We start from the raw sequence: 142,116 nt of genomic DNA on the forward strand, positions 1-142,116 counted from the left end.
TGTCAAACTAGCAATTTCAAAAATAAAATCTGCATAAATTTTCCACAGCTACGAGGACAGTAATTAATTACTTAGGAGAATATATTTCTCAGGAAATTAATGAATCTCTTCACAAAATTAATTAATATGAAAGTGAATGTCTTTGTTTTTTTTGGGGCCCAACGTATGGCTATGCATCGATACTTAAACATACTATTGGCTAAATAACAGATGCTAGAACAACAAAACGAGGGAGCCTAACCCGCGCAAACAGGTTTGACCGACTATAAAAGTTGTAAATTAGCTACTTCCTTTTCCATTCTTTTTTTTTTTTCTTAACCATGAGGTATCTTGGAGAGAGCCCTAGCTGTGGGAGACACCTTTAAACTTGTACCACAGCCCAGATTAGAAGTCCCCGCTCGAACCAGGAGGCACAGATTCTCCCAACAAAGGCGACTTCCCTGTGACTCGAACTGGGGAGCAAACTCAGTCAAGCCACTTAAGGGGACTCCATTGCCAGTGGAGCCAACACTTTGTTAGTTTTTTCATTCTTTCTTTTTAATATCATACACATACAAATTAACCGAACCTAGAGTAAAAAATGAGAAAAGAGATTGTTATTCTTGTTTCTTTAATCTTTTTGAAAAATTTAGATTGTATTGACAAACTGAGAATATCTCTATTTTGTTAGTGGGATCCTCTATGTTGGGCTTGTTAATTAAGGAAAAAGTCTCAGCATTAGTTGAGAATGAATTAATGAGTGTTGCACTATTACATAAATTTGAGACAACCTTCAACTTAATGTAATGAGTTTTTATATGATATTAAACCTAAATTCACTTATGTGTTGACCCACGCTATTTTTCAACATAACAAGAACTAAGTAAAAATATCAATTTACATGTGACGAGGGTGCTAAGAGAAAAATCTGACATTGGTTGACAATGAATCTCAAGCTAAAAACATAAGTTTGAGGCAAACTTCTCCTTTTTAAGCTAAATTTTAAGTATAAGCTAGGCCTAAGCACTTGTAGTTTTATTGGACTTGTTTATAAACTAAAAGTGACTTTCTTCAAAAGGTGAATGACACTTTCCCACTACATTTTTGGACTATTATCGGTAGCCCTCTGCAGTTTTCATCAGCTAGCCTTAGGTAAGTGGGGACACCCGCCCCCGCTTGATTAAAAAAGTCATTAAATTGCATAATTAGTTTAGCTCCTGTCCCCCTAAACCAATTGAAATACCTGTGAGTTGAAGAACTTAAGCTCTTACCTCGTGATTTTATCTGAAACGTCCCATGAGTTGAAGTTTTTATTACACATTCTTATATATTGACCTCTTTCTTAAAATTTTCCTTTGTAAACTACATTTTTGGCTCCGTCCCTAGTTTTAATAAAATTTTGCTATCAAATAATGTAAAACTTTTACACAATATTTGGGTGTCCTCATCTTTTTTTAATGTGGATACGTTCGTAAGTCGTATATATATATATATATATATATATATAGCAATGATATATTCGGGCGTCCATATATTATACAAAGGATTGAGATATAAGTGGTAAAGTTCAAAAAGTATAAGGGAAAATGTCAATTCCCCTTCTTAAAATGAACTCTTTAGATGCTTATATTCACCTGAGTGAGATTTTTAGTTTTTAAAGACCAAGCAAATGTTCTTTTAGTCCCTTTAAATTGAGCTAATTACCAATACTTACCAGCTAAAGAGTTGCTGTTCGTCGGCACGATGCGCATTGCAAGCTATAGCTTGGGCAGGGAAATCGATGCAGGAAATGAACACTCTTAAGGTCATTAGTCATTACTTGAAGGAGATGCTTGGACATTCTCGATTCTAAAATTTCAAGCAGGAACCGAATTCTCCAAAGCCGCTTTCTCCCTTTGAAGCAGAATGAGCCTATGAATTGCGAGAGTAATTAAAAGTTGAATAAATTAGCATGTTAAAGTCAATTTCTTTCGAGTTGCGGGAGTGAATTGAAAAGAAATCGTGCAATAATAACAAGTATCATTCACAAGACAGTTAAAGTCAATAGTAACAGTTATCAAAGGTTTCAATTAAACTGGGGGCGTTTTATTTAGTGGAAAATTAAGAACATCGATATAACGAACTACCCTGCCACATTCGACTATGATTATTACAGTTTCAACAACCTCAATGTAATTAAAAATTGTCTTTATTAGAGAACACACTTTCGATACCTGTACAAAGTTTTGATAAATTCACAAGTAAATATATAAAAATAATTTTGATTATATATGAGTCTTTTTTTAGTGAGAGCATCATCACTTCGTCTCCAAAATATAAAAAAAAACACATATTTTAATATATTTAAAATTATATTTTTTTATCTGTTAATGTATTGAAATATGTGTTTTTATTTTTATTTTAACGGTATCACTAAAGAATGATTATATATATATATATATATATACACAAATCATTCTTGCGCCCTCATTTTTTAATGCAGACATTTTGTTAAGCTGTGCAATTTAATAGAGATAATTTTTAATATGATTAAATCGTACAGTTTAAAAGTGTGTCTGCATAAAAAAAAAAATCTAAAAATAGAATATATTCTATACATACATACACGTGAACAGAATACTAATTAATTTCAATTTTTCCTGCCTAAATGGAGCTTCTAGTCATTCAATGACGCGAGGAATAGGGGTGGGCTTTAACTAGAGCATTTGTTGCCTGCCTGTGACTAAATGAAAAATTATGGCTCAGGTAATAATTAGAATAAACTTACTTGTATTCATCTTCGTGGAAAATTACAAGAAAATTCGCAATAATTCAAATAATAATTAACCTATTAAAGATTATTAATAATTGAAATAAAATGTGAAAGAATTGATATAGTTAATGATAAATCGAAGTTTCTATAGCTACTCATAGTCTTACAAAGGGTAAAATGGGTCAACTTAATTTTATTGTGAAACCTAACTGGGGTCAGCCAGAGGCCAGAATGCCTTACCTGCCACCTTTTTAGAAAAATGAGGTTGCTTCTCAAATGCCAGCTTGTCTTATCTGCTCCACATAAAAGAAGTGTTGTTTATATATGGTTCTCCACACTCTAACGAGAGTAATACGGAAAATCTAGTGAGCACGGGTGCTTCTTGTTGTTGTTATTCTCTTGTTGGTGATGACATCTTCATAAAGTAAGAGAATCATTATCTAATAAGGGATCTTTTTAAGTTACTAAATTAAGGAATAAACTATAAATAAAGTAAAACACACACTTTAAAGTGGTGTATTTTGTCTTATAGCATAATTACTTAATGTGTTTTTCTTATATTTTAACTTATCCACTACTTTAATAACTTAAAGATCTCTAAATATGTTGATTATGATCACATGTAAGGATGGCAAAAAATTTCGGGTTTGGCCTGCATCAGCACAGATTTAAAAGATCCAGATCTGAATACAAATGCAAGTGCATTTGGAAAGCCGAATATCCGGATTCGCATATCTTTTAATTCAAATATTATTTATTAAATTAAAATTCAATTAGAAAATATATAAGTTAAATGATTTAGATAAAAAATCTAAAAAAATCTAACCTAACCCTAAAGTAAAACACACCAGCTTGGAATTTATATGGATTTGTGGTGATTTTATTTGTAAATTCGTGGTATTGTTAGACTTTGATTGTTGGATTTATATTATTCTTAATGTTTGATTTATGTTGTGATATTTTTATTTGTGGATTTATCGTGCAGTTATATGTTATGTTAAATTGTTGATTATTGAATTATGATTGGTTTTTATTTGATTTTATTAGGTAAATTCGATAATTTTTTTTTATATTTGAACTTAATATTATGCATATTCGAGTATCCAAAAAATCCACCCATAATCCACACGGATTTGTAGATCTCGATACAAATGCAAAAATATCAATAATGATTTAGATGCAAATATACTTATATTCGGATCCAAATTTTGCCATTCCTAAAGCACACGTATTATATAAATGTACTCTTAATCCCCTATTGTTTTATTGGCATACTGAAATATAAACCAACAGAAATTCTAATGGTTAGGCTTTAATATTTGGACTACCAAACCAGCTGTAAGGTCCCAAAAGCAGATGTCCCAACGTGGTTGTGGGCTATCTTAGTCCCATCTGGGCCGAAATTTTTGCACTCCCATCCCTAGCTTGTAGTTGTTACCACTTTCACCTCCCCAAATTTCCCTCAACATCATTCATTTGCTTCTGAAAGATCGGCCACAGCCCGCTTCCCAACCTGCTGTCAAGCACATAAATGGCTTATAACTTCGACAAAGATACTACGATCTTTAAGAAAGCTACCAGCCTGAACGCTGCTTCCTCTCTCTTATCCCCACCTACTCTCACAATAATTTCTCACCTGCAGGCTGCTGCAGCCAGTTACTTTGCATAGTTGTATCCATTAATTTCAAAGCAATAACAAAAAGAAAAATTGGTAAATTGAATTCCATCCATGCATTGACCTTGCAAATTGAAACTTCTCAAAAAAAGATTATCATCTTATTGAATTGAAAGCATTTGTTATTGCTTTGCCGCCACCGAGCGAGAGACATTGAGACATAACCAAAAAACCCAATAACACAAAACAATTATATAGAGTAGCACTCAACATTGCACTCCTCCAATTTTGTGCTTTCATGGTACAAAATCTTCTCTTTATTTAAATTAAATATTTGCTTGTTTCCTTAGTTGAGTTGGGGGTTGTGCCTCATCGTGAGCTTTCAATATCTTCTGCTAAACTGCTTCAAATTCAAATCAGGACCATCCGTTACCTTTCTTTTTCACTTTTTCTTTAGACGTTGACAATGTGCTGCTGCAATTCGGACCAATTTCATTGTCTTTCAGTGTATTCAACAATTTTGAATACGAGAAAGCTGGAATTCGCCTTCACTGCAAAAACCATTCATTTTGCGTCGCTTGATTTCTCTCTTTTCTGGCATCATAGTTGTAGTTGTGATGCTACTATTCGTGATTTGTTGGCTTTCTGATTTCGTGCATTTGTAATCCACCACACTAAATTGAGTTCTTGAGCTTGACAGTGTATCTAAAATGGACTCACAGCCGTCCATTTCCACCATTTCTTGCACTGTATCATAGCATTTTGACAGGTCCTCCTAGATAAAAAGCACAATGCAAGTTAAAGCAAGGAATACTTAAAGCAATCAAAATGTGAGACACGAATGACAACAATTTATCGATCATTAACTTGTTGCATACTTTATTTACATAGTCACTACTTAAAATTGAAGTCTTGAAAGAAGGGAACTGCAATGGGAACAGTTCATATGATGACAGAAGAACTGCTGATGCCGCAATTACTGATGGCCTGAACTCTAGTAACTTGATTTCTGCAACCAAAAAAAAGAAAAAAAAATCTGGGTTTGAGCTAATTTTTCACCCATAATAATAATAAATTAATAATAATGATGATGATGATGATGATAATGAGACAATAAAATTTGTTTATGTTTTAATCGTCTAGTTTGATAATTCATATGTTACCACTATGAGCTCTGAAGATGATATCTGTAGCTCGATCTTTGAGAGCTTGTGTCAATGGAGGATCTTTCGGCTCAAATAGAGAAATAAAGAAACAGAGAAATGAGAAAGGTGTTATTGATCTCATTCTCCAATTTAATGCATCAAGAATGAGAAGCTCCATTCGGTGAATCGTTTGTGCATCGAAGATGAGCTTTTGGTCACCCTGTTTCATTATCATAAAAATTTTGCATGAGTTGCTGCTCTAGCAATGTCAGTGTTCCCAAATATCCCACTACATCTCATAATTAATAGAGAGTAAATCCTCTACCTGGAACTTAGAGAGGGGGAAGTGGGTGTTCTTCATCTTTGCAGCTAGAGAAATGCAAGATACCGCAAGAAGCCTTAGAACCCATGGCTTTCCTTGCTGCAAATTCGACGATTAATTAGAACTGTTAACTGAATGTGTTTGCATATTCAAAATCATTCTCTGTTCTATTACAAAGGCAATGCAGAAAGAATTAATTGTATGTGCAACATTTGAAGAGTTTCCATTCTTTAATACTATGTGAAACTTCTCTACAATGAAACAGAGCATACATAATGTGCAAACAATCACAATATATGTCAAAGTGAAAATAGACATGTCAAGGTCTATAATTATTACCGGAATTTCTTGCCGAGAGATGAACCGGTCCAAGTAAGTAACAGCTAGGTAGGAAATGAAGGGCTCAAAATTGCAGGCAAATTGTATCTGCCCAACAACACAAAATTAAATTAAATCAAGGAGGGAAATAAGTCCCAAAGTGATAAGCAATACAAGTTATGGCCCTATTTTTACCTGTAAAATGAGTGAAACGGTTTCTTGACGAAGGGAAACATAGAAATCAGTGATTTTTAAACATTGTACGAAGTTATGTGAGGGCATATGATCAGATTCAGTGGCAAAAAGATCCAAAAGAGTATCAGATTGGTGTTCTTCAAAGCTTGTGAAGGGGTTCTCAAGATCAAACTCCATTTTGTTTTTTGTTTTTCCCTAAAAATAAATTGGTTGTGTTTTGTAGATGCAATAGAGAATGGTCAAGAAAGAGAGAATGCAAAAGACATAACAAGAAAGAGAGAGAGAGAGAGAGAAGAGCAAGAGAGTGAGTAATAATTATGGAAAAGAGAAGCTTCGCTTTCTGTGCTGAAAAAGAAGGTCTGTAGTCCTCAACTTCACTACTTCTCAGTGCAAGAGCAGCAGCACCACCTCCATTAACTTAATAATATGTGTATGTTAGTCCCTGCCTCTCCTTCCTATCTCTCTTTCTCCTTGGAAAAGAAAACATTAAATTAAAGTCTGTCAATAAATTTGTAAATAATCCTTATGTGAACTGTATGTGGTACAGTGGAAGTGATAAATCTTGGATGAAAGACTTTCAACTTTCATATTTTATGGATGTCAAAATTAGTGATTATTCGAGACAAAAAAACAGAAAAAGAAATTATTTATTATTTATTATGTATATCTATCTAAAAAATTTAGAGATACAAAATCTTTTTTTTTTCTTTTGTCACTTTTTACTACAAGAGTAATATTATTTATAAACATACCGCAGTTGAAAATTTCCTCAGTCAGGTCACATGTATCTCCCACACTCACTGTCAAATTAAATATACTTGGCATGTAGCTAGCCCACTTCCCCTTACCTATGAAGTATGAACCTAATCCTTCAACTCAAAGTTCAAGAATGTTTAGACCACAAAGTTGCAATTTGATAAGTTCGGGTTTTCTTAACTTATATTTGATGTAATTTATAGACATGTAAGATGTATTCACTAATCCCCTTGATTCCACTATTTTGTTATTATTTTTTGCTGAAACTACTATTTGTAAGTTACAATAAATGTAACCTAAGAAAATTGATAAATTTAAGGATATTTCAACCTTAAATGTTGTAATCATTGACACGAAATCTTAGATACTCTTACTTACTGAATTATTAACACGCGTGTATCTAGACTAATATATCTTGTTGAGAAATGTACATAGGAAGAATATCTCCAATTGAGGATGTTGAATATAACGAAAGTAATCAAAATTTTCCTGTCTACATGTCACAGCCAAAGGCCAAGTTCCTTAGATCCTAATCTTTCACTTTAATAACCATAAACTATCTCGCTTAATAAAATCTACGGAGTGTTTCGAATTTTCTTCCGGGATATCATTGGTTCTCTAAAATGGAAAAGAAAAAGAGAAAAAAGGGGCAAAAAAAATTAATATGCGACGCCGGGGTTCTTTTTATTAACATTAAGCATATGAATGGTGCGATACACCTTTAATTCGCATCTAAGATCTCTCTCTAAGGATCCAAGTTCATTTGGCTGTTTAAATCATAAATGGGATCTGTAAGTTTATTTATTTTTTTGGGGACAGCATCATAAAATGGTTGAATTGACGATAAAGTTAGAAAGCCTGTCTTTGTATGGCCAAAATAAAACTTGTACCACGATTACGCAAAACTAAATGGCCAAAGCGATTTACTGCTTGGCTGTAATGTTATGGATGCCAATCTTCCCATGCCAATTTTCCCGCCTTCAACTCTCAAGGGTCTATCATTTTCTATGTAAAAGACATACAGATAGCTGAGAATCACTTTTGGTGCGAAGTCACTTCCACAAAACAGTGCGTTTAATTGCACGATTCAACCCAGACACAACCTAAGACATACAACATGGTGACCGTAAAGCATTTCCCTTTTGTAAGGGCATCTTCTAGATGACAAAATTAAAGAAACAAGACGAATTTACAAGACATTCAATAATATAAAAAGAAAAATAATCAAACATTATAAACGACTTAAAGGATTCGTCTTCTAAATCTACGATCACGCAATAATCTTGCCTGTACAACATAATTGTCTTGATTCTTATGATTTGTGTGTGTCTTGATCCTTGTCGTATATACATCACATAATGATCTAGATTCTTATCATTTGATGAAGGCATGCACCCATGCACGTATGTGCCCCAGCTTTAATTTTTATGGTGACTAACGTTTCTCTTGCAGCTAGCTTGCTAACCTGCCCAGCCGCTCCTACTTTCAAATACATTTTTGGTCTATCGCCTTTCCTAGTTTTATTTTATTTACTTCCTTGAATGGATGGAAATATTATATTGTAGACCTTGTGTTCAATGATTTAAATTAGCGAATGCCGATTTAGATTTACAGATCTGGACACTGGAGTTGACTGCAATTTTGCTTACCTTAAGTCACACGGACACCTAATGTTAGCTAGCTTATCTAATCTAAATAATTAGCCTAATTAATGCATCAGTTAATTAATAGCTGGGGACTGGGGACTGGGGACTGGGGACGGTCACAGAAGTGATGGAAATGGCAAACCACGTGTCAGGCTGCCATTCCATCAAGTCCCATCAGATTGGAGAGATCCCTAAAACAAATAACTCTGGCTGGCGCCGCAGACTGCCCCAAACCTGGCGACGGCCCGTACATGTGACTCACGTGTTTGTTATAAATGCCAATGTCCGTTGCCCACTATGTTGCGACTTTATCTTTTTATATATATATAAGCATGAATGGAGATTATTTGCTTCAATCCTAAACACTAATTGAATTATAGATTAGAGGGTATTTATTTAATGGCAATCTTTAATTTGTGAATTTTTTATTATTATTATAAAGAGAATTTGCCTGACACTGACAGAAGGCAGAGCATAACCCCACCGCAGCGGGCTGGTCAGATTCCTGGAAATTTCTTCTCTGCTCAAAAAGATGTAATAATTTGTGTGCGCTTGTCAATTCGCTTACACTGTCGATCGGTGATTTATCTATTGTTACACACAAAGTCATAAAACCTGATTAATTAAGAATTAATTTCTACTTCCACAAGCATGATAAATTTGCATATGGAAATCAAATCTCCTGAGTCTCCATCAATAAGTATGTATATATAATTTAGTATCCAATGCCTCATTGAGACTTTATTGTAAGATGACAACAAATGAGATATATTGCTACCCCACAAGAAACCGGCTGAAGGCATACATATATTATAAAGTTGTTAAAGTCGACTACATTCCTAAATACAAAATATCAATGGACCGCGGATACATATAATGTTAGCTTAGCTTGTGATAGATGAGAAGCCTCGTTCTCCTCGTAAGCACCTCATCTTAATTTGGAAAGAATAAAAAAAAAAAAGTTCCGCCAAAGGAAATTACCCGAATTGGGTTGGGACAAGGGAGGCCCCATCAACGGAGACGAGGCATTTCCTTCCATGTAAATTATTTCAATATGAAGAAATGCTCAAATCATGCGACAATAATATTGCCTCCAGAAATTTTTCCTGCGAGTGCGTTTGTTGTTGTGGTACTGAAAGGAAAATTTAAAATTCTCTTTAATTTTCTTCCAAAATATCAAGCATTTAAGGGCGTAAGAACAACGCTTTGCGCTACTCTTGAGCTGTATTGCCCGGCAAATTCAGCCACAGTATATGAGTACGATCGAGACCTTTCCTTTCAAAAAAATTAAATCAATTAATGAACGTTTGGTCCATGGAATAAGACATACATTCATTAATGGCGTACGCCATGTTATGCGATGAACGTTAAAGTGAACCATTCACACAGGCTATGTGTGTCTGAAACTTCAGATTTGGGTGTTTCATATCGTATCAAAACAGGAGACCCACCCACATTAACCCGTGAAAGGGACCCCTGTAAGAGAAATAAAGATGAATTGACTTGCTCGAAATTTCCAGGATAATTCTGTGCTACTGGGGACAGAAGGAAAGATACTCAAAAACCAAGACTATTTTGTATTAGTTGTCTTCAAAGTGGCAGGAAGAATTTATAATCCATGTGGAGATATCCATGTGAAGCATGCCTTATGTATACACATAATTTCCTATATATTTTCTAAGTGGTGCTGCAATAAAGCAAAATTGAGAATACCCAAGGATTGCGATGAAGAGTTCTTCCAGGAAATTAAAGAATCAACTACTTGATTACCTTCGTCTAGGATATGCAAGAAGTGATAATCCATACTATTTTTTCAAAAAATAAAAAATAAAAAAGAGTGATAATCCACACTTAAGTTTTTAGAAGTATATATGACAATTTCATAAAATCGTTTATGTAAACTTAACAATGAACTGAAGTAGAGAAAATCCATAGGTTTGGATAAAATATTCAACCTTTACTTTGACCATGCTCCATATGCTTTTGGCCCTGGAATTACTCAAGACATTATAGAAATAAAGCCGTTGGTCCTCTTTATTAATTATTACTGCAGTCTTGGATCATCATTGCGTCAGTCAAACAAGCCATTTGAGCTAACTTCCTTTCGTGCAGAGATTTATTTATGCAACATAATTTCTAATTAGCATCAGATAGCTTCGTCACGATGAACAATCATTAGCTTCTTTTGCCAGGAAAGGCAAAGAAAGAATAAAAAGAAACACGAAACATGATATCATCACCGCTTACCACTGACTGCAATACACAGAAGTCATATCATTTTCTTATCATTACTACCACTTTAAATTCAAGGAAGAAATTAATGATGCCGAATATACGCTCATTACGTTTCTCTAACAAAACCTATTATATTATAGTTAAGAATATGATTAATTCTACGTTTTGGATCATACGCCTATTAGATAATTTTATATAAATGGTGGATTCATCATAATTAATTGAGGGGACGTATGTAATGCATTAATATGGTTACGTAATGATATATTCATCAATGTTAATGGTATTATGAGTTTCAAATTATCATAAGTCTTGTTTAATATTGGACAACTGTAACTTAAAAAATATAATATTAAAGTATTTGATAAACACTAATTATTATTACTTGAAAGTTAAGTTTTGATCCACCACTTATATAATAGAAAATTATAATATTTTTACTAATTTTTTGAAAATATTATTTAAATATTATATTTACTATACACTATTAACTTTTATTTTATACTTACAATCTTTTTTTTTTCAAAATTATTATAACTTAAAACTTATAATATCTCAACATCAAACATTGTTTGAGATGAGTATGACATTTGAATTGCTTTAGATGAGTATGACATTTGTATGACGATTGGATGACATCAGCAAGCCAGGCAAAGCCCATTTCATTTTAAAGTAAGTAGAAATGAAAAGTAAGAATTGATTGAAAAGAAGCAATATAGCGACCTATATATAAATGAAAAGCAAGAATCGGTTGGGTAGAAGCGGTATAGCTAGCTTTAATCATACATTTGGGCATCCACGTTAAGTTGCCCCGAGAGAATGTACCTTTTATTGTACAAATTTTTATCTTTATTGGTTCTCCTCTTTATTTTTCATGGAGTAGTGACTATGAGTATCTTCTTCTTAGTGACCCTACGGACTCTCTGCTTCTCATTGATGCAAGAGAAAGCCTGTTTATTAAAGCTTATAATGGAATTCCAGTATCTGCCATCTTCTACTTTGGAGACCAAATTAACTTTTGCTTTTCTTCTTTTCTCGATCCGTTTCTCCGCACAATCTTTCTATTTTTAATACCGGCTTGATTTTAGAGAACAATGGGATTTGGTTTCGGTGTTTTATTCTGGGCACGCTTGGTATTACAATTAACTATGAAGAGAGACGTCCCTCGTGATTGCATGAGTGAACGCATGCACGCTTTCACCCCATGCTGATAGCATCATCATTACCGTCTGGACGTAAGACCATCAGATAAGGTCTCCTTAACAAGAGACAAAATCATGAAATGCAAGCATTATTTTAATGGGCAGTATCTGAATCAATCATTAATTCAAACTGAAACTGCTGTGACCAGGAGTTGAGAGGAAACCAACATCATTCAGGTCCAGGTTTGGGGCTATGAATCCAAAGCCTGCCTAGGAAGGGATGGGGCTTCTGCATCTGCAATGGAGATCGAAGAACTTCAGTTTTCAAGCCCATTAATTTTGGTCCAAATTTCCCAACCCAAATGGTGTTTGTAACCGATAGAGTAGTGCTTTTCACAGCCCTTTTAAATCCTTATCAAACACCATATTCGTAAACGGACGAATATAAATTTAACTAGATTAAAATGTTTTTACAATTACAAATTATAAACCCTCTCATTTTTAAATTATATAAAAAATCATTTTTTAAAATCAAAATGATTTTGAGGCAATAAAGTAATAAATTATAAACTGATAATATTTGTATTATAAAAAATTATATTTAATATTTAATTAAACTCTATTGTAATCTCTTATCATTTTCTATAATTTTCATCAAAATAATAACTCTACATTTATATATATATATATATACACACACACACACACACAAGAGTTTTAAAGAGGTGCTAAAAGCTCCAGAATGAGAATAAGAGTAACACACGGCCCAATTTTTCACATTGTTGATGTTGAGTGGTGCTATTAGCAACCCACCATTAGCCTTCTAAAAGCCCATCAGTTAAGTAATTAGCCAATTACGATAAACGAATAAACAATCTTTCTCCAACCATCCTATTTCTTCTCTCTCAAACCATCACCCCACACTGTCACCCACAACCAAACCCGCTTTCTTTTTTTTTTTTGGTTTTGTTCATCATTATTCTTATTTTATTATTTTGTTTATAATCTTAAAATCAAATTTATTATTACAAAGATTAGTGAATTAGCGTCCGACAATAATTCTTTTAATCTTAAATGTAAAAAACAAATATCGCATCGTAGAATTGCAGTAAAAACACAAAGTGCGTTAAAAAATCATAGAATTGCAATTGCTTTTAATCTGTAATTGAAGGTATAACAGATTTTTATTTAACCAAGAAAAGTGCAAATGGATGGTGGGCATTGGGTAGTAACACACCACAAGAAAACTGTGTTTTCCGCGCTTTTGAATTGAGAGAATATGAGGTTTAGAAGGAGGATATTTTTGGAATAAAAGTGAGGATGTTATGCGGAGCTTTTTATGTAATTATAAAGATGTGTTATCTTACAAGCAAAATTTTATAATAAGCATAACCGTAACTTAGCCGGAGCCTAATAGGAAACAAAATAACTTCTATAAATTAATAATATTGGGATCAAATAAAATGTAATAGTTAATTGATAGATTGATATTTTTGTATTTTTGTATTTTATAATTCAATGAACTAATATTTAAGGAATTAAAAGTTCATTGTATTTTACCAATATAGTCAATTAAATATGATTTAATCCACTAAATTTACTTTAAGTTAGCTGAAAACAAGTATTTGTTATTGTGCTCATTTTTTATTATTGCAATTCGAGAATTCAACCATGGAACTTCTATATACAATAGAAAAAAATATATTTATGAGATCCAACTAAATTTAAATTTTAGTCAATTATATTTGTAATTTTAGCAAATTATTAATTTATAATATGAATGGAACTACATAATTTATGTGAGGATTTTCGGAAAAATATTATCTTGTTAATTTATCATATTAGCCTAAGTCGAGATGTTAGAAAGAAAAAATATTATATAGTAGAGGTTATTAATTTATTCAGTTATGATTTTATAGAGGTTATAATTCTATGAATTATAACAAAAATTAGTAGTCCATTAATAAATTTAGTAATTATTTTGGAATGGCATGCCACTAATCCCACCTCAACCCCATTTAATAATGAAAATGTTCGAATTATTGTTAAAGCTACCCTTTTTAAGATTTAGCGAGATGGGATTGAAGTGAAGTGAGGTGAGGTGAAGTAAGTATCATTTTTGAAGGAAAGACGATAGACCCAAGAATTTCAGCAGCAAAGACAGAAACAATTACATAAGCCTATCAAAGAGCTAGGAAGATACAGACATCTCATATTGATAACTCCAGGATTGAGAAGCAGATAGAGTGGATTCCTCCCCCAGAAGCTGTCTTCAAACTAAATGTTGATGCTGCCATAAGTAGTAAAGATCAAATGGCAGGGATGGGGGTTGTGATAAGAGACTCAAGAGGTAAGGTGGTAGCAGCTGGAATTAAGCAGGCTCAACACAGAGGGAATGTAAGTTTAGCAGAGGCTGAAGCTGTTCAATGGGGTATGCAGGTGGCAAGAGAAGCAGCCTTATCTTCACTGATTATAGAGTCAGATTGTTTAGAGGTGGTGGAACTAGTAAACAACACTAAGGGCAGTAGAACAGAAATCCACTGGACAATTTCAAAAATTCAAAAACAAAGAAAAAGTTTTCAGAATGTTAAAGTGAAATATGTCCCCAGACAATGTAATGCTTGTACTCATTCTTTGGCCAAATTGGCCTTAGGAAGAAATACTCGTACTATCTGGTTACAAACAATACCAGTAGAGGTTTCAAATGTAATGGTGTTGTGATTAATGGAAAGGTTTACTTTCTTATTGAAAAAAAAAAAAATGCTCCTTTATGCTGGCTCTTAGTTTTTTTCCTATGAAATGGAACCTCAACCTATATCCTTATTCAGAAAGAGAACTTGGTAAAAATAAAAACAAACCGATTCAGATTCTTGCAATCACCCATGTTTTAATCTGCTTCGTTATCTTGTTCGACCGTGCATCTGAAACTACTGCTTCAATAATGTACCAACCCTCCGGGAAAGCAACTATGTCCCAGGTCAAACAGAAACCCCGAAAAGTGAGAGAAAGATTGTCTCCTCCTCAAAAGAGAACATAAAACTGTTACAGCAAATTTGGTATCATCTGTACACTTCCATTAAAAATCGTTGGTAGTATAGTCAAACAAAACGCGAACTTAATTGGTAATTACAATACAATCCACTCTCAGCAACAATACAACACAATCAAACCAAAAGCATGACCAAATGGAAATTGCATACAAATGCACAAACACTTCCAACAAATTTTAAGACTGGGAGATCCGACCCGGAGTCGCATCAGAACCGCTCTTCCGCAATTCTTCTCCACCCGGAATCATCATTCCCGGGTAACCCGGAACCAAACCCGCATTTCTAACCCCATAGTAAACCTGTTGATTCACTCCGTCGGCTGAAACAACTCTCACTGGCTGATCATATGAATGATCCATTGTCACGACGGACCTTACCGCCCCACCATATACTTGGCCCGGACCAGGAACTGGCTGATGATACCCAACAGGTATTTGACCACCAGGAGGAACCTGGTATTGTGGAACATATTGTGCCCGAATAGGACCGGCCTGCTGCACGGGAGCATTTCCGGTTTGAACCGGACCTGGAACATAATAAACAGGTGTTTTTTGTTGTACGGCAGGACTCGAGTAACGCGTTTCCGAAACATAATGCCACATGGGTTGACCAGAATATCCCGTTTGTTGCACTGCCTGCAGCTCTGAAAAGCCATCTATTTGACCGCTATGTTTTGACTCCAATACTGGAGCGGGGTTATCGGGCTTGGTCTTAACCGGAGGAAGATCCGGCATGGATGGTACAGTAGGTCCTGATGACGTAGAGCAAAACGGCGAAGAAACAACTGGGGCAGGAGAACCCGGATCGGAGACGGATACATTATCATGCAACATGAGGCGGCTTTTGGGTTTGAGTTCACGAGGTTGCGTCTCATCAGAATTTTCCAACCCGAATAGATAATCCGGCGCTTCGGAAAAAATGGAAGAAGCCTCGGATCGCCCGCGCTCGAGGCCAGAGCCGGGAGCGGCACCGTTGTTGATGGCGTCAAAGAACCAGTGCTCACGATTAGTGGAGGCGTCAAGGAGTGAGCTGATGCTGCTGGCCCGAGATACTGAATCTTCACCTTTAGTGAAGAGAAAAAGACGGAGCCGAGCTGATCTTGTGTTTTGATTCTGTGCCAAGCGGTCGTACTCTTCGATCATGTTCTCCACATCTTCATCAGTTGTCACCGATATTAACGCATCAAGATCCTCGTTTGGTAGCTGATACTTCACGCTAATATTACTACTACCTGCCGCCACATTAAAATTAATTGTTAATTAGCTCTATCTTTATTGAAAATTAAAATTAATTATAAATATAAAAGAATTAATCACTATATATTAACCTGCGAGTTTTGAGAGCTTAGTGAGCAGAGTGGAGAAGGTGGAGGAGCGGTGAACGGCGACGATGCGGGTGTCGCCACCTACATATCGGAGTTGATTATCGTGGGGCCGGGGGAGGATCTTGCCTCCGAAGCTGCACATGAATCGTACACGCGTAAGGTGGAGATCATGCTGGTGTTCAGAGCGCGGGGAAGAGGTGACCGAATCGGTGGTGCCGGATTCCAGCTCCGACGGATGAAGTGAAGTCATTCTCTGCACTAGATTTGAAGTTACCGTTTATATATGTTAATCAATAATCAAAAAGACAGACTGATCAGAAAAGTTTGAAAAGTCTTTGAAAAATTAGAGATTGTGGTAACTGGAAAAGGTTGGAATCTCCGCTCCGAATTTGTTAGCTTTTAAATGCAAAACAGGGAGCCTGCAAATTATGTACAAATCCATAGAAGAATAATTGCTTTCTGACTTTTAACGGATGACAAGAGAGGACGTAAAAGGAATGTCTGCTGCGTGCATGTAAAAATTGTGAAGTGCCTTCTGCATATATATAACATAATATTGTAACATTGTTGGTTCGTTTGTGATGAACTGGTATCATCACAGATGCATCCTGACCACTTAATAGTTTATCGAATTGATGATGTTGCGGACCCACTAAGTTGCGTGATATTATATATAATTAAAACATGATTGGGAAATTAAAATATGATAACAGACTGACAAAAATACTCTCAATATTATTTAAAAGAAGAGAAAAAAAAAATTTGAATTCACTCAAAACAACGTCACTTTAAATAGGTTATTATCCATTTTTGTCAGACTTTAATTAAACTTTTCTCTATAATAAGTCGAAAATGATTATATTGTGTGCCCTTGTTTAAAGGGCAGGTAATGCGAATATGCGATATGGGACCATGCAACCTTATGCTGTCAAATGTCAACTGTTTTCAAGTCGGTTTGTAGGACCCCGGCGGTGTTCACTAAATAAATACTGCACTAATCTTGTTCTAGAAAAGGAACTTAAAAGAAAGGTGTTACCAATCACATCATCTTTTTAAAGCAGCAAGAAAATGCAAATTAAACTGCATAGTAAATCACCTTTATCAATTACTCGCTAGTTCAACAGATTAGCTGGTGGGTGTTAGTTAATTCAGTTAGTAAAACTTATAAAAGATTTAAACTTAAATCCCTCACATAAATGAAGATGGAATTGGATTTACATATGGCTTTACTACCAACTCCTTGTTAAATTATGTTATCATTGATCATCATCTTAAGACAGGGAGGCGTATAGTATACCTAATATTGGAGAACCTTATGAAACATATATTCAATTCAATGTGAAAGCAGGAAATTTGATGCAATAATAGTCGGGTAGAAGAAAACAACATTACAAAAAAAGTTGGGTTCCAATACTGAATTTTAGATATATGCCCATTCAGATACATATGTTAAGACTTAATTTTAATATCATAATTAATTTGTTATATTGTTGGGTCAAATGACTTCTCTAATAATATATATATATATATAAAAGAGTCACTCTTAACTATGCACAATCTGAACTTCTTGCGTGAAAGTAAAGATTATATGCATGATTCGATCATTATAGATCTTTTCAAAATGATATGCATAACAAGACCAAATCCAGTTTTCATTCACGCATTTAGTTTACCGTAATTCTTGGGTTCTTCATTACTTTATCCCCTTTTTATTGCGAAGGACTCATATTTGACGTAAATTAAAACCACAAAAGAATTGTCATAACATCTGTGTTGGCTAGTAAATCCAAAATCGTGGCAATAATAAATAAGTAACAAAAAATAATGCTTTTTCAGATTCAATTAAAAGCTTCAACAGATCGAGATTGTCAATGAAACACTAACTATAACGATCGAGATCAGTATACACTTACTTGTAAGAGACACTTTAAAGATTGCAGCTTTGGATGATTCTCCTCTCAGAACTTGTCCCCTAGGTTTAGCCTAAAAGATCGACGGACGATTGAACTTTCACAAAAAGGCAAATTGCGAAATGCTTGCTTTAGATTTAGGGACGATCAGCTGATAGCACGGTCCACAAAAGGTGGGGCCAAGTCGGCTTGTCTGATTGTGATCATTTAACGTGGCAGCCAGTCACCCTTTTGTCCTCGACCCTGAGTAATTCTATCCCCACTCAGTTGCTTCAATCAGCACTTACGGACCAATCATAAATAGTTATTGGTGAGCCGGTCCCACCATGATGACTCTGCGGCCCATCATATTTTGTTTGAATTGGTGATTTTCAGGTGATGTAAGTTGTTGCCACGGGGCACTTGCCACCGTGAATTTATTTTTCACGTGTTATAAAAATTAACCAAAAAAAGAGAACTGTTCCAAGGTCCAGGTGAATCTCTAAAGTATGATGCGTTCGATTTCAGTCAGTGAGCTACTGCATCATCACGCAATTACTATATTAAACGGCGACATTATTGTATAGCCTACGTGGCATTCACACGTCTGTTTTCTTTTTCTTTTCTTTTTAAATTCTTTTATAAATAAAAGAACGATATAATAAATCATAGCCGGTGATTAAATTTTATAAAGTAGCTTTGAAAGCATAATAGTGATACGTTTATAGAAAGTAGCACAAAAAATAATACACTATAAATGTAAAATAATAAAAGCTTATTACAAAATAAAAAATATTCAGTATACGACGAATTTTTGCATCTGTTTTATTAAATTTTATGTTATTTTTTGGTACATATAATATTACTCTTATGAGTATCATAATTGGATCCTAAATCGTGATATATATATATATATATATATATATTTCAATTTATTTCAATCTCAATCAATTTCTTATTATAAAAATCACCATTAAAAGGAAAACTCCGGTACATCCTAAAAGAAATTATGATACTTCGATAATATTAGAAGCTGTAGTTATATCTACTTCGATAATATTAGAAGCTGTAGTTATATCTATATTATATTTTTAAAAATGAAAAATAAAAAATTGTAGAATGTTGTCATACAAAATTTTTAAATAAGAAAAAAAAAACAATAATAAAAAGAGTGGACTCGTTCTATCTTGAAGCCCTTAACCCAGTGGCCGCTCAAGGTTCTCAATCGGCAGGCCAACTTTTCCAACAAAATAATTAATTTGATTTCTTCGTAAACATATATAAACAAATAATTTAATTTTTCTGTTTGTCTATAGAATAGATATCGGATCATAATCAATTAATAAAAGAAAAAAGAATAGATATCGGATATTTGTCAATTAAAAAAATGAAATATGCATTAATGAAATGATTCTTTTGGCCCGATTTTTTTTCCCTTCTTTTTCCCCAACGTTAACCAATTTGTCACCTATTGAAAAAAAGTTTTTTTCTTTTAATCCAAAAGAATTCCTCAAATCTTTGACCGTTAACCAAGTTGTAAACTATTGAAAAAAGTATTTTCTTTTAATCCAAAAGGATTCCCTTAAATCTTTGACTATTCCTTTATTTTAATTTTCTTATAATTTTTAAACTTCAAGTTGCCTTTTTATTACTTTATGAATTTGAACCTGGGAACAACATAAAGTTGAAATCACTCTTGCCCACTTGATCACAGACCGATTCTAATTGTACCGACTGCAAAAAATAAATCTTAGCGATAATATTTATTAATTTAATAAAAAATTATATTTTAATTACTTGTGTCATCTTAATATGTGCACTATTCTTTTGATCAAGATTCGTGACTGAATTTTAAAAATTATTATGTATATATTAAAAGGGGACTGGATTAGGCGCCATTTTTTCACACACAATTATTTACACATGTTTATAATCATTAGATTACGTTTCATCTAGTCGTGAAAATTAAAACTAAATTATATTTTCGAGGAACTATTTAATAAAATAGTGGACCCCATTAATAATAACTAATTTTTTCTTTTCTCCATCCTCCCTCCGACTTCTTTGCTTCTCTCTCTTCAGTTCCAGGAATGTTTTTATCATGTTTTTAATTATGTCTTCTTGAAATTAGATTAATTTTTAAGAGAGCTAAATGAATCTTTTTAAGATAATTTATAGTGTTAAAAGAAATCCACACAGAAAACTCTTATATACTTTAACAATATTGAGTATCATATCAAGATTTAAACTCGAATCAAACTTTCTTTTTTTCAAATTTTATTTTTCAGGAAATGAATAATTGAATAAAATCTTCTGAAAACTAGAAGAAATCCAACATAAGAGGAGCAAAACTATCAATGTCGGCAAGTAATTCTTGCACCAATTCTGAATGCCTTACTCTTGTAGACAAGCTGCCTTGTTTTGATGTTTCGTGCCTTAGAATTTGTAGGGAGCGTGGAACAAAGAAAGAGATTAAAAATCATAAGGAGGGAGAAGAGACAAAATATTGATAATTGATTATTAATTAAGATTTAATCTATTTTATTGAACACAAAAAACAAAGTAAATCCTTTCAAAAAATCGAGAGAGGAAGGAGAGGGAACAATTAAATATTACTATTGGCTTCACTATTTTATCAATTAATTATTCAAAAAAATATAATTAAGTTTGTTTTAACCTTGACCATTAGATGAAACGTAATCTAACAGTTACAAATGTATGTAAATAATTGTGTATAAAAAGAGAGGCTCTCAATCTTGTCCCTTCAAAAAAATATTAATAGATGCTAAAACATCTAACTTGAAAATTAATGTAAGTGCATTGTACATATACAAAAAAATGATGTATGTACTTTTCAAATTTAATTTCGTGAAAGATAAAGTATTACAAATGTTTAAAGTACATAGAACATAAACTCTATAAATACTTAAACTCTATAAATACATCGGTCATTAGTTTTTTTTTTTTTTTAATGGGGTTGTTAGTTGTATTTTTAGTCTCAAATCATTAAATACATATTTTAGAAAAAGAGTTTAATTGAAAAAAATTGAAGATGTCAAGAAAAAAAAATTCCTTAATATTATGAATTTTATATATTATTTATTATTAAAATTTTTTTTGTATTCAACTAATTGTTAATTTTTATGTTCATTGGACCCTAAAGGTTTCGAAGAAATATTATATTACGTATTTAATGAAATTATTAATTTAGTACATTAGTCTAAATCGACATCAAAATATTTTATTATTTAATCAAAATTATTTATTTATCAAACATTCATTTATTAAAGTTTTAATGTTCTTATTTTTTTCTCAGAGAAACAACGTTATGTGTATTTGATGTTGAAACATATGTACATAAAATATCATAATGCCGAGTTGGGAGGGATTAAAAGGGATATTTATGGTCATGACTCATTTAATTGGTCGGACATTCAAGTCCTTTTCAAGACAAAGACTCATAATGGGGGAAGCTAAAGTTATATAGATTAAATAAATAATTAATAAAGATTAATATAATTAATAAAAAATTGACTTAAAATTATAACTTAATTTTGATCTATTGGATTTTATCTTTTGGATTTATTCTATTTAATGATAAATAAATTGATGAAAGATGAGTTAGATACCTTACTCGTTCACGCTATAATTACATCATTAGATTGAATGCATCCATTGAAAGCAACCTAGCGTCTCAACTCTTTTGAGAATCTTTCTTTTCTTGTACATATTTGGCCCGTTGACTGTTATTATATATCCTGATACTGCAACTTGTCATTTTAATTTAATTTTTAGTCCCACAAATAAGTTTCACATTTCATAGATTCACAATACGGTTATTTGAACCCATTAATTTCTTCTTTAAACCAACCTAAAAAAATATATTTGTTATTAGATCTTTATTTTTTAAAATTATAAAGTTAACCATCACTAATTTATTCCTTTTCCAATCCCATCGTAACAAAATTCTCTCTCTACCATGGTTGCCTCCAAAGAGAACTCTCTTACTTTTGATAGAAATCAAAATGGGATATTTGTTAATTTATATTGTTACCTTTAGATAGAAATTAGGAGGTGCTATTTTTTCACTCTTAAATTCAGACCAAAAAAAATTATTTACTTTTTATGGTATGTGAAGATTGCATGTAGATAGTGGGTTTTGTTTTCTTTATTCCTGATAGATTATAACAATATTTGTTTGAATTTTGAGCAGTTTGTCTTATCTTTAAAAATTATTTGCAAACTACCACTAAAACGAAATGTCAAAATTGGTGAGAAACTGAAGGAATGAGAGAAAAATAAAATAAGGTTAGTTAGAGAAAGAAAACATATGGTTAGTTAGGTGATTTCACTAATTAAAAAAACTATTAATAATAAAAGATTAATTGAAAAGAATATGTTGAAAGAAAATTAATAGGTTGATATAGCCCACCTATAATAATATTACCATAAATTTAAACATTAGCTGTTTTGGGTGCTTGGGTGTACGTTTTGCACTCATGGTATCTCAAATTTTGAGTAACAATTATTGATATGTATTTAGTGTGTGAGAATGCTTATTCCAATTTAAACATTTTAAAGATAACAATCTTGTAACAAATGATTAAAAAAAAAAAAAAAAAATTCTTGTAACAAATGAGAACTCACCTCTTTATTATTTTCAATTTCGAGTTTCAACAACATAATAGTAAATTCGAAAGCAAACCCATTGATATATAGCTAGTGCACATTTTTTTTCCTCCCTTTTGAGCTACATCTGAAATTTACTGGGAATTTAGATACATCAATTTTAGTGCACCCTAAAAACATGTCGAGCAATAACCTGTTTAAAAATTCATTACTACAATTATTGGCGAAAAACCTACCCATATACAAGAGAAGTTACCTTATAAGGGCTTGGACTCATTTCCTTAACATTCTAACATTGGGCTTTATCTAAAATGTTCAAGTCTGGCCCGAAAGTTTGATAAAAAAAAAAAAGTTTTAAAATATGATTTTTTAATTAAAATACATATTTTAATGTTTATTTAACCCACCCATAATTTATATGAGCCCAAATTTTAAAGCTTAATATAATAAAAATAAAATTTTATAAACTATAAATTTGTGAAGACAATGAATTTTTTTTAAAATGTAAAATAGAAAATTCATGCTCTTAGGTCTGGCCCAAAAAGAGCCGAACATTTCAAAAGTTGAATTTTATTATTTTAATATCTTGAATTCATTGTATTTATATAACGTTTGAGTTTAAGGTTCACTTAATTATTTATCTTTTTACCATTGGATGATTTTGTTGCGGACTTGATTCCTTGGAATTTCTTGAAAACAAAGAAGCATGCGTATTGAGGCTTTTGTCTTCTCTCTTGAAAAGCAAATAAGCATGCAAATACTGCTTAATATCTTGGTGAATAAAGTCATTAAGTTTATCGGAGAGTGATAGAACCAACCAAATAATAATAATAATAATAAATAAATAAATAAATAAATAAATAAATAAATAAACAAACAAATAAATAAATAAATAAAACCAGGTTGGCATGATCATATCTAGCTGCAATAGTAGTAAGGCAGCGGCACGATTCTGGTTGGGAACAAAACAAGAGAAAAGAAGTATTTATTGGGCGAGGTGGAATAGGAGGAGCCAAACCAAAACAAGAAGTGGAAAAGGATTCCGAGATTTTTCAAGCTTCAACTAAGCTCTTATAGTTAAGCCCGGATAGAGAATCATACAGTTTCCAACCTCATTGGTGGCAAGAGTCTTGAAAGCTAGATACTTGAAACATTCAGGGCTTTTGGATGCAGGCATGGGATCAAAACTTTCTTTCATTTGGAGGAGTATTTTGTGGGGAAGGCAAGTGATTTACAAATGATCCAGGTGGAAAATTAGGAGTGGTCAGAATGTCCAGGTGTACAAGAGTAATTGGATACCCAAACCTTTTAACTTTTAAACAATTTCAGCCCCAACAATGGCGATAGAAACTACTGTTACGGGGCTAATTTGATGTCGATCAACACTGGAAGGAAGCTTTGATTTGTGAACATTTCAAAAATAGAAGATGCAGACGCCATTATGCAAATTCCATCCCCAAGAAGACCATGCAAATCCCATCCCTAAGAAGACCAAATGAGGATCAATTGATGTGGTATTATGATAAAAGATGTTAATACTCAGTAAAGAGTGACTACCAGGTGGCTTTGACGCCGAAGTACCCTGATCATCCAAGCAGTTCTGCTTATAATCCAAACCAGTGGAGTGTCGTTTGGAAGCTTGCTGTACCAAAAGAAGGTGAAAATATTTCTTTGGAGAGCTGCCAAAGACTTACTTCCCATTGTAGAAAATCTTTTGGGAAAAAAATAAAATACTGGAAGAGCCTAGTTGTTTGCTGTAGTAAAATGGAGAGCATATCTTATGCTCTGTTGGAATGTAGAATGTCAAGGAAAATTTGGCAAAACTCTCTACTGGAAGCTGATTTTCACGACGAGAATATTCCGGATATAGTCAGTTTGCTGTATTTTTGGCCTCAGCAGCGGACTGAGCTAGATGGAGAGTTAGTTGTAGCTTTTTTTTGGGTTATTTGGAATGCAAGAGATAGATGTTGTTCTAGGGAAAAAAAAGAAAACCCTACCATATTAATGCTGAGAAGCAAAAAACAGTGGTGCCCCCTTCTAATGGCTGGCTAAAATGTGAATGCTGTTGTTGGTGCTGGAAAACAAGTAGCGGGTTCGACAGTTATGGTTACAGACTCCGATAGCAATTGTATAGTTGCTGTTGTCACATCAACTAAATATTTTGGCAATATGGTAATGGCTGAAGCTACTGCCCTGCAGTGGGGAATGCAAGTTGCCTTGAACATTGTTGGGGGGATGGATTCTGTGGTTTCAAAATTTGACTCCAGAAAGTAGTGAACTTGTTAATAATAGAAAAGGTAGCATGACAAAAATATTTTAGGTGATCTCAGAAATTCTGGGAACCAAAAAGAATTTTTAAAATTTCAAAGCTTAGGACACTCCTAAATTATGTAATGATATAGCTTACTCAATAGCTAAACTAGCACTCAAAAGATGGTAACTATTATATGGTCGGATGAATTTTCCAACACACGTACGTTATGTTCTTATTTTCAAGTTGATATATCGTGAGGTTTATTTTCATTGTTCAGCATAAACTAAGGTATTCGCTTTCTCAAGTTCGGTTTTTTAGTCTTGTAATTAGTTATAAAATATTTGTCTTTCTCATATTTCTGAATTCACAAATTGCATTCTTTTTTTAATGCACAGAATACCTTGACTATAACGTAATCATGATAACTTTTTAATTGTGCTATTTTTGCATTACCTATTTCATAGACCAATATCTTAAGGCCTGAGTTACGTATAACGTAACTTAGCACACACACAGCAATAGTAGCAGGTTCCACCAATAGTTACTATTACTGTGTGTGGGTGTATGTTACGTTAAATATAACATAGGGGATCTTATATCTTAATCTTTATCTGTTTGTGATAATATCAACCCCATGTAAGGAGTCAAACTTTTAGACTGCTTAAATTAAAGTTTATAGTGTTTCTGTTGTAAGCGTTGATCAATAGATTTTAGAGGGAGCAGTCATGACTCTTGCTGTTGAAACTGAAACCCCACTAAGGCTTGAGGTTAGTACTTGATCTTTCTTTCGTTGATTCATACTATAAGTTGCTTCAAAATTAGTTATGTTAAATTTGATATTCATTTGATTCCTGTAATCACCAGGGGAAGTACAAAGCTATGGCAGTCTGTTGGGTTCTCGGGATCGGCTCCCTTATCTCTTGGAACAGTATGCTGATAATAGGAGATTACTACAATAACTTGTTCAAGGTAGGTGGGTAGCTGATGTTTCATTATCACATCTTCCTTTAATTGCTGCTTTTGAAAATCAGTGTTAAGTTACTTTATAAGCGGGAAAGAGGGCAATTGTTATTGTTATTATTATTTAATAATTGATTTGATTAGGAATTGGATATTTAGCCTGCTTAGAAAATCAAATTATAGAACTATTTATGAGCATTAGGTGCCTAGTTTAATGATGTTTTCATTTCTTTTGCAGAAATATCATCCAACAAGGGCGCTTACCCTTGTTTATCAACCATTTGCGCTTGGAACTATGGCAATACTTGCATACAATGAATCAAAGATCGATACCAGAAAGAGAAACATTACTGGTTACATTATTTTCTTTGCAAGTACTTTGGCACTCCTACTTGTAAGTACTGTGATGCTTTTTTCTGCACTGTATCTTGACTATAAATTGCTTCCAGCAAATTTATGTCTGATTTGCTACTGCTTTCTGACAGTTGGATTTAGCCACATCTGGAGAAGGAGGACTTGGACCTTTTCTTGGTGTATGTGTGTTTGTTGCTTTGTTTGGAGTCGCAGATGCCCATGTTCGAGGTGGTATTGTTGGGGACTTGTCCTTCATGTACCCTGAATTCATGCAGGTTGATATTTCTAATTTGCTTTGACAGTTGTTTCTAATCTATTTTTGAAAAGAGAATTTATTTCTGACTACATGTTGGCATTCTGTTCTGCAGTCTTTCTTTGCTGGTTTGGCTGCATCAGGTGCTCTAACCTCTGGTTTGAGATTACTAACAAAGGCTGCCTTTGAAAAGTCTCATGATGGTCTTCGCAAGGGAGTTAGTACGTTTCTTTTCTCGTCAATAGACAAAATTTGGTTTGTGTTTCTATTTTTCAACTGTAAACTTGTTTTTTCACTCAGTAGTCACTACGTCTCTCGAACAGCCCGTAAATGTTGATTTTTCTCATACTCTGTGGTGCTTAAAATGAAAAGTGAACGAACAGTCATCTATAGGTTACCACATGCCAGAAGCTATATTAATGAGAGTTTCTTTTTGTCTTTTTTGCAGTGTTATTCCTGGCAATATGTACATCGTTTGAGTTTGTATGTATTCTCCTATATGCATTTTTCTTCCCAAAACTCCCAATAGTCAAGTACTTTCGCTCAAAGGCTGCTTCAGAAGGATCAAAAACTGTTTCAGCTGATCTTGCAGCTGCTGGCATCCAAACAAAAGCAGCCCAGGTATTATTTTATCTTACTTCGACTAATATGCTCCTTGTTTGAGAATGTTTTTTGCAATTCCAATTCTCCTAATAACTTTGGCAGTTCTGCAGGCTGAAGATGAAGCCAAACAATATGAACGGTTGAGCAATAAGCAACTATTCATCCAGAATTTTGATTATGCTCTCGACCTGTTTCTGATTTACGTGCTGACTTTGTCCATTTTTCCGGGATTCTTATATGAAAATACTGGACAGCACCGGTTGGGTGAATGGTAAGTGCTGTTCTATGGCAAAAGAAAATTTGGATTGCATCTTGTATCTTAGTCGTGGACATATGCTGAATGCATATACTTTGTTTGTCTTAGAATTGAAGGGAATATTCTTTGAAGGAGTATTATTTTTTTCCCTATAATATTCATTGCTGGAATTTGAATATCTTGCCTCCATGTTTAGCTAGTTTTCTGAGAACTTGTGTAGTATTCATGTTCACTGAAACTGAAAAATTAATCAGCGTACCATTAATTGACAATTGAAATTGGAAAGTTTGACTCTTGACTAAACTTTTGAACTAAACACATTTTAGCATATTGATAGCCCTTGCAGATTTTTTATATGGCTGGCGATCTTTCAGGTATTCGCTTGTTCTGATAGCATCATACAACGTGTGGGATCTAATAGCAAGATACATTCCCCTCGTGAAATGCGTGAAATTGGAATCCAGAAAGGGCCTTATGATCACTATTCTCTGTCGTTTCTTACTCGTCCCTGCATTTTACTTCACTGCTAAATATGGTGATCAGGGATGGATGATCTTTCTCACTTCCTTCTTGGGATTAACAAATGGTTACCTGACAGTATGTGTTATGACAGTAGCACCCAAAGGTTACAAGGTTAGTTGGCACCATACTTCGTCATTATTTTGCGATAACGCTTGATTTTCATCTTTTCCTAACCAAATGATTGGGTTTTCCGTTTTGTAGGGACCTGAGCAAAATGCCCTAGGTAACATACTTGTGTTATTTCTCCTGGGCGGCTTATTTGCCGGGGTTGCTCTTGACTGGCTGTGGCTCATTGGTAAGAAAGACGGCTTTTAACGATGAGAGCAAAATTTCTCTTGTTGCTGATGAAGAAAGTTAAGTACGAATACATTCAGAATAAGATGTAAGAGGAAATGATTGTACAGTTTCGCACAAATCTAGGAAGAATAGCACTTACCAGGGGAACAGACCATGAGTAATTTAAAGAAAGACTTCATTCATTGGGGTCACTAACAAAGTTGGCATCCTGCAGACTAGTTTCCACAGCAATTCCTATGAATGAATATTTAACTACGTTGGACTTTCAAAATTAATGCCAGTTGAATTTGAATATAATTAATCTTTGCAAAACAATTTGTAAAATAAAGAACAGAGTTTATGAATAAAACTCTTGTTATATATTGCATTAACGTTGCTACATATATATATAGATGTACAGCCCTAAAGAATAGAATCCTAAGTAGAAAAGCATTGTAGATTCATAATATATATACAAATCTAATTGCCTTAAATGTGAAACCGAATTCTATACGACTTCTATATACAAAACCAAATGCTATACATTAATACTCCCCCTCAAGGTGGAGCGTGGAGATCAACAACGCCCAACTTGCGTATATGATGATGGAAAAGAGCATGTCCGAGAGGTTTTGTAAACACATCAGCTACTTGCATGGAAGTAGGAATATGCAGTGGTAATAACAAATTGGATTGCACACGCTCTCGCACGAAATGACAATCTAACTCAATGTGCTTTGTTCGCTCATGATAGACAGGATTCTCGGCGATATATAAGGCTGATTGATTATCACAATAAACAGTCATAGGATCATGTTGAAGGTGCCCCAAATCAGCAAAAAGTGCTTTGAGCCACTGTAATTCACATGAAAGATCAGCCAAGGAGCGATACTTAGCTTCTGCTGTAGATCGAGAGACCACATTTTGCTTCTTTGTTTTCCAAGATATAGGGCTGTCACCAAGGAAAGTACAATAACCAGTAACAGACCGACGTGTAGTAGGACAACTACCCCAATCCGCATCACAGTAACCCCGGATATGTAAGTCACTTGTTGAAGATAATAAGATACCCTTGCTTGGTGAGCCTTTTAAATACCGAAGCACTCGAATGGCAGCATCCATATGAGTAGTTCGTGGTTCACGCATAAATCGACTTAAAACATGTACTGCAAAGACAATATCAGGCCTGGTAATTGTGAGATAGATCAACCGACCTACAAGACGTCGATAACTTGAGGGATATGATAAAAGTTCGTCATCCGTAGATGAAAGCCGAAGTTGTTGTTCCATTGGAAAATGAGAAACTCGTCCAGCAAGTAAACCAACATCCTTTAAAATATCCAGGGCATATTTTCGCTGACTTAAGAAAATCCCACATGATGACCGTGTCACTTCTATCCCCAAAAAATACTTCAACTTCCCTAATGCCTTGATGTAAAATTTCTGTGCAAGAAAATCTTTAATTCTGCTAACCTCAGCAGCATCATTCCCTGCTACGATAATATCATCAACATAAACTAACACAAAGGTTGAAAATTTGGCATTAGTTTTTACAAATAATGAATAGTCAGCCTTAGATTGGTGAAAACCAGCTTGTTGAATGGTAGCAGAAAACTTGGAAAACCAATTTTTGGATGCTTGTTTTAATTCGTAGATAGATTTGTTGAGTTTGCAGACTAGATGCTCCCCCTGCTTAGAAAAACCTTGTGGTACTTGCATATAAACTTCTTCCTCTAAATTTCCTTGTAAAAAAGCATTGCTTACATATAATTGTTCTAAAATCCAACCTTTAACAGCCGCAAGAGAAAGTAAAGCTCTCACAGTGACAAGCTTAGCAAACAGTGAAAAAGTAGCATGATAATCAATGCCTTCTGTTTGAGTATATCCCTTAGCAACTAAACGAGCTTTGTAACGTTCAATGGTGCCATCGGATTGATATTTAATTTTGTAAACCCATCTGCTGTCAATAGCCTTTTTACCATCCGACAAATGAGTCAGAGTCCAGGTATTATTTTTCTCAAGAGCTGTTATCTCATCCTCCATGGCTTTGCGCCACTCAGGTAACTTGACTGCCTCATGAAAAAACTTCGTTCGGTTGTAGAGGTAATGGCAGACAAAAAAGACTTATGTGCTGGAGAAAAACGATGGTAAGAAATAAAATTGTGAAGATGATATTTCTTACCTGGAGACGAAGAAACAAGATCAGCATGGGTAGAATTGTGAGAAGCCAAGGTACAATAATCTTGAAGGTAAGCTGGTGGGCGTCTATCACGTTGGGGTCGTGTGGGAGTTTGGATATTTTGGTTGCCTAAAGAAAGTGATGAATCTAAGGTTGCATCTGCTGGTGAACCAGGCTGTTGGGTAGATGATGTTTCAGTTATTATGTGTTTATGAGTGGTGTCAGGAGAAGAAGAATTGGTCACGGATGGGTCTTTGTCTTGCAAAGGTGGGTCACGTTCATGAAGAGCATGTGATGAACTTATGTTTTCATTAGGAGAAGGTGATAAAAGAGTATTGGACTCAAAAAAAAATTCATCAAATAAAAACTCATTAGTGACACGTGCAGAAAAAACCGGTGATTTAACATCCTTAAAAGGAAAAATATGTTCATAAAAGAGAACATCACGTGACATATAGATTGTCTTAGATTCAATATAATAAATCCGATATCCTTTTTTACTAAAAGGATAATCAATAAAAATTCTCATTTTCGCCCGCTGATCAAATTTATTTTTAACTTGTAATTTTTTGGCAAAACACAAGCAACCAAAAAATTTTAGGCGTGATAAATCTGATGCTATACCAAAAAGCATTTCATGTGGGGTTTTTCCATTAAGAACATCACTAGGCAATTTATTGATCAAATATGCTGCAGTAAGAACACACTCCCCCCAGAATTTAATTGGCAAATTGGCTTGAAAACGTAGACCTCGCGCAACTTTGAGAAGATGGCGATGTTTACGCTCAACCACACCATTCTGTTGCGGTGTTCGAACGCAACTTCTTTGATGCATAATCCCTTGGTCTAAAAAATTTTTATGTAATTCTTTAACAAGAAATTCAGTCCCATTGTCAGAACGCACAATTTTAATGTTAGCATTAAATTGAGTTTTTATCAATGCATGAAAAGAACATAAATGCAATTGGGTTTCGGATTTGGTTTTCATTAAATATAACCAAGTGCATCGAGTATAATCATCAACAATGGTTAAAAAATAATGAGCCCCTGAAAAACTTGAAGTTGAAAAAGGACCCCAAACATCACAATGGATTAATTCAAAAGGTATTTTACTTTTGATGCTACTAATGGAAAATGGCTTTCTAGTTTGTTTTGCTTTAGGACAAATATTACAAACATATTCTTTATTAAAACTAACCATATGACAAGTTTTTGAAAAATGCTCTAAACGTCCAAGAGAAGGGTGGCCAAGTCTCAAATGCCAAAGATCAATCTCATGTGCAGAGGTGATTTGGGAGGTGAAAGAAAATGCAGCTGGAAGTTGGATGTAGAAAAGACCTTCACGAAGTCTACCCTTGACAATCTGCTTCTTCGTGTATAGGTCCTGAAACTCACAAAAATTGGAAGAAAAAATTACCTTATATTTATTTGATTTGGTTAACTGACTAACAGACAGTAAATTAAACTTAAAACTCAGAATGTAAAATACTTTGTCTAATAAAAAATCTGGTGAAAATGAGACTTTCCCTATGTGAGTAACTTATGCTACTGTACCATCTGGTAATTGAACGTGAACAGGAACATGACATGGTTCATAAGAGTGAAAAAAATCTAGTGAACTACACATATGATTAGTAGCGCCTGTATCTATGATCCAAGTATGTGATAAAGAGGAATTAAGTGCTATACCTGCAAGATTGGCAGTATGTAGACTACCTGAAGAGGACAACATAGCTAGGAGTTTTTGATATTGCTCTTGAGTAAATATTGGTGCTTGGACGTCTTGATTGCTATTTGTTGCCATGGCAGCTTTAATCTCATTTTTATTACCTTGTCCACGTCTTCTCCAATTTGGTGGATATCCATTTAACTCAAAACATTTTTGTTTTGTGTGGCCTAATTTTCCACAGTGTTCACACGATGGTCTGCCACCATTTGCATTCAAGTTTCCTCCTTTGTTATCTACTGCAGAATTGTTATTCCAATTCCTATTTCCAAATGAATTTTGGCTTTATGTTGTCAATGCTGCAGCTTCTGGAGATCCCCCTATAGCGTGAAGATCTTGTTGTTTTTCTTCTTGCCTCACAAGGGAATAAATTTTATTTGCATTAGGAAAAGGATCCATCAACAAAATCTGACTCCTCGTTGCTGCATATCTATCATGTAAGCCTTGAAGAAACTCCATAGCTCGATCTAGTTGCTGCAATTGACTGACAGTTTTTGCATTCGCACAAGTACATGGTCCTATTTGTTGTAGAGAATTCAACTCATCCCAAAGCGCCTTCATGCGAGTATAATAAAGTGAAACAGATGCATCTCATTGTCGTAAATTAGAGATGGCATGTTTGAGTTCATAGATTTTTGGCGCATTGGTCTGCTGAAAACGTTCTTGCAAATCCTGCCATACTTCTCTAGCAGACTGTGCATACAACACACTTCCTGCAAGTTCACTTGGTATGGAGTTCAACACCTAAGATCCAACAAGATCATTACAACATTGCCATCTACCACCATCATCTTCATCTGGTTTTGATATAGTTCCATCAACAAAACCGAGCTTGTTTTTCACTCGTAAAGCCATAGTCATTGCCCTTACCCATGTACCATAGTTATCACCAGTAAGTAAAGGAGAAACCAATACAGCAGTTGGACTATCTGATGGGTGGACAAGGAAGACATTATCCTCCTGTTTATTAAGGATGGTAGCTTGTTTTGATGATTAACCATCTGCCATGAGTATTTAAACAAAAGCAAAAGAACGGAGATAATAATTTGATAAGTGAGTAAAGCTCTGATACCATGTAAAATAAAGAACGAAGTTTATGAATAAAACTCTTGTTATATATTGCATTAACGTTGCTACATATATATATAGATGTACAGCCCTAAAGAATAGAATCCTAAGTAGAAAAGCATTATAGATTCATAATATATATACAAATCTAATTGCCTTAAATGTGAAACCGAATTCTATAGGACTTCTATATACAAAACCGAATGCTATACGAATTCTATACGTTAATACAATTGATCTGCTTTCTTCATTCTTTCTCAATTGCTTAATAGAATATGAACTTTGCGACAGTTGGCCAGTATCAAATTCAGCAGCAATTGAATTTTCGCGGCAAATTTCGAAGCAATCGTTTATTAGGCCATATTTGCCACGTGGCAATCAAAATTATTGAAACCCCCAGCATTCAAGGATAAACTACCAACATAAATTTTTCTTATTCCCACAGTTAGAGTTTAACGGTCAACAATTGTTCAAACATGTCCACTCTTTCTTGTCACACAACCCTTCTTCCCCTTACAAAACCTATGCGCTCAAGCTTCTCCTTAAGAAAACAAAAACATAATATGTACAAAATCGTGTTCACCAGCAAACGTTTTGAGAGTTCTTGAAGTAACAATCTCTCAGGCCATCTTCGTTATCTGGGAATCAAATTGTTGCCTTGTTGCTGAAATATTCTGAATGTGCCTTGCTTTTCCTCGACTCTCTCTTTATTGATAAAACATTACGCGAAGAAATAACTCTTTATTGGTATCTTTAAAAAGAGATGGTTTAAATTCATTCTTTGACATTAAAAATGTCATCACAATCCATATTGCCTTTGAAGGTTTTCTCATCCTGTTTGCTTCCCTGAGTTTTGAATCCTCTGCATGGTAATGGCATCAACAGGTTTTGGTACTTACAAATTTATATAATTAAATTTCTCAACATAAGTTGATATGAAATTGAATCTTTTATGCGTAAATTCTATCTATAAACCTCTCCAACTGTAAATATTTCTCTTCCGGAGAAATTTCAATAATCACATCCTGAAAATATTGCATACATGGTTTCATTTCCTTGGTTTCTTTGACGTTTGATTTCTTGTCTTTAAGTTTTAAATATTTTTTAACAAAAAATTTCTAAAAATGATGTTATCATCCTTTACTAACTTTCCAAGGTGCCAAAGAATTGTAAATAGACCAATTCTAAAATTGGTCAGGTATTGGCACAAAGAACCAATTCCTGTATCATGGGAAAAACCTGATATTGGCTGGACCAAATTAAACTTTGATGGATCGTGCAAAGGCAGAACCGGTAAATCCAGCATTGGAGGGATCTTCAGAGACGACAAGGTTGAATTCTTACTGGGTTATGCGGAATCCATAGGAAGAACAACTAGCACCATTGCTGAACTATCTGCACTAAGAAGAGGCCTCGAGTTGGTTATCGAAAATGGATGGAGTGATGTATGGCTCGAAGGTGATGCCAAATCATTGATTGATATAATTGTGCAAAGAAGGCACGTTACAATACTAACAATATCTATTTGAATTTTGAGCAGTTTGTCTTATCTTTCAAAATTATTTGCAAACTACCACTAAAAAGAAATGTCAAAATTGGTGAGAAAGTGAAGGAATGAGAGAAAAATAAAATAAGGTTAGTTAGAGAAAGAAAACATATGGTTAGTTAGGTGATTTCCTTAATTAAAAAAATTATTAATAATAAAAGATTAATTGAAAAGAATATGTAGAAAGAAAATTAATAGGTAGAAAGAAAATTAATAGGTTCATATAGCCCACCTATAATAATATTACCATAAATTTAAACCTTAGTTGTTTTGCGTACTTGGGTGTACGTTTTGCACTCATGGTATCTCAAATTTTGAGTAACAATTATTGCCTTAATAATAGGGGCAATGATATGTATTTAGTGTGTGAGAATGCTTATTCCAATCTAACCATTTTAAAGATAACAATCTTGTAACAAATGATTATAAAAAAAAAAATTATTGTAACAAATGAGAACTCACCTCTTTATTATTTTCAATTTCGAGTTTTAACACATAATAGTAAATTCGAAAGCAAACCCATTGATACATAGTTAGTGCACATTTTTTTTCCTCCCTTTTGAGTTACATCTGAAATTTACTGGGAATTTAGATACATCAATTTTAGTGCACCCTAAAAACATGTCGAGCAATAACCAATTTAAAAATTCACTACTACAATTATTAGCGAAAAACCTACCCTTATACAAGAGAAATTACCTTATAAGGGCTTGGACTCATTTCCTTAACATTCTAACATTGGGCTTTATCTAAAATGTTCAAGCCTGGCCCGAAAGTTTGATAAATAAAAAAAAATATATATAATTTTTTAAATAAAAATACATATTTTAATGTTTATTTAACCCACCCATAACATATATGAGCCTAAATTTTAAAGCTTAATATAATAAAAACAAAAATTTATAAACTATAAAATTGTGAATACAATGAATATTTTTTTAAAATGTAAAATAGAAAATTCATGCTCTGAGCTGAACATTTCAAAAGTTGAATTTTATTATTTTAATATCTTGAGTTCATCATATTTATATAATGTTTGAGTTTAAGGTTCACTTTATTATTTATCTTTTTACCATTGGATGATTTTGTTGGGGACTTTATTCCTTGGAATTTCTTGAAAACAAAGAAGCATGCGTATTGAGGCTTTTGTCTTCTCTCTTGAAAAGCAAATAAGCATGCAAATACTGCTTAATATCTTGGTGAATAAAGTCAGTAAGTTTATCGGAGAGTGATAGAACCAAAAAAAATAAAAAATGAAAAATAAAACCAGGTTGGCATGATCATTTCTAGCTGCTGCAATAGTAGTAAGACGGTGGCAAGATTCTGGTGGGAAACAAAACAAGAGAAAAGAAGTATTTATTGGGCGAGGTGGGATAGGATGAGCAAAACCAAAGCAAGAAGTGGAAAAGGATTCAGAGAATTTTTCAAGCTTCAACTAACCTCTTATATTTAAGCAAGGATAGAGAATCATACAGTTTCCAACCTCATTGGTGGCAAGAGTCTTGAAAGCTAGATACTTCAAACATTCAGGGCTTTTGGGTGCAGGCATGGGATCAAAGCCATCTTTCATTTGGAGGAGGAGTATTTTGTGGGGAAGGCAAGTGATTTACAAATGGTCGAGGTGGAAAATTAGGGGTGGTCAGATGTCCAGGTGTACAAGAGTAATTGGATACCCAAACCTTTAACTTTTAAACAATTTCAGCTCCAACAATAGCGATAGAAACTACTGTTACGGAGCTAATTTGATGCCGATCAACGCTGGAAGGAAGCTTTGATTTGTGAACATTTCAAAAATAGAAGATGCAGACGCCATTATGCAAATCCCACCCCCAAGAAGACCAAATGAGGATCAATTTATGTTATATTATGATAAAAGAGGTTAATACTCAGTAAAGAGTGACTACCAGGAGGCTTTGAAGCTGAAGTACCCTGATCGTCCAAGCTGTTCTGCTAGTAATCGAAACCAGTGGAGTGTCATTTGGAAGCTTGCTTTACCAAAGAAGGTGAAAATATTTCTTTCGAGAGCTACCAAAGACTTACTTCCCACTGTAGAGACTTTTGTGGGGAAAAAAAGTACTGCAAGAGCCTAGGTGTTTGCTGTAGTAAAACAGAGAGCATATTTTATGCTCTGTTGGAATGTAGAATGTCAAGGAAAATTTGGCAAAACTCTCTACTGGCAGCTGATTTTCACGACGAGAATATTCAGGATATAGTCAGTTTGCTGTATTTTTGGCCTCAGCAGCAGACTAGGCTAGATGGAGAGTTAGTTGTAGCTTTATTTTGGGTTATTTGGAATGCAAGAGATAGATGTTGTTCTAGGGGAAAAAAAAGAAAGAAAACCCTACCATACTAATGCTGAGAAGCAAAAACAGTGGTGCCCCCTTCTAATGGCTGGCTAAAATGTGAATGCTGTTGTTGGTGCTGGAAAACAAGTAGCGGGTTCCACAGTTATGGTTAGAGACTCTGATAGCAATTGTATAGTTGCTGTTGTCACAGCAACTAAATATTTTGGCAATATGGTAATGGCTGAAGCCACTTCCGTGCAGTGGGGAATGCAAGTTGCCTTGAACATTGTTGGGGGGATGGATTCTGGGGTTTTAGAATAGAAAAGGTAGCACGACAAAAATATTTTAGGTGATCTCAGAAATTCTGGGAACCAAAAAGAATTATTAAAATTTCAAAGCTTAGGACACTCCTAAATTATGTAATGGCATAGCTTACTCAATAGCTAAACTAGCACTCAAAGGATGGTAACTATTATATGGTCGGATGAATTTTTCCAACACACGTACGTTATGTTCTTATTTTCAAGTTGATATATCGTGAGGTTTATTTTCTTTTTCCTTTTTTTTTTTTTTTAATTCAGATCGCTTTTTTCAATTTTTTTAAATATTTATATAGCCATTTTATAATGAGGGCATGATGCCAGTAAAATTAAAAAAAATATATTTTTTAATATATTGGAGAGTTTTATTTTTTTATATATTAATGTATTGAAATATATATTTTCAAAATTTTTGTGGCTCCTCAATTTATTAAAATAAAGACATTCTCATTTAGAGAATTATTATTATTGCTATTATTAATATTATTTATATAGAGTAGTGATCGGATTCAAGATTTTAAATTTTATTGAAGTTCGCGACGAGTTGATAATGATGTAAACATATTTTTATAACATTATAAATTATTTGATAATATTATAAAATATGTTCATATTATTGCCAACTCGTTCTCGATTTTATTCCCGAATTACAAATTCGGATTAAAAAAATTTCTTATATATATAGAGAGAGATGATATTATGACATGCATTAGAAAAAAAAATTCTTATTTATATAGATGATATTATGACACGCACAAAGAGAGAGAGAGAGAGAGACATTAGACCTACCTCCAAAAGATAATATAATTAATTTGGCACTTAAAGCGTTGCAAGGGTTGAAGTGCGAGGGATATGCTTAATCTGGAGGGGTGGTGAGTAGAGCTGGCAAAATTTGACACGATCCGATTACTCGATACGAACACGACATAAATAAATAGGTATGGGTCGTTAAATTTAACACGATTATTAAATGGGTCGGGTCTGGGTCAACACGATTTTTTTCCGTATTGGGTTTGGGTTAAAATTCTTGACCCATTTACCCGATCAATGACCTGATTATATTTTCTATTTTAAAATAATTTACATATTCTTATAATTAAAACTCAAATATTAGAGATGATTTTCTTTTTTTTATTCTTTAAAATGGTGAATATAAACACAGTGTTTTATTTATAAAATTTTACATACATTTAGAGCTTCAATAATATAAATGTGTAAAAATTGATAGACATGTATATTTTATAATATTGATATATAATATTATATATATATATATATATATATATATATATATATATATAATTAAAACCTCAATAGTGTAAATGTGTAATATATTGGTAGATATATATATTTTATAATATCGATAAATTATGTATGTATGTATGTATGTATGTATGTATGTATGTATGTATTTATATACATACGTATGTATAAGAGTGTGTAAATATTTTATGTAACTTTTGTTCAATATATAGATATTAAACGGGTTATTGGGTAACCCGATTATTTTTCTGTGTCGGGTTTGGGTCTCAATATTTTGACACGATTATTAAATGAGTCGGGTTTGGGTCAACATAAATTTGACACGACACGAAGCTGACACGACACGAACACGACCCGATGACCCGTTTTGCCAGCTCTAGTGGTGAGGATGGGTGGGATGCCGGAGTTAAGAGTTAACTATAGAACACAAACACATTCGTATATACAAAATTGACAACGAACTTACCAACAATTATTTATCATTTTCCATCGCAAAAATAGAAACAACACTCTGCAAGCTTTGTCACCACCCAAACGAATCCAGCCTCTTATGGATTGGACTTAGGTATGCCCAATCGCGGCTTCTGGATTTTCTCTTGTGATCTTGTAACATCAACTTCAGCAACAGAATGACTGTAGCTATTTAATTAGGAGAAATATGGTCATCGAACTGAAATACTAGTAAATCAAATCAAGTGGGCACCATGGAAAATTAAGATTCTCTTTGGGATTGAGGTGCTGTAACTTTTAAACTAGAGCTGTTGTAGAAAAAAATTATAATTATAAAATAAAAATTAATATTACGTACTAAATATAATTTTTAAATAATAATTTTAACAAAATTAGTAAATATATAATAAATTTTTCATTATATAAGAGTAAAATCAAATTAACTTAACTTTCAAACTACATAAATTAATAATTTACTAAATATTTTAGTGTAAATTTTTTAAATTATAACTGTTCAACCTCAATCTTAAGCGAAGCATAAGAAATGTCAAATATTATAATTTTAAATTTCCTTCCTTTTCAATGACACACATTTCAAGGCATATAAAAGAATCACGATCACCAAATGGGGATACCTCATGGCTTTGACTACAAACGGAACCGACATGCATAAACAGAGGATAATAATTCACACAGATTATATCAGGCCCAGAGGCCCTTTAACCTTTTGAGCTTTGACAGACGGGCCATTATTTATATATATATATTTATTTGTTCACATCAACCCCTTGTTTAAAAATTTGGTGTGTCGAAATATATAACTAACATTGATAGAGCGTGGACAACTTTGTTTCTTTCTCATATTTGACTTCTCCTTCAAATTTTAGGGCACCAAATTGGTTACCTTTCACACGTAATGATTCTGCATCTAATGCCAACTGTCTTTTGCAATGCGTAGCCGCAATTGTAACTTACCGAATTAAAATCCAAGATATATTTTCCTTCCCTGAATATATTTACCAAATTAATCTTACTGTATGATGACGCATATAAAACTAAGCATGACTCTCTCTCTCTCTCTCTATATATATTTATTTAGAATGTTACTTTTTGGTGCACGAATTTTCATGCAGATACCTACTTCATTGTCTCCAAAAATTAATGGAAATATATATGCATGAAGTTTTTTCTTTTTATTATGTCTTTATTTTTTTCTCATTATTTGACCATATGATTTAATATAATTAGTGTTCAATTCAATATTAAATCATATTATTTAATAGAGTTAGTGTTTAATTAACCATAAAATTATATAAGTTAATAATGTCTCTAAGTTAATTTTTGGCCTAACCGGAGAATTCATATATATAATTAATGTTATTTTACATTTTTAATTTTTGGCCTTTTGTATCCACTAAACTTGCGTTGCTTGTGGGCTGTGGAGTGCGGACGGTAGGTTTTGACTAATAAATACACGTGCAATGAAAGCAATTTTCTTGCGCCAAGATTCTTTTGATACTCTTTCCTTACTACCCGCTCCCTACTTTATTTACCTGTGGATATGAATCACTGCGTCTATATTATTCTATCCACCGTTTTCAGGAATCTTGAATCTCTTGGATCATTAATTTGAAAAAAAAAAAAAAAAAACTCTTTAAATAATTTTTCAACTTTTAAATGCTGACCTACTTTTGCTTTCATACTTTTCAGTTCACACTCTTCCTTTTATAAAATTATAGTCAGGCTTCCTGTTCCTTTTTCTTTCTATATATATAACTTCTACTCCATGTATGGTTGCTGCTTCAGCCTTCATTGTTTCTGATATTTTTGCCAGCATAAACTAAGGTATTCGCTTTCTCAAGTTCTGTTTTTTAGTCTTGTAATTAGTTATAAAATATTTGTCTTTCTCATATTTCTGAATTCACAAATTGCATTCCTTTTTTAATGCACAGAATACCTTGACTGTAACGTAATCATACTGTGATGACTTTTTAATTGTGCTCTTTTTGCATTACCTATTTCATAGACTAATATCTTAAGGTCTGAGTTACGTATAACGTAACTTAGCACACACACAGTAATAGTAGTAGGCCCCATCAATAGTTACTGTTGTTGTGTATGGGTGTATCTTACGTTAAACGTAACATAGGAGATCCTATATCTTAATCTTTATCTGTTTGTGATAATATCAACTCCCATGTAAGGAGTCAAACTTTTAGACTGCTTAAATTAAAGTTTATATTGTTTCTGTTGTAAGCGTTGATCAATAGATTTTAGAGGGAGCAGTCATGACTCTTGCTGTTGAAACTGAAACCCCACTAAGGCTTGAGGTTAGTACTTGATCTTTCTTTCGTTGATTCATACTTTAAGTTGCTTCAAAATTAGTTATGTTAAATTTGATATTCATTTGATTCCTGTAATCACCAGGGGAAGTACAAAGCTATGGCAGTCTGTTGGGTTCTCGGGATCGGCTCCCTTATCTCTTGGAACAGTATGCTGACAATAGGAGATTACTACAATAACTTGTTCAAGGTAGGTGGGTAGCTGATGTTTCATTATCCCATCTTCCTTTAATTGCTGCTTTTGAAAATCAGTGTTAAGTTACTTTATAAGCAGGAAAGAGGGCAATTGTTATTATTATTATTATTATTATTATTATTTAATAATTGATTTGATTAGGAATTGGATATTTAGCCTGCTTAGAAAATCAAATTATAGAACTATTTATGAGCATTAGGTGCCTAGTTTAATGATGTTTTCATTTCTTTTGCAGAAATATCATCCAACAAGGGCGCTTACCCTTGTTTATCAACCATTTGCGCTTGGAACAATGGCAATACTTGCATACAATGAATCAAAGATCGATACCAGAAAGAGAAACATTACTGGTTACATTATTTTCTTTGCAAGTACTTTGGCACTCCTACTTGTAAGTACTGTAATGCTTTTTTCTGCACTGTATCTTGATTATAAATTGCTTCCAGCAAATTTATGTCTGATTTGCTACTGCTTTCTGACAGTTGGATTTAGCCACATCTGGAGAAGGAGGACTTGGACCTTTTCTTGGTGTATGTGTGTTTGTTGCTTTGTTTGGAGTCGCAGATGCCCATGTTCAAGGTGGTATTGTTGGGGACTTATCCTTCATGTACCCTGAATTCATGCAGGTTGATATTTCTAATTTGCTTTGACAGTTGTTTCTAATCTATTTTTGAAAAGAGAATTTATTTCTTACTACATGTTGGCATTCTGTTCCGCAGTCTTTCTTTGCTGGTTTGGCTGCATCAGGTGCTCTAACCTCTGGTTTGAGGTTACTAACAAAGGCTGCGTTTGAAAAGTCTCATGATGGTCTTCGCAAGGGAGTTAGTACGTTTCTTTTCTCGTCAATAGACAAAATTTGGTTTGTGTTTCTATTTTTCAACTGTAAATGTTGATTTTTCTCATACTCTGTGGTGCTTAAAATGAAAAGTGAACGAACAGTCATCTATAGGTTACCACATACCAGAAGCTATATTAATGAGAGTTTCTTTTTGTCTTTTTTGCAGTGTTATTCCTGGCAATATGTACATCGTTTGAGTTTGTATGTATTCTCCTATATGCATTTTTCTTCCCAAAACTCCCAATAGTCAAGTACTTTCGCTCAAAGGCTGCTTCAGAAGGATCAAAAACTGTTTCAGCTGATCTTGCAGCTGCTGGCATCCAAACAAAAGCAGCCCAGGTATTATTTTATCTTACTTCGACTAATATGCTCCTTGTTTGAGAATGTTTTTTGCAATTCCAATTCTCCTAATAACTTTGGCAGTTCTGCAGGCTGAAGATGAAGCCAAACAATATGAACGGTTGAGCAATAAGCAACTATTCATCCAGAATTTTGATTATGCTCTGGACCTGTTTCTGATTTACGTGCTGACTTTGTCCATTTTTCCGGGATTCTTATATGAAAATACTGGACAGCACCGGTTGGGTGAATGGTAAGTGCTGTTCTATGGCAAAAGAAAATTTGGATTGCATCTTGTATCTTAGTCGTGGACATATGCTGAATGCATATACTTTGTTTGTCTTAGAATTGAAGGGAATATGCTTTGAAGGAGTATTATTTTTGTCCCTATAATATTCATTGCTGGAATTTGAATATCTTGCCTCCATGTTTAGCTAGTTTTCTGAGAACTTGTGTAGTATTCATGTTCACTGAAACTGAAAAATTAATCAGCGTACCATTAATTGACAATTGAAATTGGAAAGTTTGACTCTTGACTAAACTTTTGAACTAAACACATTTTAGCATATTGATAGCCCTTGCAGATTTTTTATATGGCTGGCGATCTTTCAGGTATTCGCTTGTTCTGATAGCATCATACAACGTGTGGGATCTAATAGCAAGATACATTCCCCTCGTGAAATGCGTGAAATTGGAATCCAGAAAGGGCCTTATGATCACTATTCTCTGTCGTTTCTTACTCGTCCCTGCATTTTACTTCACTGCTAAATATGGTGATCAGGGATGGATGATCTTTCTCACTTCCTTCTTGGGATTAACAAATGGTTACCTGACAGTATGTGTTATGACAGTAGCACCCAAAGGTTACAAGGTTAGTTGGCACCATACTTCTTCATTATTTTGCGATAACGCTTGATTTTCATCTTTTCCTAACCAAATGATTGGGTTTTCCGTTTTGTAGGGACCTGAGCAAAATGCACTGGGTAACATACTTGTGTTATTTCTCCTGGGCGGCTTATTTGCCGGGGTTGCTCTTGACTGGCTGTGGCTCATTGGTAAGAAAGACGGCTTTTAACGATGAGAGCAAAATTTCTCTTGTTGCTGATGAAGAAAGTTAAGTACGAATACATTCAGAATAAGATGTAAGAGGAATTGATTGTACAGTTTCGCACAAATTCAGGAAGAATAGCACTTACCAGGGGAACAGACCATGAGCAATTTAAAGAAAGACTTCATTCATTGGGGTCACTAACAAAGTTGGCATCCTGCAGACTAGTTTCTACAGCAGTTCCTATGAATGAATATTTAACTATGTTGGACTTTCAAAATTAATGCCAGTTGAATTTGAATGTAATTGATCTTTGCAAAACAATTGATCTGCTTTCTTCTTTCTTTCTCAATTGCTTAATAGAATATGAACTTTGCAACAGTTGGCCAGTATCAAATTCAGCAGCAATTGAATTTTCGCCGGCAAATTTCGAAGCAATCGTTTATTAGGCCATATTTGCCACGTGGCAATCAAAATTATTGAAACCCCCAGCATTCAAGGATAAACTACCAACATAAATTTTTCTTATTCCTACAGTTAGAGTTTAACGGTCAACAATTGTTCAAACATGTCCACTCTTTCTTGTCACACAACCCTTCTTCCCCTTACAAAACCTATGCGCTCAAGCTTCTCCTTAAGAAAACAGAAACATAATATGTACAAAATCGTGTTCACCAGCAAACGTTTTGAGAGTTCTTGAAGTAACAATCTCTCAGGCCATCTTCGTTATCTGGGAATCAAATTGTAGCCTTGTTGCTGAAATATTCTGGATGTGCCTTGCTTTTCCTCGACTCCCTCTTTATTGATAAAACATTACGTGAAGAAATAACTCTTTATTGGTATCTTTAAAAAGAGATGGTTTAAATTCATTCTTTGACATTAAAAATGTCATCACAATCCACATTGCCTTTGAAGGTTTTCTCATCCTGTTTGCTTCCCTGAGTTTTGAATCCTCTGCATGGTAATGCCATCAACAGGTTTTGGTACTTACAAATTTATATAATTAAATTTCTCAACATAAGTTGATATGAAATTGAATCTTTTATGTGTAAATTCTATCTATAAACCTCTCCAACTGTAAATATTTCTCTTCCGGAGAAATTTCAATAATCACATCCTGAAAATATTGCATACATGGTTTCATTTCCTTGGTTTTCTTTGACGTTTGATTTCTTGTCTTCAAGTTTTAAATATTGTTTAACAAAAAATTTCTAAAAATGATGTTATCATCCTTTACTAACTTTCCAAGGTGCCAAAGAATTGTAAATAGACCAATTCTAAAATTGGTCAGGTATTGGCACAAAGAACCAATTCCTGTATCATGGGAAAAACCTGATATTGGCTGGACTAAATTAAACTTTGATGGATCCTGCAAAGGCAGAACCGGTAAATCCAGCATTGGAGGGATCTTCAGAGACCACAAGGCTGAATTCTTACTGGGTTATGCGGAATCCATAGGAAGAACAACTAGCACCATTGCTGAACTATCTGCACTACGAAGAGGCCTCGAGTTGGTACTCGAAAATGGATGGAGTGATGTATGGCTCGAAGGTGATGCCAAATCATTGGTTGATATAATTGTGCAAAGAAGGCACGTTAGATGTGCAGAAGTGCAAAGGCACATTAGTGATGTAACATCAATCATACCAGAACTTAATAATTGTGTTGTGACTCATATATATAGGGAAGGCAACAGAGCTGCTGATAAGTTTGCTCAACTAGGACACCTATTGAAGAAGCCTCAAATCTGGCGGCATCCGCCTAATGAAGTGTTACAAATTATGCATGATGATGCAGGGGGCAAGATTATTCTTCGTAGGAGATAGTAACATTGTAGGTGTTATTGATTTGTTTACTATATACGACAGAATTCTTTCTTTTTGGTCCTTAACCAATGGTATCTATGCTCTTCATTTTTTTATGTACATAATGCAAATCTTGTTATAAATCATCACATTGAAGTTTGTTCTGTAACCAATTGTGCAACAATCATTTTGAAATGAATGTGTACACTATCAATGTTCTGCAGCTTAATTTAGGCCCTCATGCGTCTTCATTTTAATTTTAAAGACTCCGTTTATCAATTCTGATAGAGGCTGTGACTGTCAAGATTAATAACCTGTACAAGTCTTCATCTAAAGTTATCCTCTTTGGATTTAAATATTGCTCGAAGCACGCAACACATCGCTTTTCTTTAAATGATGATGTAGGAACTGGTCAATAACTTAATTAATGGAAGTGTAGGTAATGATCCCAAGCGGGAATCAAACCACCAAAGTGGCTAATTCGGGACCTACCACCAATCAAACGGTCCCCATCAACATCCAGGAGTCGTGTGTGAAGGTTGTTAGCATGAAACGACTAAAAATTTTGGTAGACCAGAAAAACTAATCACATGTGGAGAAAAGATGCAGTACAAATACTCCAGTACAAAATCCAGTACAGTTCTCTGACGGCAATTCAATGAGATGACAAACAGCCAAGTTGAGTTGAGGAAAGATTTTATAGCATTGCTTAAATGAGGGGCGGAGACACGCATAATAACGTGTAGTACAATGTAATACAAAGTCGCTGTACTACATTCCGTTTCCATGACCATGTTTTCCTATATAATAATAGCAGATGCGATGATACACCAAGATTTATGGATCTGTTGCAGTTGAAACAAGCACTTGAAGATTCCCAGATTGAAAAAAACATCATTGAGTGCAGCGTTGATGAATATTTGTCGGTGCTTTGCCGATATTTCTCTATACTAGCCAGGATTCTTTCACCAGCGCTGCACTCGATCATGTTTTTTAGCTCTGCTGGTTCAGGATTATCCAGATAATACGCACATGACGGTTGACAGGTTTCTTTTCTCACTTTGTTTGGTTTCAATTTTAGTCTTGGTTCAAATTTTGGAGGTTCTGAAGAGCATATATGCTCAATTATTGTCAGCGCTGTCAATAATGAAATGCCTTGTGACTCTGTTTATTGCTGCTTATTATCCTATTGCAATATTGCTTGCCTTGACTTCATTTTCCAGAGCCTCTGCAAGCAAATGGCTGAATTATGACTCTGATTTAGATAGTTTGGTGTGAGAATTTTGTTGTTTTTCCCTCTGTGACTCAATCGTCAATAATACCATCAATCAATTTATCAGCGCGGGTGTTTTAAATCCAATATTTCGTGCTTGGATTGGTCTCCTTGATAGTAACCACAACATTCACCAATGCAAAAAAGAGGATTTCCACTTTCCAAGTATAATTCAGCATTGGAACCAGAAATTAATGGGCCCTTTTTTTTTTTCTTTTTTCTTTAAAAAAAAAAAAAAACACTTTTCCACACATTTATTTGAGCCTCCCGAGAAACTGATAAGCCTCACAAAACTGCATTATTTACGCTGCACCATTTTTTGTCATCTGTATCTTCTACCCTTGCACCTCTAATTTTTGTAGAAATTTGAAAATACATCTGACATGCTATATGAATTATACAATAAGTAAAATGATAAGTAAATTGTGTTATGATATATATATGTATGTATTTAATTTTAAAAAAATTATCATACATAACATTAAATAATTGTAGCTTCTGTGATATACTTTGAAATTCTTCCAATAACGTTTGTTTTAACACTAAAGCATCCTTCTTATATATACTATGATAACCATATTATTTTAAGCACACAGTTGTGTTCCTGATCTTGGAATCAAGTAAGATGCTTCTGCTACAAGCCATGTTCAGATCAGAGGAGACGAGATGTACAACACAGCTAATGCAGTGAAAATCACAGGATTCTTCTTTGCTTACAGCGGATTCACAAGAAGATAACAAAAATTGCATTAAATTTTGTTCTCAGTTCATGCATTTCTGGCTTTTATAGACAAAAATTTCAAACATAACAGTCGCGCAATTGATGCATAGAGCAATATTGAGTACTGATCTGGTGCCAAAACAATGAAATATCATTCAACCAAAACAAGCTTGTAACACAAAATGCAGCAAAGCTAATTACCTGCGGCAATTGGCACTTAACACAACAGTAATAAATATCATATAATATAAATATAATCAAGGTGTCTGCACTGGAAAATTCAATAAAGCGAAAACAATAACTACCAAGAAGGCCTATCTGGCTATCTCTATATCTCTATCTGCGTGTACACTTATAGAAAGTAGAAACCAAACACCGATCGAAATCGTGGCGCCCGCTCGATCTCCATTTGCCACGAAATTGAAGTTCTCGGAGACCAAATTGGACTCAATCTCTGTCATAAATTACGGAATATGCCACTATCTCTTCGATTCATTCCACTCGAGTATACCAACTGAAAAATAATAAATAGTCTCCAAACGCCCACAATTTCACTAAAAACTAAAACCTCAAACTTTCGCCTCACCCTCCAAATTTTCCCGAGAAAATTTCAAAGTTTCCGGGAAAATCCGTAACTTTCCCCGGAAATTCCAAAATGCAAGAAGAAGAAGATCTGCCGGACCATCTGCGGTGCAAGAGAACGGATGGTAAGCAATGGAGGTGCAATCGACGCGTAATGGAGGACAAAAAGCTCTGCGAACTTCATCATCTTCAAGGCCGTCACCGTCAGAACAGGGAGAAAGTTCCCGAATCGCTAAAAATCCAGAGAAAACATAAGAAAATCTTCAAGGTTCAACAGAGAACAGAAATTAGGGCACGGAAGTCGAAGAAACTCAAAAGAAAGAAGAAGAAGCGAGTTATCGGCGAATCTGAAGCGTTGGATGAGGCTTTAAAGAAAATGAAACTAAAGCGAGGAGACTTACAGCTGGAATTGATAAGAATGGTGTTAAAAAGAGAAGTTGAAAAGCGAAAGAGGCAAAAAAATTTCGATTTCGAAGATGAAGAGAACTGTGACAACAGTAATTATAGCGATAGCGATAGAGAGTTAACACGAGAGTTGCCTAATGGCTTAATGGCAATTTCTAGTACAAATTCTGACAATGCAGGTACTTCTTGTGCTGTGAAAATAGGGGCTGAGGCGGCAGCGGTTAACAGAAGACGTTTTCGCTCTAAAAACATTGAACCAATGCCAGTTGGCACATTGCAGGTGTTAAATAATTTTAGAATTATGGTTATGATAATGATGTTTTGGTATTTCGAATGTTTGCAATTGACTGTTTTCGATGTTATAGGTAGTTCCATATAAAAGGGATGTGGTGAGTTTGAGGAGGAGGAGGAGGAGGAAGAGATGTCATTGGTGTAGGCGAAGGGGTCAGAGTTTGATTAAGTGTTCGAGTTGTCGTAAACTGTTTTTCTGCGTGGACTGTGTGAAAGAGTGGTATGTATTTTTAGTTTTTATATTTTTTTGAAAGTTTTTCATAGAGTTCATTATTCATGCTACCTATACATGACTTTACTTTTGTGCAAGTAGTTTTCTTCGAAATGTAGTAGTAAATGCAGAATTACTAACTTGGCATGGAGTTAGGACTCAATATTTGAAGTAGTACATTAAATCTAATTCTGAAAAGATAATATTACCAATGGTGCAAGTATTAATTTATGACACATAAAGAAGCTACGATTTACCTGTCGTAGAAACATATTTACATACTCACATTTGGGTAGTTCAGAAAATAATGGTTTTGGGAAGTTACACATCCAGCAGGAGAAATTGGTGTGTGTTTTCGTACAAAAGCAGGTCATGTAACAATGCATTCTCTTCTTCTAGTCGTGCACTAAATGGTTGGTGACATTTATGAAGCTTTTTACTCTTTGATTTATCTTGGCTTTTGCTTTGCCAATCATAGTTAGAAGAAAAGTTGTGGTATTGAAAACTCTTGACATCTAAATGAATATAGGTATTTTGATACGCAAGAAGATGTTAAGAAGGCATGTCCAGTTTGTCGTGGAACTTGTGGCTGTAAGGCCTGCTCATCAAGTCAATATAGAGACATTGATTATAAGGTCTGACAATTGATATGCTAAATTGTATGACTAATATATGCCTATTTTCAGGCTGGATACTGATCCTTCAATGTACCTACAAATTATGTTTCAGGACTTGTTGAAGGCCAATAATGAAGTTGACAAAGTTTTACATTTTCATTATTTGATCTGTATGCTTCTTCCCATTGTGAGACAAATAAACCAGGACCAAAACGTTGAGCTAGAAATAGAAGCAAAAATAAAAGGTAGATAAAACTTGCCCATTAGAGCTTCGTTCTCAGATTCTGCATGTTGATCTTCTGACATCCATCGTCTAATCATAAAATTTTGCCAGAAGATGGTATCTTTAATGTTTCCCTGTGTGACAGGCCAAAACCCGTCTGAAGTTCAGATACAGGAGGCTGAATTTAAGTATAATAGGCTATATTGCTGGTATGTTCCTTGCTGCTGATTTCTTATGCCATATCTTGAAATAAAAAGTAGATAACTTTTAACTTTGTATCATTTTCTGATGCATGACATGACTTCTGGAGCAGCAGTAGTTGCAAGACGTCTATTGTAGATTACCATAGAAGCTGTGCAAGTTGTTCTTATACCCTGTGCTTAAGCTGTTGTCGAGATATTTTGCAAGGTAGCTTATCTGGCTGTGTTAGAGCTCGCCTTTGCAAATGTCCAAACGGACGGAAAGTGTGCACATCTGGAGTACGAATTCTAGAGAAGAAATCTTTAAGGACCTATAAGGAAGGTTATGGCAGCACATATTTTGATTCTTCTGCAGCATCACCTAGTTGGAAAGCTCCTGATGGCACTGCTGGTATATTGTGCCCACCCATGGAGTTTGGTGGTTGTGGTGATAGCTTTCTTGATCTGAGATGTGTTTTCCCTTCGTGTTGGACTAAAGAACTGGAAATTAATGCCGAACAAATAGTAGGTTGTTATGAGTTGCCAGAAACCATAGACATGTCCTCATGTTGCTCGGTTTGTACGGGGATGGATCATGAAGTTGATGGGACCAAGCAGTTGAAAGTAGCTGCTATCAGAGAGAATTCAAATGATAACTTTCTATTTTTCCCTACTCTTATGGATGTTCAAGGTGACAAACTTGAGCATTTCCAGAAACACTGGCGTAAAGGTCAACCTATAATAGTTCGAAATGTGCTTGAGGTTACATCAGATTTAAGTTGGGATCCAATAGTCATGTTCTGCACTTATCTTAAGAATAGTAGTCTCAAATCTGAGAATGATGGAGGAGCAGTTGAAGAAACTGGTTGCTCCGACTGGTTCGAGGTTAGTGTGACCATTTTTTAAACTTATAGATGTTGCTCTCTCTCTCTCTCTCATCTCTCATCTTGCTTGGTAAATGGACCATAACTATATTTTGTGGGGTGACGTGTCTAGTAATTCTAATATGTGAACTTAATGTTGGATTTCAATTATGAGGTAAGAGACGAGAATATTGCATTTTTATAAGCTACATAAACTTTCCATTAATGGTGGTCTGGAGTTCTGTCATTTCCAAAAAAATTGATGCCCTTTGTGTATATGAAAGTTTGGGACACTAAGCAATTCGTCCATGGTATCACGCTAAGCTGCTTGGCAGAAAAATGGAGCTTAAATACCTATCCATTTTTCATCTTCTAGGTTAAAGATTGTAAGAGTTCTGACTGTGAGCTTCTGCGTTTTTCACTCATAAAACTATCTTTCACTGGTTTATTTATTGAAAAATTAAAGCTAAACATGCTTATTCAGTCATTTCAATATTCTTTTCTGTGTTGGAGCAGCTGTGTATTTAAAATGATAATCTGTTTCACATTGTTTGTTGGTCTTTTCTCAAGGGGTGATTGTACATTTCTGTCTGTTGCAAAGTAGGTTTCTATTTATTGCATTGTAGAATCTGAAAGTGAGTGTAGTTATTTAACCAGTTTGCTTCTGTTTCATTTGGCAGGTAGAAATTGGTGTCAAGCAGTTATTTTTGGGGTCTTTGAGGGGGCCAAAGCACGCTGATATGTGTAATGAGAAGCTAAAGTTGAAGGGTTGGCTTTCTTCTCGATTATTCCAAGAACAGTTTCCTGCTCATTATGCTGAGATTATTCGTGGCCTACCACTTCCTGAATACATGGATCCAAAAACAGGTGTTTTGAACATTGCTACAAAGCTTCCACAGAATTTCCCTACTTCTGACCTTGGCCCATCTGTGTACATCTCATATAGTAGTGGTGAGGAACTTGCACAGGCTGACTCTGTGACAAAATTATGCTATGATTTATGTGATGTGGTATGTCTAGCTCTCTTTCATTTTCATTTATCCTTTATTCAAGTTTTCTTCTCTGTTAAAACTTAATTCATGCACTTTCTCTTTGAGTTTTTTCCTTAACTGTTAGTATGTTACATTAAAGATGCATTGCCTCCCATAATGCCCTAATGCTGTATCCCTACCTCATAGGATGAGAATGTTTTAGGAGTCTCCAAGCAGTTTGTTTGATGCATCAAACCCCTGGACGAATCAAATCTCCAGCTTCAAGTGTTTTAATACTAGCCTTTATATGAACCTTGAGTGATAGTGCCTTATTCTGCAATTATAAATTCTCTTCTACTTGAGAATTTTAGTTGATAACATCTTCAAAAATAATAATAATAAAAATAAAATAAAATTGTGAAGTTTAAGCTGAAGCATGTTGCTGCATGCACTTTTGTTACCATGTAACACCTGCAATGCATGCATTTGTTAGTCTTCCTTTGTCTCAGGAGTTGTCATGTTTCTCATCGACAAAAGGGAAAAAAAGAGACCAAATTAATCATGCCAAAGAGTTTAGAAGAATTTGTGAGTAATTGTTGCCTTTCTTTCTGTCTGTTTTTGATACCAGGTTAATGTCTTGGCTCATACTACAGATGTCCCTGTATCTACAAAGCAGCTTAATAATATTAGGGAGTTGATGCAAGGGCACACGGGTCAACATCAAACGGACTCTGTGGAAGTTGCTCCTGAACAGAAGATGGCAAATGGAATGGGAGGAAAATCACATTCAGATTGTGAAAACAAGGAAGTTGGATTATGTGATGTGTTAGGAGAAGAAATCACCAGACATGAAGCTGGTGATTTAAATGTCAGAGATAGAAACTCATCTCACGATGGGGATTATGATACTGATTCTGATCCTGATTCCTTAATCCTGGGTTGTGGGACTAATCAAAACTCAAAAAAATCAGAAAAAAGGATGCATTTTAAGGATCACAAGAATAATTCCAACTATTTTATTAAGGAAAGACTGGCAGAGTCTTGTGGTGCCCAATGGGATGTTTTTCGCAGAGAGGATGTACCAAAGCTTATTGAATACCTCAAAAGGCACTCTAATCAGTTTCCTCATAAAAATGGCTTCCAAGATCATGTAAGTTCAGAATAGAAATGCCATACTGTTAGCTCGATGGAATCAGTGCTGATTGATTATTCCTCTGCTGCAGGTAGTTCATCCAATTCTTGATCAAAATTTCTTTCTTGATGCAACTCACAAAATGAGGCTTAAAGAGGAGTTTGGTAAATATATCTGTCCATTTATTTTTTCAGATTCCCAACAAAAATAAACTTACTGTTGATGTCCAAACTTTCACTGTGTCCAGAAATTGAACCCTGGACTTTTGAGCAACATGTTGGAGAAGCTGTCATCATTCCTGCCGGATGTCCTTACCAGATTAGGAATCTTAAGGTAAAATGTGTAACACAGTTGAAACTCTTAATTGTAGAGTTCATAAACTCTTAATACTTGCCAGATTACAATGTGCAAATTAGTCAATGGCCGTTGTGATGGCTTTGCCATTACAAATGTGTGAAGCCCGCTGGTTTCCTTTTTTTTCCCTAAAAATTTTTTGATCGGTCTGTCACTATCAATGAGTTATTTGCAACTGATTACAAAGGTATAAAGTGTGAAAACTTGAAAACCTCCAAGTATGTTTATTGGAGAAAAGTAGGAGAGGAGAGTGAAGAAGTACACAGAAATTGCAGTTAAATGACTCTTAATTTATCAATATAGTTGATTTCAGCAGCGTGTAATTAGTTGTGTTTAAATGCTTATATTAGTTTCAAGTTGAATAGGAAATTTATTTGCATTACTATTGTTCGTTTAATGTATAATTACCTGCAGTCCTGCGTTAATGTGGTTTTGGACTTTATCTCGCCGGAAAATGTTACCGAGTGCATTCAGTTGATTGATGAAATCCGACTGCTTCCTACTGACCATAAAGCCAAAGCAAACAAATTTGAGGTGAAATTCATCATCATTTTGGTTGCCAATTTTCTTTAATTATCAATCTTTGCTTATGTGAAACTGATTGGGTCAATTGAAAATGGTTTTATCATGTTGGCCAAAGCAGGTGACAAAAATGGCTCTTTATGCTATTAATACAGCAGTCAAGGAAATTCGTGAGCTTACATGTGCAGAGTAAGTGCCCATTGGATGTAAAATTTTTACTTTGTGGTTCTCTGTCAAGTTCACTTCACATGAGACATGTCACAGAATGGTGCCCAATTTATGTCTGTGGCTGCCTACATTATCCTGGAGTTGAGTTGCCTGTTGGGTAACTCCAGCCAAATTTGAGTACATAACTCAAACTGTTATTAGGAATTTGATAATTTTTCGTGTATATAGGATAAATTTTTTTCTTTTTTTTCCCTAATGCTATGGGCTATTAGAGAGACAACATTCTGGAAAAAATACTTATAATCAGATCATATGACAACTCTTGAGATGGATTAGAACTAAGAAAATTGTAAATGATTCTCAATGAAAAATTTGTAGCTTAGCTGCAGCTATTGGTTATTTATATTATTGAAAATTAATTTAATTGAACAGGTCAATTAAACTGCTTGTTGAAATATAGTTCCACTGTCCCTATTTGATAATACTTGTCAAATGTTCAAGGAATGATACTTGTTTGTAATAGATTTCTGATTGTAAATATGAGCAAATATGAATTACATTTCTGATTGTAATATACGTATAAATGTTCCAAAATAAATAAATAAAAATTACGAATGCTCCAGATCAGGTAAATGAATCCTTCTTTAACAATGATATACTAACAGTACACTGTTGGTGAGCAGATTTGGATGAAATCTTAGTGTAAATTATTAAGAGATTTGTCTGTCCTAGGTATTTGAGGAGTGATAACTGACAACAGAAAAGAGATGCACATTTAGGTGAGAGACCACGATTTGCTCAGCCAATAGCATTTCTTGCTTGCCAACAGAAGTACAATGCCCTGTTCCTATCGGTTGTGTCTTATGTTGTCTGAAATTACCGGTAAATTAAGTATAAAATAATAGAAATTTAGAGTTTATTCTGTTTCACTTTTTTTAAACTGTAAGGGATTTTGCAGTGAAATTCCATCGTGCAGTTGAGACTCGTGCATCGTAAAAGTTATTTTGTCAAAGTTTTTTGACTAATAGTTAGTGGTTAATGACTTATTAGGATTGATTTATATTGAATCATTGCTCTTTTAAGAAAAGAAGAAAAAAGAATTAAGAGTGATATAAAAGTTGATAATGTTTTGTAATTATAATTATAAATAATAATTTTTTTATAAATTAGAAAAATATTATAAATTTTTCATCAAATCAAATAACTGATTTTGATCCCGACCAAACAAACTCTAACCTAACTGGCTAACAGTAAAGTAGTGGGATTACCAGTGACTGAAGTAGGTGATCAAGTTTCCGAACTTGTAACTTGTCATAGATTGCGACCTACTTCCAGATACTACCCCCTGATTTAAAGGGAAACCTTAAAGTGGGGTAACAGTAGGAATTACAGCATAGCATAGCATAGCATAGGGACCGTACTGTCTCAGTTTGCATTCACTGAAAGGACCTCACTTTTCTTCGCTCTTATATCACCACTGTCAAACAACTCATATTCTGCGAGGAGAGCTGACATGGTTACATAATAACTTCGGGGGATAATTTGAAGTTAATTCATTAAATTAAATATAAAAAATAACTTAAAACGGCTATGGCAGTGAGCTGCCACATCACTTAGAACCAAAATTGTGAGACATTATTAAGGAAATAACGTTCTTCTGTTTTGAAACAGCCGTGAACGTGTTATGCTTATTTCAACCACGTCTGCCATCAGACAAAAAGAAGTAAAAAAATTCAATATAGTTCACTGCCGCATTAGAGAACTTTGAAAAAATAACATTATTGCTTTTACACTGAAGAAGTACACACTGTACATAAAGAAAACTAGCCAAAAAAGAATACTGTCAACCATTTTATTCGAGTCAATTGTTGCGCCCCATCACCATTTGTGTGCAAGTTGTGGAGGCTGAGATATTACAATAATGATTTGTGGTAAAGTAATGGAACAAGTACTAAAGAACAAAATTTTCACATTTAAAAGGAAAGTCACAAAATTTTAGCAAAAGAACTCCGCGAGGCTTGTATTATTTCTGGGACCGGTATATTATAAGGTCTTTCACTGTCAAAATTGTTTCAAAGGATCAGCACAAAAAAAAAAAAACGCCATAAGGACCTTCTCATGGAGCCATTAGTCCATCAATCGTGTAGGAAAGAGACTTTGCCCAATCAGCTTTCAGTAACAATGTTTGTAATGTGTCCATCACATTATATCCAGGATCAAGCTTACGCTGCCAACCCTGTAAAATTGAAATAGACACCACAAGGCATACAAACTGTCACATACAGCATTGAAGATACTGATAATCATAGTATGGAACAGCTCTTAACCCATGTCAGCTAGTATTCTTCTTGTGACTAGGCTACTCAACCAACACCAAACTTTTTCATAATTGACTGAAAAAATATGAGATAATTACCTCGAGAACCAAAGTTGTTACCATCACAGTGCAAACATTTCCATCAACATTGACTCTATGACGCCGAACTTTCTCAAGTAATTGCTGCATGCACTCAGCAGGATGGACCAGATCACCCTCCGGAGTACCCCAGAAGGCAAAAGCCTCATCCACTTCCTATTAAAAAATTATGTTAAAAGCGACAGACTTTAAGACGAAGAGTTTTCTATCTATAGCCTTTTAAGTATGATAGTTACCTCAATAAAAGCCTTTGGATTTGGGCAGTTTTGTTGCTTTGACAATCTCAGTGTGCATTCTGCAGCTGTGCGGCCATCTCGACGAGCAACAGCCTTAAAAAATTCCACTAAATTTACTCTATCAGTCTTAGAAAGTTCGGCAGTCATGCCTACATCAAGGAAAATGACATGAGGCTTTGATCTAAAGAGCCGTTTCTGAGAAGATTTCTTCTGAGCCACCCGAACAAGAATATTTCCAGGATGCATGTCAGCATGAATAAAGTTGTCCACCTGGAAAAAGACATTAAAAATGTCTCAGAAACATTGACAGTCTATTTTGAAACAACTGACAAATTACTAGAAAACTTCTAAATTATGACTATCTAACAGAAAAATAATGGATCACACAAAATCCCAGAGTTATCATGAGAAACCACAAAGAGAGAGATACACAATTCAAAAAGGAAAAATACACGTGTCAATAGAGAAAAAAAAATTCTCTAAGAGCATGTTGAATGTACATTTCAATTCCTTTTAAAGGAAAATGCAGGTTTTCTATGATATTTCTTGGAGAATGTTCCATCATTAGCATATCAAGCTTCTTCGAACAGACAAACATTACGAATTATGTAAGTCTTCAGCATCAGTATGGGAAAACTTTGAAGCTCCAAAGTATTTCATAAATGCCCATCATCTATTTCAGAAATGATAACCTCTAATATGATCATCCTCGCAACAATCTAGAATATTTATGGTTCATATAAAGTTCCTTATCCTTATCCTCAGTAATGCAGACCAAATAAGGGAGGACGGCAAAGATTTAATGATCTGGTCAAATATGTTATTTCAACAAGGAGAATATCTGAATTCTATTATGCTAAAAGGCCTGATGCATCCATTACTCAGGAGTAGCAAATTACTAAGCACAATTACTTCAGGCCCAGTCATTTAGACTATAAAGGTTCAAAACTTACACAGGTAACTTTCATCATATTGTATTAAAAAAAAATTGTAGGCAATAATAACCAATGAGATTTCTGCAAGAATTTAATTTAATCATGCATAAATGCATGATAAAACAAGGAAATCACCAATTGCAATGGCATAATCAAGGCAAAAAGCAAATCATAATTCAGTTATTTAGATATGGTACCAGAAGCATCTTCAAAAGTGCATGAGTCCCAATGTGAGCAAGGGCAGATTTAAGCCGCTCATGTCCTTGCAGTTCATCGACATAGCGAGAGACACACTCCCCTTGTTCATAAGTTTCCACCAAAACAGCAGGATGTACAAGGGGATACACAGGCTTGGGAAAAGAAACATCCTTCCATCTCCGGAAATTATAAATAAAGCGGCTCAAATGGGCAGCTTCCCTTGCAAGGTCAACTTGAGACATCATGAAAACTGCAAACTGCTGTACACTCTCATCCAGTCTTAACCACTTCACAGCAGGAATAACACTAGAAATCTTGGCTGCCAGGTTGATTATCACAAAATCTCTCCTAATTGATTCACCAACACCAGGATGTCTAACCTTCACGGCAACTACTATAGGCTTTACCTTTTGACCAGGGTATCGAAATCTCAAAGAAGCACGATGCACTTGAGCAATGCTACCAGATGCTACAGGTGCCTCTTCAAAACCATCAAAAATTTCAGAAAGCCTGCGGCCAAATGCTCTTTCAATAGTTTTTTTAGTGTAGGCAAAGCTATGTTCTGGAGCTTTACTGTGAAGCTCTGAAAGCTTCTTGCATAAATCTCTAGGAAATAGATCTGGACGAGTAGCTGCCCATTGACCCCATTTTATGAAAGCTGGACCTGCGGTTTCCAGTGTCCGAAGAACAACATGTAGCCACAGTTCCCTGAACTGGGGTCCAAAAGAGTCGGCAAAAGGGGCCATCATTATGCTAGGTGAGAACAAAACTCCTAGATAGAGAGCCCTCATAAGCAAAATAACACATTCTACAAGGGAGTATAGCACTGAGGTCACAAAAGCATGCCCGTCTTGTGCACGTGTGTAGAAAGCATTTTGAGATGGGAAATACTCGGTCTCTGCAGACACTCGCTGTGCCCATACCAGCTGACCAGATGTGAAGGCAATGATACTAGGAACTAATAGGGGTGAACGTGTCAAAGCCAAGCTGAATGCCTGCGCTATCCTACTGATGCAGGGGAAAATTTGGTCACGGAAAGAACTATAATCAAAAAGCCTTTTCCAAGCAATTTGGGCTTGATGCGTCGCTACGCTGCTTGCAGAGGCAACAGATAAACTCCTAACTGAACAACTCCTACAAAGAAGCTGCTTCACATTATACACTGGGACCGAACAATGTCCTCCACTAGGAAAGCCATAATGCGAGTAAAATCTATAGTAGGGCACACGCAAACCAACTGCAACTACTGCCCCATACTTTGTTAATTCTGAATGATATCCCCTTTCATTTGTAAGAACGGATTGTGCAGCTCTCCGAATATTTCGAAATGTCAAAACTCTGCACCAATTACATTGCAGTAAATTAAAAAATAAAAAATAAAAAAAAGATTTGCGCCAATCTTTCCATTATTTAATTTACCATCTTAGCTTTAAAGTTCATTACGAACAGGCTCACTGAACAAAAACAAATGCCAACAGTAAAATATTGATCCTAATTTATCTATTCATTCCCGTATTCTGATTTGGAAAAAAAAAAAAAGTGAAATTTCATACAATTATTAAAGGAAATGAAAAAAATGAAAAAAATCAAATAACAAAAAATCAAAAGCTAAGACGGAAAGAAATAAAAGAAAAGAGATGGCAATCCTAACTCTTAAGATTATGACTAGTTCCAGAGAAGTAAGACAAGGGAAGCGACCTGGACATGGCGATTGTAAGAGGCGAGGATGGATTGATGCTAACGTGCAATTGTTACGGTGAATGATAGTGGTTGCTATGGAAAGCATTTTCTCATTGATTCTAGTCGTCAGATTCTGTTCGGTTTTCCCTGTGTTTCCTTTCCTTCTTTCGCTTTCTCGCTGAGATTTTTAGATACCTAGCGCCGCGCGACGCACGGGCAGAGAAATAAAGAAAGAAAGAAAGAAAGAAAAATCACCTTGATGGGCCGCCAATGTGAACCCGCTGGCTCAGACCATTTACTATTACTAGTATTTGGACTAGGACGGCTGCTGATTTTGCTTTGCTGTCGTGGGCTTTTCTTCTCCTTGTTTCATTTCCACGTCATTTTTTCATTAAAAATAAAATATTTTTCATCCATGTGGGCAGACCAAACCGGTTCTAAACGGTTTTTCCATTCCGGTTAGATAATTTTTCCAAGAAAATGAATAAAAAATTCCGGAGGACACTACAAATTTTAAGATCGAAACGAAAAAGTTTACTAATATTTTTTATATTAAAGTACTGCTACATCTCATGATATGAGATGAGATGATATATAAAAAATAAAATAAAATATTAGAAAATTTTAATATTTAAAGAATAAAACCAATTCAAATTAAAAACCTCAATTTATGATCAGTTTCTTATTTTAATTCTGTTCTAACTGATTTTTAAAATTCAATACCAAATTGAATAGACCAATTCGAACTACTATGATATTTTAGACTTTCTGAATTTATACTTTTTATGAATTTAATCACCGCTAAAAGAAATATAAGATTCAGATCCTTGAGCTTGTCTTTTTGAAATTCAACGATAGGTGCTTGATAAAATCATAAACTAATAAAAATTAAACAAAATAAAAATAAAGACAAAATGAGAAGATAAGTTCTGAGGTTGGAAATGAAATAGATCTAAAAATGAACAAACAAACAATATAATTTTCACCCGTCGATGTCTAGTACAAATTTCCTGACACTACTACTACTAAAAACTAATAAAATTTCAAGAAGCGCGACCGAAAGAAATTACCAAAAGGGCAAAAAAAAAACACGCAGAAATAAACCCAAATATGTTTTGCTAATAATTACAGAAAAAATCATTGACAACATTTCATCAGGCTACTCAATAACAACATTCGTCAACGCTTTCTGACAGCAACTTCTTTCTGTGAATTAAAATAGACAGCAGCAACTGGAGGCTGAAGGCCATTGTCAGCAGCAAATCGGCGGGTGCTGAAATTGCTGCGAGCGTCGGGAGGTCGACAACCGGCCATCACTTTACCCTTCTGATTGAAGAGCGCAAACACATAGCGGTGGATTCCGGTGGGTGGCTGGGGTCCCATGTATGCCACCAACTCTTTTCCTACATTTATTATTATTATTATTATTATATTGTTATCAAAGAGCAACAATCATTATTATTATTTGAAGTTCACGATGTTTCTGTACGTCAAGCTTTTTGGGAGAGAGAAAAAAAAAAAAAAAAAAAAGAGGCAGTATTGTGTAATTTAAATATACCTTTGGTGGCATCTGATCCTTCTGGAATATCTACAACAATCCTGCAGTTAGTTATCAAGAAACCCCGTTACCGTTAAATATCTATTAATTGTGTTCATAATTTTGCAAAAATAAATTCAGCCGTAATTAATATTGCTGTACCAATGGAGCCACTCTCTGTATCTGGGTTCGCTCGGACTTGGAGCATCGGGATCCACCATAACCTATAAAAATACAGAGAGCATATGACATGACAAAATAAATTGCCAAATAAAAAATCAAGCTTTAGCTTGAAGAAGTAATAGACAAAACGAAAAGAAGAGAAAGAAAGAAAGAAGCGTTTAATATTAGAGAAATAAAGAAAAGAAACAGAGAATTAAAATAAAAAGTTTAGCGGCTTAATTCGGTTCTCACAAGTGTGTAGAGATTGGAAGAGGCAGGAGGAGGAGCATGAATTTGGACGCTGGGCTTGTCAGCAGAAGCAGAGGGCTTGATCTCACAGCCGTTAGCAACCTGTTTAGTCCCATAATGGACCGTCATTTCAGTGGCTGGAGTGAACATGTCAACTACATCTCCAATCACTCTCCCAACAACCAGTGGCTCCATAGACCGCGCCATGTCGACGTGCTTCTTTCTTGTGACTTGTAATTTTCTTTTCTCTTCAATTTCAAACCGATCACCCTGGACTCCCAGAAATAAAATGGAATGTGTTCGTTGCGTTCTCCCTCCCCGTCTTTATTCATCCATTACTTAACGTGTGATTATTTATTTATTTATTTATTTATTAATATCATTTGGGCCCAACTTTTTGATTTTGTTTTGACACACGCTTTGTTCTCCTTTTTGGATGGAGGCGGTGGATGAGTGACACGTAATCGAAAGACTTGATGAGTAACGCGTCTGTTGTCCGCAATGATAGTGCCAAGGGGGACACGTGTTGCTCTTGCGCCTGCCTGCCGGTTCTTAATGTCCGCCATACATTATATAGTCCTGTTGGGACAAGGACTCGTCAATCGTCATCTCTTCTGTCGGAGAGAATTTTAATAAAATTCTCCTGGAAAGGGAATAGCCTTGTAAAATTTCTTTAGTTAGAACACTAATATTAATATGCTAATCCAATTGAAGTTAAAAGAGCAAGAAAGATTTTCATGTGTTCAAATTTGGAAAACTGGAAAGAAATATTTTCATGTTTAATTAGTCCTAGCTAGAAGTGTAGCTGCTCCCACTGTCCACTGATGAAGTAAGTGGCTGGCTTATAGGTACTATCAACGTTATTGGATAGGAGGTTAGTGGCGGCCGAGTGGGTGGACTCAGTTCAATTACGCGTAATTAAATTCAAATTAAAAAAAAAAAATCACATGGTTACCATCATCTAGGGGTGGCAACATTATTGAATGGAACGGTGCCTGTTAAGAGTGTCGGTCGAAGGAAAAATAGGACAGACGTGAAGTGCTGTTGTATGCAGGTCGCAGGTCATTGGCAGAGCATCGGTCGAATACGGAATGACCAATCTTGTGTCGGAATAATTTTATATATATGGGTTGCGGGTAACTTACATTATATATATATATATTTATCAAAAAAATTTAATCCAATAACTCAAGATATATCAATAATCAAATACTATTTAAATTCATGAATAGTATTCTTAAATTGATGTAAGTTACGTTATAACATGACCCATGTACACATGACTTAATTCTTACTAGATTACACGTAACACTCATCTAGAAATTTTGAACCATATGCAGTCTTCAATTGTTCAACTTTCACTATGAGATGGCAATCAGTGTCGGTAACGTCTCCGTCAGTTGCTCGTCTTTCTTCGCCTGATTAACTTGGACCCAGTGGATCTGACCGAATAAGGTGCCAGATTTTAAAACAGGACAGACTTCAAGTCACTCTTTTGCTTCTTATGGGCTCCACCCAGACCCAGACGTTTACTATCCTGCTCCGGTTCCATTTAAGGTCCAACATTACTACGTTCCTTTTGGGCCTGGAATTTAAACTATCTGCTGTATGGACTGAGCCTCGCGAAAGGGTTCGTAACATCAGGCCTTAAGTATAAGCCTTTTGATATTTTAAAAACAAAATTTTGAATGCTCGAGACAATAGAACAATTTTGTAATGGTCACAATTTTTGTACAAAACTAATGTAATATTATCAGATTAGTTACATAAAAATTTCACATGACTTATATGATTTATTTTAATCATTGTGATTATATCATATCAATTTATATAAAAATAAGTTAGTGGATTTATCACTACATTTTTTTCTTTTCAGTTATATTTGATAACGTAAACATTTTCCTAAATTATAATTCATTTACTTCTCAGATTGAAGAATCAGAATAGAGGAATGAAAATGATTCCATTATTTACCAACTTATTTTACATTTGGGAATTAAAAAGAAATCAGTGGGGCTCACCAAATTTGAGAATGAGGAGTGAGAATTCCATTTTCATGGGAAAGGGAGACGTGAGCATCAGATTCTGATTCCTTGAACCAACAATTTCCGTTCTTCTTCATAATTTTTAAAATTATGATTTTGTCGTTTGTCTCCATTACAAAATCAAATAATAATATTGATTATTATAAATTATAATTATTATTATAATTGATTACACTAGTAATAGTAATAATTATTATTATTAGATTGTAGATTCTGTACCTTTCTAACTGAGTACTGTAACCCACAAATATCCCTTTATTTATTCTCTCGTCTAGTTTATTTCTTTTTTCTTCTGGAATATGAATGTAGCGTCTGCAGCCAAATACTCTGAATGAACCAGTAATCATAGTTGTCACCTCCGAAGACCAGTATTGGAACTGGAACGGGCATAGAAACTTGACTTGAATTAGCCATGCTGGAGAACTGGAATAATCTTCACCCAAAGTTTTTGAAGAAGCTTTGTTACCAAATGTTAGTTAATAGGCTAAATGAAAATATTAAAGCATAAAAGAAATTAAGCAGAAAATAGTTATTGAAATCATGCAAATAGAAATAAGATTATTTCCTTTTCCTGAACGGAGCTATTATAACGGTAATAATAATAATAATAATAATAGAATCAGTAGTAGTAATAATAATAACTTATCTCGATAACCGAAGTCAGGTCAACCCCTTTTCACTGCCTTTGATTGAACCACCCTCCTCCCTGCCTACCGTAGACTCACTGTATAAAGTAAGTAGTTTACTTAAAGGTATGGTTGTGTTACGCCCAATATTATAATAACCTTGCATATATTGCCTTAAAAATGTTATTTATTTACTTTGTAAGTGAAATTATATAATCTTAACTCAAGGCATTTTTGCAATGTATAGCAATTCATTCCGATTTCAAGACAGAAGTAAAATACATTAGTGGGAATACTGTTGATTCTGATTTTAATTTATAAAATTGAAGTAAATAACATATTCTGATTCTCATTCATATTCCAACTCATTCCAATTCTAGCTCATTCCAAGTCTTACCCATTCTGATTCTCAAAAAGTAAACACACTGTAAAGATATTAGAATAAAATGGTAGCAAAATACAACAATATATGATTGAATCACTAAAGAGATTGAGGCTGACTTAATAGTTAATTAAACTCAGAAAAAGAGCAATTTTATATTATATAAGCCAAAAGCAAATCAATATTGCATTGGGAACCCTATTACTTCCTCAAAAGGTATATATATATATATATATATAAATTGATTGGGGAATCAAAACTTAATAAAAGACCGATAAAAATACACTTAAAACGATGTTGTTTTAAGGTTTTTTGAAAAAAAAAATTAACTCATCCCAAAAAAATATCTTGGGTGTGTTTTTATCAAACTTTTATAATTCTTTAGTTCAAATATCTGTGCTCATGAAAAAAAAAAAAAAAAAAAAAGTGGTTTTGAGTGATTTTATATATTTTACTTATGGATCCACTTAAGTTACAGCTTACAGCTGCTTTGTCTTTTCTAAATTGTCACTGTAAAATATTGTTGAGCCCCTTATACTTTAGATTATTTATAATTTATTAACAAGTATTATGAAACTTTTTGCAATGTAAAATTTGTTCAGTCTCTTACACTCTGTTTTATGTCATTGAAACCCTTAGAGTATCAAATTCATGATATTCATCCCCTATAATTTTTAAATTCCCAAAAAACCATCCATTTAAATAAAATATATTTATTATTAAATGGATTATAATTATAATTTTTAAATGGATTATTATAATTATTATTAATAAAAATAATAAAAAGTATTATAATTATTTAATCTATTAACAATAAGTTTTAATAATTTTTTAATTAAATCATTAATAATAATTAACAATAATTATTAATATTAATTAACTTTTGAATAATAATAATTATTATTGTTAATTATTATTAACAATTTAACTAAAAAGTTATTATTAATTATTGTTAATAGATTAAATAATTATAATACTTTTTATTATTTTTATTAATAATAATTATAATAATCCATTTAAAAATTATAATTATAATCCATTTAATAATAAATATATTTTATTTAAATGGAGGGTATTTTGGGAATTTAAAAGTTATAGAGGATGAATTTGATATTTAAAGGGTTTCAATGAAATAAAATAGAGTATAAGAGGCGGAACGAAATTTTATAATGCAGAAGGTTTCATAATACTTATTAATAAATTGTAAAAAAAATAAAGTACAAGGGGCAAATGATAATTTACAGTAACAATTCAAAAAAGACAAAAACAGATGTAAGTTACGTTAACTGTGACTTAGGCGGATCCCCTTTACTTATTTGTCTTATTTCTCTAGCTCTAATTTTGTCCCAGCTGGTGGTGTCAAAAGTCATTTTCCAAATAATAACGTTAGACTCTTATGCACAGTCCTTTGGATGTTTCACCCAATTTCAATCTTGCAATAAAAATAGCCCTTATCGCTACTAATGATGCGATTGACAGATGTACCTAGTTGACATTACAGGTTTGATTTATAAGCCATTTTTATAACTGTCAAATAAAATCCCTAGTTTTCTTTTGACTCCAATAGTTGTGTGTGGCATTTCGATCACGATAGGGACCGGCCCATTTGTGTCTCAAAAATCCCATATTTTCATCAGGCCGCCGAAAGTTTACTCTCGTATAATTCCAAAAGAGTTTCCATGGGTCAGAAGAAGAACATGGAAACGAAGAAAATCTGTTGCAGTCTTACAGATTCTGCTATTGGAGTCTTTTAACTCCGTAATCATAAATATATATGAAGAGTGGGTAGACCTACAGGCCCTTTTCAGCAAGACGTTAAGCTGTTTAATCGTGAGATTAATTTGTGATAGACGCACAACTAATTGATTTGTAACAATATCAACCACAGATAATTTATTATATGTCATCAACATCAATCTCATGGGGGCCATTTAGTTCAAATGTTCAATGGAATGACTATAGTATGTTGAATTTTTCTCATAAACCGCAAGTGGGACGCCATTAACCGCAAGTGGGACGTACTATTTATCCAGTGTATGACTTTCCAAAATTTGACTAATTAATAAGATTTAGATATTCCTTTCCAAAAAGAAAAAAAAATATATTTATACATATCTCATTAATAATACTCTTTTGAGTGATGATAATATATGTTTTTAGCTTGATGATGAAAGAAATTAGGCGTTTGCATCATTTAATTACTTCCTTTTTCTGAATATTTATCCTAAGTTCCGATTAAAATCATGTCAAGTATCAGATAATTATTTTCTAAGTCTCGGTTGGTATTATCCGCAATTAAACCAATAATGTAAATTTAAAGTTTACTTTGATGACATATATTTCGCATGCTTACATCACTAAGGTAACTCCCTGGCCTACCTTTGTTTTACCCGCACAGTCTCAAAAGCAATGGGCAAAGCTCTGCTAGCTGCTTCTATAACCACAACAAAAAGTAGGCAACACAACACAACACAACCCAATCTTTATATCACCTGGAAATTAATTTCATAATCCGAAGAAACATCCAAAAACCGTCATGTAAACTGCTATTAGTCAACAAAATCAATCAGTCTCCACAATAGAAATTAGTCACGAGGCCCCATTTTCTCATACCATTTGTGCACATTTTCCTCTTTAGAAAATGCAAAAGGTAAAGAGGTACAAAGGAAGCAAAGGAAACAAACAAATTAGAAAAATATGCAACAAAGTTAAAAACAAAGAAAACAAGGAGCTGGGGCAAAGACACAAGCCCACTTTAGGGGTTTACTAATTCAAAAACTTTGAATGGCTTTTTCTTTGGGCGGTCGATGACGAAAGAGATGTTGCATGTGTCTTTGCTTTTGTCGGCTGATAGTCAATGGCCTAGCCGTACTCTTTTATTTAACAAGTATCTCTGTATTTTCACACGTCAAGCTTCAAATTTGATCTTTTTACACATGATTGTGTACATGTATGCATCTAAGAAGAGCCCGAGAGGGCAGAGACCTAACTCTTTGTTTTGTACAAATAATTTTTACTTTTTGACGTATAAATGACGTATGTCTTACATGCATGCCCAGCTTTGACCTGAACAACCGGTAACGCGACAGCACCTTCGAATCGTACGAATAGAAGTGAGTTGTTCAATTGGGTCTTTGGCCCTTTTCGCGATTTATTGATTTAAGAGGTACGTGGTGGTTTTGTCTTCGTAGAGTTTGACTACATGCATGAGTCATGACTAATATCTGATAGCAGTGGCATTTAATCTCTTAAATTATCTGATTAGTTCTTGTATTTCATCTAATTACATTTATTTTTCATAAATATCCTTATTTAAAAAAAAAAAGAAAGAAGAGATCTTACTTTTGACCTTTCTCTCTCATCATCGCTTTTTATCTTTTATGTATCATCATCAATTATTCGCCAGCATAATATTTAATTTTTAGGTACTTTTTATTTTTTAAAAATGATTATCACAAATTTTTAACGATGTGTGAAACGTATGGAACCGGTCAGACCACTGTGCCGCCGCGTTTAAAGTCATCGGCACAGCCATTAAAGCTGTTGATGTAAGAATCATGGTCTGGTTTTCATACTTAATAATAGGAACAACTTGAAATTGAGTAAAAAGAAATTCTGAAGTATAAAATAATAATAAATAGCTTGAGAGAATGATTATATAAAATTAAACTCACTTCTATATTGATTGATAATGAGTTTTGTAACCTTTTTTTTTGCCAAAAAGAATCCGATGCGTTAGAATGGTGCTTGACAGAAAAAGAAGAGATTGAGACAGAGAATGATGAGAGAGAAAAAAAATGAATAATAAGGATAATTATGGAAATAATAAATGTTAATTAAAAAGTGGAGATGCTGAAATAAACTGCAGGGTCAAATATCAGGACCAATTACAAGGCCGTATGTCTTTTTCTTTTTTTTTTTAATAATAATTGACAATCAGTTTTTTTTTAATCCCTTTATTTTGGATTAAATACTCATTTAGTTTCATTATTTTTTAAAATACCACAAGATACTCCTGCTAAGATTATATTACACTCCTATCTTTATTTTTTCTTTACTTTTACCATAATACCTTTACACCAGTATGAAAGAATAAAATGTTAATTTAATATTAACAACAACAAAATTACATAAATGGTTATTTTACTCTTAGGATTAGTTTGGTAAATTAATTTATTTCATTAATGTCCTTAAGATTGTTGCAAGGGTACTATTTTAAAAGCAAAGAAAAAATAAGGGTAAGACTATAACATAATTAACAATAAGGGTGTATTGGAGTATTTTAAAAAAATATAGGAACTAAATAAGCACTTAAAAATATATAAGGACAAAATCAACATGAAACTTACAAATGAACAAAGATTTTTCAAAGAAATAAATACAAGTTTTTTACATTTTCTTCTAAAATGTTTAAGATTTGAGAGGTCACTTGGGCTTACCTACTTTATTATAATTATTTATGATTGAAAATTGGAATAAAATATTCAACATGTGTGGAGAACACATTTCAAAGACAGAAGTGCACTATTAGCACTACTATAAATTATAAAATAAATACTTTACTTGATATAATGAAAGATTATGATCCTTTTATTGTGAGCTATCAGGAGTTTTTAAAGATCATGTACTATGTGTCTTTAATTTATGGGTAGTATTTACTCTCTTTTTTATTAACCATCCATCACTATTTAAATTTTGTTCATGAGAAGTTCATTTTATACGAGAATCCTAGCATCATGTGTGTATTTTTTTTTCAAAATAAATATTTTGTACATTGGAACAACAATCTATGAGAGTAATACTCAATTGTAGATGAGAAAAACTAATCCTTCTTTTGATGTTTGGTTGCTTGTAAGGATGAATTAAAGATGATATTCCATTTCCCAGCGAATATAAATAAGTTAAGCCATTATATTATGTCAACATATAAATAAAAGTAAAGATAGAGTTACAAATTGTACAAACTACTGCAGCATACTTCAATTAGTTGGATCAAAAACGTTTAACCTACATGATTTATTTTTGTTATTTTTCATTTTCATCCATCAATAAATTTAGTCCACATCAATTTATATAAAATAAATTGTAACTCTTCCATCACTCAATAAATTAAGCCCCCCGAATTATAGTAAGTTAATAAGTCACATAAGCTTAGTTGCATAATGTGCTCAAAAGTCGTCTCTTGCCATTATCTCTCTCTCTTCTACATCTTTGCTATAAAGATTTAAGGGAAAAGGACAAACACACCCCCAACGTTTAGACAAAGGGACAAAAACTCCCCCTAACGTTTCAAAAAAGACATTTATACCCCCATTCACTAACGGAAACAGTAATTTTTAACAGAAATTACCGTTATACCCTTCTAGCATATAAAAAAAATAGACAAGTTTAACTTGTGGTATTAATACCATAAAAATTTATTTAAATTTTAAACTTGTATACTTAACAATTTTCCACAAGTTATCATTTAAACTTTTATATTTATAACTAATTTTTTATGTTATTTATTATGGTATTAATTGAAATACAAGTTAACATTAATAACCAATTTTATTTATTTTTATTCTTGAGTAATGAATTAAATTTATTTAGCTTGAAGAGGGAATTTGATAAAAATTTAAATAGAGGAATTGGGTAATGAGGGTATGTTTATAATTTTATTAATAATATATGGACAAATTGGAAAATCAACAATTTTGTTATATGCTAGAAGGGTATAACGGTAATTTTCATTAAAAGTTATTGTTTCCATTAGTGAATGGAGGTGTAAATGTCTTTTTTGAAACGTTAGGAAAATTTTTATCTATTTGTCTAAACGTTGGGGGTGTATTTGTCATTTTCCCAAGATTAAAAGCTTTTTATGTTTTAACTGTATTAAGTGATAATATCAAACACAATATGCTTGTACTTGTTTCAAATCAGCAATACTTCACCAATTCTATGGGATGATTATGATTGCTTGAGGAGATCGTGGATGTTCATAGATATAACCAAGCTATTTATAAGGTGAAAAACACTGGAAGAGCGTCCACTGTGAATTCGTGATTTGTGAACATGGCATTTTCAATCAACAGTATGCTTCCTCTAATGATTAACATCATCATTCACTGATCTTTGGTGGGAGGGATAAAGCTAAAATCGCACGAAAGCCAAGGAACAAAAAAAAAAGAAAAGAAAAGAAAAAAGAATCTTAAAAGTATTCGTGAAATAATCGGCGATTTAAGCAAAAGCAAAGATCTTGAAATTTGAAAACCGGATAGGATTAGATTAGGACACGAATAATACCGGGTCAACCGGTTACTCAAACCCCATAACTGGGACCCACTTCTGCATTATTGTTTCCACGTGTCCAGAGCCATGAAGTAATTAAATATTAGGTCTTGGTTTTGACACTGAGGCCATTAATTGTTGAGATAATAAAGCGACGAGAACAGCACAAGAGCCACGCCATGATTTTCAATAAAGCTAGTACTCTTTTATTGTGGTCCCCCACTGCCATAAGTCACCGCTACTACATGGACACGTGCCCCTATTTTTGTCAAACCCCATTACCCATAATCCCATGCAAATCATTACTTTATTCATAATTGAAAAGACAGTCGCCCAACAGGTGGCAGCGACAGGTTGCAGCTTCAAAAGCTCCGGTGGATTTGGCCGGAGATTTAACCGGAATTTGACTTCCTGTCGGGATCTTTGAAACCATGCTCGCCCTCGCCTTTTGCTATGATCATGATTACTTTCATGCATTCAAACTTTCTTTCTCTCTCTCTTTTTTTTTTATTTCTTCATGCTTTTTCAAAATTCAGTTTTAAACTTTTATTTAGATCAGCATTGGCCACTTAAGGAAAACGAAAGAAATGGAACTTTATAAAAGTGTCATAATACTTCATATTTCTTGTGAGCGTGCGACATACTTAATTTTTTTGGGTGTAATTAGATTTTTTTATTTTTTTAATTATGTATTACTTTTGTATTTTGACCTATTGGAGAAGGGACAAGCGATTAGGATCATCTTCTTATTATTTTTTGCTCTCTCTTTGTCTCTCCTTGCCTTAATGTTCTTATGAAAAAAGTTGGGTTGATTTTAAAATGAAAAATGGAAAAAATAAATATAAAACTCAACTTTAACTACTCATTAAAAAACAAAGACACAAAGAGAGGTAAAAAAAAAAACCTTTGTCCGCGGACAAGAGGTTAATCATATAATAATTAACTCTTGTTCTTCTCTCCATTAAAAGAAAATTCAACACACAGTAGGATATTTAATTGCAAATGAGCTGATATGATCTAAGAAAGGATTAAAAAAATAATGACATAACAGTAATGGAAACGATTCATTAATTAAAAAAGAAAAAGAAACAAAGGACAGGATCTTGCTTCCTGATACAGTAAGCTTGAGGGGGCAAAAATTGAAGAAACAATATTAGAAAATTTGACACATATCCACACCACTGAGCCCAGATGATTGCAAGTATCAAAATTAAAAAGAAAAAAGGGTCGGATTAGTTTTACAATGAAATTACATGAATTCATTAACATCCAAGATATCTGGTATTTCAAACTTCAACATATTGCTGCAATTACTTTCCCTCTCATCTTCAGTGCTGATATATGTTGAATTTGAATTCAATGGAGTTGAACCTGATGAAGGCGTCGACAAAACTGAAGCGAAGTTGAAGCTCTGGTTACTGTTGTTGGAATGGAAGTTTGAAGTTTCTGAAGAAGGATCCATAACCGTTTGATCAGAACCATAGTAACTGTAACTTGGTGGTATAGGTACATAATCTTCTGTCAAGTTCGAGGGCATCCCATTGCTCTGCCATTCACTTTGTTGACAATTTTGGTTGCTAAAGTTGGTGAAATTTGTTGGGAATTGCTCTACATTAGAGTTCATTAGTTGTGCTTGATCATTAGAATGAGAAACACAAGGAGGAGGAGGAGGAGTCAATGTGCAGCAAGCTTCAAGTGGAATCTGAAGTTGGTGACTATCAGGTTGGACTAATTGCTGATATTGGTTTTCTTGAAAATTTTGATAAATAAATTTTTGGATTTGGTTTTGGTTTTCGCGGTGATGATGCGTTGACATAAGAGATGTGGCCAATCTTAGTAGCTCTGGGTTAACTAAAGTCTGCGCCCCGACAAGCCTCGAAATGTTCATTTGAGATGAACTGTAAAAAGATGAGCTTAGAATCGAAGATAGATCAAGGAGATCAAGACGAGGGCTATGAGTAACTGGATCGATTCCCATACGAAGAAGCCTTTTTCTAATGTGAGTGTTCCAGTAGTTCTTGATTTCATTGTCTGTTCTTCCAGGCAAGCGAGCAGCAATTGCAGACCACCTATACAATGAAGATTGAATTTTTTTTTTAATATTAAAAACTGTATATCTTTCAAAATGGCTAAAACTTTAGAAAAGTGAATGCTTATATATATATATATATATAAAGACAAATAAAGATTTACTTGTTCCCCAATATACTATGTAGCTGAATTATTGTTTCTTCTTCTTCAAAAGCAAATCTGCCTCTCTTGATATCCGGTCGCAAATAGTTAGTCCAGCGGAGACGGCAGCTCTTTCCACATCTTTGCAAACCTACAAGTTCAAAGCAAATAAAGCGAGTCGTAAACACGAAAGTCCACAAAAGAAGCAAGAAATGAAAAGTCGAGTATCAATCATTAACAACTTTTATAAGACTCGTTCAAAGGAAGAAGAAGAAGGTATAACGTACCGGCATTCTTTGGAAGTGTTCTCCAATTCCCGTAGCCGTGTTTTTGAATGTAATCTATCAACTTCTGATCTTCCTCTGGTGTCCATGGCCCTTTCTTAAGCCCGCTTTTATCACAGCACGGTGCTCTTCCCATCGTGTTTTAGCTAGTAAGAGTTCCTCTAGAAATCTTCTAATTTAATTAAGCTACTGTGAGCGTACTATTTTTAAACTTTCAAAGAGATTTGTATTTGCAGCAAAGGTCCGTATGCGAACGTACTTGGTATAAATAGCAGGGAGTGAAGGGCTAGAAACAAAGCAAGTCAAAACGATTCGGTGCCGTCCTCTGTAGATCACCAAGGCAACGTGTCCCCTTTATTTGGAGAAATGTGTTACAAGTCTAATATCTCTCTCTCTCCTTTTACCTGGTTAATAATAATTTATTTAATTTTATTACATAATCGACATGTATAATTAACATTTCTCTCTAATAGTCTCTTTCTTCATCTTGCTGCCAAGCTATCATTTTCCGGCGGAGTATGTCACTTCTTGCTTTCTGGATTCATATTAGCTGTCGTCAACACGTACCCCTCCAATTGAACATGACCCTCGTAATTGCTCAGGGATTCCTCGCTTTTCATTCATGCATGGCTCCACATGACAAGCTAGCTTGACGAGCATGGCTTATGTTTTTTTTTTTCCCTTCATTAATTTTTTATGATAAAAAGACAATTTTGTACGCTTAAAATTACCATTGGATAATGTCATAAGTTCCATGATAAAGGGCAATTTCAGCCTTTTGTGTATCTGTACGGCACTTTCTTGATAATAAGTCAATTTTATATAGAAGATATAATAAATGCGAGGTGCTTGAGGATGAGCATCTAACTCTGGATGACAATAATAGAGATCGGTGTTTGCTAAATTCATCAACATTTATTGTAAGTGTGTGATTTAATTGAGTTCTCCTCCAATAAATTTCAAGATAAGTTTTCTTCTGTTCTATTAATTTCTTTAAATATATTTGGCTTAGTAACATTTTTTTTTTTTTACTTTTTTCCCGATTCACCATACAATTCATCACAAAAATAAATCCGGGGCCAAGAAAAATGAGATGAAAATATGATGGTAAGAATTACGGTTTCAAGGTCAAACAATGTAAAAAAAAGAAAAATGATTTTTAATTTCTACATATATGTGTGAATACAGAAGATTACATGATTATGCAAGAAAAAGAGACGTTGGATATATAAACAGAGTTCATCGTGCCGCCCCATTTGATTTTTGATTTTGCATGTGACCATGTTTTGGCACTTATGGCCCCTTCAACGAAAGACAGCTCAAGAGAAATGACTGTATTTATTAGAATGGCAACCAAACAGTATACTCCAAATTAAAAAGTGTAAGTTAAATCATTTTAGTAATAAATTGGTCAATCAGGACATGTTATTTGCCTTTGAAAAAAGAAGAAAATTAGCAAAGCATAATATCTTTCAAACATATATATATATATATATATAGATCAAATCAATCATATAACTCCAGTAAGATTTTTTGGTCTAGCAAATAATTAAATTTTCTTTGGTAGACACCAAAATCGTGGGCATAATGTGTGATATACATTTGTCTCTATAGACGACCTATTTAGTGAAGCAATTGTAGTTCATATAATATAAACGCTCATCAAATATTTTGCCGCAAGCACGCAAGGTTCTTGTGGCCCTCTCTCTTCTCTTTTCTCCGTGTACACCTGGAAGACGATGATTCGCTGTCGAGCAAAACGTCAAGAACTGGACATCATTGACTTGTGCTCTGTTGATTGAGCAATTATTGTCTCTGTTTCTACAAAAGAGATTAAACCAATTGGAGTTGACGCATAAGAATAGCTCGTGGGTTATAGCTCAATATTTCTCGTCATCAATCGCCACACTCCCCTCCAGGCAGTTCACAGCCTCTCATTCGCAATTTGTTTCTTCTTTGGTTAGAATAGCTCCAAATTAAGCCTGACCGTACGATCTCAACCACTTCCTCCACTAACATTTTATAGCTTATCTTCAATTTCATGCATATTATGTATATATATATATATATGTATATGGAACACGATCTTAGTTATGTCGTCGACAAAGGGCATCCTCTACAGTATTAGGTACCAATCATAATATTGATGAATGATGAGCTGGCCCGCACATTATCCTTCTGCATGGGATAACCGTTTTTTTTTTTTTTTTTTTGTTCAATGACTCTTTCCACCAAAAATTGTACATGACAAATAGAATAAGAACACTTCTAGATAAAGAGGATCAGCTTACGTTGCAACTGTGGTACCGTATCACAGTTGCATCTAGTCGTTGAATGCACTTGGATTGGTGGAGTCTACTGGCATCCAGCGGCTGGATGCAACTGTGGCACGGTACCACAGTTGCACCTAAGGTTTCACCAGATGAAAATTAAAGATAAAATTAATATAAGTGAAAAATTTTATTTTGTGGTGAATATTTGTGGTCTTTACAAGTTACGTGTAATTTTATACGTAATGTCATGTGCAAACAATGGTGTTTTGTTTTTTTTTCCCCTTTTACCAATTTGTCGGACTTCCAGCATGATGAGAAGTTACAAATGTTCTGCTTAATTGGAATATGGCAAAATAGATTTACGTATCAGACAAATTTAAAACAAGAAAGAAAAGAAAATGGCCAAAATAGAGATCAAGACAGAAAGAGAAAAAAAAAAAAAGATATGGTGCTGTACAATGTACATCCTAAGACTGCCGTAACAATTAACAAGTCTTCTAAAAGCTCAAGCTAATGATCATGTGCAATTTTACATGGGCCCTACCCCTTTGAGACGCAAACGTTTATCTTCTCATCCATGGCTGTGGCCTGTGGGAAAATTTAATGCGCAACACAATCACGAATCAGTCAATAAAGCAGGAATCTGAAAATTTTGGTCACTTTTCTCTGCCGTGTTGTTGCTGCCGAACTTTTATATACAGCGGTGTTCAAGACTCAGTTAGGCTCATTGTATGCTTGCTTTTTTTTTTTTTTTGAACATATTGTATGCTTGCTTTAATTACAGCTAGAGTCCACATTTCGCCTTTCTTTATCTCTTTTAAGAATATTTTTTCATCATTAATAAACAAAATTGTGGTCGGCGTAAGACTGACGATAGATATCGGCTGAAATAAAATGCAGCTCACGAGACAAGCGTCAATGGCATTATGGTCATTTTAGTTTTATTATAAACTATGGGCGATGAGATAATAATCCCTAATTAAAACTATATTTGCATTTGCATGCATGTACGAAACCCTCGTATTAAATTCTTTGGTTAAGAAAATCAAATTATTTTACTTACTGAAACTTAGGGTTTCTACGTTACGTATAAAACTGGGGTCCACCTCAAGGAAGACTAGCAGCCTCATCAACCCATCAAGAGGTGGCCACGTAGTTGCATCCGACGCCTCATGTCTGCCCTCCTCCCAACAGAGAACACGGCGGTGACGTAAAAAGTCTATGGTTGATTTATATTTTAATTTCTCTGTTATATTATTTAATTCAATTTGTTAATTTTATAATTACTGATAGCTCTCTGTGCGTGTTATTATATATTTTGCTTACATGCGACGTACTTCTTATTCACAAGTCTGATCTCCACAAGATTTCGTTTTTTTTTTTCTCCCCTTAAGAAATTAGGAAAAGGAAAAAAAAAAAAAACTCCTCCTCTCTATTGCAGCCACCTGTAAGTTTATATGAATTTTGGTAATCTAACAAGTTTGTGGCATCGATTAAGAACGACTGCATGGTTGCTGTGATAGAATTATTTAAGATTTTCGTACCATACATGTGTGGTCTTGAAAAACATGCATGGAAAACTGAATTCATGTGGAAACCCTGTTCATTAACATTTTTTCTTGTAATTCTTAAAGCGCTACAATTGGTACGGTTGTAATTAATTAACACTTTTACTTATCTCTGATGTATTTTACACATTTGGTTGAATTAAAAAAAAAAAAGAAAAAGAACATAATAATGCTGAACACCTGTCAGTCTATGCTATTCAGTGTAAAGAAACAGAATTAGAAGTGAATTTATTTGAAGAAATTTTTCGTGGGTATTCAAACCAGATGGTGAAAGTGTCTCATTTACGTTTAAAGAACAAATAAATTAAACTAGGGTATCTGGTCAAATAATATTCTATTCTCAGTCATCCGGTGTCATTAGACTGATACACTATATTTTGAACCAACCCCAGAGCTTATCTGCTTGCTTGTTTGCCTTTCTCATCTTAATTAGCGTATACTATTATAAACCATCAAAAGTTAGCTCCCAAGAATAGCCTTCCGAGCTATAAAGTACTCTATGTCATTAATTAAATGAAAAGATTAAAGAAAATCAAGCCACGCCAATTCTGGATGATTAAGATTATCACGATCATAATCTCAGGCTAATGTCTCCTTGCATGCTATCACCAGGACACGCCATATGTGTTAGGTAACGAATCAGAATTCTTTGTTAAGCCAAATTATGGATTGTTAATAGAGATTTTATGCTTAATTTAAAAGTGTTGCTTATGCATAGATTACCCAAAGAAGTTGCATACGTGTTATTGTTGACCAGCTGATATATATCTACATACAGAAGAAATTTGGTGGATTTAATTAAAAATATGCTTATTATATATGATCTAAAGATATAACGTTGTTAATTTTAGTTCTGACCTGTTCGATTGCGCCAACAAACGTTGAATATTGAATATTGAGGGTGTGTTTTGTTTATCATGCCTCGGCCGCGGGGGGGGGTGGGCATTTGTTTAACTATGATCACATATTATTAATGCTATTGGATATCGTGTCGCAGTGCCATTCTTTCCAATAGAAGCTTACCTTGCACATACTTTAATGAGTTTACTACTAATTAATCAACTCTTGTTATTATTAGAGTTTTTGTTAATTACTACGCAGTCTATATTGGTGTGCAATTATATGTACTTTTGTAAAGAAGATCAGAAACACCTGATATTTTACGAGAAAGAAGTCGAGAACTTTCACCAGATCAGGTGGGGGAGGTTGGGGTTCTAAAATCCTGGACACGCGGGGAACGCTGGATGGTGGGTGTTCTTGGAGTGATGATCAAACGATGAATCCAGATTCACGAGAAGCAAAGCGTGCCTCAAGCTAATTGATCGAAGACGAAAGTTGACTTTGCCAATTATCCGGCCAGGTGCCCAATCGATATCAAGACAGCTCGTGGCGTGCTCTCGTTAAGTGCCTTTCGTAATAAGGTAAAGAAATGTACAAATGTTTGGCTGATTGTACGGCTATCCCGTTTAAAATAAAATATCTTATTTAACAGTGATTTTTTTCCAGTCAAATCATGCAGAAGTTCAATTCATCTCAAGACCAAGGGTGCTTTCTTTGGGAAATAATGCAAAATATAAACTGTCATTTGCAAGAATATGCATGGGCCAGATTTGAGCATGACGACCAATTGGGCTTCTAATTATTATTAAGGCTTTGTTGGAGGTATAATTCCTTTTCAGTTCCCCTAGAACTCCCCAAACACTTTGAAAAAATAAAAATATTCTGTTGGTCTAGATGAAAGCATATTATGACTGAGAACAAAATTCCCTTTTTGTCGCTACATCCCATTCCTAAGCATAAACCAAACTCTTTGAAAAAATGAAAAAAAAAAAAAAAAAAAAAAAAACTCGGTAAATGCTGTTCCAGAAAATGTAATACTCGAATCGAGAAGGTACGTATATCAAATGGTATTGGCCTTTATCCATTATTACAAATTGAATCAAGATGAAGATCAATCCCAATGAAATAATCGAATGGCTTCACTTTAGCTTTTATACAGAACATATTTCGTGCGATCTTGTGTCATTTTAAGAATTGTAGAATCGCCTAAAACCTAAAACAACTTTCTTTTTTGGTCACTCAGACAGAACACCTAGATTGACAGCATCTACCATAAAAAAATTGATGAACGTGAAGAGATCATCTCCACGATCTGATGATGTAAGTTGTCATTAGTCACAAGAATGCCACCTGAAGGAAATATGGCTCTCCGTTCTGCTTGATCAGCATCAAGATCAATTGGACTTCCTCTCCAGTCAGTAACCTGGTTGAAGGAAATCTTTCGGATTTTAATTGGAAAAATAAATTTATGAATACTATGATTACAATATAAGAGTTGAAAATCTTATTCTTTTATATGAATGAGTGCTTAATATATGTTTATGCAGATTAGAACACTTGCACTAATGTAAAAGACAAGAAATTACGGAAATATCAGAAAGGAAAACCAACATCATTTACCATAATGATCAGTCAGAAACCAAATTTTCTGTAACTACAAAAAGAAGCGTGGGTATCCATTTTTATTATTTTTTCCCCGCTTCTCTGACACATTATCTATGAAGGCACGGTTACTGCATAATTAGTGCTACAGCTATAAAGAACTTGAGTTTTAATCAGTTTAATTGGTTGACATTAGTTTCTATTCTCACAGTGCAACCCAGCAGCATAAATACATTTCAGAATAAATGATGTAACTGAATCTAGTGTACAAATGAAACATCATGCAGCTTCCAAAAGAACCAATGAAACACAAACCTTTCCTCCTGCTTCATGAACACATATTATGCCAACGGCATGATCCCAAGCCTACATCATAAATAATAGCAGAAATAAGCCCAAGCTACTACAATATCTATCAATCATGCAACTAGAAAAACAACACAATACCTTTATAATGGTTTGAGCTCTTGCTCGAAGAATGAAAACTGATGCCCTACCCGTAGCCACCATCAAATACTTGCACAAACTGCATAGAAATAATATTAACTGTATCATGCAGGTGTCATGAAGATGGTTAAGTAAAAACATAGACCATTAAATAATCCTGATTATTGGAGAGATTTTAAAACACAAACCGGAATCGGAAATCACCATATCCTACATAAAGCGATATCATACTTGTAGTTCCACTAACAAGTGTGCTTAAGAAATCACCATATCCTATGTAATGTAAAGCGATATCATACATATAGTTCTGCTTAAGAAATCACCATATCCTACCCTTACAGCAGCTTTTTGCAGATTGAAGCCAGTTGTCAGGTTGATGTCTCTGAAGTCATAGGCATTGCTTACGGCTTAGACAGCTTAATTATTATGAAACAAACAAAAACTACGACCGAAAATCTTCTGATAGAAAATCAAGGGAGAAAAAAAAAAGTCCAAAAATTTTAGTAGTAATTTTCTCTAGCATGTGCTGGTAGGCAAAGTGCACATGGTACATGCATGTGTATCAGTGTATTTAAGGCACATTGCTTCTCTTGAAAAGCTACAATTAGTGATTGAAAGCCAGTGATCACTGCCTTTGAACACAAAATCAATTAGAAACTCAAGTAGAAGCAAATTGGTTTATTCTATTGATATGAGTAACACCAAACCTGCCACAACATGTGGGCACAAGAAGAATTTCGTCATCCCCAATATTATCTGCATCATTTTTTGCATTGAACAAAGCTGATAGAGGCAATGATTCCCATGTTTGACTGTCTGGAATACAAAAACTTGCTTTATGTACTAAACAACACCTATCAACAGAGCATCTGGTCCAATAATCAAGTGTTTTAGTATCTTGTATACTTGACAACTTCTTCGTCCATGTTCCACAGCCAACATGAGACACCATGATGATCCCTGATCCAGCTTGGTTGCTCTCATATTCCTGCATACTTGTAGTGGATGTACAGGGCTTATCTTCCAGCCAGTTAGGGCAGCCCATAACTCCTAAAACAATCTCTCCCTCAACGACAAGAGCCAAACCTACCTAAAATTATGGGGTAAGAACTTTTACAAAGAAGAAAGTCCCAGAATAAAAATCATCCAAAATTCAACTAAATTTCAATGCAATAGCAATTTAAAAGATGGATGCCATTGAGGTTGTTCCGCGGAAAACTGCTTCAGTGTGGTTTTACATTTTTACTTCCAAAAGCAGTAAATTTTGACTGGGAACATTAATCATGCCAAATCTACTATCTTAGTGCTCTGTTAAATCATGGATGCAGTCAACTGACTAGCTAATTCGAAGGAAATTTAGCAAATGCAGAACACCTTCTTCTCTTCTCTAAACAGACTTAACTCAGCATATATTTTACCACACTAAGCAATCTTAAAAATACAAAGAATTAAGCAAATTAGCTATAAGAAGAAAATAAGGCATACCACATATAAGGCCTCACTCCCTCTTAGAAACCCTCGCGTGCCATCAATTGGATCCAGTACCTGGTTTGAAATTATGGACTTGATTAAAGTTGACAAAATACAAATTCAACTGCGAATGCTAATCGAAACAATCAAAGCATACTTGTAATATCAGATAACAAGCCATAAGGCCACAGTTATAGAGTAGAGTACATTCAGAAGTCCTCCCTTATAACAAATAATTGCTCTGTTTATTTACATGAACTAGAGCATGCAGAATTTATCATTGGTTTATGCCTTCATGTATCAATTGATATATAAGCCAAGAGAAAGAAGTTTATGAATCAAAGAATCCACTTCTACTAAAAAGTTTACATAGACCTACCCAGTATGTGGCTGGCTTCGTACAAAAGACAACAGCATCCTTTCCCCCTCTGTCAATTGCTTCCAGTACATCAGAATGTGTCAATGGTTCATCACCAAAGCCAGAGGTTGCGTTATCAGCTACTGCACTCGCCACAGAATCCACCAGATTATTTGAACGTAAAATGGCAGAGTCCTCTTCAGCCACCAAGGGAATAGAGGGGAATAATTTGCTTAGCTCTGTCACCAAGAGCACAAAAGTAACATAAGATAAGCTTTGGAAAAATTTGTAGACCATAATAATAATAATAAGAAGAAGAAGAAGAAGAAGGCCAGAATAGAAGAACCACTATTTTAGCAAGTTCTGATAAATTTTTGCCAAAATCTGATTATTATTATTATTATTTTATGCATGCTTGTCATCAAAGTATCTCCTTCAACTCTGAATTAATTTTGCCAAGTATGAAAAATTATGAAACGAAGCACATTCACATCTAGCTACTAAACTTTTGGTTGTTTCACGCTTCTACTTGAGATGTTCATAAACAAACTATATAAAGAAAAAATGTTGTAAATTACCCAAGCTGACTAGAGCCTGCACCCCAAAATCTGCGACGGTGACTGGAGTTTGGTCATTCTTGTCAAGAACCCGACCTTCACCAGAGAATAGAGATTTCTTAACCTAGCAATTGTAACGAATAAACATATAAGAAAGGCCGTACGCTACAGATTATGTTATTGAAAAACTAATAATAATCTCTTCTATTTTCAACATTGCCTCTGGAACTAAACATTAAACAAGCACAAGAAAGATTAAGTGAAGCTAAGGCAAATTACGTCAATGCAAAGACGACAGGCTCTCTCAACGACGTCCACTGCTGCTTCCAGCTCTCTGTGATATGTCGCTTTATGTTTTGGAAATGGAAGACTCGTCGACCTGAAAATTCAGCAATTAAAGAGAGAGAGAGAGTAATTTTGAAGTAAAATCGAGTGCTGAAAATGAAGGGCTAGAAGAGGTTTGAATTTTTAATTGGAGAGGCAAGTGAAGAGACCTGACGGTGAAGGATCGTCTGCGGAGAGGCGTAGGGGAAGAAGGATGGAGGCAAAAGAATCGAAGGGTGGAGAAATGGCAAGTGTACTGTAGGAGAACCATGGAGAATCAGGAGGTTGATGAACTGGAATTTACAGTGATGATTGTGAGGGGAGCTGTGTGGAATGTGGCATGAAATGGCGAAAGTGTGCGAAACAGTTGAGTGATAAAAAGTCCGTTGGGACTTTGGAGAGAAGACCGAAGAGCCGAAAAGTGGACTTCAAACGGTTCCTAACACTAGTTGGGCTTAACTAACTGGAACTATTTTGGGCCACCTTATACTCTGAGTACACTCCAAATCAAGAGATTTTTTTTTTTTTAAAAAAAAGTAATGCCAAGATCCTTATAATTGACTCTCAATTTAAATACTTATTGGTGTGTATATTTTTTGGATTGTAGAATTAAAATCTAGAATTGAAATCATTGATGACATTTACTTTACAAAATGAAGGTAAGAATCAGAATCGAAATTGAAATCATGGTGGCCACCTAAATTTGGAAATGAAGAATGGGAAACCAATCTCCAATTCCCAAGATTCATCAATTTGCCCCCACAAAATTAAAAATACAAATTTTATCCTCAGTTTAAAAATTATTATAATTAACTAATATATTATTATAATTGATTAATTAATATATTATTATAATTATTCTAATCAATTTATATATTTTGAATTTTTGATGATGATGATGATGATGATGATGATGATGATGATGATTATTATTATTATTATTATTATTATTATTATTATTATTATTATTATTAATGTTAGTACTAGTAGTTGTTGTTGTTGGTAATGATAAAAAACTTTTAATTAATTAATATATTATTAACAATAATTATTAATAATAATTTTTTAATAAATAATCACAATAATTAAAATACAAAATAATAATTATGACAGTAGTTCATTAAGTACTTTTTAGTAGTTTGTTACAATCTAACTTATTCCGATTATGATTCCAAGACAAAGTAAACATATTAATGGCAATGTAGTTTATTGTGATTCTAATTCCTATAGTTTAAGTAAATAACTTATTCTGATTTTCATTCCACATTCTCATTCTAGTTTATTCTCATTCCTGCTCATTTTGATTCGAGCACATTCTGATTTTCAGTTTAGTAAACGCACCATAAATCTCTTATGATGTGGTATTCATTTACAAATGATAGAACACATTAAATTTATTAGCCATAAAATTCACTATTCAAAAGATAAATACCATATAATAATTGAGACTCAAGTTGAGATGTTGGCATCTTAATCATTATTATTAAAGAAAATAAAAATGTGCGCAAAAACTAAATAAAACTTAAGAGTCAATCCATTACTAGCAAATGCGGCTCAACCAAAAATCCGGAGAGCATCTTCATGTAAGATACCTATATTACATAAAATAAATACAAATATTTAAAAGTAAACAATAAGAGGTTCGCATTGCTATTCACATGTTCATTGGATATAGTTTTTCAAATAAATCTTTTGTTCATAGTGAGCTTGGATGATATTGAGAGTTTTTATTAAAAATTATAAAATTGCTTTAATTGGCAAGTTTTTTTAAAGGCGTGTTACGAAAAAAATGAAATAGAATTATCAAATAAGTAAAGAATATTTTAGATATTTTAATGTTAACAAAATTAAACTTTGTTTCCAAAAATTTAGGATTTAAACTTTTGATAGTAGAGGTAAAATAACTTATTTAATCTTCAAAAATTCTATTAAAAAAATAACCAAACAACAACAACAAAAAATTTGAAAAGAGTATGTAAGATTAAATAAATACTTATGACCATTAGATAAATCATATCACACAGGTACTAGAATAAATATTTTAAGCCTTATTTGATATTATGGTTGGACAGGTGTAACAAAATTAAAGTATTTTATTAAACAACAATGATCATAATTTGAAAATTAAGTTGAATTTATCTCATAATTAAATAATAAAAAATTTATAGTATTTTTTATTTTTGTCAAAATTACTATTCATAATTATATTTACCATAACCAATCAACTTTTATTTCACAATCTTTTTTTTACAATAATTATGATTTTAACATACATTGCCTGGATACTAAGTAGATTCTTAGGTGGCATTTGTTTTTTATCTGAAATCTTGATACACCTAAATTCGTTTAAATTCTAAATAGAATTGAATGTCTAAATATGAATTATATATATATTGTCTGAATAGCTAAAAATAAATATTAAGTTATTTTTTTTTAACTAAAAAAATCTGAAAACTAATATTTTTATATTTATACCCTCACAAATTATAAATGTTAAACAAATAATAAACATCTCAAATAATCATATTCAATTAAATAAAACTCTTTAATATTCTATATTATATATGTTAATCAATTTTATTATAGTTTGTGATGTTTTTATATAAAAAAATATTCATAAAAAATTATGAAGATAAATAATGCTAATTTAAAGAAAATAAAAAGATAAAAAAATAATAATTTACCACTATATATAATCATAAGTTATATAGAAATGGGTAATAATGTTAATTATTAAGTTTTATTTTAGATTAGGATAAAAATTAATGAATTAGATAGAAATATTTTAGAGAATATTTTTTAATGATATCATTAAGATTTTTTTAAATTAAGTGAAAAGTTAAAAAAATTAACTTAGTAACTTAATACTTAATGACTGAAATTTTTATTAAATAAAATAAATAAATTAATTTAATAATTTAACTAATTAAAATTAAATCAATTAAATCATTAAGTGAAAAAAAAAAAAAGCCGCCTCTTAGTCAACATCCATCTGCTGAAAATATCTTAAGAAATCAAATTAACCGAACGATAAACGGAGAATTAGAAAGACGGAAGCTTCCAACAAGCCCACGCAAGCAAGACATCGAAATTGTCCTTATCTGCTTATCCAAATCCTAAATGCCCAGGAGACTCACACGTGGCATCGACCAACAGGATAAAGACCCCAGCGGCCCCCAGTTTTCTTAGCTTTTCCCGCTGAAGAAGCAATAAAATCATCTTTGATAGCCGGTTGATTTAAAAAATACATGGGCTTTTGGCTTTACTATTATATATGATAGAACAACACTTGATTAACCTCAACCTCTCAAAATATTGAAGCTTGATCACAAGGGTTTAGTTTTCAGTCTAGCAATTGATCTGTGTATATCTGAAAATTGGTGTGTAATTGATTTTGGATGAGCTTGAGGTACACAAGCAGGCTGTGTTACCAAGCGGGAATGAGGTTGATGCAGGTGGTGAGAGACCAAGCATCGAAGGGCGACTCAGCGTTCAAGTCTTTGAAAGATTCAGCTTCAGCTTGCTCTTCTTCTTCAAAGCAGGCAAGGTGTTTCTCCACTGCTGCTGATTCCACTGCTTTCAAGTCTGCCAGAAGCGAGAAGCTTAGGCAGGCAGAGGAGTCTCTTCGCACCGTCATGTACTTGAGCTGTTGGGGTCCCAATTGATGTTTTATTGTTGCTAGCAGCAGCAGCTCGCGCGGCGTCGAAGCATAACAAAGTGATTTTGTAACGCCAGTCCAAGAGAACTTGTAACACGTTTTTGTATGTATAACCCTAGTTATGTGTGTGTGTGTGTGTGTATGTATACATGTCATCTTTGCAAATAAAGGAGACTAATTATCATTACTGTTTTATATTTGTGTCGAGCAGTAAGGTTCGCCTCCGGTGCGATTGTAGATTTAAATACGATCGTGTTTGCTATTTGTTAAAGAGGAAAGTTGCTGAAAATCGCAACTAAACACTGCTAGAGTTTTGGCCTTTTGGGCAAAGTTGAATCTCATTCGAGGTCTTTCTCTTACTGAGGATTTCAAATTTAACACTCTCGTCTGTGTTCAGATCTAAGAGTCATTTTAAATAAAAATAAATAGAAAGAATGAGTTCAAAAAAATGGTTTGCTGCAATTATGCCTTGTGTTTATATTTTGCTGCAACCCTATACTTCAAATCAGAGCTAGATAACAGAAATATTTGGTGAGTTTGGGATTGAGATTTTGTATTTTAAAAGTTTTTATTGTTGTGAAAAAAAAAATAATTATAAAATAAAAAATAATAATATATAATAAAATAAATTTTAAATAATAATTTTAATAAAATTATTAAAAATATAATAAATTTTTTATTATATAAATAAAAATTATATTAATAAAATTTTTAAATTATAATAATTAGTGTTTATCAAATACTCACCCAACCCAATTATTAAACTGGGCAACTAGCCCGCCCAAAAGCTCTAACTTGATCTCCAGTCTCCACCACACAAATTCAGCAATTAACCAGAACCGATAAGCTTTTCGTTTTGATGCTCATCTTCTATCTAGTTTCTACTTAAATTTCAAAAACAAAAGAAATTAATAAATAAATAACACTAGACTGTAACAGAAGTAGTATGACTTCTCTCAGACCCTTTAAGAGCCACCATCAATCACCATTCATCTTCAGCCCCTCCAAGCTTCAGACAGTAACAATAACTCAAACAAGCTTTGGCCAAGTAAACGAGTTGTGTAACAAAAGAAAATTGACAAAAAGAGGATGTAGTGGAAAAGGAGAAGGAGAGAAGAAGACAGAAAAGCGAAGTTTCTTGTCTCTTGAAGAAGCTGGCTTAGTAGAAGTATCTGGTCTCCGCACTCACGAACGATTTCTATGCCGTTTAACGGTATCTCTTTCCATTTAATTTATATAAAAAAAAAAGAAAAAAAAAGCCGAATTTACAGTCTAAAATAACATCTAATGTTATGTATAATGTATGTGCTTGTTGCTGCAAATGCAGATATCATCTTTGAATCTACTGAGAGTGATAGCAGAGCAAGAAGGATGTTCGATTGAGGAACTGAATGCTGGTAGGATTTGCGACTGGTTTTTGAAGGATAAGATGAGAAGGGAGCAGAATTCAGAGTCCGCAGTACTTCAATGGGATGATTCTGACTTCCAGTTTTGAGCTCCAGCTCTTTCCCTCTTTAATTAGACAATGTAAATTGTACCGACTATGTGTTTGTTTGAATATTAGCTTACGTTATACAATCAAACGCCATTTTATTATCAAATTGATTGAGCATGTTAGAAGTTTTCTTTCTTTTCCCTTGTGCTCGACAATTTTACAAGGAACCAATTTATTTTCATTTTAAAAATTTATCCTATAGGTCTCCTATTTAGAAAACTTTTGACTTAGTGCTTAATTCTTTTCATTTTTTCTAGAAAGAAAAACTATTACAGCAATAATGTAATTCTATTATGTTATTACACCATTGGGTGTAATAACTTTCACATCCAAGATTATAAACCAGATCAATTATAACTACACACACATAGGGATGTCATACTTTTTTGAAGTAAAAGATCTCTTAAAAGATAATAAGAATATATATTACAATATATAACAAAATAAAATATATTATAACCAACAAAGTGTTGGCTCCACTGGCAATGGAGTCCCCTTAAGTGGCTTGACTGAGTTTGCTCCCCAGTTCGAGTCACAGGGAAGTCGCCTTTGTTGGGAGAACATGTGCCTCCCGGTTCGAGCGGGGACTTATAGTCTGGATTGTGGTATGGGCTTAAAGGTGCCTCCCACAGTTAGGGCCCTCTCCATGATACCTCGTGATTAATATAAAAACTAAAATATATTACATTGAAAGGTATGTGTGTCTTGTTTTCTAACTTATCTCTTACTTTTAATAAAGTGAGAGATCTCTTATATATAATTATATAGACAATTAGGTTCTAATGAGGAATCCCGTATACTAATTAAACTAAGGATTCCCAATTAAAGCCATTATCTCATAAAATCTGCATATGCCCTATCATGTGCAAATTTTAAAATGAAAAAAACAATGAGCCATTAGATTTGAGTCCGTTGACTCCTATTGTGATCTGCATTTTAAATAAAGAACATGATTGCTCATTAGAAACTAACCGCTTTAGTTTAAAAAGGAACAAGCTAAAAGAAAAAAATATATACATTTTAGGCAAATGCTAAGTGTAACTTAGAGGCTCTCTACATTTTAATACACTACATGATAGAATATATTGCATTAGAGTTTGTATTTTTCTTGTCTTTTAGTTTGTTTTTACTTTAATAAATTAAGAGATCTCTTATGGAAAAATTAGTAAATTACTCTGCATGTACGTATGTAGAACTTATTAGGTAAGGGCTCCCGTGTCTTATTAAAGTACAAGAATGAAGAGTTTGTTAAATTGAAGGAATCCTTATTCAAAATTACTCTGTTGAGGAAATGACATCATTAAAATATTTAAAAATACATATTTTAATGTAAATTATAATTTTTTTGTTTAATAGTGCATTGAAATATGATTTTTTTTTGTATTTATTGACATCCTTACATTATTAAAATGAGAATGTCTTTATTGGAGAATTATTTTATATATTTTCAATTATCGATCCCTTAAGTTATTAAAATAAGGGATAAATTAAAAGATAAGAAAGAAGCATTCTAATACACTAAATGAAAAAATATTTGCATTGAAATATATGTTTTACTTATTTTTTAGTTTATCCCTCACTTTAATAATTTGGGGGATCTTTTAAAAGATAAGAAAAACGTACATTTTAATGCACTTTGTTTTGTTATGTAGTGTATTGAGATTTTTATTTTTCTATCCTTTAACTAAGCCCTTATTAAAGTAAGCGATCCTTGATAGATAGTTAAATTTTCAAATAAGGGATGAGCTAAAAAAAAAAAAAAAAAACACAGTGTATGTATGCTTGTCATATAGTATATTAAATTTTATTTTTTGTCTTTTACCTTATTTCTTACTATATTAAAGTAAGAAATTTCTTATTAAATAATTGAAGGTGTTAAATTCAGTAAGAAACTCCTTATTAGATAATTGAAGGTGTTAAATTCTTTGTAGGTTGTCAATGTAACTTAGAATTCTCATAGATTTTCATTGATTGAGCTTGATCATGTGTCTGCAAAAAATACTCTAACACTCAATTTAGTGTTTGGAGGTTGAGAATTATTTTAAATTTGAATTTCTTTTGATTTGCTTCGAAAATTGGCCGAAAGATCATTTCTCAATTTTTTGGCTCTTATTTATAGATTGAGTGATGAGAGATTGGCAGGAAAGTTTGTTTCATATATGAATCCTTACTATTTGTTTTCTTAATTTGATTTGGATCATTAGATTTGATAATTGTTTTTTTTTTTTTTTTTGTATTTGAGTTCCTAGCACATGGTTTTGTTAGTAACCATGTGTTGTTATTTATCAACATTTCCAAGTTGATTATCATTTGTTTTATGTGGATCTTTCATATGAATCGTCCGATAGATATTGACTTTAAATCCATAGTTATCTATGACTAACATTTGATGATTTATATTCAAAATTAACGTGAATTGAGTTTGTATTGATTTTTAATCTGAGGTCAACATAAAATACATTTGTCATCTGAACTTACGATTTTTAAAAGACACGGGGTGCGGTGTAAGTGATTATACTTTTTTGTACTCTCTCTCTCTCTCTCTCTCTCTCTCTCTCTCTCTGTATATATATTAAGATGTAAGTTGAACAGGATGCATTGTCAAGGATGCCAACCATTCTATGTCTCCACTCTCCAATTCCGCCTAGAATCCTTGAATTTCTATAACATTCGTATCTCATTTCCAATCGGTGCTCACATAATGTTACAATTGTTAGGTACATAGCAGGACAACTTGCGACTTTGGTTCCAACGACCTATTACGCAAGGTAAAATACTCTTTATCATGTTAACAGTTTTTTTTTTTTTTTTGGGTTGCATACTACGATTTTTATTTTTTTTTTGGAAATTATGGCAATTTTGACCTACCCACGACCCATTATGTAAGAATTGTGGCTTCGCGTCGATATCAAACTGAAGAGGCTTTTGTTTTGAAATTTCAATTATCAGTCATCAATTTTGATTTAATCTGCCCATACCTAACAATTGATTGGTCATTGGAGAATTCAAATGAGGAAAAGATTTTTATTGTTTCTGCAATTTTATTATTTTTTATTTATTTGCGATTTGTTAGTTGTGTGTGCATACCATTATATATATATATCAATCTGGTACGATTATCTTTATTTTTAAAAAATACGGATACGTTGTTAAGCTGTATTGTTTAATAAAATTATTTTTCAATGAATTATAAAATTTACAATTTAATAATGTGTTTACACTTATTCTATTAAGTCGTACGGATTAACGATTATTTGCATTTAAAAAAAAGGCCTATAGTATAAAAAAGTCATATATATATATATAGGATTCACCTATAGTACCACAGTGGTTCTGTATCACTGCTTTTGTCATTTGTACCAGCACTACTGTAAATTTTCATAGAACCCCTTTTACTCATTTTTATTCATAAATATTAAGTTAATCCTTCAACAGCCGATCAACGGCAAATCGGCTCCCCCGGTGGCTGTGGTTGGCCTGAAAAGATAGAGGGAATTGTGAGGAACAAAACCTAAGTGGTGGCGTTACCGGAAATTGGCGAAATCGCTGCGAATTGAAGCGGTGATTCCGTGGCTTCGATCAACATCTTTCCAAACGCTTTCTGGTAACAAGGATGATATGGAAATGACCGGCATCGCACGAGCTTCCGATAGGTACCAACCTTGGCCAGTGGAGTGGCCGGAAATGGAAATGAAATTTGGGTCAGGTTAGAGGGTTCGGGTTGACCCGGTTATTTTTACGACAAGGACAGCCTGGGGATGACCGGTGTCGCAGGATCTTCCGATCAGTACCAACCTTGGATGGTGAAGTGGCCGGAAACGGAAACGGAAACGGAATCTGGGTCGGGTTCGCGAGTATTGTGACAAAGAGAGGGGGTATTGTGATACAAGTGCAATATAGAATAAAAATTTATAAATAATGAATAGTATAAGGTGCTAATTAAAATATTCATATGGATGCAATATAAATTAGTTTAATATTTATAAAGTAAAGTTTAAATAAAAATAAGTGAAAGAGGTGCTCACACAAAAGACAAAAGCAGTGGTACCGTAGATCCATATATATATATATATATATATATAACAAAATTTGAATATAAAAGTGAGAATATTACAAAATCACCCAAAAATTTTCCTCGAATAAGAGAGTGGAAGAAACGGTAAGCCAAACTATTTTTTCAGTTGATTTCATGGTTGTCCCACTTCGAAATACACGAAACTTCTTCTCTTTGATTTTCTCATTAATTTAATTAAACAGCTGCTAGAACCTGTCATTTGGCGATTAATTCCATTATTAAACCCGAACCTAGCGGTACCAACTTTTAAACAAAGTCAGACGTCAAGTCAACCTCAAAGAATACGACGTCGTTATTAAGCCATTTTTCGGTACTTCTTTCTTGTTCCCGGCCCCGCTAAGAAGTACCAAACACCTGTGAAGAAAAGTAAAGGCAACGGACGCGGACGCCAACGCGGCTAATTAAATTCAGTTCAATTTGTCTCTCGGCACCTTGATTGACGAAAATAACAAACAGCGGTCAAAGCAAACGACGCCGCAGCGTACGCTCTGATTTCCGGCGAGAGAAGAAATGGCGATAGCTGACCGAAAATCCGCGTCTGATAGTAAAGGCTGGGGCTTCTTCAAGCTGCCGTTTCGACAGTCGGGAAACAGCTCAAACACGACGTCGACGTCTTCCTCAGCCTCTCATCAACACCAGAATCAAAGTAACCAACAAGTAGAGGGATCGAAAACGCATGGTTCCAGTTCGGTTTCTTCCGTTGCACGATCACTTCTACCCAAACGGCGCCGTCTCAAGCTTGATCCTGCCAATAAGCTCTACTTTCCCTGTAAGTGCTATAATTTTTTTCATTTTTCGAAAAATGGTCACGTTTAATTCCTCAAATGAACTGCTAGAAAACGCAACTGCTACTGCTAGTAGAGCAGTACCGAAATAATTAGAATTTTACTCTATATCATTTACAGTTGAAAAACAAATCAAATTAGAAATTAGATAGCATGAAAAAGATAGAAAGCAAGACAAATATTTTTAGTTAATGACAAGAATTTCACGTCACTAATGAGAGAAATTTAGTAAGCCCAGCTAGATTTGAACAAGTTTAGTTAGTGGAATATGAAAATAACTTTTCAGGTGCGGGTGCTATCTAGTCGAAACGGTAAAATTTGTTGTGTCGAAAATAAGAGCTCTGGGAAGTCCAGCCCGCTTATGTGGGTGAGGAAGTGATTGGGTTGCTATTTGGCTAAATCATAATAAAAGAGACCCTCATTTATTTATTTTTATTAGTTGCATGCTTATTTAGCAAGTTTGATGTAGCATTTCAAATTTCGGTTTATTTGACTATTGTGATTCTAATTTAATTCTGAATTTTTTCATGATTTATGTCGTCTATTTTCTTTCAAGATGAGGCTGGCAAGCAGGTCAGGAGTGCAATCAAGATAAAGAACACAAGCAAGTCGCATGTGGCTTTCAAGGTGAAGCTAGAGTTTGTGCCTTTCCTTTTATGTGTTTTTTGTTAGACTTTTTAACATTTATGAGCTTCTTGTCATTGTTACTGAATAACTGAACAAGTTGTTTGCTCTCTTGCTTTAGTTTCAAACAACAGCACCAAAAAGCTGTTTCATGCGTCCTCCAGGTGCTATTCTTGCACCAGGCGAGAGTCTCATAGCAACCGGTAACCATCTGTTTGTGAACTTAAATGGTTTGCCTTCAATTTGAATTGTACTAGTGTTTGGGACACAATTGACATGTAAACCATTGCCTGTGCTTGATTTTGCATGATGTGCTAGTTTTCAAGTTTGTGGAGCTTCCAGAGAACAATGAAAAACCGATGTATCAAAAGAGTAGAGATAAGTTTAAAATAATTAGCATGAAGGTGAAAGCGGATGTAGACTATGTCCCTGAGCTGGTATGTTGAACATTGCCAACAATTGAGACTTTTGCTGATTGTCATTATTCTTTATATCTCATGTAATTTTGTTGAATGCAGTTTGATGAGCAAAAGGATCAAACAGCTGCAGAGCAAATATTGCGGGTTGTTTTTCTAAATCCAGAGCGTCCTGAACCTGTAAGTACGACACTATTATATTCATGTGACGAATAAGTGTAAAATAAAAATCAATCCTTCATCAAGAAAGAAAAAGGAAAAACCAATAATATAGAAAAACAGATGCTCTGAGGTTGCTGATTTATGCGGTTGTGTCTCATTATTTCTTGAAGGCTCTTGAAAAATTGAAGCGCCAGTTGGCAGATGCTGATGCTGCCGTTGCAGCTCGCAAGAAGCCACCAGAAGATACGGGTCCAAGGATTATTGGGGAAGGGCTTGTCATAGATGAATGGGTGTGTTATCTTAAAGCTTCTGAACTTTACATTTGAAAACTATTTCTCATACTATTTTACATCCACGTCCATCTATTCCTTTTTGTGCAGAAAGAGCGAAGAGAAAGATACCTTGCGCGACAGCAAGTTGAAGGAGTAGACTCAGTATAGAGCACTTGATATTCTGTTTGCTTTTTCGTGTTGAGTGTATCTCCCAAATCTTCCTTGTGAGGTGAACAATGTATCTTTGCATAAGAAATCATTTAGGAAAACTAAAAACATTGTTGTAAAAATGTGAGTTGAATTGTTGTAATTTGAGATGTTATAATCTTGCTAAATTCATATTGTACATGCCATAATTTTGATTCTCTTGCTTTCAAGAATAAATCGGCCCTATGTGTAGTGCTCTTAAGTCTGGTCTGTTAGCATGGAGCAGTGTCATTGAATAAAATGACTAGTGATATTGTAGTTGGTTAGTTTCACTCAGTTTAGTTCGGCAGCTTACCCCGTAGGATTATCATGAAATGAGGAAAAATGGGTGGAAGAGGACTCTCTGAAGCATTGTTTTCAAATAGTTGATTTGTGCGGTGCCTTTTATCTCAAGTTCCTAGCAAGGTAACTTGCAATGCATAGCGTAGGGAATATTAACAGCAAAACTTTCCCCCTTGGTGGCCTATAATATGGTAACCTTGCACCAAAAATGCCCGACTGGGCTGTTAATGCAAACTTGTGCAAGTATACTGTCTCAAAGGGGAGATAGCCGCAGCCGATTGTGAGCTTTGAAGTTTTCGATCGTCCTCTGAAATATATGTGCCTCTGTGATTGTAATTTGCGGTATAGGTTGGCGCCTTAGCAGAGCGCCAAAACTACTGGCACTCAAATTTTGTCTGATCGGAAGCAGACAATAAGATGACCGATCTCTGCTTGGCTGCTATACGCCATCCTCTCTTCTCGGAGTTTTGTGGACATTTGCTCGTCGCACTCGCACGCTCCAGATTTTATACGCGGGAATATATATTTTTCTTAAAAAAAAGTTGTTTGATTCCACCACATCTTGTTTAAATAACATAAAAACAGATTGTAGCTAGATTTTACGTAGAAAAAGATGGTTGGTCGGCTACTTTCTTAAGTTTTCCTTCATTGTTGAGTATTTTAATGGAAAATTATCAGTCATATATCTTTAAATGACACTCGTATTAAACGTGTGTGAACATTTTTCAAGTGTATTACTCATATACCCTAAGTTGGCAAAACACTTCTGCCGTCCACTAATCCGTTAACTTCGGTTTGCAAGTGTTGACATCGTAAGGATAATCTAGTCTTTTAAGATGATCGAAACTTTGATTAACAAAAACGACATATCATCCCATTTACCTAGTAAAAATGACATGTCATATGATATATATTAATAAAAATGACATGTCATTCTATTTATCAGATAATTGTTAATAATTGTAAAAAAAAAACTACTTTACAACTGAATTTACTCCTCCAAAATTTAACCTAAATTTTTGAAGATCTACTCCTCCAAGCTCCAACTGAAATTTTTTGTGGTGTGATATGTATAATTGTAAATAATATGTTGTTAATAAAATTTTATGGTATAAAATAGATATTTTTTATGAATAATTGTTAATATTATGTACCATTAATATATTGTTAATAATAAAATAAAAAAATGTATTGTTAATAACAAAATTAAAAAAAAAAGTTGTATTGAAAATTTACGTTAATTTTTGGGGGTAAATTTATCTTTTTACCTTATTTTGAGTTTAAATGGCAAAATAGTCAATTTGTCACAATTATATTAACTTTCTAACAGAAGTTAACAGATTGGTGGACGGCCGAAGTGTTTTGTCAACTTAGGATATACGAGTGATACACTTAAAAAATATTCACACACATTTGATACGGGTGTCATTTAAAAATATATGACTGATAATTTCTCTATTTCCTATTTTAATTTGTAAACGTCACCCCTATTAATATTCTCACACAAATATGACCGCCGCGGTTGTCTTCATTATTCGATCTGCAAAATCTCGAACACAGAGTTCATAAAAGATATTTCAAAGAAGAAATATTTATTCAGTTTTGGTCAAAAAATAGAAAAGAAAAGAAAATATATTTAATTTTGGTCGATTTAATAAAACATTTTTGGTTATATCGTATTATCTTCAAAACCATGGTTGTCACAAATGGATTTAGTTTCTTCAAATAATTTTCCAGATAACACAAAACCGACTTTAATTTCCTGGATCGCCAACTGAAACTATTCACTTGTTCTCTATACACGCGTGCACTGTGCCTGTGCGCAGCTTCATCATCTTCTCCCCGCACACGCGCACTTGAAGAAACAAGAGAGACGATTGAAATCACAAAAATAATAAGTGAAAAGAAGTTGGTACATAAGAATTGCAAAAGCAATGAGTAATTATGTAATTACAAGAGACTGCAAGGCAGCTGCTAGTGTAGGACCGGCGGAAGGCCAAGCAGTATAGAGAAAAAAAAATAGTGTAAGCAATAACAAAGATAAGGTTTTTTTTGTTAGAAATGGTGATAAAGAGAACAAGATAAATCATCAGGCTGAAGATTCTCTCCAGAGAGTAATGTACTTGAATTGCTGGGCACAAAGTTAGCCTCTCCCTTAAGATCCAATACGTTAATGATGCACAAGCCAGAATTAGAGAAAGTTCCTTTTTCTTTTCTTTTTTTTTTTCAATTTTTTATTTTCATTGTAACCGTGGCCAGCAATTCACGAATGTAAATACAAATCCCTTGTTGATGAATGATGATGATGGGAAAGCAACGCAAGCAGCATAGTTTGCTTTCAATTTTTGTGTACTCCGCCAATTCATTCTTAATTAAATTACAGTCGGTAACAGTTAGTTTTGAGGTTGTTTTAAATTATTTGTATCAATTTCAGAAGCCGGCTACGCATAATTAACTGCGTATAACTGGAAAATAGACGGTTTCTTCTGTCTTTTCCATGGTGCTTTTACTATAAATAGATGAGGCTTCAAGGAATTCATAACACAGATCACAAAAAGAGAGAGTTTTTTCAATTAACGTAAGCAAATACAGAAATTAATTAATCAAGAAATGGCCAGCAACAAAACCTCTGTTTTCCGCAGCTTGGCTTTGGTCCTTGCTCTTCTCCTCATTGTCTCCATGGCTGAAAGCCGCACGTTCGCCGGTTAGCACTACTTTAATATTAGACATTGGAATTTATAATTTTCTTATAAACGAACTTGATGACAACGTGCTTAATTGTATATCGTGATTAATTTGTTTATTGATGAAAATACGTACGGAATGTGCATGCAGGTGGGCTCGAAACGTCTCCTCCAACTTGTGATTCGGTGTATGGTGCCCAGGAAGGCGATACTTGCTCCAACGTTACAGAGGAGTTCAACTTGAGCACCGACGTTTTTCTTGCCATCAACCCCAATATTAACTGTGATGCCATCTTCGTCGGTCAATGGCTTTGTGTTGCCGGCAGCGCTTAATTAATTAAACTGCCACCTACTAATCAGAGATTGAGAATGCCTTCTAAATTATCCGTGTTATTGAGTTTCATTTTGTTCGAATTTGTGGTCATTTCTTTTGTCATGTTAACGAGCACGTGTTCTGTATGCTTCTTCTAGTGCCTAGCGCTAGTTCAAATAAAGTCAATAAGAATTTGCTTCCTGTTTTTATTTGAGAGCTTGAAATTTGGAAAAAGAAAAAAAAAATGTGCACTCATGTCTCAGCGGGTGGCTTTATTATTCTGAAGTTAGATGTTACTAAAGTATAAAAAATATAAATTTTAATATACTAAAAATTATATTTTTTGTTTATTAATATATTGAAAAAATCTCTTAATAGTATTTTCAATTTATTAAAATGAGAATATCCTAATAATAATAATAATTATTATTATTCTTCTTATTATTATTATTATGATAACAAGGCTTGGAATTAAATTTTAGAACGAGTTTATAACGTTGTAAACTCATATCGAATTTTAATTCTAGATTATTTTTTAAATTGATTTTTTTTTTTTTGTGTATGTACATATTATAGGGGGTGGATTGTAACTCTCCAAAAATACTCTCAATTTTACACTCATTAATATCCATTGAATTTGAGTTTCATATAGCATTACAAGTAATGACTTTCGTGTTTTTGTTTCCTTATACTAAACACATCACTCTCTTGAGACATTATTCAATAACTGTGAGAAGGGTTAATAAATTTTTCATAGTAAGAGTGCGATTAAAAAAAAAAAAAGGTCATTGAATTTATTTAGATAGAATTCAAGAAACCAAGTATTATTCTTTAATTTAATGAAGGAAAAGCTGGGCCTTAGGCTTCTGATACAAATAAGGGCATTACTAATCAGAAATTCTTCAAGGCCATCCGTTTTCTTGGGGTGACTTAGAATTATAGCAGTTCACTTAGAAGCCCATCAAAACTGAAAGTGGGTACAACAGCACATAGCTTCATAAACTGGATTGGACCAATTCTATAATATTTTTTAAAATTTTTACAAGTAGTATATTATTCCCTCTCAAATAGTTGAAATAGCTGGCACACAATAAGTTAGAGGAAATAAAATTGAAAAATATATATATATATATATGATTCCCACGTTAATTGGGGAGAGAGAGGTGGTGGAATAAGTAACAAATAAGATAACAAATTCACTTTATCCAATTCCATCTCAATCTAAATCTGTGAGGCAAAAGTTGCCCAAAATAATTAATGACTAGTCATGCGATTCTTCTTTTGTTTCATTGCAAGGCCGTGACCAAATTGATAAGCTATCACCTTTTTTTCCGCCCCCAAAAAGATTTGGTTGTGCATCGTTTCTTGCACTTTCGACTAAAATTCACCCTCACACTTGTCCCAAAAAGGTCTTGCAATCTCACTATTTTGAAGCATAAAGAAAATGCCGCACAAACATCATGAGAAACTACTTGCAATAAAGTTGTGGATTTCGGATGTGCTCTGCTTTTTTTTGGGTTTTAATGGATAATTGGGTTGAATTTTCGCAAAAGCTATCATATCAACCATGTGATTTTATCTTCACTGAATGCCATTATCCATTAATTATAGCGACCCATGAAATGACCGAGATTAAAGATGTTGTACGAATTCGCATAGAATAATTGAAGCTTAATACTTTTTCTTTCTTTTTAATGGAATTTTTTTTAAAGATGAAGGAGGTGGGCAAGCTCAAATATATTTTTTTACCTCTTTTATTACCTTTAAGAATCGAATTCGGGTTTTGATAGAAATTACAGTTGCACTGCAATTAACCCGACTATGCCCTTGGGGGCTTAATGGAATCAGAACTTAATGTTTGGACTATATGTTTTAATTTTTTTTTTAAAATGAACAACCACACATCTTACATAATGAATATGATTTTCTCCTGATCTAAGTTTTACTGAATTTTTAAAGATTTTCTGTCATGTGTCTTTTAGTAATAGTGTACGGATAAAATTTAACTTCTTTTATTTTTTTTATTTATTAACTACCAATTAATAATTGAATTATTTACTCATGACATGATCAGATCATAAGAGAATTATGATTCCTTACATAAATAATTATCCTAGCGTTAATTACATTCAAATATGATTATTAACTAAAAAAATAATAAAAATATTTACGTGAATCTTGTTGAAATAAGGAATCAATATCAAGACCGAACACATTTGCAATACAAATCTTTCCCATTTAATTTTTTCTAAAATTTTCTTCTCAAAAAAAAAAAAATTCTAAAATTTTGGCGCAAAGGCACAGATTGGCGGAAGATGTGACGCCGCCGAAGCTGGTTCCAAAGTGCAAAGTATGCTTGGACAGTTGGACTCTTTTAAAATATTATTTTACCTTTTCTATTTACTAAAAAAGTAAAGCAGTGGATAAATCTTAAATTAATTTTTTTTAGTACCTTATCTTCCTCAGGATTTAAATAAAGTAACACTAGATAAAAGTGCTTGAAAATTATTCGCCTGAGAGTAAATTATGCTCAGACTCTACCATGGAGATTTTGCTTAAAAAATAATAATAAAGTGAAAAAATTATGGACCTAAGCCAATGCTGAAGTATTTAGTCCTCCTATTATTATGTCCCTTAAATTTATGATGCCTTTGTAATTTGGTATTGTGAAGGATGAAAAATTTTTTGTTCTCACTGTTCAGATGAAAAAAATATGTTTGGTTGTGTTTACTCTGTCTATTGTTTCTGATGCGGTGTTATTGGTATGGAAATGCGCAACGGAGAAGAGCAAAGTTACACTGAACTAAAACAGGAACACAAGTCACCGAATATGAAGATAACATGAATTATTTGTGCTACGTAATTGACATTAATAAGCTGCCGGTAGAGTTTTACATAGAATTCACTTCTGTATTGAGATGATAAAATTAGGAACCAAAGTTCAAGAACCTTGGCGTTTAGAAACCAATAGTATTTACTGTTACAAAGTAGAAAAATGAAAAACGGAAAATAAATTCCAGAGTTGTTGTTGTTGATCACACATTCTTGGTAGCATTGCTTCCTTTGTGCATTTCCACGTTTCCACCGGGGACAAAATCATCTTCACCGACATAACGAGACCAGAACCAATGAGTCTTCCACACTCTACCCATTTCTTCAATCGGAATTCCCTTGGTCTCCGGCAAGAAGAAGTAGACGAAGAATGACATCACCAGCACGAAGAACGCGAAGAAAAGGAACAAGCCAAACTTGAGATGGCACAGCATGTTCAAGAACACTTGCGCAACCAAGAATGTGAACAACATGTTGACAGAAACATTCACACTCTGTGCCGCTGATCGTATTTCGAGTGGGAAGATTTCACTAGGCACCAACCATCCAAGAGGACCCCAGGACCAGGCAAATCCAGCAACGTATATGCAGATGAAAAGCACTACAACAATTGCATACCACTTCGGCAGCTCCCCAGGATTCCCATCAATTCCAAATTTAGCACCAATGCAAGCAGCAACAACAGCCTTCGCAAACAGATAATGAGTTAGCGTCACATGAACAAAAGTAACAAGAGCTAGTGGGTCAGAAACAGAATGACTATAACTGCTACAAGAAAATCAAGTACCTGGCATATTAACATTTGAACACCACCTTCGAGGAAAAGAAACCTTCGTCCCCACTTATCAACACCATATATTGATACCATGGTTGCAACAACATTGACAATACCAGTGATCACGGCAGACATGAGTGAAGCATCACTACCGAAACCAATTGTGTTGAACAAAACCGGGGCGTAAAACATAATGACATTAATGCCAGTAAACTGCTGGAAGAAGGGAATTAAAACGGCCATTGTGAGGTGAGGCCTATACTTCTTTTGTAACAAATTCTTCCAAGGATGTTCTACTTGCCTAGATGCTTCACTAGCTGCAACAAGGTCATTAAACTCTTCTTCAACATCATTAACACCGCGAACTTTTCTAAGTTCCTCCCTGGCTTCTTCGTGCCGACCACGTTCAATTATAGAATTTGGTGTGTCCGGAAGGATCATTGAACCGACGGTGATGATAAGAGCAGGGACCATGGCACCACCTAAACTCAAACGCCATCCCCAGCCACCATGAATCTTATTAAAGAAGTAGTTCAACACATTTGCTATAAGAATTCCAACTGTGATTGATAATTGAAACCCAATGTTCAAAGCACCTCTGAATCTGTATGGAGCCATCTCAGAGAGGTAGAGTGGCACGGACTGTAATTACAATCAGAACCACATAATCAATTAGTTAAAACTCCAAATTACTGTGTCTTAATCAATTAATCATAAAATAATTAAATTATAAATAAATAACAAAAAGGTCTTCCTAGGAGACCCCACAAGTTATGTCAACATGCCCTGTTTTCACCAATAAAGACAGAGCGTAACTGTTGAACACGCAAATTAAGCCCAGATAAAACAAGAAGAATACAGCTTGCATAATTAATATAATAATAAGAGCAAGCTATCAACTTTCGATTTTGTACTCAACGACGTTGCAGCAAGAAGTAAACACTCACGGAAAAAGATTCCACACAACATGTCATTTGCGAAGAAAAATAAGCCATGGACGACTTTGAAAAAGTAATATTTAACATAAACCAAGTCCCAACTTGTAATCAATTACTCTATATTATCTCCATTTATTTTCCTACGTTTTCTCATCAACCAAACAGATCAATAACACTGATTTTGAAAGAAACTCGGAACTGAATATCTAGAAAATTAATGATCAGAAGTGGGTAAAAGCAAAGACAAGTTTATGTTTAAAAACAAATTGTTGTCGTTTTGCAGGCAAGAAACTGTGTGATATCTAAGGGAAGGAAACCATTGGAAAACAGATCTGAAGAGCACAATACAACCCCAAAACAATAAAAGTAATAATAATAACACAAAAGGACATGTTTTATGGACAAACACATGAGACAACAAGTGAAATAATTCACGGAGGGAATTATAGAGATTCTTATTTGGCTCGGACAGCACATTTTCTTGTCCTGTTCACAGAACTTGTGAATAACAATAACAAAAACAGAGACAACCAAAAAAATCTAAAAAACATACCAATCTCTCGATCCAAACAAAAAGGAATAATCAGAATCAAATGAAAAGTTACCTGGTTAGCGAAACCGATGCCGAAACCGAGCAAAAGTCGGCCAACAATAAGCATCCAAATGGCTTGGGCGAAGCCATTGAGCAAGGCACCGGCAAGAAACAGGATACCGCCGAAAAACATAGAAAGTTTTCTTCCGAATTGTCTCGTCACCCTTGACGCCACCAGTGATGATAATAGAGCAGCCAAGTAAAGCGACGACGTGAACATAGTCAACGTCTCACTGTCATACTGACAGTACTGATTCGTTGACTCGTTCGCCTGTTGCTTCCTGTACACCGACGGGAAAAACTTCTTCAAAAATGAAGGCATTGAGGTCACACCACCTGTTACATTTCCCATTTCCCGTCATGAAATTAAAACCATCATTATTAGCCTAAATCAAACAAATAGAAACCGGGGGAAAAAAAAAAGGTACCCTTCTGTTCAAAACTAAATTTAATTACCTGAAATCCCAATATCATAACCAAAGATGAGGCCACCCATGGCAGCAACAATACATGTTACTAACACGTATGGGGTGAGGTTTCCAGGGTACTCTTTCCCGTTACCCTTATCAAATCCTCCAACAGCAGGCATTTTTTTCAGCCTTTTCCTTTTTTTCTTAATTCTAAGAAGATAAAGAAACGATGACACGGAGAAGAAGAAGAAGAAAATAAACAAGAAAATTGGAGACTAAAGAGTAAGCAGGCAATAAAGAAAGAAGATACAGAGCTTTTAGACAAGCTTGGCAAGTGTATATATAGAGAAATGTCTTCCTATTTTCTTAGGTGGCGGACGACTGTTGAGCTGTCAACTATAATTATTATCTTAATTGTGAATCAACTCTAATTTCTTAATATGTGGGGGGTGTCACCAATTATTTTTCTGATAAGGATGATTTTTAACAGAATATGAGTAAACGAGTAATGATATAATAAGTAACAACTGAACGAACTATTCTCTTTGTCCCCCAAGTCTCCTTCACTTTTCCGCCGTTGGATGGTCCTACAAAATCGACTTAACAAATTAAGTTTCACATCGGACGGTGGGGACGCTGGTATTAAAAATTCAAGTAATGGGAATCAATTAATTTTTTTCCTTGTAAGGAAATAATGATCTACCAATACAAAACCATCATTACTGTTATAGAAAATAAAGGGTCGGTGACAAATAACGATTAGTTAGAAATAAATTTACACGTCAGGAGTGAGTCGACTAAATTTTGCCAGTTCACCTAATTTAATTTTCTGCTTTATCTGAAATCGGATAACGTTGGATTTGTAGGTGTCTTAAAAGTTTTGATAAAACGTGAACTAAAAGGTCTTTACAGCAAAGTTGTTCCATACTTCCATGTGATATATCAAAGATACCAGGTATAAAACACCAAGTGAGAGAGATACGGTAGTTTAAAGTCTTTTTCTTATAATACTTACGTAATTATTGGCATGTTTTAAGGTCGAATTACGAATCGCAGTATCCCACATTAATTAATTAAAAAAAAATCCCGATTAATTTCAGTATAACGAGCAACTTAGCGGTTGAAATGGCAATTCCGATATTTATCTGAACAATGAGGGGTTTTTATTAGGAAGGATCGAGATGACGTATTCCAAGGCTTTTTGCTTGGCTGTCAATTCCTGGACTTGCGGGATATGGTAAAGGTCGCCATAAAAGAGATTCTGAACTGGCTTACTTTTGCTGACAAATTTACCCTCTGATTTGTCTTTACCGTATATTTATGACTGGGTAGATGCTTGCGATTTTTAAGCCAAACAACGACCAGTCGACCACAGGTCTGAGTTTTGCCCGTAGAGGTTATCGGTCAGAATGCTTTTTTTTTTTTTTTAACTAATGGAAACGAGAATCTTTTTTATTCTCACAATGCTTCATGATTTTGTTTCTTTTTTTCAGAAAATATCTTCCGCCCATATAGGAAGATTCGTATGTTGTTTACTTCTCTTAAAATAAAATTATTTTAAACTTGAAAATCAAACAAGGGAATACTTTGTTTATTAGATAATCTTAAAAAAAAAAACACACACACACACAGAGAATACTTTGACTTTGTTTAGTTGTTACTTATTATATCATTGCTAGTTATTCTAGTTTATACAAATTCTGTTAGAAAATCAACTTTATCAGAAAAATAATTTGTAGCAACCCCACGTATTAAAGGAGAAAAAAGATCAGTAATTCGTAATCATGATGGTTAACAACTTAACATATAGTCATGTAGAGGAATTAACAAAGATAATCTATTTGATTTTCATATTTGAGTTGTATTTGTCATTTTAGTTTAAGTAAGGTTTTGAGTTGCATTGTCTATAGCAGAATAAGATGTAGTCCATTTGGGAAGTCATTAACTCATATTTGGATTATTTTTCATATTGTTTATCGGCTCAGAGTTGTCTTTCTTACTTGTGGTATTTTATTTCATTTTATTTTTTAATCAGTGCAAAGCGAACTCATTTTTTTTTTTCTTTCTACTATTTCATAATTCGAACTCAATTGACCAGTTAAATACAATGATTTAAAAAACTATTTGACTGGGTCCCGGAGGCTCTATTTGTAAAATTATTTAGTCTCGTACGTAGAATAATGACCACATTTGTCGGAGGCTCGACATTATCTTCAACATGCAATCAATTATTAAATCAACTAATAATTAAAAAAAACTAAGAATACACAATTTCCAGTCCTATAGTAGAGTATTGGGGTCCATTTCAACGATGAATCGGTGATAACTGTTTTTTTTTTTTTTTAAGGATGTAATAACTGTATTGTTACTATATTTACAAAAAGTGACACTAATTAAATGGGTGATTAAAGAACTATAGACAATTGGACATGACCATGGCCCTTGAAGCTTCCATTTGGGCATTTCTATTGCTTTACAAAAGCAAAAACATAAATTTCCAACCAAACAACCTCTAACAAGTTAACAACAAAAGGTGAAAAAAGAAAAAAAGGAGGGAAGAAGAAGAAGAATTCGAACTCTATAAAGTAATTGAGAATATAAACAAAAGAGAAGAAAAAGGAAGTTGTAATGATTACTACGATATATATTCCACCAACTCCTGCTAAGAAATCTCCATTGATCTCAATTGTTGAAGGACCGTATCGAATTTGAATAATAGAAACGACTTAATAATAATTGTTAACGTGATAATTTTGTGATTCATACAAATCAGATTCAGAATTCTTAAAATTTTTATCGCGAGTTAAACTTAAATTCTTCAACATGAAAGCGACTGAATGTTACTAAATTGCTTCTATACAGTTTCTTTATTTTAATTTTCCCATTCAGTTGGCTAAAAAACCTCCACGGATATTTTCAGAAAAAAAAAAATTGTTTTGTTCCAATTATTGGGTCATGAGAGTCCAAAAACCATAAAAGCCATGAAATCCAAGAATCCCACCAAGACACAGCTAATACATAAAATAGCGCATTCGATTTAAAGTTATTCAACTAAAGAAATGTGCTTTGAGTATTCAAACTTCAAACAAGGCTGCCGGCTTGGCCATATAATAACAGTACTTGATCACTTCATTTCAATGGAGATGCAAGAAGAAAAAAACGTGCTTGACTTCACAAAGTCAACAGTCAAACAACATACGATAATCGACGAAGGGGTCCCAGCGGTATCTTATGCAATCGTCTCGTCACTATAAAAGTATAAATTAAAAGTCTTTGCCATTTTAATTCCGATTACATATTACGGGAGGAAGTGGACTGAGTTCACACGTACTTCAAATCAAAATTGATTAGTCCCATTCACACGAATTCTTGACACTGAACTAGTGAACTGGATATTAAGATCAGTGCATGTCTTTAATTACTGTCGTCATGCTGATGTCTTAATTTAATTTGTCATAAATTTTTGAATGCTGATTTGTTTTTATAATCGCAAATCTACAAATAAATATTCATATTTTAGAATCTTTTGAAACTAGCATAGATTATCTTTATCACGGCACAACAATTATGATTTTTGCTTATTAACATTTAGAGATATATCTACGATATCCACATAAGTGATGGTGTTCGAACATATAACTCGATGGATTTTGAATAAGGAAGTAAAAATATATAAACTTAATTAATATTTCATCAATTTTTATGTTATTTTCTAACACGAATGTCGGGACATTATGAAATTTGAGTTTGATATTATACACAGGCACAGCTATGATTCAGCATTGAATTGTAGTAAGACAGCTTTGTGTAGCATTGAATTAGAAGATTAATTATATCTTTGATACTAGAGATGGATTTGTCGTGTATTAATTTTATATTTATCATTATTCTATTTGTGAGGTCACCATACTAGAAAATTGTGGTGTGGCCCACTAATAGCTAGGTTGATGTTCTGGTTCAAAACAACACGACTCAAAATTTTAGAAGGTTAGTTAATAAATTAATTATGTTAGTCATAATATTTAATTTGTCATCATTTTTTTTATGTCTTCTTAAAATAACTAAAAATGAATATTGTTGGCCGTGGAAGCAAATCATTTTGGATAAAGATGATTTGTCGTTGTATGGAATTAATAAATGATATGTTCCTTCGTCGAAAAAAAAAAGACCCCAGCATGAAGCATGAATGTGCATAATTTCCAAGGCCAGGCTAGAAAGTGGGCAAACTCGGTGTGAATTGTTTGGGAGCCGAAAATGAAATGAATTAGGTTTTGGATAAAGACGAAATTATATGAACAAATGGAAGATTGAACAGCTGTATCGTAAATGGTCCAGTCAGCAACCATCTAAGCAATACAATTGTACAATGGTGGCAAATCTCTATGTGGTTTCCTTTTACTGCGTACTGCCTGTGCGCCTTTCCTATTAAATTTTTTTTTATGAAACAAATTTAAGTTTTAGTTCAAACTTCAAAACCAAACGGTGCAAATCCTCTCTCTTCCTTTACTACTAGCCACGAGGGGAGAAGATAATTTTAAACGGTCCGTGAAGAAGAAGAAGAAGAAGCAAATATTAATTACATTGCCGCGGCAACACGAGGCGTCACTCGTTAGATAAGTATTAATATTTCTTCATCAGGATAAGGCAAAGAAGAGATAAATACAGAGAAATCAGCGCTTCACCAAAATAAGTAAAAAGTCAACAACCCTAATCACCTTATTAAAATAACGTATTTTTTATTAAAAAAGAAAAAAGCTTCATAACAAATGAGTTGACCGTCCCACTATCCCCAAGTTTGCTCGCTGATTTATTGGCTCATTAATAGACCCAGAACATGGCTCATTAATAACGAGGTAATGTGACATTGAAGATATTTGATATATAGAAAATTTTCAAATGTGGGTTTTGTTTATATATGTATTTATATGGAAACTATAGGATGAAACTGACGTTACATGAACGAATATTCAACATACAGTGATTGAATATCGGGTAAAATAATAAGTTTTCCAGGGCCAAGGGATCGGCATAGACCATATAGAGGTGTTACTTAATATTTTTGTTATTTATTCACATGATCTCGGCTGTCCACATAGCCCATAGGTGCTAAATTACTTGACGACTAGCGGTGTTCATGGTTTTCTCGGCTTGTAAATTCAATTCACGGCTCTAATTTTGCCAATTAATTGAGGTGGGTGTTGCTTTCCCTAGCCAATTGAACTCGAAATCACGTGGCAACAAATATGAACTTTAGTAAAGGCTCCTTTTTTTCAACGTCTAATGTTTGCTAGTTGGCAATTGGCTTATCTGAAAAGAATAATATACAAGGTTTCGCCGCATTCGAATGCTTTCAATGTTTATATATCTACATAATTGGCTGTATAATTGATATTGTCTATTAACAGCATAATTAATTATTGATTTTGGCATTAACCTACATGTTTTTCTTAATTATGTGATACTGAACGTGCAAAGGCGTATGGAAGCAATTATAATAATAATAATTATTATTTTTTAATATTTGTTTCCTTGTCAATATTTTCAAACAAGTGGAGTTGATAATGATGTACTAAAAAGATAGGTCATGTCTGTGGGGTGAGGTAGACATCTTTGAATTGTTATTCATTTGAAGGGAGAGTCAGTAGACAACAGATGAGTTAGGTTTTCCGAACTTAGGTGGATCTTTTAAGTTATATAAATTCATGTACTGGGTGGCCATAACCATAACTACAACAGAGAAAATACAAACTTAACTTTCAAGAGATTCTATTTTAATCTTATTAATTCTCCACCCTTCAGGATAAAGATTGAGCACTCATACAAGACTAGTATGTATGTGTGTGTATACAAATATAAAATTTTAATTATATTAAGGTTTTTTTTTTTGTTTGAAATCTGAACATGTCTAAATTCTAAATAAATCTAAATATTTAAATTTGAATTAGATGTTTGTTTTTTTATTTGAATCTCAGAAAATAAATATCAAGTTGTTTGTTTTTCTAATTTAAAAAAAATCTAAAATTAAGTAATTTTGCATTAGTGTTCTTACATAATTTTAATGATTAACAAATAATAAACATATCAAAGAACATAGATAATATAGTATTTGAACATAATATACATTATGTTCAAATGACTACAACCCTTTAATATTCTAAAGTAAAATATGTTAATCAATTTTATTGTATTTTTTCATGTCTTATATAAAAAAAAATTGAAAAGATAAATAATGTTAGTTTAAAGAAAATAAAAAGATAAAAATAAAAATAAAAATAATCCCCTACTATAGTATCACAAGTTATAGAGATGAATAATACTGCTAATTCTAATAGGGATATTTTAGAAAATAAGTTATAATGATGTCATTCAAACTTAGAGGTGGCCAATGGACCGGACGGCACGGGCACGGCACGACCCAAACACGTTTCGGTGGGGCACGTGGCACGGTACAACAAGCACGTGAGCTAGGCCAGACTTAGAATTTTAGACACGCGGGCCTTAAAAGCATGACATGATTAGAGATAGGTTAAGCACGGTATAATGAAAAAGCCCGCAATGAGCATGCTTTATTTTTTAATGAAAGTAAACTTAAAATTTTATGATTTTACAAATAACTTGAAATTGAATTTTTTAAATTCATTTAATTCTTAGTTTAAAAAATACTATAATTGATTTATATTTATAATTTATTAAATAAATAACTGCAAGTTAACAATTAAGTTAACCCTTAAGAAAATTCTTCTTTTTCTTCTAATACTATAAAGTCAAACTTAGTAATTAATATTACATCTTCTTACTATTATTAGTTTGTTATTATTGAATATGGACTTGAGTTTTGAATTTTTTATTCTATTAAATTTGAATAAAGGCATAGACCTAAGAAAAATACATATATTTGAAAAAAAAAAGTATGCCAACAGCTTAATATGCGCTCTTAAAAAATAAAAATAAAAATAAAAAAGAAAAAAAGCTTAGTGGGCTTTTTTTCTTAGCCTAGGCACGGCACGGCACGACCCACGGCACAACTCGTGTGCCGGGCCAAGCCTAAGCAAAAAAATTTAGGCATGGCATGAGCACACATGAGCCTTGCTTTGGTGCCGGCCCGGTCCATTGGCTATCTCTACTCAAACTTTTTAGATTAAAAGTTGAAAATTTTATTTAATAGCTTAATAAGTTAATGACTGAAAAATTTCTTTAAGTTGAAAACTACATAGACTTAGAGTTATTGCAACTGCCTCAAACGCACCCTTAATGAATGAGCTAACTGAAATTAAGTTAATTAAATCATTAAATTAGAAAAACAAATGGGCTCTAACATTAATTCACATGCACATAAGATATAGATTAAGTGTGAATATCATCTGATGCAGACTACTCTTTTAATTTGTAAAATACAAAATAGAGGTGGTTTGAAAAACTAGCCATAAAAGACGAGAAAAAAAATTCAATTTATTTTTTTTTCTTTTATAGATAGTTAAGGAAATCACATATATATTAAAAAACTATCAATGATATCGACTCCTGATAAGGGCAAAAGATTATAGCCAAATAGTTGTATTTATTTCCCATATATTATGGATTAGCATAAATCGTTCAAATTATTTTACGTTTTACCATATTGACATGTGACTAATGTTAAATATTAAGGAGCAATTTTGATAGATTTATTTATTAAATAATTAAATATTATATTAATGAATCTATTTTTGTTACACCCTAATCCCGATCTTCCTAGTCAGGTGCGGGACAAACAAGTTATAAGTTGTCCAAGTTGCCAAGAAAAAATTCATTTGTACGAGTAAAAAACCGTTGTATTTTTTATAGGTTGCCCTCATTCCCTATATATTAAGGACAAGTAAAGCTTTAAAGTAACAGTATATATTAAGGACAAGTAAAGTTTTAAATTGTGTTACTGTAGCTCAAAATGAGGTGGGTAATTTTATACTAACAAATGAGATATTCTTATATTTTGCTATTGTATTTAAGTAACTCTAACTCATTTGGAGTTCATTATTCACATAATTGATACTTAGCCAAGAGTGTAGAAAGCACTCTTCTCTCTCGTTCTTGCCTTTTGTGTGTGCAGATTGTGAAGACTTGAAGTTGTGAATTCGCAGCAAATTGCAGAGGCTTGGATCACGGCAGCAGCTGGCAGTAGAAGCTTCATAGCAAGCTTAGGAATGGTCAATCTAGGTATAAAATTCTCCCCCCGCCGCCCTCCTCAAGCACGTGTTTGAAAATAAAAATAAGATCATATAGGCTTAAAGCTTAAAATTATTTCATCACAAAATAATTATCTTAGTCAAATTTAATTTCCACAAAAATTAGAGATAAGTTCATGGAGCAACCATATATATTAGATGTATATGTTTTTTGTTTTTTTAAATACAATCAATAATTACATTTTAATCTAAAACTTATTAAAAATCTAAATACATACATCTTGTAATATATATAACCGAACAATCTGCTGAACATTAGTACTCCCATTGGATATATGGGAGATATATACCCCATATAATTGTTTAATGTTCATAACTAATATTGACAAGTGCTATATAGACTATTTTTAAAATATATATATATATATATATATAATATAATAATAAAAGATGAATATTGCAGCTCAATTTCCTGTCAATCATGAGATGAGTCGGTGACTATAATCACTGAACTCTGCAAAGAATAACTAAATAGTGGTCATTTTCTCATTGAGTGTTGACACTTAAAATGGACATTTCAGGGAGAAAAGTTGAACAAAGAATCAAACAGACGGTCTATGCAGAAGACATTAATCTTCATTACTCAAGTGGTCCATCTCTTTATTTGAACCCATAGCTGGGAAATTTCTTTGATTCTCCTCCTTTTCACGACTTTATTTTTACATTTCACACATCTAGTAACAATGAGTAAAAATTTAGTAGAGGCGAGTGATAGTACCACATGATACTATTTAATTAATCTACAATTTAAACACTAGTTTTAAGAAGTCATTAATTTATGTTAGTGTCCAAGTATTCACTATATACAAGGTATTGGTATTTACTAATCATCTTCAATTCATCAATTATGTTCACTTTGTGCGGCTCCTATTCTTTACCGTTCGAATACAAATTTTTACTGCCGCTTGAACTGTCAACACTGTTACCGTAAGTCCGTAACATTAATTTTGGTTCCTAGTAACCAAGTTGTCTAGTTGGGTTAGTTTTTGAATTACCAAACAAGTCCCCAACTTGTAAATATTCTACAAACATGCAGTGGAAACCATGTATAGCAAGTGGTAAAGATGCATATAACAATAGAAATTGAAATTAATGATTGAAAATAAGACCAAAGAAGAGTACTTTTCTCTGCTGTATAGAATAAAAAAATCCAGACGAATCTACCACTTTCTCATCTTTATGCTTTTTCTTGGACACATTATGAAACCTTAGAAAATTGAACTAAAAATATTCAACAAGATATAGATGACCCCATCATGTGATTATAGGGCAGGTTAGTCAAGAACTTTGTGATATTGTAATGAATATGACCTTTGATTTTGAAGGTTTGTTTTTTATTTTCTATTTTTTAAGTGAATGATGCAACGATTGCTCCCCACTCACCAATAGACAGTAAAAGGACTTTCCATCTCAATACCTACAATTCCACATGCTAAGACCATCGATTGATGGTTCCATTGAAGTTGAAGTTAAATAAACCAATAATAGATTAGATTATACGTTTACACAGCTCCAACTTTTCTACGGAATTTAAAGCAAGTTGGACCTATGATTATAATTTTCAGGTATTTCATTTATTTATTTTTGTTCACGAATTGTTCTCGCTGGCACTTAGATTAGCCACAGATGATATGCTGCTGCTGCAGTTTGAGCAATTTGTTTAATCGCATGAATTGAAGTTGTTCGGTTACAGGAAGTAAATTTGTTTAGTTCGAACGTGTAAGCATGAGCAGACTTAATTCCAACAGTACATAACTCAAATGCCACTGCCAGACCGGACAGGGTTATTAGGAGAAGCACGTTTTGAACAGGAGGCTGTGGGATTGTTATTTATTATCCAATTTATAAAGTTGTTTATAATTAATTATCAGAGTCAGAACAAGAATTCAGGTACCAATCAATAAATTGTAACCAAATGGTTTAGGATCATACGATGTTATTAGTAGGTCGTAGTTTTAATATTTATTAAGTCTATCCGTCAAAGGTGTTTATTATTTGGGGTGATGAAACGAGTTGTGAATAGGGGTGGCAGAAAAAATTCGCTTTGAGTCATGTCTATACTTTTGAAGCATTCGGATTGGAGTCGGGTTTCGCCTTAAAAACCCGACCTCGACTTGAAAGCTTAATAAATACTTAAAAAATATATATATTATTTTATTTTAATTAAAATACACATTTTAATATTTTCTAACTCACCCATATCATATATTTTAAGTTTTAAATCCTTTTAACCTAAATTTTAAAGCCTAGCTTGAGCCGGAGATTTTGCCCAACTCTAGTTATGTGTTGGCAGTCCTATCTTTTCGACATATTATGTAATGCGTAGAAATGAAATTAAAAGGATAGAGAATTGCATGCCTTGGTTGGGTTCTGGGCCCAATATGAAATAAGAAAGCCCAAAAACTTTCATATGATGACTGGTTTATGCCGTAAGTAGTGCTTTTAACACTCCTTCAATACAAATGTACAATGATAAAGCCTCTTGTTCCACTGACACTAACTATGTTCAAGGACAAATACAAATCTAATGAATCCCATACATATTTTCTCTCTTCCATCTCCTTTGCGTGCACCACGTATGTCTTTTTTTTTTTTTTCTCTCTGTTGCTGCAAAGTGCAAACTCTTCAGATCTACAATTGATCTATTTTCTTGATTTTTTATTTAATTTGTAACTCTCATCTATTCAATTGGTTTACAAAAGTCTAAAACAACCCATTTCTCTTTTTCTTTATCTTTTAGTTAGATTAATTATATCTATTCTTGAGAAGATAATACTTTTTAAGTTTGTAGAGAGAGAAAGTTTAAAGAGAAGAATAAGGATAACAATACTTTAAAAAATCTATCACCCATCAAATTATTTTTTTAGATTAATTATACACACACAGAGATATATAGGGAGAGAATCATTAAACAACAAAAAGTTAAAGATAAATATAAAAAACATAATTAGTTTAGAGAGGAAGTGTGTTTTCGGTATTGAAAGAAATATAAATGAAAAAAGGGGTTCTAAATTCTAAAAGAATAGATTAATAATATTTGACCTACTCAAATTGTCTCTATAACCCCCACTTTTTAATTTATTTTATTACTTTTCAGAATTTCTCTTATTAACTCAAAAATTATTGTTTTATTTTATTCTCTCTCCACCTCCTCTCACTCTCTTTCTAGTATAACTATATAACCATTAGCCCCATCGTTTTATCAACAATAAGTCCATCATTAGTACCGTCGTCACTTATGTTTTTCGGTCATTAATCTATCACCTCCACTACGATATGATGAATTTCAATGTTGAGTTTTACTAAATTTTATGAACAAGGGGTGAGTTTTGTCATTATTGATGATATTGATTTTGATTTTGTAAGAAAATCTTTGATTTTGTTTCATTTCAATTTGGGATTTAATTAGGAGTTAATATTTGATTTAACTTGTCAATCAATTAAAAGATTACAGAGATAAGAATTTAATTGAGAATGTAAAAGAGATTAAAAATATTTATGTTTTAATGATTCTTATTTTTCAATAAGAATAATTTTAAAATAAATAATATTAATTAAAAAATAGTGGCTAATGAAATAAATTGAAGAGATCAATATCACCACTCAAAAAGATAATTGAGAGGTGTTTAAGGCCCGTCTCTTATGTCGCAGGCCCATTACATTTTTCCAAAAAGCGGAGCTTACCAGCACATTACATTTTAATAAGCTCATAAAAGTTAATGCATTAACGGCCCGCGTTAAGTTTTAAACGAAAAAGAGATTGTGATTCATATTTACTTGATGGATTCCCTAAGTTACATACATGTAATTTAACATTAATCTTATTTATTTGTTATATTTCTTTAATGATCTATTCACTTTCTAAATTTGAGAATTGAAATCTAGAATCAAATCATTGATAATATTTACTTTACAAATTAATATTCAAAATGAAAATCGAATGGTGAGTCCCATCTAAATTTGGGATTAGAAATGGAAGACTGATTCCCAACTTGAGAAGATCAAATTTACCTCTATTAAATTTTCAAAATGTCAAAAATACTTCAATTTAATTAAAAAAAAGACACAATTTGAACCCTTGAAGCCTCTATCACATCTAAGAGGAAGCCTCCATCGAATCCTCACAAAACAAGCCTCCATTGTAGCCAAGAGGTAGCCTCCGCCAAACCCTCGCAACAAGTCTCTATCACAGCCAAGCAAACATTTTTCACCGTCATCGCTGGTTACATCGTTGGAGGTCACTGTATCACAGCTTCGGATCAAGATCTAGTTCCGTTGTCGCCTCTATTTGGGCATGTTTTCACCGTCATTGGCATCTCTTCACCATTTGTCTTTACCCCCCATTTTGTTGTTGTTGACAATGATGATGATTTTGATTATTATTATTATTATTATTATTATTATTATTATTATTATTATCATCATCTTTTTTGAAAATGGATTATTATTATTATTATTATTTATTTAATTAACATATTAATGTGAATAATATTATTAATAAAAATAATTAATATTATTATTCACATGAATATATTAATTATAATAGTTTTGGAGTAATAAAAAATACAATAATGAAAATAAAATATAATAATAGGTAATTAAAGACTTTATTAATTTGTAACGATAAAATTCATTTCAATTCTGATTCCAAGATAAAGTAAATATATCATTGGTAATATAGTTTATTTTAATTATTATTTTTATAATTAAAGTAAACAATTTATTCTAATTTTTATTTCTTATTTCGATTCCAGCCTATTTTAATTTTCATATAGTTAAGGCACCATAAATCTCAATGAACAAACAAGATTGAATACTAAAAAAATCGATTTGCCCATCCCCCTTTATTGGGACCAAAAAAAAAAAAAAAGACATTGAACAATGCACAAAAGATGATATGCTGCCAGATGAAAATGATAAAGGAATAAGAATGAACCGGATACAATGAAAACAAATAACACAGAAGGAAGGGACCAAGCATGAGTAAAAATATATCCAAGTACGGATTAAGATGGCAACAATGGATTGGTGGGTCATAGTAACTTAAATCTGGGTAACATGTAATTTGAAAGAGACGAGACAAATAAAAGCATATAATTAAATGCACAGAAGGACAGACATGGCATAAACATAAAACATTTACTCCTCCCATCATAGCATTTTCCGCATTCGCACCGATATCTTTCTTTATCCTCAATATATTTGATCAGATTCATATAACTTCCGTATCGATAAATCTGGTGTAGTCCAGATACACTCAACGAGAACCATGGCACAGTTTTGACAGATCATATCATGTGGAAATGATCATTTCACAGACACCTTCGCTGAAAAAATGGGGAAAAAAAAAGAAAAAGGAAAAGAGAACTTCCCACAAGCTCGCTGATTGATGGGTTATTTAGTGTTCATTTGGGCCAAACAAAGGTCCAACTCTCTCTCTCACTGCAGTCATTTATAGAGCCTTTTTGAATCCTACAAGGTAGTGCTTAACATGCGGCTAAATTTCGCAGGTCATGCAAGTCATCAATAGAAAATTGTGGTTTCATGATCGTATGGTGCCTGCAATTATATATATTTGCACCCACACACACACACTTATACCAGTGGTATTATTTGAAAGCCCCCAAGCCTTGTGTGAAAGAATATAGCAATTGAAAGGGGAAAAGTGAGAGCTGAAGGTAGCCTATTCAATAATATCCACTTGTCATTTGATTCAGTTTCCTCCAGCATCTCATTCACTGATTTCTTTAATCCAGTTAAAACCACCTTTTAAAAGTTATTTGTTAAGTATGAATTGAGTACAAGTTTTCCATTTTCAACGTCGAATGTAAGAATTGGAGGAACCTAAATAGATTAGACAAGTGCACTCTATTTAGTTTCCTCCAACATCTTATCTCGGGCTTATAAATTCAAATGCAACGTATTTTCTCTACTCTTACAATTCATTAATAGAATTGTCTTTACTGTATTTGGGTCCCAGTTCCTTTCTAAATTCTCCGGCCGGTAAATCTTAAGAGTCTCAGAGCTAGGGATAGGCAGGCCTTCATGTAATTTTCCATTTAAGCCAATTCTACCGAAAATCATTTAACTGTACATTCGAATTAGGATTTAGTACTATAATTTTTGGCCTGCTACCTGTGAACTTCTGATGGTCCTAGGCTGAAATAGGAAGTGTAGATACTCATGCCACAGCCTTGAAAAGAAAGTAGCTAGAAGACGAGTATCACTCTTTTGGCCCAGAATTATGGCTACTGTAGAATTGCTCTCTCTTTCACTCTCACATAATTATACAAGTCCTCAACTAAAAAGAAACTTGGTAAAAAGAAAAAAAAAAGGTCCAGACCCACAAAGAATTCATTGTTAACAAGGATGCAGAACATATGGGTGCCATCTCTGGTTCACAACAGCAACAACCTGTCAAGAATTAAAATGAGACTTCATGGTCCACATACTATCCTTGGCTTGTAATAATGAAGTTTTGCGTACCCTACAAAAGAATGGCCAGGCTTGCACCAATAAGCAAACTGGGAATCACTCTCTTTCTGCCTAGCTGTCAATTAGCATAAGCCAATTGATTATAGTCACTATTTTGAAGTCCCGTTATGCCCAAACTCTGTTTCTCAAAGTGCTTGTTTTAGGAGCTGTGATTATTTTGCAACTTCAAAGACTGATGACAATGCAGCATAATATGAATGAATCAAATCACATCCTTATTAAGAGTATGGGAAATGCCATTAAAATTGAACAGACAGAGTTTTGCTAGAAGACAAGCAAAAACACAAGCAACTTTCTTCTGTCAATATCTTCTCTGTCCATAATGTTAGGTATACAAAAGCTTGATTGCCACTACTCACATGCTCATCTCTGTTACATGCCTCTACCCATGTGCTACCTTCCAAATGCATCCAAAATACTATTATAATACCACACTTTTATCTCAAATTGAATTTAATTAATTGTAATAAAGTCTCTTATATAACTACTTAATTTGTTCAATACACACAAAGTCACTGTGGTTCCAATCAGCAATATAATGCCACAATATCACAAGGGAAATCTACAATGAGTGGCAACAGCTTTTATTCGATATCTTTTTTTTTTTCCGGGTAGAGCTTTCTTAGATATTTATTCTGGTTTACATTAAACAAAAAGCTGTTCTAAAACTGTTCTTACAAAGTGGAAAAAAGTGAAAACAAAAGGAAAATGAGAAAGAGAAAGAGATTAACATTTTGAGTGTGAGAGAACTTGGAATACACTTCTGTAGAAGATATACAAGTGGGAATATTTAAAGATTACATTCAAGAATGCCAGATTCCACTTAACATGATACGGAATCTGTTTGTCGACAGTTTCCTCACAAGTCTCTTGGCATCAGAAACTTCTGCTTCTGCAAGTTTCTCTATGATTTTCAGATACCCAGAATTTGCAATCTTTCTTCTTGCGCTATTGCAACTGGTCAATGACATCAATATAGAAAGCAAGAACTCTTTGTTACCTGAATTTGCCGCTTCTTTGTCGAGCAGCTGTAGAATAAATCCGATGTTGCGGTCATCTTGGATAAATCTTTTTCGATTTTTAGGAATTGAAACCATTCTGTATAGTGCCTCAGCCGCCATTTCACGTATTTCATATGATTTTGCGTCAAGAAATCTCACAAACTCTGGCATAAACCCAGTATCTCCCATTGCCTTTTTAGCTTCCTCTGAGGTTCCACAAAGCTTAAATGCTGCCTTCAATGCCAATTCTTGAACCGAAACCTCTCCCTTGCGAAGAAAGTAAAGTAGTTCATCCGTAAACCCACACTTCATCAAAATATTTATAGCATTTGATGAAGTGAAACATAATTTTTCAATAGCTCTTAATGCTGTCTCTCTTGATTTCGAAGAGAATGACGATTTAGGATCCAAAACACGCACTAATGCCCGAATTCCTCCCTCTTTAATCACCATTTGCCTAATTGATTCATCCCCAGAAGCTATATTTTGAAGAAACTCAATTGAATTTATCTGCACAACCTCGTCTTTAGACCTTACAAGCTTGATAAAAGTGGAAATTGCATCTTCTTCAATCATAAATCTCTTTATTTCTTCAACACCAACTAGATTTCTCAACACCCCACAAGCCGGACCAAAAATCTCTCCTCTGAGTTCATCACCAGAACAAATTTTCAATAGGGCTGTGACACCACCATAAGCCGAAACTGACCATGCATTATCAGAATTCTCGGTCAACTTCTGCAAACTCCTTGCAGCTGCTTCTTTACCGAATCCATTGCCACTTTCCAAAACCCGAATAAGAGGTCCAATAACCCCAGCTCCAATCAAAACACTCTTACAGAAATCAAACCCAGAAATCACACAAACCACCTTAGCCGCTGATTCTTGAATTTCAATAACCAGAGAATCAAGAAACTTTACCAGTATATTCACAATCTCATTGACTTCAAGTACAACTATTTTGACATACTTTTCATCTTCAATTACCACCTCATGCAGATTGAACAAAGCCTGCTTTTTCATTTGTGTATCGCCAATCTTCATTCTTGTTAACAAATCCCTTAAGTAAAACCTCATATCATCTTTGCAAGCATTAACACCAGGCCTTGACACAACAATTGCAAAGCCTTGAGTCAGAACACCCGCTGTGTAAATCCCAGATAGATTCTTTATATGTTGATCAAATTTTGATGACAAAACATCCAAATCACTCTGCATCAACAACTTGCCACCGTAACAAAGATCCACACATCTTCTTGCAAGACCATTACATTCATTCACAGTGAACAAAATAGCCTGAACCAGGCTAGAAAGACCTGAGCTTTCGGAAGAATCGCAGTTTTCAACAGCGATCAAGCCAGAATTCAACTCTTCAAGCTTGTTTCGAATCAGCTGCCATTTGACAGTAAAGACTTTGATAGAATGAGAAAGAGAAATCAAAGAAGATATAACTTCAATGGCTTGTCTGAGACTGCTGGCTGAGTTTTGATCTTGTGGATATTTTGCTTCTCCCATTTTCGGCTAATCCTTAATTTTGGACCAAGCTCATTCTTTTTTTTTTTTTTTAATTTTATTTCGTCTTAGATGGAAGAGATGAGGCAAAGGCGAGGCAACTGACTGCTGCACTTCGTGTTTTCGATGGTTATCTTCTCTTTGTAGCTGAAACAGAATTGGGCACTATTATTGTGCATTTACAGGTCTGACCTTTTGGGAGGTTGTGTAATAGTGACAAGTCAATGGAGTGAAGATAAGGGTAATTATGTCATATTGAATGAAGGATGTAATTAAATGAAAACTGAAAAGGAGTAGCTAACCAAGCTAAGAACTGTTGGACGTTGGAAGTACATTAAAGTCACAGATTGTTTAAAGGACAAGGTAAAGTTGGGTGCAAGGACAACTGGTGACTGGAGGTTGAAATTTTGGGATTTTATCTCTTCTCTAACGAGATTGTTTGCATGTACGTGTAATAATTTATAATGGAAGCTCTCAGTCTCTCGTTTGAATCTTGAAAATGTTAACGGGGGGGAACACGAGTGTGGTAAAAGAAATGCACACATCATAGTGGGTATTAACTATTTTATTCTCACTTTATGGCACTTTTTGTGGGGAGTTAATAATTAACTGCACATTAATTACAAAAATATGGAGGCAGCAGATGCTGATAACCCTCTTTCACTGTCCATAATTGATATCTAATTATCGATAATTTGTCAGTTCAATGATGGAGAGCATATTAGGATTGAGTGATTGTAAAACTAAACTTCGGAGATCAAGTAATTTACTTTTTATTTATTTTTTCAGATAATAAAGTCAACTTGGCATGCATACATGTAACGATTTAATTTCATTTTATATATAAAAAAAAAAAAAATTTTGCGTGTAGCGTTTTGTTCAAGATTTGGAGAATGTTAAAACAATCTTCGAATATTTTTATTATTATTACTATTATTTTTTACTTTTATCAAAGCATGTACTTTTAACTTTTAAGGCTCGCTTGAAAATCACTCTTGCGAAATAAAACAAACGGTTTCTACAGATGATGTGGGAAATGGGATTTAAGGGCATTGAGTGAAAGACAAAAGCTTTGATGATGGGATCATGGACCACAACTTAATAAGGAGTGAGGACACTCGTTTCAATTAGATGAAAAAGATGAGAAAAGGTTTAAGCTTTCAAAATTTACTAGCATGGAGATGACACAACACCCCCCACCATGTGAAGGGCTTTCTTTGTTGGATGCCTTGAGCTAGCAGTCACCTTTCTAAATTGCAAGTTGGAGATGAACCTCCACAGCAGTAATTAATAGAAAAGTTGCTGTGTCTTCTCTTTTCTCTCTATTTTCTTCTCTTAACCTTTAGTGAGTTAAAGGGGTTTAAAGTGAGAGATGCTTAAACAAAAGCCAAAAGCTGCTCATACGTCAAAACCATGTATGCGTAAAGGCAGCATAAAGCTTCTTGACATTCCCTTCACATTAACTTATTTAATTAAGAGGATAAACTCTACAGGATTCTATGGAAAAATTTGGTGGCAATAGCATCATTTACATTAAAATTAACCTGGAAAATGAGACAAATGAGATGAGATTGTATAAAAACTAAATGACCCATGATACGATTAGTTGTCTTATTAGCACACGACGATTTAACCTTATTGTTCTGCTTGTCACGGATGGTTTATTTTATAATCTTGCTTCAATGAGTATGCTTTATACCCATTTCAAGGATGATCTGGTTTATGTTTTTTTCCTAGATAAGAAAAGAGAACTTTAAGTAGTGGGGAATCGATCGTTACATTTTGCTTATCTCCACTATTGAAACTTTTTTTCCCAGGCCACGCATACACACAGCAGCATGCTGGCAAAATGGCATTTTCAGAAAACTTGTTTGTTGCATCCAATACCGATCCCTTCTTCACTTCTCAGCATAATCGTATGCTGCTCCTGCACATGGACACTCCATCCATCATCAGGGGCCGCATAGTATATTTCTACATTTTTCTTACAAATTCGCCAGCATATCTTTTGTGGGTCTTGCTCTATTTCCATTTACATGTATGTATCTAGTGAGCAGCTCAATTAATTACCACAGAGCGATTGGAGTGGTGTAGTTTTAACTTAAAACTTTTGTGATTTGAAAATTGTTGACCAGATAAATCTTTCTTTTGTTAGTTGATATAAGCTTTCACCCATTTCAGGAAATATAAAAGCGATTTGTCGCTAGGTTTCAAAAAGAAACCTCGTGGCTTAAGTGTTAGGTGCAATTTAATTCTGTGCAAGAATAAGAAAGTACTGATGATACGGGGCACCTTTGAGTAAGGAAGAAGGGAAATTAAACACACAACTCACAAGCATGGGAACAAAATACCTTCGCTTCGAAGAGAAAGGTATATATAACAATATTTTCTTGCTCATCTACTTCCAATAAGAGGCAATATTGACAAAATAATGAGAAAAATTTCATATAAAGAACAAAGAGAAATTGAGATTGCTTGATGCGGACATCTGGTTTTGGTGTTTATCAAATCTACATCTTCGATTTTTGAATTGATCGTACAATTCGATATTAAAGTAGTATCACATATCTCATAATGGTCAGAGAAAGAAGTAATATTTTTATAGTTTTAGCAAGCAAATTGATTAAGCTATTAAAAAGAGAGAACTTCAGCATCTTAACCACCTTATTATACGAGCCATTAAATTAAGCTTATTGATGATGAATAAAGAATGATAATACAATTTTCAAATGTAGCTTATGCTAAATTTAAGTAAAAATATTTGAAATCTGCTAGATTTTGACCTTGGTGTGATGTAATAGACATTAGTGCTGATAATGGCTTTGCAAAAATATTAAAGTCCTTCCAATCTTGTGTTAGCCAACTAGGCTCGACTCTTACAAAATTTGATCAGATATAAGTATAATGGAAGGAGGGCCTGCAGAGTGCGATGTGCCAAAATTTTATTGGTTCGGCGTTTTAATTTGGCTATCTTAATCATGGGCCAGTGGACCAATAATCATGACTAGTCTATGACTACGAGAGGAAAACATATGATTATATGTATCTCAGCCCAAAATCATAATGAGTAAAGCTCTAAACGACTCAATGTTGCTTTTCATTAATTCTTACACTCTTGAAAACGAAATTCACGAAATCTTTAGTATTCTTTTTTAAAAGTTTTTTGCAGAGTGATTTTATGTTTTTTTAATTGGGATCCTTAGAAGGTAATTGGGATTGTTAGAGGGTGTTTGTTGACTTGACTTAATTAATTATATTAATTATAGGTGTTTTTTTTTTTTACTAAATGAAAAAATTTGAATAAGCCACCTAATTTCTAATATAAAAAATATTTATACTTTATAATTTATTTTTCATATCTATCCCAAAACCTCCAGACATGTTTACCCCCTAATAATCTCATCTTATGTTATGTACTATTATTGATAATTTGTGATAAAAATTGAAATTTATGGTATTTTATATATTATAATTCTAAAATCATTATGTTTTTTCTTGAATGTGGTTTTGCTTATATATATATATAGAATATTTCATATTCAAATTTAATAAAAATATAAGTGTAAAAGTACATGTCACCATTTGAATTAGAAATGATAAAACTTAATAATTAACTATCTCTTAAGTAAATTAAATAGTGACATATCATTTAAGATATAAACTAAATCTCCCAACTTAAGTATTACATTATTCTTTCTTATATTTCCAACCATAATCTCGGCATTATGTACTGTATAGAGTGTAATTATTGAAAACAATAATTAAACAATAATTCACATTCTTAATTTTTATCTAAAATGATGTGACATGATATGTCAGTGTCATTCATCAGATAGATTTCCATAATTTTAAAACACATTGAAAATATATTTTATACAATTAATAAATAATTTCTAACATTAACTGTTGAATGATTAACGATAGTTTGAATCTACAATGGCATGCAGCTCTTCACTGTGCCTAACATCTCATCAATCTCTCGCAATTATAATGAATCATTATCATGATATAGTTGAAATAACACTAGCTTAGTTTTCACAACTTAACGTCACAGCTGGAAAAGGATGTGCTCGTGCTAGCTAGCCAGGACATGTGCCCTTGCCTAAAAACTGATATAATTATTGATGGCTTCAAATTTTGAATTGGACAGCTCACCAATAAAACCCTAATTGCATACAAATTGTGATTTCACTTTAAAAATGTACAATGTTTATAGAGTTGAACAACTAACCCACGTCTAGACAGCAAGAAGAAGAGATTTTTAAATGTAAAACAAGAACAGACCCTTGACCAGAACCTAACCCTCAAAGTTGTAAGTATTACAATCACAAATGTTTTCGGGTATGAAACGGAATCATGCATGTTGATACAGCCATTGTGGAACCATTACTAACCCTAGCTATTAAATTATGACAATTATCGTATCAAACCTAAAAATGTGATAAAATTAAGCATTCAAAAGCATCAAGCAATTTACCAACTCATCCTCAGCTTGATTATGATGTGTTGTTGTTAGTACGCCGAAATCTTTATAAATGAAGAGGGACCAAACAGTCTAAAGTTCCATAGGAACATATGATTTTAGTTGCATGTAGTTTAGTTGGTCAAGTGTAAAGATTAGAAAAGAATGACCGGTTCACGGATTCCCTGCTCGAAGCATAGTGCATTAGGACTGATCATATTGATAATATTCTTAATTTCATCACCGATGTGACGCATGTGGCATAAAATCATTTTCATAAAATATATATGATTTTACCTTCTTTTTTTTTCCTTTTTTAAAGAAGATAATTAATTAATCTGTCCATATTGTTGCTATTGGGTTACATGTGAAGCCTTCTCATAGGTGGAAAAGTGGGACAACTGAAGGTGGGCCATCGACAGACAAGATAAAGTGAAGGAGCTAGTGCGGACTAAAAATTATGAGGAATCAATCGAAAGAAGAAGAAACCAAAATGATGAAATGTGAATATGTGATTACTTGCGAAGTGAAATCTTAGAAGCAACTCCAGAACTGCCAATGGCGTTGATGTTCTTTTGAAGACCTGTGACACCACAGTGATTTGTCTTATAGCTAAAAGCATGAATTAAGGACAGCTAGCTAGGATTCTTTATTTTTCATTTTTCTAGAGCACGTAATGACGTAATAAAGAAAGTGGCCTTTCCGGGCCTCTTCAAAAGAAGCCCACTCTTTCCAGGACGAACGAGTAACGCCCTTAGCCCGCACCATATTCTAACTACAACCTTTCAGTTGATTTCAAGTTGCAAAGCAGCAAGCATCTTCGATTTCCAGTCCGTTTAAAAAAAACTAAGAATCCCAGCTGCAGATTATAATTGGGTGAGGTTATTTGTACTCTTAAAATCACTTTAAACACTCTTATTTTAATAAATTATTTTATTATGAAAATATCCATCATATGAATTACTATTAAGGATTCTCTCTTATAAATTAACATAATATTCAATATATAATTCTCTTGCGATAAATCATACAAATTTCAAATCCAATCTCTTAACAATATTTAGTTAAACAAGGAGCAAATATCGATTCATATACTTGGCAAATTCAATAGGTAGCTCGGCTTTTGCTTATTGTATCAACTTCACCATATCAACATTCGACGCCTGTGTAAGCCAATCACCTGTTGTAGTAATAGTCACAGGAAAGAAGCAATTGCCGTAGAAGCCTTTAGGCAACAAAGTGTCCAAAAGTAAGGCAATTTGCAAAGAAAGCGTTCAAACAAGCTTGAGTTGGGTGTTTGGCCCAAAGGTTATTGCTCTTGTTCTGTGCCTTCAGAAACAGACGGCTACAATTTCCAAGGCAGAGCATTTTAGATTTTTAGGCCTGTTGAGTCGTAAAATTGTTGCTTGAGCTGGTTGATTTTATCCATTCGAATGACGATGTTGGCATACTCTAGCCGGTAACTGGGCATTGGTGGTTGTAAGGAATTAAGCAGTAGTCTGCCATTTTCCAATTGAGTTTGAGGTGTTCGTGGAAAAAAGACCTGTGCCATACTAGTGCTACGTTGGGATGTTAAATATTGGGGTGTAACATTCAATACTGAAATTTGAACATATTCTTTAATAGAGAAAAGCTAACAACTAAAATTTATGTTAAAGAATTTGTTTAGAATATAATTTGATTCCATTGTTGTATATATTAAATTGTTATTAATTCATTTTGAATGTGCTAAATAGTTTGATTGGTGTTTTGAGTAAATTAGTTTAATTAATATAATTAAGGTCTTTTTTGGTATTTAAAGAGTGTAAAAAGTAAAATTTAATTTTTTAAATTTAGTATCTGAGTGTATAGAGTAATAGAGTACTCAGAGTATTTTTGAGAGTGCAAATAGCTCCACCGCTTATAATTTTATCGAAATCAAATAAACTAAACTATCGTCGACGACGAGTCTAGTGGAAAATTATACCCCAACTAGCCAGTGCGCTGAACAGAAATCTACTAAACCATGCTAATTTATTTAGTTTTAGTTTATGAGGGCGAGAGATTATCAATTAATTCTCTATTACAGGGTGATTACAGAAGGCGGGGCATCCTTTCTTGGTCCAGCAACAGTGCGGTAAACATAAACCTTGTCAGCTTGATTGTCATCACTCTCGGCTTCCTTAATCACCTCAACATTCAACCTTGGCTTTTTGCTTGCCAATAACTTACAACCATCCATTGTCACATTGCATGCTGACATCCAAAGTGACCTCATTGATTCACACTTGTCCAATCCTGAGAGTAGAGCTGCGTCCCCAAATGGGCAATCCCTTATCTCAAATTTCCTCAGCTTTGGACAACCTCTTAGCACACATTGCATACCCCAATCACTGCTCCCAGCAAAAGCTACCGACAGGAGTTCCAAATTTTTGGCATACTGGCCAATGTACTCAAATGTAAGGTCTGTTAAGAGGCCTGAAAGTGAAAGCCTTTGAAGGTTGGTACAAGTCCTCACCACCGCACCAAAGGCCTCATCCATGGGTTCATTTGTCACGTAATCTGGCTGTCCCGGATTCATTATACAAAGGCGGAAGCAGGTGAAATTGGGGCAGTTCCGCACAATTGTTGCCACAGCAGCATTGGTCATCGCCTGACAAAAGTACAGAACGTACTGAAGTCTCGGACAGCCATGGGACACTGCTAAAAACCCTGCTTCTGTAACCCCGTAAGTAATTTCCTCATCAAAGGGATCAGCGGGGAAAACGCGGAGTTCTTCAAGCAATGGACAACTGGAACCTACTGCCTCCAGTCCTCTGTCTTCTACTGTGTCCAGCACCTGTTTCAGTGTCGATAAAATAATCATGAGATTGAACATTGAAAATTTGAAGTCAAAAAGCAGTGTTGAAATTATGTGAAAGGAAAAGATGCCAGCGGTTCTTACCCAGAGCCGCTTAAGAAGAGGGCAATGCATAAGAAGCTTGACAAGTTCACTACTCCCCAAAGTCGCATAGCTCAAATTCAAGAATGTCAAATTTGCACAAACAGGAGATAAAGCTGGAAAATACAATGCCGTTGCTTGCCATAAACCTGAGAGCTTATGTATATTCTTGCACTTATTGAATGCACTCTCCAGCTCAGCGCGCTGGTCGTCAGTTAGTTCTTGCGAGAATGAACCGGTACCAAGGTCTACTAGTTGAGGAGCAAGAACAAGTAGCTTTTGTAATTGCTCCAAGGAAATACTTTTGTTGACTTTCAAATCTTTCAATGACTTGCACCTGCTTACGAGTTTCTCAAGTGCATCAAAATCAACTTCAGAGTTCACATTGGCAAAGTTGAGTACTTCCAATGATGTGAAGCTTTCAGGGAAGCAGCTCAGCCAGCTTCCACTTATATCCTCAATACCATTCTCCTGAATGTCAAGCTCAGTCAAATTCCTGTATACAAATTGAGTTCAGAAGTTTACAGTACACGATGAGCAAAATCCCGCATGAGAAATAATGAGAAAGCCAAAAACAGTAGTCCTTCTACGGTGCAGTTGCGGGGATCACTATTGGGTCCGTATTAGGTTTTACGTTAATTTTAGTGATTTTGATAATTTCTTGAAAAGAGAACTGTTCGGAGTTTCAACCATCAAGATAACCATGTGGGTGCAACCGTGCAATGTTGGGATGTGTTGTACTGGCGTACATGAACTTCACAAGAATAAATTAAAAAAAAATAATTACAATAATATACCAAATGAGATGTGAAGTAGTAAACTAATTCTTCAGGGTGTCTTTTGATCCAACAAGATGAGATGTGGATAAACTTTTGGGATGGAGGATTTTGGATAGAGTAGTGATATTTGAATTGAAATTTCTGACCTAATAAAGATAACAATAAAGATATACTAACTTTAAAACTATATGATGTTATAGTATTATTTTTTAATTAACACCGCATGGTTTACAGTTATTTTTTAATTTTTAATTTTTTACCAAATAAGTGAATAATAATCCTATGTTATTCAGTACTTGGAATCAGAATCCGAAATTATGCATTTTAGGAAAAGTAAAGAAAGCTACTAAGCAAGAATCTCAAAGAATTTTGGAAAAAAAATAAACGAAGGGAGGGGACGAGCGAGAGGAACCTACTTGCAGTTAGTAGCAATAGCAGCAAGACCATCAGTACTGAATCCATCACAACTGGAAAGCGAAAGAACCTTGAAATTGGGAAAACTGACAGCCAAGAACTCCAAACTCTCATCACTGACACTCATTCTCTTCAGCCTCAACTCCTCAAGCGACGGATACCTGTCAGCAAACGCTACCAGCCATGGGTGAATATCGGCGCCCCAGTCTTGTGGAACCAAATTGAAATCCGAGAATCTCGGCTTCCCTTTCAGCGTCACGCTCAGAATGTTAGGAAACCGGCGCGTTAGAATCTCGGGTGAGACCGCATAGCAGTTCCCGATGAATACGTGAGTTCTCGACAACTGTTCTGCCTCGTACCAATCTTTGCAGACCAGGGAGGCGGAGTTGTGATCTTTATGGGAAGTCAAGAGCGCCAGTACTTTTGTAATGGCTTGCTTGACACTGTCTACTTCTGATGTGTTTTGGTCTTTTCTCTGTCTTTCTTCTTCCATCTCTGCTGGTTGTTAACTTACCGTGGATTATGCTTTCTCTGAAGCAAAGGCAAATTCTTTTGACTCTCTTTGATGGGAGAAGAATGAAGCAATCAACTCGGGTCGGGTGTAGATGTGTTTTGTTTGCGGATGAAACAAGAGTTGGTTGCTTTGAAACTTGATGCATGTGATGCTGCTGCATTAATTAAAGGATGCACGTTAGGGGGACAAAGGTTGACCGTACACATTAAATTTTCAGTATTACTGCCCACCACCTCAAGGATGGATCCAAATAATTCATATAATAATAATATAAGATAAGAGATCTAATCTAGAGATCTAGTCTTTTTTTAAAAAAAATACATCTAAATGTCTAGTTCGTACAAGATTAATGTGGCTGGGATATACAAGTACGCGCATGTAATCTTAATATTAGTAGGATAACAATATTTTCCAACACAAACGTTCAAAATTAGTGAAATCTATGGTTCTATGCCTACATAGATACTGAGTCGTTCGCTTGGGTACACTAACAAACTAGTCTGATGGAACAGTTGCGTCTCTTCATACAGGAACAATTGCGGGCAGGGGAATTGAGCAAATAATGTAGAATATTTGCATGCTCAATCAATCATTTCATGGCAAATTATTTCAAATCGTTTTCTCACTGCAACAATAATTTAGAAGTATAAATTAGCAAGTGCTGAGCATTCAATAGACCAATTAGTGCGAGGAGCCAAAGGTCTTCGAATCAAATAGAAAGAAGATAAAATATGCAAAAGCATAATCGCAAAAAGACAATTCATTATCAACCTTAAAACATCCACCAGGAAATTCGGGGCATAATAGAAGTCTTAACAGCTACAGCCACAAACATCCCACACCCCCAAGATAGCTCGGACCCATTGTCGTTTATGCTATCACCTCAAGGCACCCTGTCTAGCCATTGATCTAGATCCATTTGCGCACGCATCAGTCACCTCCAATCACATGGGTCCTAGATGCTTGCATAGGCCCCGCAGACACCCTGCCTTTATCCATTGAGTTTGAAACTGTTCGATGACGCCATCTGAACTCAAGCCTACTGATCTGAGCCACCAGAAACCACCCATTTATGCACTTCCGGTATACAAAAACCAACCACTGCCGCCTTCAATCCTCACTGCTTGCACCCTCATCATCAAAGGCCTTTTCCATCTATGCTAGAAGGCAAAGCAGTTATAGGCGATACACATGCTTCAAAAAATGCAGCAGGATGTACTTAATTTGGCTGCAAGGACTCTTGATCTCTTTGATGTCACACAGTCTACTGATGTAGCCCGCTTCATAAAAACGGTGACAATCTGGATGAATCTGGGTCTCCAATCCTCAAAGAAAAACATGTCTGAAAGTTCACCTCTTCTAAAATCCATATTGTTTATTTCTTCTAATGCAGGTTTGACAGGGTTTGTGGACATGGGTGGCAATGCATAGTAGGGACAGAACATGGTTCATTTGTGACCCACAGCCATGGAATGCTTCACTTACTTTGGAATTGGCAGTCCCGTAATGTTGCTTTCCAAGGGTGTGGTGAATCAAGCAGATGAAGCAAACTTGATTCTAGCCTTGGAGACTATAAATGCATAAGCATTGTTTCTTGTATCTTTTTGGCTTTTCTTGTTCAACCTTGGCTGCATTAAGAAAATAAACTGTAGTTGAAAAACCAACTAGCCAGCTTTGCAGTCCCCGCTTTTCCTTTTCCTCACCCTCATCATATATTCAATAGTATGAACTTGACCCCGCGTCTGGATGAGGGAAACTTGTACTCCTCGAAAGCTGGAAAGCCGACTGTATGAAGTCCATTATGAAAGATAGCATTAACATGACAGAAATGTACATAGATAAATTACTAGCATGTTATAGAAATGTTCAATTGACAAATTTCAGACAGCATAACCTTTGGTTGAAAGTAAAGTAACACACAGAACACCCTAAGACACTGTACGAATGATTCTGTGCTCAGACTATGTAAAGCAAATGCTAAACATCAAATAACACATTACTGTCTGTGAGGAAAGAGCAATGGTTGCCCAGAAGACAATGTGCCTAAACCAATAAACTTTGTCAAGATGCAGGAACCTGCTAAAGCTTGCCCCTTCTTCAAATTCAAAACAAATGCCCAAAGTTCACTGCACAACATTTGAAGTCCCCGATGAAAAGGCTAGTACTAACCTAAGCCACATTTTAGTCAGGATCCTACAAGTAGCAGGAATCCATGCATGGCCACATTTGTGAGTGTGTGAGAAAGAGGGAGGGAGGGAGTGATTCATGGTAAAAGAGAGAAATTACCTTATTATTTCTGTTACATCAGAGAGTGAGCACAGATGGAGGGGCATCCCTTCTTGGCCCAGCAACAGTTCGATATATGTAAACCTTATCAGCTTGACTGTCATCACTTCCATCTTCCTTCATCACCTCAACATTCAACCTGGGCATCTGCTTTGCCAATCGCCTACAGGCATTCATCGTCACATTGCAGGCTGACATCCAAAGTGATCTCATAGATTCGTACTTCTCCAAACCTGACAGCAGTGCTTCATTCCCAAATGGGCAATCCCTTATCTCAAGTTTCCTTAGCTTTGGACAGCCTTCAAGCACACACTGCATCCCCCTATCACTCCTCCCAGCAAAAGCTACTGAAAGGGTTTCCAAATTTTTGGCATACTTTCCAATGTACTCAAATGTCAGGTCAGTTAAGAGACCTGAAACTGAAAGTCGTTGGAGTTTACTGCAAGTCTTCACCACTGCACCAAAAGCCTCATCCATGGGTTCATTGGTCAGGTAATCAGGTAGTCCTGGAGTCATTATGCAGAGACGGAAGTGGGTGAAATTGGGGCAATTCTGCACAATTGTTGCCACAGCAGCATTGGTCATCTGCCGACAAAAGTAAAGAACATAGTGGAGTCTCCGACAGCCAAAAGAAACAGCAACAAACCCTTCTTCAGTAACCCCATGGATGATTTCCTCGTCAAAGGGATCAGCCGGGAAAACACGGAGTTCCTCAAGCAAGGGACAATTAGAACCAACAGCTTCTAGCCCTTTGTCTTCGACTGTGTCCAGGACCTGTAATAAGGGAATAATCATGAGATTAAGCAATGAAAGGATGAAGTTATCAGGAGCAATGTGTTAAAGTTCATAATCAACATATGCATAGTGTCACAAAAGTTTTTGAAGACATTCCTAGTGCTGTTCAATAACTTTGATCAAGTATGATTAATGCATGACAGCAATCAAATATTTTCCCATAAAACTTTTTCGAGAGGTACAGCAGAGAACCATTAAGGCGGCAATAGAAGTAATCTGCCAGAAAATTCGGCATGTTTTGGCCATTAGTAAATGGTGATTAAGTTATAAATATAGTCCTACACAAAATTCGACCAAAACAATTGAATTAAGTCCTCGAATTTCTGTAACACTGGAAAGATTAAAAGAACTAACACACTTCTTCTGATCCACCTTGTCTAAGTACAAAATGATTTTCCAGAACATAATAAGAATGGAAAATAGGGAAAAAATGAAAGAAACTTACCCAAAGGCGCCTAAGACGGGGACAGTGCACAACGAGCTTGGCAAATTCACCACTTTGCAATGCAGTGTAGCTTAAGTTCAAGAACGTCAAATTTGCACAAGAATTGTATAGAGCTGGGAGATATAATGGTACTGCTTCCCACAAGCCAGAGAGGGTATGTATATTTTTGCAATTGTTAAATGCACTCTCTAAATCTGCATACGGGCGAGCAGTGAGATCTTGCAAGAATGAGCCAGTACCAAGCTCCTCTAATTGAGGAGCACGAACAAGCAGCCTTTGCAATTGTTCCAAAGAAATGCTTTTGTTAACCTTCAACACCTTCAATGATTTGCACCTGCTTACAAGTCTCTCAAGTGCATCAGTATTAACTTCACTAGTAAGATTAGCAAAATTCAGTACTTCCAATGATGTAAAGCTTTCAGGGAAACAGCTTAACCAACTTCCACTGCTATCTTCTATACCGTTCTCTTGGATGTCAAGCTCAGTCAAATTCCTGTAAACAAATTAGAACTTAAGCAATTACATTTGTAATTTATACCCAATATGGGAAGTAAATTTTTAAACAACACTGGACTAATTTATAGAGTTTTAAAAAGTATGAAAAAGCAAGAACTAAGAATATATAGAACTCCAACCTACAGGAAAAAAATAAAATGCATAAATAAACTAACGAAAGTCAATCTGTGAATAAGTCATTGAAAATTCTTCTGCAACATTTCACAAATATTTTCATAAAGCAATTTTGTTTCAAAGCTCCGCAGAAGAGGATGAAGTTACACCTAATTGATTACATATATGAAGTAGGAAACTGGTAGAACTATTTGTTGTACTTCACTGTCAGAGACAACTTGATGTTGAATTAATAATTGCCTTGAGGAATTGATTTAAGGAATCAACTTTTAGAAAGAGTACATGTAAAGGGAGGGATTCTCCATATTCCAGTTATTCCCTAGGTTTTCGTAGTAAAATAATGTCATCTCACAATGTTCTTAAATCTCAAGCGAGGGAACCTTATCAGCAAACATCTATTCATTTTCTTTCCAGCCAGCAAATAATCAAACATGATTCTCCAAGGATTAACCATAAAAGACTACAGAAATATATATATGAAGTCCACAAACTAAAAAAGAAAATGAAGAAGTAGAAGAAGAAGAAGAAGTAGAAGAAGAAGAAAAGGGGAATGAACTTGGAAAAAGTGGCACTTCCATTCCCACTAAATCCACAATTCAAACAGTAGAAGAAAGAAAAAAAGAAAAAGAAATATCAAAGTCAATTCTCTTATTCAATATACACATATTACTGAATTGACTACATAAGTCATAATCGTGCATAAAATTAAATAGTACCAAGAAAACAAAAAGCCATTAAAACCAACAAAAGTCGAAAGTCTACCTTCAAAATGAATTAGTTAATTGTTCAAGTATCAAAACAACAACAAAAAAGAAAAGGGCTAAAGTTCAGCTATCCACCTCAAAAGCAATTCTATTTTCTATTTTGTTACGACCTGTATGGAATCTACTAATTGAAAAACAGTTACTCATTTATGTCGTCAGATGAAATTACTCCCACCTAAAAAGTTAGTAAATGAACTTGTTTTCTAATAAATAGGTGATTTTTTTTTGCGTGGGATGACATCAAGAATATGCGATCCAATTTAAATGCGACTAACAGGCCGTAAGTCACATCTAGAAATTTGAAAAAAAAAATTACTTTTAACTAAGAAAATAACGAAACAATGAAACTAAGAAGCTGATATTATAACCTCAAAACATAGCAAGTTCTGAGCTTTTTAATGAAAGAATTGTGCGGATCCCCTCTGAGCAGAAGGCCCCATCTTATTAAATAAATAAATAAACAAACAAACAAACACGAAGAAATGAATAATAATTAAAACAGAAAATTAAAAAAATTAAGGAAAAAAGGGGGAAAACCTTACTTGCAATGCGTAGCAATCGCAGCAAGACCATCAGTACTGAAGCCATCGCAGCTCAAAAGCGAAAGAAGCTTGAAATTGGGAAAATTAGAAGCCAAGAATTCCAAACTCTCATCACTAACAGCCATTCTCTTCAGCCTCAGCTCTTCAAGAAAAGGATACTTAACAGCAAACGCCACAAGCCAAGCGTGAATATCGGCGCCCCAATTAGGTGGAACCAAATTGAAATCCGAGAATCTCGGCTTCCCCTTCAACGTCACGCTCCGAATATTAGGGAACCTGCGCGTGAGAATCTCCGGGGAAACAGAGTAGCAGTTGCCGATAAATACTTGAGTCCTTGACCACCGTTCCGCGCGGTACCAGTCCTTGCAAACTAAAGAGACGGAGCTCCGATCTCTGTGCGAAGTTAAGAGAGACAGCACTATCTCCAGTACTTCGTCCGGAAACGACGCCGTCACGGCTAACTCGGCCGTGTTTGGAGATTCCTTTTTCCGTTTCGATTCGGACTCCATAAAAAAAAATACTAAAAATAACTGATAATGTGAAAATGAAAACAAATTTTGCTAAATATAACGGTAGATTCAGGCTATTGAAAAATTGGATCTACCGTGGGAGAGGAATCTCCAAAGCAGAGAGCTTTCTAATTCTCTCTCTCTCTTGAGCTGGAAAAGCTTGCAGCGCCAAAGAAGAAGGAAATAGAAGAGCTTGAGTACTTGCAATCATTTAAAATTCATTATTTGTTAATATTTTTATTTATATAGACTTTATTATTATTATATTATTATTATTGTCTGAAGTTCGGTCCACCTTCGCTGAGGCTGACATGGACATGGCAATTTAGAGAGTGAAAGAAGCCGAGAAGGTCGTAGCCCACCACCACACCTAACCTGTGCCCGAGTGCGCAGTAAGCACACCCTCTTATCTTGCGACACGTAACCAGATTTTCACAAAACTGAAGGGTGCGCAACGCGCGGAGGGTGCAGGTTAGAGTTAATACGTGAGATTATTAAACCTAAAACGGTAAATAGTTATTTTGTTGAACCCGCCGTGAATGAACGAGATGAGCCGTACAACCTCCACATCATCATCATTTCGAGATTTCCCCGTTTTTATTTTATGTTCTCGTTTACATTTTTTGACCTTCTAGTCTCTCTGTAAACATATAAATTTATTTCGTAAATTCAAATTTTGATTGTTACCACAGATTACAGGTACGGTGCCTTAAAATTACTCGGAAGCAAATCAATGCTAAAAGCTCATATTATGGCCTTAACTTAATCAAGCACAAATTGAAGCTTATCATCTGCCACAAGATGAGTCAAATCTTCATAATTCAGAAATCAAACCTCTTTTGTTTGTTTGTATGTTTTAAGACTTTTCTGGGGCCGTATCTCTCTCACTCTTAGCCAGAACTTTCTTCTACATTCTAACACGTCAAAATAACTTTATTTCAATTAAAGTCTGACTTGTGTCTCGATATACTTTACAAACAGGGTAAAAGCCTGAATTTTCTGTCAGCTAGCTTAACGTGCAAAAAAGAAGATGTTACATTACATGCTTGTTTGGACCAAATATTCCAGAAATGGTTTCTAAGCAACACCCAATTTTCCCATTTTGACGGCAAGAAATGTTACGAAAGTCTCTTGAGCTTTTGTTTTGACGTTGGCGTTTGACGAAGATCCAAAACCACCTCATCATCAGATCTCTGAAACATGACTCATCATCTCACCGCCATTAATGAATCACCTGGCCAATTAGCTTTTTTACTGAAAACAACGTCCGTTTTTTCTTTAGAGACTTTGTTACCCTAGGTGATTATATGTCAACGAGATATCCGATGGAAAAAAAAAAAAATTTTAGACCCTAATGGAGTTTTTGTCTTTCAGTTTATTTCGTTACCTATTTGCACAAACCGGTGGTACAAAGGAGAGGGTGGTTAATTAGACAAGTAACTTTATTTATTTGCATTAATGCCACTGACCCGGATGCTGTAGATCTGCTAGGTCACCTGAGGCTGAGAGACTGTATTCACTGATATAAAGCGATCAATGAATAAAGGAGAGCCACGTGAGCGTTTCAGCTTTTGTCAGGAAAGACTTGCCTTGGTTTCTGCGATCAATTATCATCCCATTTGTCCAGGGTTTTTTTTGTAATTATAATGAAAAACGAGGCTTTTTACTTTTCAAAAAGTTAATTGACACATTTGCCCCTGTTTCGTTTTTCATGATTGGATTTAAGCCCAAGTTGGAAGAAAGATCGAAGAAGAGAGCATGATGTGATGCGAGTCGTCCACAAAAAACCAATCGCGGCACCCCGGATTGTGAGATTAGTTGAAGATTGTTTCGCATTGTCAATTTTACTACAGTGATGCCCCATGAACTATTCAGAATGGCAGAAAACTCCCCCGCATTCTTAATGTTCAATTCGTAACTTAATATACAATGAATTATTTGTTTGTAAATTGATACTTACTTAGAAGTTTGAATTATTTAGAAGGCAGTGACTCTTATGACCTATTAACTTTTCACTAAAAAGCATCATCTATTGGCATTGATTTTTCAAGTTCAAAGGTGTTTTTATTTAAACTTCATTTGTATAAATAAAATTAAGTACCATTCACTTTTTAGATTTGATTGGAAATATTGAAAAGTAAAAGTATTGAGATTGAGAGTATAAAGTGAGAGTATGTTCTTTACTTACAGTAAAATGGAAGTATGAAATAGAAATTAAAATCTCATTTATGTGTTTACTTAGTTTTAGATTGGGAGTAAATTATTTTAAATTATAGTTTTACCCTTAATTAAGGAATTGTAGTTTTTAACTACAAAGTGAATAAAAATATATATTTCTAAAATAAAAATTTTATTTTATTATTAATTTTAATCAAATAAGTTAATAATAATTATTAATATTCTTAATTATGTAAATCACTAGTTTTTAGTTAATTTTAATTTTAATTATGTAAATTAAAAATTATTAATAAGAGAAATAAAAATGAAACAAAATTATTAATAATATAGTACAAAATTAATATTTTCTTAGATTGAACTATTTATTATTATTAATTATTAACATTAAATAAACATTCTACTATTAAAAAAAAGTATAATAATATTATAATTTCAAATTAAATATATTATATAGTAATATTATTTAATTCTTTGTTAATATAATAATTTTATTTTTAAGTAATTTTAACTAAGAATCAAAATATATTATTGTTTAATAAATGCGATATTATTATTTTTTTAAAAATATAATAATATTTTATTTTAATAAAAATAATTATAGCATATTTAAAGGAAAAGATAAAAAAAGGACCCACTCCCACCTCTCATGGGAGTAAGTATTCTACTCCTCACTCCGAAAGTAAATGGAATCCATTAAGCTGTATTTCTACTCTCACCCTTTAAATAAGTATGTTAATACTAGAGTGAGAGGACTCTGCACTCCTCACTCTATTCTAGTAAGTGAACACATCCTTAAAAGTGCAATATGATACAAATATCCTATTTGCAGTTGCATAATTTAGGTGCATTGTTTGTATTCAATCAAAAACACTTAATGACATAATTGGTTTGAAGAAATGAAATGAGAGGAGAAGAGAGAAAAGGAGGAAATGAATAAAAGAAGAAAATACGATTTGATGTCAAATTAAACAAATAAAATTAAGATTAACTCTCTTTTTTTTTTTCATTTTCTCTTCCTCTCTCTTATTTTTATTCCTCTTCTCTTCTCTTATTTCTTCTAACCAAATATACACTTGCAACTAAGTGTCGTAAAATTAGCACATTAATGATGAACAATAAAATTAACTTATTTATTTTACAAATTAAAATTAATTATTGAAAACATATCAATTAAAATATAAACTATAAGTTTTAACTACTTAATAACTAAGTGTCGTAAAATTAGCACATTAATGATGAACAATAAAATTAACTTATTTATTTTACAAATTAAAATTAATTATTGAAAACATATCAATTAAAATATAAACTATAAGTTTTAACTACTTAATAACTAAGTGTCGTAAAATTAGCACATTAATGATGAACAATAAAATTAACTTATTTATTTTACAAATTAAAATTAATTATTGAAAACATATCAATTAAAATATAAACTATAAGTTTTAACTACTTAATTGTGGCAACATATCACTTAAAGAATAAACTATATATATTAAAACTACTTCAGTGTAGTAGTATTGATATTTTCACAGCTAAAAGCATTTTACAGTTTATTTTAAGAAGAAAAATTAATACATAGAAAAAAAATTGTTTTATAAGTTTCAAAAAAGTGAAAAGCAACTTTTAACTAATTTAGTCATTTTTATATAAAAGTTAAATGGAAACCAAACATAAAAAACATAATTTGTCAAATATGTTTTCTTTTTCTTTGGCAGATGTTGCTTTGTCCGAGCGAAGTTGTCGAAATTTACCTGGGAAAAGCAAATTCCAAATGACACCTGATGATATCGTTTTGAAATTTGCCGCGTCCGAAATTTATTCGGACAGTTCGCTCAAGCGGAGCATCTTTTTCCCTTTTTTTCTCAATTTTCTGTGTTTTAAAAATGAAAACGGTTTTTGCCAAAAACAAAACCAAACGACATCTCGCTGACGTCAACTTTTAATCAATATTCAGCATTATTTGTCCATGTGTTTTTTAACTCAGCTATATTAGTCTTGATGTTCTTTAATCTTCACTCCCTTGTCCTGGAGCTTTCCAAGTCTCGTCAAAGCCTATCAAGAACCAAAGAACTGTCACTTCGGCCTTGGTCGGAGTGGTGGACTGCTGCCCTCACAAGTAGCGGTTTAAGTCTCTACAAAAATATTTGTGGGGACTAACATATTTATTTGTTTAATATTTCAAAAAATTTATTCTCTCTCGTGCAATACGAGTGGAATATAGACATTCCTCTTCTGTAAAGGATTATTTGTCTGGGCATATACTTCACAGAATTTAATGTAATAATATAAGTCTCAATCATGTATTTCTGATTGTAAATATTAGTGTAATATATCTACTATAATAACAGTTGTAAATATTTATGTAATGCAATAATATGATGATTAATCAGTATTAAAAAAAAAAAGAAGACAAACAAGGTGACTATGGTCTATGTATACTCGAACGCTAGCATGAACATCTACTCCTTAGTAATAGATTGTGAAAGTGATGTCAGAAGTAGATAAGTTTGATTACCGACCGACGGATTGCGTGACATGACAGGAGCCAACAACGTGCCCAGCATAACACGGTGAGGATAAATGGGAGCAGCATCTAATCATCACTGCCGCGTACATAGTTAATGTCCTCATATCTCTATGAATGAAAAAAGATAATGATGGAATGATTAACTTGGTAATATTTATAAATTAATTGCATTAATAATTACTACTTGAAATATGCTGGGGGTAAAAAGTTTATCTAATCATGAATGCTCATGCACTAAGAGATGCTCACTAAAAAATTACAACGGTAGGTGTTAGTGTTGTTGTTCTCTCATAGCTTGGAGTGCTTAAAATTTTGTCTCCAAAGTCGGAAGAATCACTTCTAAATGCATTATTTAAGAAAAATCTTCTTCACATGATGATTGGAGGATCTTTAACCCTAAATCCCTAGTATGTACACAGTATTTTCTCTAGCAACAGAAAAATGCACCGACACTTGCTCATATCCAGTCATACAAAGTTTGTTGTATGCACAAAAATATACGATGGATTTAGAGCAGCATCTACCATTTAGCAAGTGGGTCTCCTCTCCTAATTAAGATGGCTTTAAGGGTCGGATTAACATCCTCTTATAATCTAAGCACTCTCAAGTTTTTAACGATTTTATGCCATGTGTCATATAGTAATAATATATGGATAAGATTTAATAACTTTATTTTTTAAATTTATTAATTACTAATCAACATGTGAATTTTTGCTCATGAAAAGTTCAGATCACGAGAGGATTTTAATCCATAAACACCTCAGCTGAAGCTTCCGTGACATTTTTTTGAATATAAATAATTGAAAAAAAAAAGTAGTTTTAATAAATGCAATAGTGGCATATTGACTATATGATTATGTGAAGAGAAGTGGGGTGGTGCTCCACATCCACTGCCCATATGTGGGTTCACTTTCTTAGAGTATCACCAAAAGGTTTACTCATTTTATTCTTCAAATATCTATTCACTTACTTATACGATAAATAGTAGAGTGAAAAAAAATGTTATCTTTCAAAAAACACTTCAAATAACAATAAATTAATATTATTTTAATCAAATATTTATTTTTATTTTGAATGAAAAAATTAAATAGTAATTAAAACACTTCTCTCCCTATCCAATAGAAAGTAATAAAATATAAATTGAAAATTGAGAAAGCACTCAACAAAATTAAAGAAAGAAAAGCATTTTCTTATTTAAAAAATCTTAATTGGATTTTTTTTTTAATCTTAAATGCTCATGCGACTCTTCAAATAAAAAATATCATTTTTTTTGAAGAATTTTTTAGTAATGTTCTCATATTTTGGTTTTGATTGCTCACTGTCATTGAGCGGCTCAATGGGTTAGGTTAGAGATTAAACTTGTTGCCTACTCTAACTATAATTGGTTGAGCTTATTGAATAAACAACATGAGAGTGTAGTTTTTTTTTTTAAAAAAAAAAGAATTATTTTTTTAAGTAGAGCTTCTAATAAAAATTTGTTGGGTGTTTAATTATTAATTAATTTTAAAAAAAATCATTAGGTTGTTTGGTACTATAGCACCAATAGCATTTTGAAGTTGTTAAATCACGACAAAC

General features: G+C 33.8%; 14 protein-coding genes, 1 long non-coding RNA gene and 1 other non-coding gene across 27 annotated transcripts; 6 read left to right on the top strand and 10 right to left on the bottom strand.

Annotated features, from left to right (window-relative positions):
• Positions 1–4,485: 4,485 nt before the first annotated feature.
• On the bottom strand, positions 4,486–6,814 carry LOC102610436 (putative cyclin-D6-1). The gene is made up of 6 exons (XM_006467860.4): positions 6,327–6,814; positions 6,153–6,239; positions 5,817–5,912; positions 5,510–5,711; positions 5,225–5,355; positions 4,486–5,121 (listed from the first exon to the last, which is right to left on the bottom strand). Exons 1-6 carry the CDS (start codon positions 6,501–6,503, stop codon positions 4,858–4,860), a joined length of 957 nt encoding a protein of 318 aa, XP_006467923.2. The 5' UTR covers positions 6,504–6,814; the 3' UTR covers positions 4,486–4,857.
• Positions 6,815–15,147: 8,333 nt separating this feature from the next.
• Positions 15,148–18,554, bottom strand: LOC102609705 (uncharacterized). Of its 4 annotated transcripts, none has more exons than XM_006467858.4 (3): positions 18,393–18,554; positions 16,483–16,737; positions 15,148–16,386 (listed from the first exon to the last, which is right to left on the bottom strand). In XM_006467858.4, coding segments are annotated over exons 1-3 (1,311 nt in total). In that variant the 5' UTR covers positions 18,394–18,554; the 3' UTR covers positions 15,148–15,331. The 4 variants fall into 4 exon arrangements, with proteins under 4 accessions (XP_006467921.2, XP_006467922.2, XP_052291071.1 ...); XM_006467859.4 differs by having other exon boundaries at positions 16,483–16,732; positions 18,393–18,538; XM_052435111.1 differs by lacking the exon at positions 18,393–18,554 and adding an exon at positions 16,840–17,101.
• Positions 18,555–25,922: 7,368 nt separating this feature from the next.
• Positions 25,923–44,399, top strand: LOC102608763 (equilibrative nucleotide transporter 3-like). Of its 5 annotated transcripts, none has more exons than XM_006467854.4 (10): positions 41,015–41,157; positions 41,570–41,642; positions 41,740–41,844; positions 42,086–42,241; positions 42,333–42,476; positions 42,570–42,675; positions 42,855–43,027; positions 43,120–43,280; positions 43,640–43,898; positions 43,989–44,399. In XM_006467854.4, the coding sequence occupies exons 2-10, from the start codon at positions 41,601–41,603 to the stop codon at positions 44,100–44,102; spliced, it is 1,260 nt and encodes a 419-aa protein (XP_006467917.2). In that variant the 5' UTR covers positions 41,015–41,157; positions 41,570–41,600; the 3' UTR covers positions 44,103–44,399. The 5 variants fall into 5 exon arrangements, with proteins under 5 accessions (XP_006467919.2, XP_052287751.1, XP_052287757.1 ...); XM_006467855.4 differs by having other exon boundaries at positions 41,029–41,157; positions 41,583–41,642; XM_006467856.4 differs by lacking the exons at positions 41,015–41,157; positions 41,570–41,642; positions 41,740–41,844; ... (5 more) ...; positions 43,640–43,898; positions 43,989–44,399 and adding exons at positions 25,923–26,018; positions 26,116–26,220; positions 26,450–26,605; ... (4 more) ...; positions 28,052–28,310; positions 28,401–28,716.
• A 2,192-nt stretch (positions 44,400–46,591) lies between these two features.
• On the top strand, positions 46,592–54,816 carry LOC102608274 (lysine-specific demethylase JMJ28). 3 transcript variants are annotated; one of them, XM_006467851.4, is made up of 13 exons: positions 46,594–46,926; positions 47,750–49,141; positions 49,227–49,372; positions 49,893–49,998; positions 50,093–50,225; positions 50,349–50,412; positions 50,517–51,267; positions 51,926–52,255; positions 52,845–53,366; positions 53,440–53,512; positions 53,596–53,681; positions 54,117–54,236; positions 54,346–54,816. In XM_006467851.4, the coding sequence occupies exons 2-13, from the start codon at positions 48,530–48,532 to the stop codon at positions 54,415–54,417; spliced, it is 3,015 nt and encodes a 1,004-aa protein (XP_006467914.2). In that variant the 5' UTR covers positions 46,594–46,926; positions 47,750–48,529; the 3' UTR covers positions 54,418–54,816. The 3 variants fall into 3 exon arrangements, 2 of the variants coding, with proteins under 2 accessions (XP_006467914.2, XP_006467915.2); XM_006467852.4 differs by having other exon boundaries at positions 50,520–51,267; XR_003063741.2 differs by lacking the exons at positions 53,440–53,512; positions 54,117–54,236; positions 54,346–54,816 and having other exon boundaries at positions 46,592–46,926; positions 52,845–53,439; positions 53,543–53,681.
• MIR397 (microRNA MIR397) lies at positions 46,758–46,913 on the top strand. The gene is given in 1 exon segment (NR_129315.1): positions 46,758–46,913. It is a non-coding gene; the product is annotated as a microRNA MIR397 (primary transcript).
• Positions 54,817–56,216: 1,400 nt separating the features above from the next.
• On the bottom strand, positions 56,217–60,141 carry LOC102607989 (uncharacterized). The gene is made up of 5 exons (XM_006467850.4): positions 59,876–60,141; positions 58,177–59,515; positions 57,045–57,314; positions 56,809–56,964; positions 56,217–56,628 (listed from the first exon to the last, which is right to left on the bottom strand). The coding sequence occupies exons 1-5, from the start codon at positions 59,881–59,883 to the stop codon at positions 56,509–56,511; spliced, it is 1,893 nt and encodes a 630-aa protein (XP_006467913.2). The 5' UTR covers positions 59,884–60,141; the 3' UTR covers positions 56,217–56,508.
• A 675-nt stretch (positions 60,142–60,816) lies between these two features.
• On the bottom strand, positions 60,817–62,147 carry LOC102607683 (protein MOTHER of FT and TFL1). Its single transcript, XM_006467849.4, has 4 exons — positions 61,809–62,147; positions 61,557–61,618; positions 61,416–61,456; positions 60,817–61,260 (listed from the first exon to the last, which is right to left on the bottom strand). The coding sequence occupies exons 1-4, from the start codon at positions 62,010–62,012 to the stop codon at positions 61,037–61,039; spliced, it is 531 nt and encodes a 176-aa protein (XP_006467912.1). The 5' UTR covers positions 62,013–62,147; the 3' UTR covers positions 60,817–61,036.
• A 10,026-nt stretch (positions 62,148–72,173) lies between these two features.
• Positions 72,174–73,931, bottom strand: LOC102607392 (transcription factor MYB102). The gene is made up of 3 exons (XM_006467848.4): positions 73,588–73,931; positions 73,322–73,451; positions 72,174–73,197 (listed from the first exon to the last, which is right to left on the bottom strand). The coding sequence occupies exons 1-3, from the start codon at positions 73,718–73,720 to the stop codon at positions 72,378–72,380; spliced, it is 1,083 nt and encodes a 360-aa protein (XP_006467911.1). The 5' UTR covers positions 73,721–73,931; the 3' UTR covers positions 72,174–72,377.
• Positions 73,932–76,267: 2,336 nt separating this feature from the next.
• LOC127900424 (uncharacterized) lies at positions 76,268–79,280 on the top strand. Of its 2 annotated transcripts, XR_008052532.1 has the most exons (3): positions 76,301–78,056; positions 78,527–78,846; positions 78,932–79,280. It is a non-coding gene; the product is annotated as an uncharacterized LOC127900424 (long non-coding RNA). The 2 variants fall into 2 exon arrangements; XR_008052531.1 differs by having other exon boundaries at positions 76,268–78,846.
• Positions 79,281–79,295: 15 nt separating this feature from the next.
• LOC102606912 (putative PAP-specific phosphatase, mitochondrial) lies at positions 79,296–83,414 on the bottom strand. Its single transcript, XM_006467846.4, has 9 exons — positions 83,194–83,414; positions 82,979–83,078; positions 82,721–82,823; positions 82,164–82,381; positions 81,800–81,859; positions 81,022–81,404; positions 80,315–80,393; positions 80,183–80,233; positions 79,296–79,688 (listed from the first exon to the last, which is right to left on the bottom strand). Exons 1-9 carry the CDS (start codon positions 83,292–83,294, stop codon positions 79,533–79,535), a joined length of 1,251 nt encoding a protein of 416 aa, XP_006467909.2. The 5' UTR covers positions 83,295–83,414; the 3' UTR covers positions 79,296–79,532.
• A 4,029-nt stretch (positions 83,415–87,443) lies between these two features.
• LOC102631200 (uncharacterized) lies at positions 87,444–88,282 on the top strand. The gene is made up of 2 exons (XM_006467844.4): positions 87,444–87,894; positions 88,009–88,282. The coding sequence occupies exons 1-2, from the start codon at positions 87,628–87,630 to the stop codon at positions 88,174–88,176; spliced, it is 435 nt and encodes a 144-aa protein (XP_006467907.1). The 5' UTR covers positions 87,444–87,627; the 3' UTR covers positions 88,177–88,282.
• Positions 88,283–92,452: 4,170 nt separating this feature from the next.
• LOC102630900 (vesicle-associated protein 4-2) lies at positions 92,453–94,919 on the top strand. The gene is made up of 7 exons (XM_006467843.4): positions 92,453–93,020; positions 93,593–93,663; positions 93,782–93,863; positions 93,979–94,097; positions 94,179–94,256; positions 94,409–94,528; positions 94,619–94,919. Exons 1-7 carry the CDS (start codon positions 92,762–92,764, stop codon positions 94,676–94,678), a joined length of 789 nt encoding a protein of 262 aa, XP_006467906.1. The 5' UTR covers positions 92,453–92,761; the 3' UTR covers positions 94,679–94,919.
• Positions 94,920–100,827: 5,908 nt separating this feature from the next.
• Positions 100,828–103,859, bottom strand: LOC102577955 (sugar carrier protein C). Its single transcript, XM_052434806.1, has 4 exons — positions 103,590–103,859; positions 103,147–103,469; positions 101,616–102,245; positions 100,828–101,514 (listed from the first exon to the last, which is right to left on the bottom strand). Exons 1-4 carry the CDS (start codon positions 103,720–103,722, stop codon positions 101,032–101,034), a joined length of 1,569 nt encoding a protein of 522 aa, XP_052290766.1. The 5' UTR covers positions 103,723–103,859; the 3' UTR covers positions 100,828–101,031.
• Positions 103,860–118,809: 14,950 nt separating this feature from the next.
• Positions 118,810–120,901, bottom strand: LOC102630595 (uncharacterized). The gene has a single exon (XM_006467842.4). The coding sequence runs from the start codon at positions 120,774–120,776 to the stop codon at positions 119,064–119,066; it is 1,713 nt and encodes a 570-aa protein (XP_006467905.2). The 5' UTR covers positions 120,777–120,901; the 3' UTR covers positions 118,810–119,063.
• A 6,328-nt stretch (positions 120,902–127,229) lies between these two features.
• On the bottom strand, positions 127,230–130,782 carry LOC102630291 (protein TRANSPORT INHIBITOR RESPONSE 1). The gene is made up of 4 exons (XM_025094591.2): positions 130,634–130,782; positions 129,351–130,016; positions 128,159–128,651; positions 127,230–128,053 (listed from the first exon to the last, which is right to left on the bottom strand). Exons 2-4 carry the CDS (start codon positions 129,839–129,841, stop codon positions 127,298–127,300), a joined length of 1,740 nt encoding a protein of 579 aa, XP_024950359.1. The 5' UTR covers positions 129,842–130,016; positions 130,634–130,782; the 3' UTR covers positions 127,230–127,297.
• Positions 130,605–136,054, bottom strand: LOC102629995 (protein TRANSPORT INHIBITOR RESPONSE 1-like). 2 transcript variants are annotated; one of them, XM_006467840.4, is made up of 4 exons: positions 135,325–136,054; positions 133,389–133,881; positions 132,149–132,922; positions 130,605–131,647 (listed from the first exon to the last, which is right to left on the bottom strand). In XM_006467840.4, exons 1-3 carry the CDS (start codon positions 135,831–135,833, stop codon positions 132,167–132,169), a joined length of 1,758 nt encoding a protein of 585 aa, XP_006467903.2. In that variant the 5' UTR covers positions 135,834–136,054; the 3' UTR covers positions 130,605–131,647; positions 132,149–132,166. The 2 variants fall into 2 exon arrangements, with proteins under 2 accessions (XP_006467903.2, XP_024950358.2); XM_025094590.2 differs by lacking the exon at positions 130,605–131,647 and adding an exon at positions 131,672–131,988.
• Between the last annotated feature and the right edge of the window lie 6,062 nt (positions 136,055–142,116).

Source organism: Citrus sinensis, chromosome 2 (assembly GCF_022201045.2).
Source record: "Citrus sinensis cultivar Valencia sweet orange chromosome 2, DVS_A1.0, whole genome shotgun sequence".
In the NCBI taxonomy this organism is placed as follows: domain Eukaryota; kingdom Viridiplantae; phylum Streptophyta; class Magnoliopsida; order Sapindales; family Rutaceae; genus Citrus; species Citrus sinensis.

Excerpts from the sequence above, each read along its gene's own strand:
- LOC102610436 (XM_006467860.4), bottom strand. The coding sequence starts at position 6,503 with ATGGAGTTTGATCTTGAGAACCCCTTCACAAGCTTTGAAGAACACCAA. Across the intron at positions 5,356-5,509 it reads CATCTTCAGAGCTCATAGTG|AAATCAAGTTACTAGAGTTC; the intron begins GTAACATATGAA and ends TTTTGGTTGCAG. Across the intron at positions 5,122-5,224 it reads GTAGTGACTATGTAAATAAA|GAGGACCTGTCAAAATGCTA; the intron begins GTATGCAACAAG and ends CTTTTTATCTAG.
- LOC102609705 (XM_052435111.1), bottom strand. The coding sequence starts at position 16,921 with ATGGATTTGTACATAATTTGCAGGCTCCCTGTTTTGCATTTAAAAGCT. Across the intron at positions 16,738-16,839 it reads GGAGATTCCAACCTTTTCCA|TGCAGAGAATGACTTCACTT; the intron begins GTTACCACAATC and ends CTTCAAATCTAG. Across the intron at positions 16,387-16,482 it reads TAAGCTCTCAAAACTCGCAG|GTAGTAGTAATATTAGCGTG; the intron begins GTTAATATATAG and ends ATGTGGCGGCAG.
- LOC102608763 (XM_006467856.4), top strand. The coding sequence starts at position 25,977 with ATGACTCTTGCTGTTGAAACTGAAACCCCACTAAGGCTTGAG. Across the intron at positions 26,606-26,696 it reads GTACTTTGGCACTCCTACTT|TTGGATTTAGCCACATCTGG; the intron begins GTAAGTACTGTG and ends GCTTTCTGACAG. Across the intron at positions 28,311-28,400 it reads TAGCACCCAAAGGTTACAAG|GGACCTGAGCAAAATGCCCT; the intron begins GTTAGTTGGCAC and ends TCCGTTTTGTAG.
- LOC102608274 (XM_006467851.4), top strand. The coding sequence starts at position 48,530 with ATGCAAGAAGAAGAAGATCTGCCGGACCATCTGCGGTGCAAGAGAACG. Across the intron at positions 49,142-49,226 it reads TGCCAGTTGGCACATTGCAG|GTAGTTCCATATAAAAGGGA; the intron begins GTGTTAAATAAT and ends TCGATGTTATAG. Across the intron at positions 49,373-49,892 it reads GTGGACTGTGTGAAAGAGTG|GTATTTTGATACGCAAGAAG; the intron begins GTATGTATTTTT and ends AAATGAATATAG.
- LOC102607989 (XM_006467850.4), bottom strand. Across the intron at positions 56,965-57,044 it reads ATCCAAAGGCTTTTATTGAG|GAAGTGGATGAGGCTTTTGC; the intron begins GTAACTATCATA and ends ATTTTTTAATAG. Across the intron at positions 56,629-56,808 it reads TAACAACTTTGGTTCTCGAG|GGTTGGCAGCGTAAGCTTGA; the intron begins GTAATTATCTCA and ends TCAATTTTACAG.
- LOC102607683 (XM_006467849.4), bottom strand. The coding sequence starts at position 62,012 with ATGGCGCGGTCTATGGAGCCACTGGTTGTTGGGAGAGTGATTGGAGAT. Across the intron at positions 61,619-61,808 it reads CTTCCAATCTCTACACACTT|GTTATGGTGGATCCCGATGC; the intron begins GTGAGAACCGAA and ends GTATTTTTATAG. Across the intron at positions 61,457-61,556 it reads TACAGAGAGTGGCTCCATTG|GATTGTTGTAGATATTCCAG; the intron begins GTACAGCAATAT and ends AACTAACTGCAG.
- LOC102607392 (XM_006467848.4), bottom strand. The coding sequence starts at position 73,720 with ATGGGAAGAGCACCGTGCTGTGATAAAAGCGGGCTTAAGAAAGGGCCA. Across the intron at positions 73,452-73,587 it reads AACACTTCCAAAGAATGCCG|GTTTGCAAAGATGTGGAAAG; the intron begins GTACGTTATACC and ends TTGAACTTGTAG. Across the intron at positions 73,198-73,321 it reads CATAGTATATTGGGGAACAA|GTGGTCTGCAATTGCTGCTC; the intron begins GTAAATCTTTAT and ends TTCATTGTATAG.
- LOC102606912 (XM_006467846.4), bottom strand. The coding sequence starts at position 83,294 with ATGGTTCTCCTACAGTACACTTGCCATTTCTCCACCCTTCGATTCTTT. Across the intron at positions 82,824-82,978 it reads CCTGTCGTCTTTGCATTGAC|GTTAAGAAATCTCTATTCTC; the intron begins GTAATTTGCCTT and ends TACAATTGCTAG. Across the intron at positions 81,860-82,163 it reads CGAAGCCAGCCACATACTGG|GTACTGGATCCAATTGATGG; the intron begins GTAGGTCTATGT and ends ATTTCAAACCAG.
- LOC102631200 (XM_006467844.4), top strand. The coding sequence starts at position 87,628 with ATGACTTCTCTCAGACCCTTTAAGAGCCACCATCAATCACCATTCATC. Across the intron at positions 87,895-88,008 it reads GATTTCTATGCCGTTTAACG|ATATCATCTTTGAATCTACT; the intron begins GTATCTCTTTCC and ends CTGCAAATGCAG.
- LOC102630900 (XM_006467843.4), top strand. The coding sequence starts at position 92,762 with ATGGCGATAGCTGACCGAAAATCCGCGTCTGATAGTAAAGGCTGGGGC. Across the intron at positions 93,664-93,781 it reads AGTCGCATGTGGCTTTCAAG|TTTCAAACAACAGCACCAAA; the intron begins GTGAAGCTAGAG and ends CTCTTGCTTTAG. Across the intron at positions 93,864-93,978 it reads CGAGAGTCTCATAGCAACCG|TTTTCAAGTTTGTGGAGCTT; the intron begins GTAACCATCTGT and ends ATGATGTGCTAG.
- LOC102577955 (XM_052434806.1), bottom strand. The coding sequence starts at position 103,722 with ATGCCTGCTGTTGGAGGATTTGATAAGGGTAACGGGAAAGAGTACCCT. Across the intron at positions 102,246-103,146 it reads GCATCGGTTTCGCTAACCAG|TCCGTGCCACTCTACCTCTC; the intron begins GTAACTTTTCAT and ends TTGTAATTACAG. Across the intron at positions 101,515-101,615 it reads TTCAAATGTTAATATGCCAG|GCTGTTGTTGCTGCTTGCAT; the intron begins GTACTTGATTTT and ends CTGTTTGCGAAG.
- LOC102630595 (XM_006467842.4), bottom strand. The coding sequence starts at position 120,776 with ATGGGAGAAGCAAAATATCCACAAGATCAAAACTCAGCCAGCAGTCTC.
- LOC102630291 (XM_025094591.2), bottom strand. The coding sequence starts at position 129,841 with ATGGAAGAAGAAAGACAGAGAAAAGACCAAAACACATCAGAAGTAGAC. Across the intron at positions 128,652-129,350 it reads GCTATTGCTACTAACTGCAA|GAATTTGACTGAGCTTGACA; the intron begins GTAGGTTCCTCT and ends ATTTGTATACAG. Across the intron at positions 128,054-128,158 it reads CTCTTCTTAAGCGGCTCTGG|GTGCTGGACACAGTAGAAGA; the intron begins GTAAGAACCGCT and ends ACACTGAAACAG.
- LOC102629995 (XM_006467840.4), bottom strand. The coding sequence starts at position 135,833 with ATGGAGTCCGAATCGAAACGGAAAAAGGAATCTCCAAACACGGCCGAG. Across the intron at positions 133,882-135,324 it reads GCGATTGCTACGCATTGCAA|GAATTTGACTGAGCTTGACA; the intron begins GTAAGGTTTTCC and ends ATTTGTTTACAG. Across the intron at positions 132,923-133,388 it reads CCCGTCTTAGGCGCCTTTGG|GTCCTGGACACAGTCGAAGA; the intron begins GTAAGTTTCTTT and ends CCCTTATTACAG.